We start from the raw sequence: 141,646 nt of genomic DNA, 5'->3' as shown, positions 1-141,646 counted from the left end.
CTGGCGGTGTCATGCAGCATGGAGGCCTGGCGGTGTCATGCAGCACAGAGGCCTGGCGGTGTCATGCAGCACGGAGGCCTGGCGGTGTCATGCACGGGGGCCTGGCGGTGTCATGCAGCACGGAGGCCTGGCGGTGTCATGCAGCACGGAGGCCTGGCGGTGTCATGCAGCACGGAGGCCTGGCGGTGTCATGCAGCACGGAGGCCTGGCGGTGTCATGCAGCACGGAGGCCTGGCGGTGTCATGCATGGAGGCCTGGCGGTGTCATGCAGCATGGAGGCCTGGCGGTGTCATGCAGCACGGAGGCCTGGCGGTGTCATGCAGCACGGAGGCCTGGCGGTGTCATGCAGCACGGAGGCCTGGCGGTGTCATGCAGCACAGAGGCCTGGCAGTGTCATGCAGCACGGAGGCCTGGCGGTGTCATGCAGCACGGAGGCCTGGCGGTGTCATGCAGCACGGAGCCCTGGTGGTGTCATGCAGCACGGAGCCCTGGCGGTGTCATGCACGGAGGCCTGGCGGTGTCATGCAGCACGGAGGCCTGGCGGTGTCATGCAGCACGGAGGCCTGGCGGTGTCATGCAGCACGGAGGCCTGGCGGTGTCATGCACGGAGGCCTGGCAGTGTCATGCAGCACGGAGGCCTGGCGGTGTCATGCAGCACGGATGCCTGGCGGTGTCATGCAGCACGGAGGCCTGGCGGTGTCCTGCAGCACGGAGGCCTGGCGGTGTCATGCACGGAGGCCTGGCGGTGTCATGCACGGAGGCCTGGCGGTGTCATGCACGGAGGCCTGGCGGTGTCATGCAGCACGGAGGCCTGGCGGTGTCATGCACGGAGGCCTGGCGGTGTCATGCAGCACGGAGGCCAGGCGGTGTCATGCACGGAGGCCTGGCGGTGTCATGCAGCACGGAGGCCTGGCCGTGTCATGCAGCACGGAGGCCTGGCCGTGTCATGCAGCACGGAGGCCTGGCGGTGTCATGCACGAAGGCCTGGCGGTGTCATGCAGCACGGAGGCCTGGCGGTGTCATGCACGGAGGCCTGGCGGTGTCATGCACGGAGGCCTGGCGGTGTCATGCAGCACGGAGGCCTGGCGGTGTCATGCAGCACGGAGGCCTGGCGGTGTCATGCAGCACGGAGGCCTGGCGGTGTCATGCAGCACGGAGGCCTGGCTGTGTCATGCAGCACAGAGGCCTGGCGGTGTCATGCAGCACGGAGGCCTGGCGGTGTCATGCAGCACGGAGGCCTGGCGGTGTCATGCACGGATGCCTGGCGGTGTCATGCAGCACGGAGGCCTGGCGGTGTCATGCAGCACGGAGGCCTGGCGGTGTCATGCACGGAGGCCTGGCGGTGTCATGCAGCACGGAGGCCTGGCGGTGTCATGCAGCACGGAGGCCTGGCGGTGTCATGCACGGAGGCCTGGCGGTGTCATGCAGCACGGAGGCCTGGCGGTATCATGCAGCACGGAGGCCTGGCGGTGTCATGCAGCACGGAGGCCTGGCGGTGTCATGCAGCACGGAGGCCTGGCGGTGTCATGCAGCACGGAGGCCTGGCGGTGTCATGCAGCACGGAGGCCTGGCGGTGTCATGCAGCACGGAGGCCTGGTGTCATGCAGCACGGAGGCCTGGCGGTGTCATGCAGCACGGAGGCCTGGCGGTGTCATGCAGCACGGAGGCCTGGCGGTGTCAAGCATGGAGGCCTGGCGGTGTCATGCAGTACGGAGGCCTGGCGGTGTCATGCAGCACGGAGGCCTGGCGGTGTCATGCAGCACGGAGGCCTGGCGGTGTCATGCAGCACGGAGGCCTGGCGGTGTCATGCACGGAGGCCTGGCGGTGTCATGCACGGAGGCCTGGCGGTGTCATGCACGGAGGCCTGGCGGTGTCATGCACGGAGGCCTGGCGGTGTCATGCACGGAGGCCTGGCGGTGTCATGCAGCACGGAGGCCTGGCGGTGTCATGCAGCACGGAGGCCTGGCGGTGTCATGCAGCACGGAGGCCTGGCGGTGTCATGCAGCACGGAGGCCTGGCGGTGTCATGCAGCACGGAGGCCTGGCGGTGTCATGCAGCACGGAGGCCTGGCAGTGTCATGCAGCACGGAGGCCTGGCAGTGTCATGCAGCACGGAGGCCTGGCGGTGTCATGCAGCACGGAGGCCTGGCGGTGTCATGCAGCACGGAGGCCTGGCGGTGTCATGCACGGAGGCCTGGCGGTGTCATGCAGCACGGAGGCCTGGCGGTGTCATGCAGCACGTAGGCCTGGCAGTGTCATGGACGGAGGCCTGGCAGTGTCATGCAGCACGGTGGCCTGGCGGTCTCATGCAGCACAGAGGCCTGGCGGTGTCATGCAGCACGGAGGCCTGGCGGTGTCATGCAGCACGGAGGCCTGGCGGTGTCATGCAGCACGGAGGCCTGGCGGTGTCAAGCAGCACGGAGGCCTGGCGGTGTCATGCACGGAGGCCTGGCGATGTCATGCAGCACGGAGGCCTGGCGGTGTCATGCAGCACGTAGGCCTGGCGGTGTCATGGACGGAGGCCTGTCAGTGTCATGCACGGAGGCCTGGCAGTGTCATGCAGCACGGAGGCCTGGCAGTGTCATGCAGCACGGAGGCCTGGCAGTGTCATGCAGCACGGAGGCCTGGCGGTGTCATGCACGGAGGCCTGGCGGTGTCATGCACGGAGGCCTGGCGGTGTCATGCACGGAGGCCTGGCGGTGTCATGCACGGAGGCCTGGCGGTGTCATGCACGGAGGCCTGGCGGTGTCATGCAGCACGGAGGCCTGGCGGTGTCATGCAGCACGGAGGCCTGGCGGTGTCATGCAGCACGGAGGCCTGGCGGTGTCATGCAGCACGGAGGCCTGGCGGTGTCATGCAGCACGGAGGCCTGGCGGTGTCATGCAGCACGGAGGCCTGGCGGTGTCATGCAGCACGGAGGCCTGGCGGTGTCATGCAGCACGGAGGCCTGGCGGTGTCATGCAGCACGGAGGCCTGGCGGTGTCATGCACGGAGGCCTGGCGGTGTCATGCAGCACGGAGGCCTGGCGGTGTCATGCAGCACGTAGGCCTGGCAGTGTCATGGACGGAGGCCTGGCAGTGTCATGCAGCACGGTGGCCTGGCGGTCTCATGCAGCACAGAGGCCTGGCGGTGTCATGCAGCACGGAGGCCTGGCGGTGTCATGCAGCACGGAGGCCTGGCGGTGTCATGCAGCACGGAGGCCTGGCGGTGTCAAGCAGCACGGAGGCCTGGCGGTATCATGCACGGAGGCCTGGCGATGTCATGCAGCACGGAGGCCTGGCGGTGTCATGCAGCACGTAGGCCTGGCGGTGTCATGGACGGAGGCCTGTCAGTGTCATGCACGGAGGCCTGGCAGTGTCATGCAGCACGGAGGCCTGGCAGTGTCATGCAGCACGGAGGCCTGGCAGTGTCATGCAGCACGGAGGCCTGGCGGTGTCATGCAGCACGGAGGCCTGGCGGTGTCATGCAGCACGGAGGCCTGGCGGTGTCATGCAGCACGGAGGCCTGGCGGTGTCATGCACGGAGGCCTGGCGGTGTCATGCACGGAGGCCTGGTGGTGTCATGCAGCACGGAGGCCTGGCGGTGTCATGCACGGAGGCTTGGCGGTGTCATGCAGCACGGAGGCCTGGCGGTGTCATGCACGGAGACCTGGCGGTGTCATGCAGCACGGAGGCCTGACGGTGTCATGCACGGAGGCCTGGCGGTGTCATGCAGCACGGAGGCCTGGCGGTGTCATGCAGCACGGAGGCCTGGCGGTGTCATGCAGCACGGAGGCCTGGCGGTGTCATGCAGCACGGAGGCCTGGCGGTGTCATGCAGCACGGAGGCCTGGCGGTGTCATGCAGCACGGAGGCCTGGCGGTGTCATGCAGCACGGAGGCCTGGCAGTGTCATGCAGCACGGAGGCCTGGCAGTGTCATGCAGCACGGAGGCCTGGCGGTGTCATGCAGCACGGAGGCCTGGCGGTGTCATGCACGGAGGCCTGGCGGTGTCATGCACGGAGGCCTGGCGGTGTCATGCAGCACGGAGGCCTGGCGGTGTCATGCAGCACGTAGGCCTTGCAGTGTCATGGACGGAGGCCTGTCAGTGTCATGCAGCACGGTGGCCTGGCGGTCTCATGCAGCACAGAGGCCTGGCGGTGTCATGCAGCACGGAGGCCTGGCGGTGTCATGCAGCACGGAGGCCTGGCGGTGTAATGCAGCACGGAGGCCTGGCGGTGTCAAGCACGGAGGCCTGGCGGTGTCATGCAGCACGGAGGCCTGGCTTTGTCATGCACGGAGGCCTGGCGGTGTCATGCAGCACGGAGGCCTGGCGGTGTCATGCAGCACGTAGGCCTGGCGGTGTCATGGACGGAGGCCTGTCAGTGTCATGCAGCACGGTGGCCTGGCGGTGTCATGCAGCACAGAGGCCTGGCGGTGTCATGCAGCACGGAGGCCTGGCGGTGTCATGCAGCATGGAGGCCTGGCGGTGTCATGCAGCATGGAGGCCTGGCGGTGTCATGCAGCATGGAGGCCTGGCGGTGTCATGCAGCACGGTGGCCTGGCGGTGTCATGCAGCACAGAGGCCTGGCGGTGTCATGCAGCACGGAGGCCTGGCGGTGTCATGCAGCATGGAGGCCTGGCGGTGTCATGCAGCATGGAGGCCTGGCGGTGTCATGCAGCATGGAGGCCTGGCGGTGTCATGCAGCACGGAGGCCTGGCGGTGTCATGCAGCACGGAGGCCTGGCGGTGTCATGCACGGAGGCCTGGCGGTGTCATGCACGGAGGCCTGGCGGTGTCATGCAGCACAGAGGCCTGGCGGTGTCATGCAGCACGGAGGCCTGGCGGTGTCATGCAGCACGGAGGCCTGGCGGTGTCATGCAGCACGGAGGCCTGGCGGTGTCATGCACGGAGGCCTGGCGGTGTCATGCACGGAGGCCTGGCGGTGTCATGCAGCACGGAGGCCTGGCGGTGTCATGCAGCACGGAGGCCTGGCGGTGTTATGCACGGAGGCCTGGCGGTGTCATGCAGCACGGAGGCCTGGCAGTGTCATGCAGCACGGAGGCCTGGCGGTGTCATGCAGCACGGAGGCCTGGCGGTGTCATGCAGCACGGAGGCCTGGCAGTGTCATGCACGGAGGCCTGGCGGTGTCATGCAGCACGGAGGCCTGGCGGTGTCATGCATGGAGGCCTGGCGGTGTCATGCACGGAGGCCTGGCGGTGTCATGCACGGAGGCCTGGCGGTGTCATGCAGCATGGAGGCCTGGCGGTGTCATGCAGCACGGAGGCCTGGCGGTGTCATGCAGCATGGAGGCCTGGCGGTGTCATGCAGCACAGAGGCCTGGCGGTGTCATGCAGCACGGAGGCCTGGCGGTGTCATGCACGGGGGCCTGGCGGTGTCATGCAGCACGGAGGCCTGGCGGTGTCATGCAGCACGGAGGCCTGGCGGTGTCATGCAGCACGGAGGCCTGGCGGTGTCATGCAGCACGGAGGCCTGGCGGTGTCATGCAGCACGGAGGCCTGGCGGTGTCATGCATGGAGGCCTGGCGGTGTCATGCAGCATGGAGGCCTGGCGGTGTCATGCAGCACGGAGGCCTGGCGGTGTCATGCAGCACGGAGGCCTGGCGGTGTCATGCAGCACGGAGGCCTGGCGGTGTCATGCAGCACAGAGGCCTGGCAGTGTCATGCAGCACGGAGGCCTGGCGGTGTCATGCAGCACGGAGGCCTGGCGGTGTCATGCAGCACGGAGCCCTGGTGGTGTCATGCAGCACGGAGCCCTGGCGGTGTCATGCACGGAGGCCTGGCGGTGTCATGCAGCACGGAGGCCTGGCGGTGTCATGCAGCACGGAGGCCTGGCGGTGTCATGCAGCACGGAGGCCTGGCGGTGTCATGCACGGAGGCCTGGCAGTGTCATGCAGCACGGAGGCCTGGCGGTGTCATGCAGCACGGATGCCTGGCGGTGTCATGCAGCACGGAGGCCTGGCGGTGTCCTGCAGCACGGAGGCCTGGCGGTGTCATGCACGGAGGCCTGGCGGTGTCATGCACGGAGGCCTGGCGGTGTCATGCACGGAGGCCTGGCGGTGTCATGCAGCACGGAGGCCTGGCGGTGTCATGCACGGAGGCCTGGCGGTGTCATGCAGCACGGAGGCCAGGCGGTGTCATGCACGGAGGCCTGGCGGTGTCATGCAGCACGGAGGCCTGGCCGTGTCATGCAGCACGGAGGCCTGGCCGTGTCATGCAGCACGGAGGCCTGGCGGTGTCATGCACGAAGGCCTGGCGGTGTCATGCAGCACGGAGGCCTGGCGGTGTCATGCACGGAGGCCTGGCGGTGTCATGCACGGAGGCCTGGCGGTGTCATGCAGCACGGAGGCCTGGCGGTGTCATGCAGCACGGAGGCCTGGCGGTGTCATGCAGCACGGAGGCCTGGCGGTGTCATGCAGCACGGAGGCCTGGCTGTGTCATGCAGCACAGAGGCCTGGCGGTGTCATGCAGCACGGAGGCCTGGCGGTGTCATGCAGCACGGAGGCCTGGCGGTGTCATGCACGGATGCCTGGCGGTGTCATGCAGCACGGAGGCCTGGCGGTGTCATGCAGCACGGAGGCCTGGCGGTGTCATGCACGGAGGCCTGGCGGTGTCATGCAGCACGGAGGCCTGGCGGTGTCATGCAGCACGGAGGCCTGGCGGTGTCATGCACGGAGGCCTGGCGGTGTCATGCAGCACGGAGGCCTGGCGGTATCATGCAGCACGGAGGCCTGGCGGTGTCATGCAGCACGGAGGCCTGGCGGTGTCATGCAGCACGGAGGCCTGGCGGTGTCATGCAGCACGGAGGCCTGGCGGTGTCATGCAGCACGGAGGCCTGGCGGTGTCATGCAGCACGGAGGCCTGGTGTCATGCAGCACGGAGGCCTGGCGGTGTCATGCAGCACGGAGGCCTGGCGGTGTCATGCAGCACGGAGGCCTGGCGGTGTCAAGCATGGAGGCCTGGCGGTGTCATGCAGTACGGAGGCCTGGCGGTGTCATGCAGCACGGAGGCCTGGCGGTGTCATGCAGCACGGAGGCCTGGCGGTGTCATGCAGCACGGAGGCCTGGCGGTGTCATGCACGGAGGCCTGGCGGTGTCATGCACGGAGGCCTGGCGGTGTCATGCACGGAGGCCTGGCGGTGTCATGCACGGAGGCCTGGCGGTGTCATGCACGGAGGCCTGGCGGTGTCATGCAGCACGGAGGCCTGGCGGTGTCATGCAGCACGGAGGCCTGGCGGTGTCATGCAGCACGGAGGCCTGGCGGTGTCATGCAGCACGGAGGCCTGGCGGTGTCATGCAGCACGGAGGCCTGGCGGTGTCATGCAGCACGGAGGCCTGGCAGTGTCATGCAGCACGGAGGCCTGGCAGTGTCATGCAGCACGGAGGCCTGGCGGTGTCATGCAGCACGGAGGCCTGGCGGTGTCATGCAGCACGGAGGCCTGGCGGTGTCATGCACGGAGGCCTGGCGGTGTCATGCAGCACGGAGGCCTGGCGGTGTCATGCAGCACGTAGGCCTGGCAGTGTCATGGACGGAGGCCTGGCAGTGTCATGCAGCACGGTGGCCTGGCGGTCTCATGCAGCACAGAGGCCTGGCGGTGTCATGCAGCACGGAGGCCTGGCGGTGTCATGCAGCACGGAGGCCTGGCGGTGTCATGCAGCACGGAGGCCTGGCGGTGTCAAGCAGCACGGAGGCCTGGCGGTGTCATGCACGGAGGCCTGGCGATGTCATGCAGAACGGAGGCCTGGCGGTGTCATGCAGCACGTAGGCCTGGCGGTGTCATGGACGGAGGCCTGTCAGTGTCATGCACGGAGGCCTGGCAGTGTCATGCAGCACGGAGGCCTGGCAGTGTCATGCAGCACGGAGGCCTGGCAGTGTCATGCAGCACGGAGGCCTGGCAGTGTCATGCAGCACGGAGGCCTGGCGGTGTCATGCACGGAGGCCTGGCGGTGTCATGCACGGAGGCCTGGCGGTGTCATGCACGGAGGCCTGGCGGTGTCATGCACGGAGGCCTGGCGGTGTCATGCACGGAGGCCTGGCGGTGTCATGCAGCACGGAGGCCTGGCGGTGTCATGCAGCACGGAGGCCTGGCGGTGTCATGCAGCACGGAGGCCTGGCGGTGTCATGCAGCACGGAGGCCTGGCGGTGTCATGCAGCACGGAGGCCTGGCGGTGTCATGCAGCACGGAGGCCTGGCGGTGTCATGCAGCACGGAGGCCTGGCGGTGTCATGCAGCACGGAGGCCTGGCGGTGTCATGCAGCACGGAGGCCTGGCGGTGTCATGCACGGAGGCCTGGCGGTGTCATGCAGCACGGAGGCCTGGCGGTGTCATGCAGCACGTAGGCCTGGCAGTGTCATGGACGGAGGCCTGGCAGTGTCATGCAGCACGGTGGCCTGGCGGTCTCATGCAGCACAGAGGCCTGGCGGTGTCATGCAGCACGGAGGCCTGGCGGTGTCATGCAGCACGGAGGCCTGGCGGTGTCATGCAGCACGGAGGCCTGGCGGTGTCAAGCAGCACGGAGGCCTGGCGGTATCATGCACGGAGGCCTGGCGATGTCATGCAGCACGGAGGCCTGGCGGTGTCATGCAGCACGTAGGCCTGGCGGTGTCATGGACGGAGGCCTGTCAGTGTCATGCACGGAGGCCTGGCAGTGTCATGCAGCACGGAGGCCTGGCAGTGTCATGCAGCACGGAGGCCTGGCAGTGTCATGCAGCACGGAGGCCTGGCGGTGTCATGCAGCACGGAGGCCTGGCGGTGTCATGCAGCACGGAGGCCTGGCGGTGTCATGCAGCACGGAGGCCTGGCGGTGTCATGCACGGAGGCCTGGCGGTGTCATGCACGGAGGCCTGGTGGTGTCATGCAGCACGGAGGCCTGGCGGTGTCATGCACGGAGGCTTGGCGGTGTCATGCAGCACGGAGGCCTGGCGGTGTCATGCACGGAGACCTGGCGGTGTCATGCAGCACGGAGGCCTGACGGTGTCATGCACGGAGGCCTGGCGGTGTCATGCAGCACGGAGGCCTGGCGGTGTCATGCAGCACGGAGGCCTGGCGGTGTCATGCAGCACGGAGGCCTGGCGGTGTCATGCAGCACGGAGGCCTGGCGGTGTCATGCAGCACGGAGGCCTGGTGTCATGCAGCACGGAGGCCTGGCGGTGTCATGCAGCACGGAGGCCTGGCGGTGTCATGCAGCACAGAGGCCTGGCGGTGTCATGCAGCACGGAGGCCTGGCGGTGTCATGCAGCACGGAGGCCTGGCGGTGTCATGCACGGAGGCCTGGCGGTGTCATGCACGGAGGCCTGGCGGTGTCATGCAGCACGGAGGCCTGGCGGTGTCATGCAGCACGGAGGCCTGGCGGTGTTATGCACGGAGGCCTGGCGGTGTCATGCAGCACGGAGGCCCGGCAGTGTCATGCAGCACGGAGGCCTGGCGGTGTCATGCAGCACGGAGGCCTGGCAGTGTCATGCACGGAGGCCTGGCGGTGTCATGCAGCACGGAGGCCTGGCGGTGTCATGCATGGAGGCCTGGCGGTGTCATGCACGGAGGCCTGGCGGTGTCATGCACGGAGGCCTGGCGGTGTCATGCAGCATGGAGGCCTGGCGGTGTCATGCAGCACGGAGGCCTGGCGGTGTCATGCACGGAGGCTTGGCGGTGTCATGCAGCACGGAGGCCTGGCGGTGTCATGCACGGAGACCTGGCGGTGTCATGCAGCACGGAGGCCTGGCGGTGTCATGCAGCACGGAGGCCTGGCGGTGTCATGCAGCACGGAGGCCTGGCGGTGTCATGCAGCACGGAGGCCTGGCGGTGTCATGCAGCACGGAGGCCTGGCGGTGTCATGCAGCACGGAGGCCTGGCGGTGTCATGCAGCACGGAGGCCTGGCGGTGTCATGCAGCACGGAGGCCTGGCGGTGTCATGCAGCACGGAGGCCTGGCGGTGTCATGCAGCACAGAGGCCTGGCGGTGTCATGCAGCACGGAGGCCTGGCGGTGTCATGCAGCACGGAGGCCTGGCGGTGTCATGCACGGAGGCCTGGCGGTGTCATGCACGGAGGCCTGGCGGTGTCATGCAGCACGGAGGCCTGGCGGTGTCATGCAGCACGGAGGCCTGGCGGTGTTATGCACGGAGGCCTGGCGGTGTCATGCAGCACGGAGGCCCGGCAGTGTCATGCAGCACGGAGGCCTGGCGGTGTCATGCAGCACGGAGGCCTGGCAGTGTCATGCACGGAGGCCTGGCGGTGTCATGCAGCACGGAGGCCTGGCGGTGTCATGCATGGAGGCCTGGCGGTGTCATGCACGGAGGCCTGGCGGTGTCATGCACGGAGGCCTGGCGGTGTCATGCAGCATGGAGGCCTGGCGGTGTCATGCAGCACGGAGGCCTGGCGGTGTCATGCACGGAGGCTTGGCGGTGTCATGCAGCATGGAGGCCTGGCGGTGTCATGCACGGAGACCTGGCGGTGTCATGCAGCACGGAGGCCTGACGGTGTCATGCACGGAGGCCTGGCGGTGTCATGCAGCACGGAGGCCTGGCGGTGTCATGCAGCACGGAGGCCTGGCGGTGTCATGCAGCACGGAGGCCTGGCGGTGTCATGCAGCACGGAGGCCTGGCGGTGTCATGCAGCACGGAGGCCTGGTGTCATGCAGCACGGAGGCCTGGCGGTGTCATGCAGCACGGAGGCCTGGCGGTGTCATGCAGCACAGAGGCCTGGCGGTGTCATGCAGCACGGAGGCCTGGCGGTGTCATGCAGCACGGAGGCCTGGCGGTGTCATGCAGCACGGAGGCCTGGCTGGGTCATGCACGGAGGCCTGGCGGTGTCATGCAGCACGGAGGCCTGGCGGTGTCATGCAGCACGGAGGCCTGGCGGTGTTATGCACGGAGGCCTGGCGGTGTCATGCAGCACGGAGGCCCGGCAGTGTCATGCAGCACGGAGGCCTGGCGGTGTCATGCAGCACGGAGGCCTGGCAGTGTCATGCACGGAGGCCTGGCGGTGTCATGCAGCACGGAGGCCTGGCGGTGTCATGCATGGAGGCCTGGCGGTGTCATGCACGGAGGCCTGGCGGTGTCATGCACGGACGCCTGGCGGTGTCATGCAGCATGGAGGCCTGGCGGTGTCATGCAGCACGGAGGCCTGGCGGTGTCATGCACGGAGGCTTGGCGGTGTCATGCAGCACGGAGGCCTGGCGGTGTCATGCACGGAGACCTGGCGGTGTCATGCAGCACGGAGGCCTGACGGTGTCATGCACGGAGGCCTGGCGGTGTCATGCAGCACGGAGGCCTGGCGGTGTCATGCAGCACGGAGGCCTGGCGGTGTCATGCAGCACGGAGGGCTGGCGGTGTCATGCAGCACGGAGGCCTGGCGGTGTCATGCAGCATGGAGGCCTGGTGTCATGCAGCACGGAGGCCTGGCGGTGTCATGCAGCACGGAGGCCTGGCGGTGTCATGCAGCACAGAGGCCTGGCGGTGTCATGCAGCACGGAGGCCTGGCGGTGTCATGCAGCACGGAGGCCTGGCGGTGTCATGCACGGAGGCCTGGCGGTGTCATGCACGGAGGCCTGGCGGTGTCATGCAGCACGGAGGCCTGGCGGTCTCATGCAGCACGGAGGCCTGGCGGTGTTATGCATGGAGGCCTGGCGGTGTCATGCAGCACGGAGGCCCGGCAGTGTCATGCAGCACGGAGGCCTGGCGGTGTCATGCAGCACGGAGGCCTGGCAGTGTCATGCACGGAGGCCTGGCGGTGTCATGCAGCACGGAGGCCTGGCGGTGTCATGCATGGAGGCCTGGCGGTGTCATGCACGGAGGCCTGGCGGTGTCATGCACGGAGACCTGGCGGTGTCATGCAGCATGGAGGCCTGGCGGTGTCATGCAGCACGGAGGCCTGGCGGTGTCATGCACGGAGGCTTGGCGGTGTCATGCAGCACGGAGGCCTGGCGGTGTCATGCATGGAGACCTGGCGGTGTCATGCAGCACGGAGGCCTGACGGTGTCATGCACGGAGGCCTGGCGGTGTCATGCAGCACGGAGGCCTGGCGGTGTCATGCAGAACGGAGGCCTGGCGGTGTCATGCAGCACGGAGGCCTGGCGGTGTCATGCAGCACGGAGGCCTGGCGGTGTCATGCAGCACGGAGGCCTGGTGTCATGCAGCACGGAGGCCTGGCGGTGTCATGCAGCACGGAGGCCTGGCGGTGTCATGCAGCACAGAGGCCTGGCGGTGTCATGCAGCACGGAGGCCTGGCGGTGTCATGCAGCACGGAGGCCTGGCGGTGTCATGCACGGAGGCCTGGCGGTGTCATGCACGGAGGCCTGGCGGTGTCATGCAGCACGGAGGCCTGGCGGTGTCATGCAGCACGGAGGCCTGGCGGTGTTATGCACGGAGGCCTGGCGGTGTCATGCAGCACGGAGGCCCGGCAGTGTCATGCAGCACGGAGGCCTGGCGGTGTCATGCAGCACGGAGGCCTGGCAGTGTCATGCACGAAGGCCTGGCGGTGTCATGCAGCACGGAGGCCTGGCGGTGTCATGCATGGAGGCCTGGCGGTGTCATGCACGGAGGCCTGGCGGTGTCATGCACAGAGGCCTGGCGGTGTCATGCAGCATGGAGGCCTGGCGGTGTCATGCAGCACGGAGGCCTGGCGGTGTCATGCACGGAGGCTTGGCGGTGTCATGCAGCACGGAGGCCTGGCGGTGTCATGCACGGAGACCTGGCGGTGTCATGCAGCACGGAGGCCTGACGGTGTCATGCACGGAGGCCTGGCGGTGTCATGCAGCACGGAGGCCTGGCGGTGTCATGCAGCACGGAGGCCTGGCGGTGTCATGCAGCACGGAGGCCTGGCCGTGTCATGCAGCACGGAGGCCTGGCGGTGTCATGCAGCACGGAGGCCTGGTGTCATGCAGCACGGAGGCCTGGCGGTGTCATGCAGCACGGAGGCCTGGCGGTGTCATGCAGCACAGAGGCCTGGCGGTGTCATGCAGCACGGAGGCCTGGCGGTGTCATGCACGGAGGCCTGGCGGTGTCATGCAGCACGGAGCCCTGGTGGTGTCATGCAGCACGGAGCCCTGGTGGTGTCATGCAGCACGGAGCCCTGGCGGTGTCATGCACGGAGGCCTGGCGGTGTCATGCAGCACGGAGGCCTGGCGGTGTCATGCAGCACGGAGGCCTGGCGGTGTCATGCAGCACGGAGGCCTGGCGGTGTCATGCACGGAGGCCTGGCAGTGTCATGCAGCACGGAGGCCTGGCAGTGTCATGCAGCACGGAGGCCTGGCGGTGTCATGCAGCACGGAGGCCTGGCGGTGTCATGCAGCACGGAGGCCTGGCGGTGTCATGCAGCACGGAGGCCTGGCGGTGTCATGCACGGAGGCCTGGCGGTGTCATGCACGGAGGCCTGGCGGTGTCATGCACGGAGGCCTGGCGGTGTCATGCAGCACGGAGGCCTGGCGGTGTCATGCACGGAGGCTTGGCGGTGTCATGCAGCACGGAGGCCTGGCGGTGTCATGCAGCACGGAGGCCTGACGGTGTCATGCAGCACGGAGGCCTGACGGTGTCATGCACGGAGGCCTGGCGGTGTCATGCAGCACGGAGGCCTGGCGGTGTCATGCAGCACGGAGGCCTGGCGGTGTCATCCAGCATGGAGGCCTGGCGGTGTCATGCAGCACGGAGGCCTGGCGGTGTCATGCATGGAGGCCTGGCAGTGTCATGCAGCACGGAGGCCTGGCGGTGTCATGCAGCACGGAGGCCTGGAGGTGTCATGCAGCACGGAGGCCTGGCGGTGTCATGCAGCACGGAGGCCTGGCGGTGTCATGCAGCATGGAGGCCTGGCGGTGTCATGCAGCACGTAGGCCTGGCGGTGTCATGGACGGAGGCCTGTCAGTGTCATGCAGCACGGAGGCCTGGCGGTGTCATGCACGGAGGCCTGGCGGTGTCATGCACGGAGGCCTGGCGGTGTCATGCAGCACGGAGGCCTGGCGGTGTCATGCCGCACGGAGGCCTGGCGGTGTCATGCAGCACGGAGTCCTGGCGGTGTCATGCAGCACGGAGGCCTGGCGGTGTCATGCAGCACGGAGGCCTGGCGGTGTCATGGACGGAGGCCTGTCAGTGTCATGCAGCACGGAGGCCTGGCGGTGTCATGCACGGAGGCCTGGCGGTGTCATGTAGCACGGAGGCCTGGCGGTGTCATGCAGCACGGAGGCCTGGCGGTGTCATGCAGCACGGAGGCCTGGTGGTGTCATGCAGCACGGAGGCCTGGTGTCATGCAGCACGGAGGCCTGGCGGTGTCATGCAGCACGGAGGCCTGGCGGTGTCATGCAGCACAGAGGCCTGGCGGTGTCATGCACGGAGGCCTGGCGGTGTCATGCACGGAGGCCTGGCGGTGTCATGCAGCACGGAGGCCTGGCGGTGTCATGCAGCACGGAGGCCTGGCGGTGTTATGCACGGAGGCCTGGCGGTGTCATGCAGCACGGAGGCCCGGCAGTATCATGCAGCACGGAGGCCTGGCGGTGTCATGCAGCACGGAGGCCTGGCAGTGTCATGCACGAAGGCCTGGCGGTGTCATGCAGCACGGAGGCCTGGCGGTGTCATGCATGGAGGCCTGGCGGTGTCATGCACGGAGGCCTGGCGGTGTCATGCACGGAGGCCTGGCGGTGTCATGCAGCATGGAGGCCTGGCGGTGTCATGCAGCACGGAGGCCTGGCGGTGTCATGCACGGAGGCTTGGCGGTGTCATGCAGCACGGAGGCCTGGTGGTGTCATGCACGGAGACCTGGCGGTGTCATGCAGCACGGAGGCCTGACGGTGTCATGCACGGAGGCCTGGCGGTGTCATGCAGCACGGAGGCCTGGCGGTGTCATGCAGCACGGAGGCCTGGCGGTGTCATGCAGCACGGAGGCCTGGCGGTGTCATGCAGCACGGAGGCCTGGTGTCATGCAGCACGGAGGCCTGGCGGTGTCATGCAGCACGGAGGCCTGGCGGTGTCATGCAGCACAGAGGCCTGGCGGTGTCATGCAGCACGGAGGCCTGGCGGTGTCATGCACGGAGGCCTGGCGGTGTCATGCAGCACGGAGCCCTGGTGGTGTCATGCAGCACGGAGCCCTGGCGGTGTCATGCACGGAGGCCTGGCGGTGTCATGCAGCACGGAGGCCTGGCGGTGTCATGCAGCACGGAGGCCTGGCGGTGTCATGCAGCACGGAGGCCTGGCGGTGTCATGCAGCACGGAGGCCTGGCAGTGTCATGCAGCACGGAGGCCTGGCAGTGTCATGCAGCACGGAGGCCTGGCGGTGTCATGCAGCACGGAGGCCTGGCGGTGTCATGCAGCACGGAGGCCTGGCGGTGTCATGCACGGAGGCCTGGCGGTGTCATGCACGGAGGCCTGGCGGTGTCATGCAGCACGGAGGCCTGGCGGTGTCATGCACGGAGGCTTGGCGGTGTCATGCAGCACGGAGGCCTGGCGGTGTCATGCACGGAGACCTGGCGGTGTCATGCAGCACGGAGGCCTGACGGTGTCATGCACGGAGGCCTGGCGGTGTCATGCAGCACGGAGGCCTGGCGGTGTCATGCAGCACGGAGGCCTGGCGGTGTCATCCAGCATGGAGGCCTGGCGGTGTCATGCAGCACGGAGGCCTGGCGGTGTCATGCATGGAGGCCTGGCAGTGTCATGCAGCACGGAGGCCTGGCGGTGTCATGCAGCACGGAGGCCTGGAGGTGTCATGCAGCACGGAGGCCTGGCGGTGTCATGCAGCACGGAGGCCTGGCGGTGTCATGCAGCATGGAGGCCTGGCGGTGTCATGCAGCTCGTAGGCCTGGCGGTGTCATGGACGGAGGCCTGTCAGTGTCATGCAGCACGGAGGCCTGGCGGTGTCATGCACGGAGGCCTGGCGGTGTCATGCACGGAGGCCTGGCGGTGTCATGCAGCACGGAGGCCTGGCGGTGTCATGCCGCACGGAGGCCTGGCGGTGTCATGCAGCACGGAGTCCTGGCGGTGTCATGCAGCACGGAGGCCTGGCGGTGTCATGCAGCACGGAGGCCTGGCGGTGTCATGGACGGAGGCCTGTCAGTGTCATGCAGCACAGAGGCCTGGCGGTGTCATGCACGGAGGCCTGGCGGTGTCATGTAGCACGGAGGCCTGGCGGTGTCATGCAGCACGGAGGCCTGGTGGTGTCATGCAGCACGGAGGCCTGGCGGTGTCATGCAGCACGGAGGCCTGGTGGTGTCATGCAGCACGGAGGCCTGGCGGTGTCATGCAGCACGGAGTCCTGGCAGTGTCATGCACAGAGGCCTGGCGGTGTCATGCAGCACGGAGGCCTGGCAGTGTCATGTAGCACGGAGGCCTGGCGGTGTCATGCAGCACGGAGGCCTGGCGGTGTCATGCAGCACGGAGGCCTGGTGGTGTCATGCAGCACGGAGGCCTGGCGGTGTCATGCACGGAGGCCTGGCGGTGTCATGCAGCACGGAGGCCTGGCGGTGTCATGCACGGAGGCCTGGTGGTGTCATGCAGCACGGAGGCCTGGCGGTGTCATGCAGCACGGAGGCCTGGCGGTGTCATGCAGCACGGAGGCCTGGCGGTGTCATGCACAGAGGCCTGGCGGTGTCATGCACGGAGGCCTGGCGGTGTCATGCACGGAGGACTGGCGGTGTCATGCAGCATGGAGGCCTGGCGGTGTCATGCACGGAGGCCTGGCGGTGTCATGCAGCACGGAGGCTTGGCGGTGTCATGCAGCACGGAGGCCTGGTGGTGTGTTCTGCTCGACTTTTCCGGTCCTCTTTTGAGGGAAGGTGATTGGAGGTGACTTCAGTCTACTATCATTCCAGTGAGAGGGTTGGAACCGTGAATAGTGCCTATTTACAAGGCATTTTGACATAATTCTGTATTCCTCTCCTTAGATTAGGGCTCATAAACTTATGCTAGGGGATAGATTCATTAGTACTAGGGAAAATCTGTCCTTTTGTAAGGGTATTAGTATACTTTCTATTGAATTATGCTTAGTTCTGGTCTGGTAGGCCTCAAACGGGAGAGACTCCATCTTTCTTTCTGCTCCGGCAGCTTGAGACGCTTCTAGGTCAAATGTAATGTTTTAGTTATGAGGTGTTGTTCGCCTGGAGAGAACCGGCTCAGGCTGGCCCTTGTCGAAGGATTGTATTTTTCTTCATGCCGAAGACACAACATCAGGCCGGCCGGCTGGGAACGTGTCCTTGGTACGGGGAGGTACAAGAATTTGGTAGGCGTCAGGCTACTGGCCGTATTTTTCCATGAAGGAACAAGCTTCTATATTAGTGAAAGCACGAAGCAGTTGTGGAGTCAGTCCGTAGGCGGCATCCAGCCGTCAGCAGCAAAGCTATTAATTATTTCAGGGAAGATAGTCGCCATTCCAAAGACTGAGAAGAATTAAGAAACTGATTCTCTCTTAGAAAGATTGAAGTTATTTTAGTGGAGACGGCTGGAGAGCTTTGACATTAAGAGCACGGAGGCCTGGCGGTGTCATGCAGCACGGAGGCCTGACGGTGTCATGCAGCACGGAGGCCTGGCGGTGTCATGCAGCATGGAGGCCTGGCGGTGTCATGCAGCACGGAGGCCTGGCGGTGTCATGCAGCACGGAGGCCTGGCGGTGTCATGCAGCACGGAGGCCTGGCTGTGTCATGCAGCACGGAGGCCTGGCGGTGTCATGCACGGAGGCCTGGCGGTGTCATGCAGCACGGAGGCCTGGCGGTGTCATGCACAGAGGCCTGGCGGTGTCATGCAGCACAGGGGCCTGGCGGTGTCATGCAGCACGGAGGCCTGGCGGTGTCATGCAGCACAGAGGCCTGGCGGTGTCATGCAGCACGGAGGCCTGGCGGTGTCATGCAGCACGGAGGCCTGGCGGTGTCATGCACGGAGGCCTGGCGGTGTCATGCAGCACGGAGGCCTGGCGGTGTCATGCAGCACGGAGGCCTGGCGGTGTCATGCACGGAGGCCTGGCGGTGTCATGCAGCACGGAGGCCTGGCGGTGTCATGCAGCATGGAGGCCTGGCGGTGTCATGCAGCACGGAGGCCTGGCGGTGTCATGCAGCACGGAGGCCTGGCGGTGTCATGCAGCACGGAGGCCTGGAGGTGTCATGCAGCACGGAGGCCTGGCGGTGTCATGCAGCACGGAGGCCTGGCGGTGTCATGCAGCACGGAGGCCTGGCGGTGTCATGCAGCACGTAGGCCTGGCGGTGTCATGCACGGAGGCCTGGCGGTGTCATGCAGCACCGAGGCCTGGCGGTGTCATGCACGGAGGCCTGGTGGTGTCATGCAGCACGGAGGCCTGGCGGTGTCATGTACGGAGGCCTGGCGGTGTCATGCAGCACGGAGGCCTGGCCGTGTCATGCAGCACGGAGGCCTGGCGGTGTCATACACAAAGGCCTGGCGGTGTCATGCAGCACGGAGGCCTGGCGGTGTCATGCACGGAGGCCTGGCGGTGTCATGCACGGAGGCCTGGCGGTGTCATGCAGCACGGAGGCCTGGCGGTGTCATGCAGCACGGAGGCCTGGCTGTGTCATGCACGGAGGCCTGGTGGTGTCATGCAGCACGGAGGCCTGGCGGTGTCATGCACGGAGGCCTGGCGGTGTCATGCAGCACGGAGGCCTGGCGGTGTCATGCACGGATGCCTGGTGGTGTCATGCAGCACGGAGGCCTGGCGGTGTCATGCAGCACGGAGGCCTGGCGGTGTCATGCACGGAGGCCTGGCGGTGTCATGCAGCATGGAGGCCTGGCGGTGTCATGCAGCACGGAGGCCTGGCGGTGTCATGCACGGAGGCCTGGCGGTGTCATGCAGCACGGAGGCCTGGCGGTATCATGCAGCACGGAGGCCTGGCGGTGTCATGCAGCACGGAGGCCTGGCGGTGTCATGCAGCACGGAGGCCTGGCGGTGTCATGCAGCACGGAGGCCTGGCGGTGTCATGCAGCACGGAGGCCTGGCGGTGTCATGCAGCACGGAGGCCTGGCGGTGTCATGCAGCACGGAGGCCTGGCGGTGTCATGCACGGAGGCCTGGCGGTGTCATGCAGCACGGAGGCCTGGCGGTGTCATGCAGCACGGAGGCCTGGCGGTGTCATGCAGCACGGAGGCCTGGCGGTGTCATGCAGCACGGAGGCCTGGCGGTGTCATGCAGCACGGAGGCCTGGCGGTGTCATGCACGGAGGCCTGGCGGTGTCATGCACGGAGGCCTGGCGGTGTCATGCACGGAGGCCTGGCGGTGTCATGCACGGAGGCCTGGCGGTGTCATGCACGGAGGCCTGGCGGTGTCATGCAGCATGGAGGCCTGGCGGTGTCATGCAGCACGGAGGCCTGGCGGTGTCATGCAGCACGGAGGCCTGGCGGTGTCATGCAGCACGGAGGCCTGGCGGTGTCATGCAGCACGGAGGCCTGGCGGTGTCATGCACGGAGGCCTGGCGGTGTCATGCAGCACGGAGGCCTGGCGGTGTCATGCAGCACGGAGGCCTGGCGGTGTCATGCAGCACGGAGGCCTGGCTGTGTCATGCAGCACGGAGGCCTGGCGGTGTCATGCAGCACGGAGGCCTGGCGGTGTCATGCAGCACGGAGGCCTGGCGGTGTCATGCACGGAGGCCTGGCGGTGTCATGCAGCACGGAGGCCTGGCGGTGTCATGCAGCACGTAGGCCTGGCGGTGTCATGGACGGAGGCCTGTCAGTGTCATGCAGCACGGTGGCCTGGCTTGTCATGCAGCACAGAGGCCTGGCGGTGTCATGCAGCATGGAGGCCTGGCAGTGTCATGCAGCACGGAGGCCTGGCGGTGTCATGCAGCACGGAGGCCTGGCGGTGTCAAGCACGGAGGCCTGGCGGTGTCATGCAGCACGGAGGCCTGGCGGTGTCATGCACAGAGGCCTGGCGGTGTCATGCAGCACGGAGGCCTGGCGGTGTCATACAGCACGGAGGCCTGGCGGTGTCATGCAGCACGGAGGCCTGGTGGTGTCATGCAGCACGGAGGCCTGGCGGTGTCATGCAGCACGTAGGCCTGGCGGTGTCATGGACGGAGGCCTGTCAGTGTCATGCAGCACGGTGGCCTGGCGGTGTCATGCAGCACGGAGGCCTGGCGGTGTCAAGCACGGAGGCCTGGCGGTGTCATGCAGCACGGAGGCCTGGTGGTGTCATGCACGGAGGCCTGGCGGTGTCATGCAGCATGGAGGCCTGGCGGTGTCATGCAGCATGGAGGCCTGGCGGTGTCATGCAGCACGGAGGCCTGGCGGTGTCATGCAGCACGGAGGCCTGGCGGTGTCATGCAGCACGGAGGCCTGGCGGTGTCATGCAGCACGGAGGCCTGGCGGTGTCATGCAGCACGGAGGCCTGGCGGTGTCATGCACGGAGGCCTGGCGGTGTCATGCACGGAGGCCTGGCGGTGTCATGCACGGAGGCCTGGCGGTGTCATGCAGCACAGGGGCCTGGCGGTGTCATGCAGCACGGAGGCCTGGCGGTGTCATGCAGCACGGAGGCCTGGCGGTGTCATGCACAGAGGCCTGGCGGTGTCATGCAGCACAGGGGCCTGGCGGTGTCATGCAGCACGGAGGCCTGGCGGTGTCATGCAGCACGGAGGCCTGGCGGTGTCATGCAGCACGGAGGCCTGGCGGTGTCATGCAGCACGGAGGCCTGGTGGTGTCATGCAGCACGGAGGCCTGGCGGTGTCATGCACGGAGGCCTGGCGGTGTCATGCAGCACGGAGGCCTGGCGGTGTCATGCATGGAGGCCTGGCGGTGTCATGCAGCACGGAGGCCTGGCGGTGTCATGCAGCACGGAGGCCTGGTGGTGTCATGCAGCACGGAGGCCTGGCGGTGTCATGCAGCACGGAGGCCTGGCGGTGTCATGCAGCACGGAGGCCTGGCGGTGTCATGCAGCACAGAGGCCTGGCGGTGTCATGCAGCACAGAGGCCTGGCGGTGTCATGCAGTACGGAGGCCTGGCGGTGTCATGCAGCACGGAGGCCTGGCGGTGTCATGCACGGAGGCCTGGCGGTGTCATTCACGGAGGCCTGGCGGTGTCATGCAGCACGGAGGCCTGGCGGTGTCATGCACGGAGGCTTGGCGGTGTCATGCAGCACGGAGGCCTGGCGGTGTCATGCACGGAGGCCTGGCGGTGTAATGCAGCACGGAGGCCTGGCGGTGTCATGCACGGAGGCCTGGCGGTGTCATGCAGCACAGAGCCCTCTCGGTGTCATGCAGCACGAAGGCCTGGCGGTGTCATACATGGAGGCTCGGCGGTGTCATGCAGCACGGAGGCCTGGTGGTGTCATGCACGGAGGCCTGGCGGTGTCATGTAGCACGGAGGCCTGGTGGTGTCATGTAGCACGGAGGCCTGGCGGTGTCATGCAGCACGGAGGCATGGCCGTGTCATGCAGCACGTAGGCCTGGCGGTGTCATGCACGGAGGCCTGGTGGTGTCATGCTGCACGGAGGCCTGGCGGTGTCATGCACGGAGGCCTGGCGGTGTCATGCAGCACGGAGGCCTGGCGGTGTCATGCAGCACGGAGGCCTGGCGGTGTCATGCACGGAGGCCTGGCGGTGTCATGCAGCACAGAGGCCTGGCGGTGTCATGCACGGAGGCCTGGCGGTGTCATGCAGCACGGAGGCCTGGCGGTGTCATGCAGCACAGAGGCCTGGCGGTGTCATGCAGCATGGAGGCCTGGCGGTGTAATGCAGCACAGAGGCCTGGCGTTGTCATGCAGCACGGAGGCCTGGCGGTGTCATGCAGCACGGAGGCCTGGCGGTGTCATGCAGCACGGAGGCCTGGCGGTGTCATGCACGGAGGCCTGGCGGTGTCATGCAGCACGGAGGCCTTGCGGTGTCATGCAGCATGGAGGCATGACGGTGTCATGCAGCATGGAGGCCTGGCGGTGTCATGCAGCACTGAGGCCTGGCGGTGTCATGCATGGAGGCCTGGCGGTGTCATGCACGGAGGCCTGGCGGTGTCATGCAGCACGGAGGCCTGGCGGTGTCATGCAGCATGGAGGCCTGGCGGTGTCATGCAGCATGGAGGCCTGGCGGTGTCATACACGGAGGCCTGGCGGTGTCATGCAGCGCGGAGGCCTGACGGTGTCATGCACGGAGGCCTGGCGGTGTCATGCAGCACAGAGGCCTGGTGGTGTCCTGCAGCACGGAGGCCTGGCGGTGTCATGCAGCACGGAGGCCTGGCGGTGTCATGCAGCACGGAGGCCTGGCGGTGTCATGCACGGAGGCATGGCGGTGTCATGCAGCAAGGAGGCCTGGCGGTGTCATGCAGCACGGAAGCCTGCCGGTGTCATGCAACACGGAGGCCTGGCGGTGTCATGCAGCACGGAGGCCTGGCGGTGTCATGCAGCACGGAGGCCTGGCGGTGTCATGCAGCACAGAGGCCTGGCAGTGTCATGCACGGAGGCCTGGCGGTGTCATGCAGCACGGAGGCCTGGCGGCGTCATGCACGGAGGCCTGGTGGTGTCATGCAGCACGGAGGCCTGGTGGTGTCATGCACGGAGGCCTGGCGGTGTCATGCAGCATGGAGGCCTGGCGGTATCATGCAGCACGGAGGCCTGGCGGTATCATGCAGCACGGAGGCCTGGCGGTGTCATGCAGCACGGAGGCCTGGCGGTGTCATGCAGCACGGAGGCCTGGCGGTGTCATGCAGCACGGAGGCCTGGCGGTGTCATGCAGCACGGAGGCCTGGCGGTGTCATGCAGCACGGAGGCCTGGCGGTGTCATGCAGCACAGAGGCCTGGCGGTGTCATGCAGCACAGAGGCCTGGCGGTGTCATGCAGCACGGAGGCCTGGCGGTGTCATGCAGCACGGAGGCCTGGCGGTGTCATGCAGCACGGAGGCCTGGCGGTGTCATGCACGGAGGCCTGGCGGTGTCATGCACGGAGGCCTGGCGGTGTCATGCACGGAGGCCTGGCGGTGTCATGCACGGAGGCCTGGCGGTGTCATGCACGGAGGCCTGGCGGTGTCATGCAGCATGGAGGCCTGGCGGTGTCATGCAGCATGGAGGCCTGGCGGTGTCATGCAGCACGGAGGCCTGGCGGTGTCATGCAGCACGGAGGCCTGGCGGTGTCATGCAGCACGGAGGCCTGGCGGTGTCATGCAGCACGGAGGCCTGGCGGTGTCATGCAGCACGGAGGCCTGGCGGTGTCATGCAGCACGGAGGCCTGGCGGTGTCATGCAGCACGGAGGCCTGGCTGTGTCATGCAGCACGGAGGCCTGGCGGTGTCATGCAGCACGGAGGCCTGGCGGTGTCATGCAGCACGGAGGCCTGGCGGTGTCATGCACGGAGGCCTGGCGGTGTCATGCAGCACGGAGGCCTGGCGGTGTCATGCAGCACGTAGGCCTGGCGGTGTCATGGACGGAGGCCTGTCAGTGTCATGCAGCACGGTGGCCTGGCTTGTCATGCAGCACAGAGGCCTGGCGGTGTCATGCAGCATGGAGGCCTGGCAGTGTCATGCAGCACGGAGGCCTGGCGGTGTCATGCAGCACGGAGGCCTGGCGGTGTCAAGCACGGAGGCCTGGCGGTGTCATGCAGCACGGAGGCCTGGCGGTGTCATGCACAGAGGCCTGGCGGTGTCATGCAGCACGGAGGCCTGGCGGTGTCATACAGCACGGAGGCCTGGCGGTGTCATGCAGCACGGAGGCCTGGTGGTGTCATGCAGCACGGAGGCCTGGCGGTGTCATGCAGCACGTAGGCCTGGCGGTGTCATGGACGGAGGCCTGTCAGTGTCATGCAGCACGGTGGCCTGGCGGTGTCATGCAGCACGGAGGCCTGGCGGTGTCATGCAGCACGGAGGCCTGGCGGTGTCATGCAGCACGGAGGCCTGGCGGTGTCAAGCACGGAGGCCTGGCGGTGTCATGCAGCACGGAGGCCTGGTGGTGTCATGCACGGAGGCCTGGCGGTGTCATGCAGCATGGAGGCCTGGCGGTGTCATGCAGCATGGAGGCCTGGCGGTGTCATGCAGCACGGAGGCCTGGCGGTGTCATGCAGCACGGAGGCCTGGCGGTGTCATGCAGCACGGAGGCCTGGCGGTGTCATGAACGGAGGCCTGGCGGTGTCATGCAGCACGGAGGCCTGGCGGTGTCATGCAGCACGGAGGCCTGGCGGTGTCATGCAGCACGGAGGCCTGGCGGTGTCATGCAGCACGGAGGCCTGGCGGTGTCATGCAGCACGGAGGCCTGGCGGTGTCATGCAGCACGGAGGCCTGGCGGTGTCATGCAGCACGGAGGCCTGGCAGTGTCATGCACGGAGGCCTGGCGGTGTCATGCACGGAGGCCTGGCGGTGTCATGCACGGAGGCCTGGCGGTGTCATGCACGGAGGCCTGGCGGTGTCATGCACGGAGGCCTGGCAGTGTCATGCAGCATGGAGGCCTGGCGGTGTCATGCAGCACGGAGGCCTGGCGGTGTCATGCAGCACGGAGGCCTGGCGGTGTCATGCAGCACGGAGGCCTGGCGGTGTCATGCACGGAGGCCTGGCAGTGTCATGCAGCACGGAGGCCTGGCGGTGTCATGCAGCACGGAGTCCTGGCGGTGTCATGCAGCATGGAGGCCTGGCGGTGTCATGCAGCATGGAGGCCTGGCAGTGTCATGCAGCACGGAGGCCTGGCGGTGTCATGCAGCACGGAGGCCTGGCGGTGTCATGCAGCACGGAGGCCTGGCGGTGTCATGAACGGAGGCCTGGCGGTGTCATGCAGCACGGAGGCCTGGCGGTGTCATGCAGCACGGAGGCCTGGCGGTGTCATGCAGCACGGAGGCCTGGCGGTGTCATGCAGCACGGAGGCCTGGCGGTGTCATGCAGCACGGAGGCCTGGCGGTGTCATGCAGCACGGAGGCCTGGCGGTGTCATGCAGCACGGAGGCCTGGCAGTGTCATGCACGGAGGCCTGGCGGTGTCATGCACGGAGGCCTGGCGGTGTCATGCACGGAGGCCTGGCGGTGTCATGCACGGAGGCCTGGCGGTGTCATGCACGGAGGCCTGGCAGTGTCATGCAGCATGGAGGCCTGGCGGTGTCATGCAGCACGGAGGCCTGGCGGTGTCATGCAGCACGGAGGCCTGGCGGTGTCATGCAGCACGGAGGCCTGGCGGTGTCATGCACGGAGGCCTGGCAGTGTCATGCAGCACGGAGGCCTGGCGGTGTCATGCAGCACGGAGTCCTGGCGGTGTCATGCAGCACGGAGGCCTGGCGGTGTCATGCAGCACGGAGGCCTGGCAGTGTCATGCAGCACGGAGGCCTGGCGGTGTCATGCAGCACGGAGGCCTGGCGGTGTCATGCAGCACGGAGGCCTGGCGGTGTCATGCAGCACGTAGGCCTGGCGGTGTCATGGACGGAGGCCTGTCAGTGTCATGCAGCACGGAGGCCTGGCGGTGTCATGCAGCACGGAGGCCTGGCGGTGTCATGAAGCACGGAGGCCTGGCGGTGTCATGCACGGAGGCCTGGCGGTGTCATGCACGGAGGCCTGGCGGTGTCATGCAGCACAGAGGCCTGGCGGTGTCATGCAGCACAGAGGCCTGGCGGTGTCATGCAGCACGGAGGCCTGGCGGCGTCATGCAGCACGGAGGCCTGGCGGTGTCATGCAGCACGGAGGCCTGGCGGTGTCATGCAGCACGGAGGCCTGGCAGTGTCATGCACGGAGGCCTGGCGGTGTCATGCACGGAGGCCTGGTGGTGTCATGCAGCACGGAGGCCTGGCGGTGTCATGCACGGAGGCCTGGCGGTGTCATGCAGCACGGAGGCCTGGCGGTGTCATGCACGGAGGCCTGGCGGTGTCATGCAGCACGGAGGCCTGGCGGTGTCATGCAGCACGGAGGCCTGGTGGTGTCATGCAGCACGGAGGCCTGGCGGTGTCATGCAGCACGGAGGCCTGGCGGTGTCATGCAGCACGGAGGCCTGGCGGTGTCATGCAGCACAGAGGCCTGGCGGTGTCATGCAGTACGGAGGCCTGGCGGTGTCATGCAGCACGGAGGCCTGGCGGTGTCATGCACGGAGGCCTGGCGGTGTCATTCACGGAGGCCTGGCGGTGTCATGCAGCACGGAGGCCTGGCGGTGTCATGCACGGAGGCTTGGCGGTGTCATGCAGCACGGAGGCCTGGCGGTGTCATGCACGGAGGCCTGGCGGTGTAATGCAGCACGGAGGCCTGGCGGTGTCATGCACGGAGGCCTGGCGGTGTCATGCAGCACAGAGCCCTCTCGTGTCATGCAGCACGAAGGCCTGGCGGTGTCATACATGGAGGCTCGGCGGTGTCATGCAGCACGGAGGCCTGGTGGTGTCATGCACGGAGGCCTGGCGGTGTCATGTAGCACGGAGGCCTGGTGGTGTCATGTAGCACGGAGGCCTGGCGGTGTCATGCAGCACGGAGGCATGGCCGTGTCATGCAGCACGGAGGCCTGGCGGTGTCATGCACGGAGGCCTGGCGGTGTCATGCTGCACGGAGGCCTGGCGGTGTCATGCACGGAGGCCTGGCGGTGTCATGCAGCACGGAGGCCTGGCGGTGTCATGCAGCACGGAGGCCTGGCGGTGTCATGCACGGAGGCCTGGCGGTGTCATGCAGCACAGAGGCCTGGCGGTGTCATGCACGGAGGCCTGGCGGTGTCATGCAGCACGGAGGCCTGGCGGTGTCATGCAGCACAGAGGCCTGGCGGTGTCATGCAGCACGGAGGCCTGGCGGTGTAATGCAGCACGGAGGCCTGGCGGTGTCATGCAGCACGGAGGCCTGGCGGTGTCATGCAGCACGGAGGCCTGGCGGTGTCATGCAGCACGGAGGCCTGGCTTTGTCATGCACGGAGGCCTGGCGGTGTCATGCAGCACGGAGGCCTTGCGGTGTCATGCAGCACGGAGGCATGACGGTGTCATGCAGCATGGAGGCCTGGCGGTGTCATGCAGCACTGAGGCCTGGCGGTGTCATGCATGGAGGCCTGGCGGTGTCATGCACGGAGGCCTGGCGGTGTCATGCACGGAGGCCTGGCGGTGTCATGCAGCACGGAGGCCTGGCGGTGTCATGCAGCATGGAGGCCTGGCGGTGTCATACACGGAGGCCTGGCGGTGTCATGCAGCACGGAGGCCTGGCGGTGTCATGCAGCATGGAGGCCTGGCGGTGTCATGCAGCACGGAGGCCTGGCGGTGTCATGCACGGAGGCCTGGCGGTGTCATGCAGCACGGAGGCCTGGCGGTGTCATGCAGCACGGAGGCCTGGCGGTGTCATGCAGCACGGAGGCCTGGCGGTGTCATGCAGCACGGAGGCCTGGCGGTGTCATGCAGCATGGAGGCCTGGCGGTGTCATGCAGCACGGAGGCCTGGCGGTGTCATGCAGCACGGAGGCCTGGTGGTGTCATGCAGCACGGAGGCCTGGCGGTGTCATGCAGCACGGAGGCCTGGCGTTGTCATGCACGGAGGCCTGGCGGTGTCATGCACGGAGGCCTGGCGGTGTCATGCAGCACGGAAGCCTGGCGGTGTCATGCACGGAGGCTTGGCGGTGTCATGCAGCACGGAGGCCTGGCGGTGTCATGCACGGAGACCTGGCGGTGTCATGCAGCACGGAGGCCTGGCGGTGTCATGCACGGAGGCCTGGCGGTGTCATGCAGCACGGAGGCCTGGCGGTGTCATGCAGCACGGAGGCCTGGCGGTGTCATGCACAGAGGCCTGGCGGTGTCATGCAGCACGGAGGCCTGGCGGTGTCATACAGCACGGAGGCCTGGCGGTGTCATGCAGCACGGAGTCCTGGCGGTGTCATGCAGCACGGAGGCCTGGCGGTGTCATGCAGCACGGAGGCCTGGCGGTGTCATGCAGCACGGAGGCCTGTGTGGAAAACGAGCCCATAATTCTATCGATGCCCAGGCCGCTGGCGCAAACCGCCTCTTAGTTCCCATGTTGAATAATTACCAAATAAAGAGACGGGCGCTGGAAGCAGGAATCAAGAACAGAGTTTAATTCTCATGAGGAGAGCCAGTCATTTCGGACACGAAACACAGTGTCTTTCGGGAGGTGCTCTAACAAGTGAGCTGAGACTCTGGCTTTTATATCTTACAGAACACTTGAGAATACAATCAGGACAGTATGACGCAAAGAAAAAGACATCCCTATAATCCTAGTGTCAATCCTTCCCCACATGTGTTCACAATAGGGACCCTTGACCTGCTGATAAGAGGGGAGGGGTCATGACGCAGTTGAGTGTTCTGCCGAGTCTTAGGATGTGTGCGCCTGATCATATCACAGGGGGTGGGGAGGCCTTGGATCAATAGAGGGTCCTTTGAAGGAGAGGGACCTTATACAATAAGGGGGCAGTAAATGGTATCTTCCGGCTTAGGCGATGGCCTCGGACCTGTGTGGTCAGCCGGGCTCGGGGGAAGGGGTCATCAAAAGGAGTGGTATTCATGCCGCGTGGACAATCGAGCGCTGAAGGAAGGCTTGTCAACAGAGGGGCATTCATGGAAGGGAAGGAGGTGTTGGTCAGGCACGGCCGTGACTACCAAGGACAGGGTCTTGCAGAAGAAGAAGGTTTATGACTTGCCCATGTGAGGAGAGGGAGGGGGTCAGGGTGCGCGCAGGGTCACAGTCGCACAGAGAGAGAGAGAGAGATCCTATGATCTGTACATGGGAGAACAGGGGCAGTCAGATGCAGCTGGGGGGCTATGTCAGCTGAGGCGAAGGATGCTTCTTTGAGAGGGAAATGGGGAATGCCTGGGTCAAGCAGGAGGGTTGCCTTTCACGTCAGGGTCGCGCAAAGGGAAAGGGTTTCATGGTCTATACATGAGAGAGGGGGTGCAAGATACGCGCAGGAGGGAAGCCGGGGATTCCAATGGGTAAAAAGGCCATGGTGCCCAGAATGGCTGTGCATATGCATATAGGTATGGGCTCCCACTGGCGGAGTGATACGGTCAATAGTCTATGGCATTCATGGTGTTCACAGGGAGAGGAGTGAGAGAAAAAGGGAAATGAATGCTGTCTATGTACATCAATTTTTTTTAACTTTCACAGTCGCCCCTTTTTACATAACAGCAGTCATTTTTGCAATCGATGGGTTTACAGATAGACAGGCATTGCTAATGAATTAGCATTTTGTCGATACTAACATTTGACGTACAATCATAGACAGTCGAGGTGATAGGCAGAATGCAGCACATAGGAAATTACATTTCGTGGTGTTCCTGACAATTAAACGCACTACATAGCATAAATCTGTCTGACTTAAAAATGTGACCAATGAACAGTTTTGACCAGGTAGTTGAGAGCGGAATTCAGTTCAATACACAAGATTTCTTCGTCACAGTGTCTTTTTATCAGCGAGCCATCACTGGTAGGCTCTAATCCGGGTACTTTAGTTGGCGCTGTTGAGCACCGGCGGTGGAGCTATAGGTCCAGCTCGGTTCTATCCTTACGTGTTGCAGGGTGCGGTCAGTCCTCTGCTGTTAGACCACAGTCCTGTTCCCTGAACAATCCGTTTGGCGGCGCCTTATGCTCGGCACCTATAGTTCTGTAGCAACACCCTATTCCCATATGAATGCAGTTCTTTCCTTTGGCAAAAAGTCACGTGGGAAAGAGGGTGAATGTGGTTCAAATAGTCGATAGGAGAGAGAGTGGAGTTGGGTCAGAGTTCCTGGGACACACAAAAGGGACCAAGGGAGCAAAGGATAACAAGCAGGCAGGCCCATCAGTCGGGCCCAAAGAAGGCGGACGGAGACTCCAGGCACACGTGGGTTAGCAGTCGGAGGGCTTCAAGGCGGCCCGTCATTTTTCATTTTCCACGTTGAAATTGCGGTCTCGTCCCGTATCTTGTTGCTCTGCAGCTCCACCTCTGGTCGATGTCATACGTGTCCCAAGATCTGCAGTCAGGCTGTACGTCACATCTGACCCATCTCCTTCGGTGATCGTGAATCTTTGAATAGGTACAAGACAACGTTTTAGAGAAATGGCAGAAGAAGATATCTACGCATATGAATTCCTCCCTCAATTCTACGCATTTGAGAGTTTATGCTCATCGGTCACAGTCAGAGGTCCATTACCAAGCAGTGCATGTGTCAGCATTCCTACTGAGTTTATGGCAGGTTTATTCATCGTCCCATTTAGAATTCAAGTGAGGACAAAATAATATTTCCATCAACTGTGCGTTACATCATATTCAACATTTGCGGAGCATTTCCCTTCAGGACTGGCTAACCTTTTCACACAGGGCAGGGGCGCTATCGTCAAGAGTCGGGCAAAACAAGTGTTTCTCGGGGGTCAACAGCTATTCATGGTCATCATGTTTATACCCGGGACAGCAGCTGGGGTCTATCAAATGGGGAGGGTATACTTCGGGCGCTCGCGCTTGGGTGCGAAGGGGTGGGACAATCTGGGCATTGGGGGTCAATCTAGACGTTGGCGTTCGTCTCTGATGAACGGAAAGATAAGGTGCCATTGACATACAGTTCCCCTATGAATGGCCAGATTTGGGGAACCTTAGTCGTCTTACCTGTCCTTTCCTTCTTAGCCAATTCAAGTTCATAATTTTGCAGAAAGGAGAGGCAGTAATATGGCGAGATACAATCATTTTAGTTTCGGTCAATTTTGCTGAACACCTTCGCGTTCAATAAGTATCAAATCAGGCTGGTGCCGGTGGGGCACAATTTTACCAAAAAGAGGGAGAGGAAATAGGGAGACTCTCATAGAGAGTGAGAGTCGTCCGCAATCTAAACGAGCCATTCGGTACACGTATGACATGTAGAGGGAGAGAGAGAGAGAGAGAGAGAGAGATAAGGGGGTGGCGAGAGAGAGAGAGACGTGTACGAAAATAGGTCATTTAGTGCGCTTACAACACAGAACAGCAAAGGTCAGGTAACACGCAAATACAGACAGAGGGGAGACATAAATCCGTACATTACACACACACAAACTCAGACAGGGAAAACGGCACATGCATTACACATATACAAGACATTCACGACAAGACAGGAAACAGTTGTTAGCCTACAAGATCTGTTTTATATATATATCCTACGTATCTTTACTATCCTATTTATCTACGTGCTTAGCTCTTCCTACCCTTCCCCCCTTTCCCTTCTCGCTTGTCACGCCTGCGAGCGTTCCCAATTACCAATACTCACACCTCGGTTGGTCGATCAGAAATTAACCTGGTCGTGCTAGTTACCCATGGTTGGATCTTAAACCATTTTCCAGTTCCCTCCTTTGGTGGGAAGTTCTCCAGGCTGAGGCAACGGCAAGTATTGATCGGGAGAACAGTCGGACAGCTTGACTACATCTATAAGAGTGAGAAAAAGGGGGGCAGTGCATTTTGAACACCAGCAACATTTCTAACTTCCCAGACGGGTGGTGCCGTGATAACCCTTACCCGTATATTTTTCTTTGTCCTTTCCCTACCTAGTCAAAACGTCCAGTTACATTATTTAACGCGTCGCTTCTAGTCAATTTTTCGTCATTCAGTACCTGTCCAGTTTCTATGTCAGTCCATCCTCCCAGTTGCTATGTTCTAAGGAGGAGCAGTCATGTTTAAGTCTACGTCTTTTAAAAACTTTTATTTGTCATAAGGACCATGCTCATATTCCCTTCTTCCCCTTCTCATTGGCGGTTCGGCCATCGTCCTTCCATACATCAGCCAAGGTTCCGACGTGACCTGCAGAAGGGAGGAGAAAGAAGGGGTGGGGGGGCAATATTCAAACCTCATCAGCATGCAGTAATCCGGAAATGTTTTTACCTACCACATACTCGACCTATCTCCACGTAGTGCATTTTCCTACCATCACGGCGTTTACGCCCAGATGGACCAGTGATGTCAGACAGATAATCATTGACGATCTGCGTACCTACATAAGTTACTTGGTCGTAACCCCTTTTGATCGGATACAAGGGTGGCGGTCAGGTGGCATTTCTGTGGTGTCGTTTTAGGGCTTCTAAAGCACTTTTTCCGGCTGCCTGTGACACATAGTGTGGCTGCTAAATATCGGGTCCTTTTTAACCTTTAATCTTCATCATACTTTCTCGTTGCTCAAAGTAGTAATACATTCAAAACTCATTAATGCAACCGCTACAACTATGCCTTCGTTTTCAAAATACTTTTAATAAAAAAGTGTGGATGTATAAATACAGGCCTACAACCCAGTGGACTGGCCACGGAGCAGATAGGAACCGTACATAGGAAGAACAAAGCTGGTGGCAGTTCATTGCATAAAGTGCGGCAGTGCAATAAAATCGTATTAAATTCCCCTACAGAGCAAACATGATGCATGTCAGTAATTCATCATTAATAAATTCATAAATTCATTATCCAATGTTCACTCATTACCTAAATTACACCAATTCATTTTCCAACTCATAATCAGTACCCACCCTAAGTCAATTCATTGTCCAAGCACATACTCAATATCCTTCATATCTACTTTCATTATCCAAAACGTTATATATATCTCGGGGCAAAAAGCTTGCGCAATCAGGGTGCAACAAAGTTTATTCAAAACGTCTCATTTTGTGTCGGCGCCATTTTGGGTGGGGTCAGGCGAGTTCCAGCACAGTCAGAATGTCTCTAGTCTCGCATGGTTGGCCCAGAACCTTCCGTTGGCAGTTCAAAAAGTTCTGTGCTATGTGGTTAACAGTCTAACAACATGGACCATGAGTCAAAGAGTGGGGAGGGCGGCAACAATTTTCCTACCGGGTCATTCTGGTGTTCCTCCGGAACTGAACAAGTCTGTGCCGTGGCTGCATTTTAGCCATTTCCAATCCGAGGCTGGCGCCGGCAGGAGTGTCGATGTCGTGGTTCCCAGTGAAGGGGGGTTGGGGGCCCCCATGCAGGGGGGTCGGGGGCCCCCCGGCTCTTATAGAATCTTCAAGGTCGAGGAGAGACGATATGGAGCGTGTGCCCGCCCCGGGCAAAAGACCGCTTTTTGATGTTGACCCTCTTTAAGCAAAGAGTGTTGGGGTGTCGCTGGAAGCCTCCACCTGGAGGGAGGTGGGGGAGGCTCGTTTGCGCCGCCTCCCCCTTCCAGCGACCCCGCGCCGTTCCTCGGCTCCGCCGTTTCGATATTGGCCGTGCCGGCTATTGAAGATGGGGGGGGTGGTCGGCGGCTGAGGCAAGACAGCCCCCCCCCTCCTTTCTCTTGACATGTGGCGGGACTACCTGGAACTGTCCAGAGGTGGACACGTGGCGGGACTGCTTGTTACTATGCAGGCGATGGCATGTGGCGGGACTACTTGCAACTATCAGGCGTTGGGTGTAGTTGCGGCCATTATAGCACAAAGAAATGCCGTCATCCTCGCCTTGGCTTCGGCCTTCGACGAAAGCCGGATCGGGTGAGAGAGAGGGGTGGTCGGTGGCCGAGGCAAGACAGCCCCCTCTCTCCCCACGGCCTGCAGGGCGGCAGAAGAGAAAAGATGGAGAGGTCCTTGTCATCCTTTGGACCGCCTGCCCAACATCACCTCCTACCGACCGTGGCCAGGCGAGCCCCTCGTGCCTCGAGGCCTCGCCTTCCGGATGGGCGTAACCGCGGACCTGTTGCACTTCGGGAGCTTCCGGAATGGGGGTAGGTACCTATTGAATTGTTTCTATTTCATGTGACCGTTATTTGGGCGTGGCGGGCAATGAGGCAGACATGTTGGGGGCAGGAACAGGCAGTGAAGCCTAGCTACCTCGTGGCTATTTTTGCTGTCAAACCTTTTCGCCATTTTACATTTCTTATTACGAACTATTTCTAATGTTTCTTATTTTTGGTGAAGTCAAAAGCTCATCAGGGGGTTACTGACTTAGCCTGATTTCTTTTTATTTTCTTTCTTTTCCTTAGCGTGTTTCGAGCTAAAGTCTTCTGTTAGTAGGGAACGGTGATCACTTCATATTTTTATGTGTCCTTTTCACTAGGGGGTACTTCTGGACGGACCAGACGAGTTCCCTCCAATAAATGGTCCGGGGTGGAACGAGATTATCGATCAAAAAGGGGAACATATATTCCTTCATTAGGGTGTCATCCTGGACAGACCGAGCGATGTACTTCCACTTACTAGGGTAGCCTCCTGGACGGACCAGTCGGTCTATTTCTACTAAATGGCCCATGAGTAGAGAGCATATGTCCTCCATAAGGGTAGTCTCCTGGGCGGACCATGCGAGCTACCCCCCAATAACCAACCAGTGGGGAGTGGGTAGGACTGACGAATTCACAAAGGGGCATAACCTACCCTTTTCTACTTGCAAAGACTAGACAGAATATTTCTATTTCACGTTGTTTGCAAATAGAAAATACCTCAAACGAAACAATTCCTGGGACAACAATGTCCAGGCAACCAACCAATCAATGGGGAGAAAAACAGGCATGACGGATTACAACGGGGACAAATGTCTGCATTACCTGCCCTTCGCTATCCATAAAGGGAACAGAATATTCCTATTCGTCTCTGTTTGTGGACAGGGAAGATCTCAAAGAGCAACAATCGATTATTAATCGATTTCAAACAATCAGTGGGGAGAAAAGTAGGCATGACGGATTACAACGGGGACAAAAGTCTGCATTACCTACCCTTCTCTATCTGCAAAGAGGGACGACGTTCCTATTCGCCGCTGTTTGCAAACAGAGAATGTCTCGTTCTCCAGAAGAGAACCAATATGTCAAGTAGCCTTCAAAGCTAAATGAACCAATACCAACCAATACAATATCAGTATACAAATACCGATTTCAATACAATCAATCAATCAATCAGGTGGATAGAACCACCCTACCAATCAGGCGTAAAAACACCCTACTTAATCTTACCCGGACCGGACCATACGGACAGTTCTTCGTCTTCCTCCTCCAGCGCCTGATTGTTCTCTTACTCCATGTAACATTCCTGTGGGATTCCAGTCAGGACAATAGGTCACTCAAGAGAGGTCCTTTCAGAATTGGTGAAGTTCTTTTGATCGGCAGCCGGGCTAGGGCCCTCTCAAGGCAGGTATACTCCGATCATTTTAGACGTTCACTTCTTCGTCTGGATCTCTCTTACCGAACCCTATGTCACTGATGGGCCCCGCGTTGGGACGCCAATTGTGGAAAACGAGCCCATAATTCTATCGATGCCCAGGCCGCTGGCGCAAACCGCCTCTTAGTTCCCATGTTGAATAATTACCAAATAAAGAGACGGGCGCTGGAAGCAGGAATCAAGAACAGAGTTTAATTCTCATGAGGAGAGCCAGTCATTTCGGACACGAAACACAGTGTCTTTCGGGAGGTGCTCTAACAAGTGAGCTGAGACTCTGGCTTTTATATCTTACAGAACACTTGAGAATACAATCAGGACAGTATGACGCAAAGAAAAAGACATCCCTATAATCCTAGTGTCAATCCTTCCCCACATGTGTTCACAATAGGGACCCTTGACCTGCTGATAAGAGGGGAGGGGTCATGACGCAGTTGAGTGTTCTGCCGAGTCTTAGGATGTGTGCGCCTGATCATATCACAGGGGGTGGGGAGGCCTTGGATCAATAGAGGGTCCTTTGAAGGAGAGGGACCTTATACAATAAGGGGGCAGTAAATGGTATCTTCCGGCTTAGGCGATGGCCTCGGACCTGTGTGGTCAGCCGGGCTCGGGGGAAGGGGTCATCAAAAGGAGTGGTATTCATGCCGCGTGGACAATCGAGCGCTGAAGGAAGGCTTGTCAACAGAGGGGCATTCATGGAAGGGAAGGAGGTGTTGGTCAGGCGCGGCCGTGACTCCCAAGGACAGGGTCTTGCAGAAGAAGAAGGTTTATGACTTGCCCATGTGAGGAGAGGGAGGGGGTAGGGTGCGCGCAGGGTCAGAGTCGCACAGAGAGAGAGAGAGAGATCCTATGATCTGTACATTAGAGAACAGGGGCAGTCAGATGCAGCTGGGGGGCTATGTCAGCTGAGGCGAAGGATGCTTCTTTGAGAGGGAAATGGGGAATGCCTGGGTCAAGCAGGAGGGTTGCCTTTCACGTCAGGGTCGCGCAAAGGGAAAGGGTTTCATGGTCTATACATGAGAGAGGGGGTGCAAGATACGCGCAGGAGGGAAGCCGGGGATTCCAATGGGTAAAAAGGCCATGGTGCCCAGAATGGCTGTGCATATGCATATAGGTATGGGCTCCCACTGGCGGAGTGATACGGTCAATAGTCTATGGCATTCATGGTGTTCACAGGGAGAGGAGTGAGAGAAAAAGGGAAATGAATGCTGTCTATGTACATCAATTTTTTTTAACTTTCACACCTGGCGGTGTCATGCAGCACGTAGGCCTGGCGGTGTCATGCACGGAGGCCTGGCGGTGTCATGCAGCACGGAGGCCTGGCGGTGTCATGCACGGAGGCCTGGTGGTGTCATGCAGCACGGAGGCCTGGCGGTGTCATGCACGGAGGCCTGGCGGTGTCATGCAGCACGGAGGCCTGGCCGTGTCATGCAGCACGGAGGCCTGGCCGTGTCATGCAGCACGGAGGCCTGGCGGTGTCATGCACGAAGGCCTGGCGGTGTCATGCAGCACGGAGGCCTGGCGGTGTCATGCACGGAGGCCTGGCGGTGTCATGCAGCACGGAGGCCTGGCGGTGTCATGCAGCACGGAGGCCTGGCGGTGTCATGCAGCACGGAGGCCTGGCGGTGTCATGCAGCACGGAGGCCTGGTGGTGTCATGCAGCACAGAGGCCTGGCGGTGTCATGCAGCACGGAGGCCTGGCGGTGTCATGCATGGAGGCCTGGCGGTGTCATGCAGCACGGAGGCCTGGCGGTGTCATGCACGGATGCCTGGTGGTGTCATGCAGCACGGAGGCCTGGCGGTGTCATGCACGGAGGCCTGGCGGTGTCGTGCAGCACGGAGGCCTGGCGGTATCATGCAGCACGGAGGCCTGGCGGTGTCATGCAGCACGGAGGCCTGGCGGTGTAATGCAGCACGGAGGCCTGGCGGTGTCATGCAGCATGGAGGCCTGGCGGTGTCATGCAGCACGGAGGCCTGGCGGTGTCATGCAGCACGGAGGCCTGGCGGTGTCATGCAGCACGGAGGCCTGGCGGTGTCATGCAGCACGGAGGCCTGGCGGTGTCATGCAGCACGGAGGCCTGGCGGTGTCATGCACGGAGGCCTGGCGGTGTCATGCACGGAGCTATCTAGGGGTGTTCTAGATTTTGGGAGTGGGTTTAGGGGGCTGAAAGCACTGCTGGGAAGGTCTAATTTTGTCTCAAAATAGCAGTTTGGGCGTAGGCTGAGGGGAAAGGGGAATTAGGCCCTGTTTCTGAGGTGCATTTTTGCTTTTGGCTTACATTGGCGGCCTGCAAGGTAGCTGTATTGCGTGTTTTTAGGAAGCTATTTGGGGGTGTTCTAGATTGTTGGGAGTGGGTTTAGGGGCCTGGGAGCACTGCTGGGAAGGTCTAATTGTGTGTCAAAATAGCAGTTTGGTCGTAGGTTGAGGGAAAAGGGGAATTAGGGCCTGTTTCTGAGGTGCTTTTTTGCCTTTAGCTTACATTGGCGGCCTGCAAGGTAGCTGTATTGCGTGTTTTTGGGAAGCTATTTGGGGGTGTTCTAGATTGTTGGGAGTTGGTTTAGGGGTCTGGGAGCACTGCTGGGAAGGTCTAATTTTGTGTCAAAATAGCAGTTTGGTCGTAGGTTGAGGGGAGAGGGGAATTAGCCCCTGTTTCTGAGGTGCATTCTTGTCATTGGCTTACATTGGTGGCGTGCAAGGTAGCTGTGTTGCGTGTTTTTGGGAAGCTTTTTAGGGGTGTTCTAGATTTCTGGGAGTGGGTTTAGGGGTCTGGGGGTACTGCTGGGAAGGTCTAATTGTGTGTCAAAATAGCAATTTGGGCGTAAGTTGAGGGAAAGGGGAATTAGGCCCTGTTTCTGAGGTGCATTTTTGCCATTGGCTTACATTGGCGGCCTGCAAGGTAGCTGTATTGCGTGTTTTTGAGAAGCTATTTGGGGGAGTTCTAGATTGTTGGGAGTGGGTTTAGGGGTCTGGGAGCACTGCTGGGAAGGTCTAATGTTGTGCCTAAATAGCAGTTTGGGCGTAGGTTGAGGGGAAAGGGGAATTAGACCCTGTTTCTGAGGTGCATTTTGACCATTGGCTTACATTGTCGGCCTGCAAGGCAGCTGTATTGCGTGTTTTGGCAAGCTGTTTGGGAGTGTTCTAGATTTTTTGAGTGGGTTTAGGGGTCTGGGAGTACTGCTGGGAAGGTCTAATCTTGTCTCAAAATAGCAGTTTGATTCAAGGTTGAGGGGAAAGTGGAATTAGGCCCTGTTTCTGAGGTGCATTTTTGCCATTGGCTTACATTGGCGGCCTGCAAGGTAGCTGCATTGCATGTTTTTGGGAAGCTATTTGTGGGTGTTCTAGATTTCTGGGAGAGGGTTTAGGGGTCTGGGAGCACTGCTGGGAAGGTCTAATTTTGTGTCAAAATAGCAGTTTGGGCGTAGGTTGAGGGGAAAGGGGAATTAGGCCTTGTTTCTGAGGTGCATTTTTGCCATTGGCTTACATTGACGGCTTGCAAGGTAGCAGTATTGCGTGTTTTTGGTGGGCAATTTGGGGGTGTTCTAGATTGTTGGGAGTGGGTTTAGGGGCCTGGGAGCACTGCTGGGAAGGTCTAATTATGTCTCAAAATAGCAGTTCGGGCGTAGGTTGAGGGGAAAGGTGAATTAGGCCCTGATTCTGAGGTGCATTTTTGCCATTGGCTTATATTGGCGGCCTGCAAGGTAGCTGTATTGCGTGTTTTTGGAAGCTATTTGGGGTTGTTCTAGATTTTTGGGAGTGGGTTTAGGGGTCTGGGAGAACTGCTGGGAAGGTCTAATGTGTGCCTAAATAGCAGTTTGGTCATAGGTTGAGGGGAAAGGGGAATTAGTCCCTGTTTCTGAGGTGCATTTTTGCCATTGGCTTACAATGGCGGCCTGCAAGACAGCTGTATTGCGTGTTTTGGGAAGCTGTTTGGGGGTGTTCTAGATTTTTGGGAGTGGGTTTAGGGGTCTGGGAGCACTGCTGGGAAGGTCTAATTTTGTCTCAAAATAGCAGTTTGGTTGTAGGTTGAGGGGAAAAGGGAATTAGTCCCTGTTTCTGAGGTGCATTTCCGCCATTGGATACATTGGCGGCCTGCAAGGTAGCAGTATTGCGTGTTTTTGGGAAGCTATTTAGGGGTGTTCTAGATTTCTGGGAGAGGGTTTAGGGGTGTGAGAGCACTGCTGGGAAGATCTCATTTTGTTTCAAACTAGCAGTTTGGGTGTAGGTTGCCGGGAAAGGGGAATTAGGCCTTGTTTCTGAGGTGCATTTTTTCCATTGGCTTACATTGGCGGCCTGCAAGGTAGCTGTATTGCGTGTTTTTGGTGGGCAATTTGGGGGTGTTCTAGATTGTTGGGAGTGGGTTTAGGGGCCTGGGAGCACTGCTGGGAAGGTCTAATTTTGTGTCAAAATAGCAGTTTGGGCCTAGGTTGAGGGGAAAGGGGAATTAGGCCTTGTTTCTGAGGTGCATTGTTGCCATTGGCTTACATTGGCGGCCTGCAAGGTAGCAGTATTGCGTGTTTTTGGTGAGCAATTTGGGGGTGTTCTAGATTGTTGGGAGTGGGTTTAGGGGTCTGGGAGCACTGCTGGGAAGGTCTAATTTCGTGTCAAAATAGCAGTTTGGTCGTAGGTTGAGAGGAAAGGGGAATTAGGCCCTGTTTCTGAGGTGCATTTTTGTCATTGGCTTACATTGGCGGCCTGCAAGGCAGCGGTATTGCGTGTTTTTGAGAAGCTATTTGGGGGTGTTCTAGATTGTTGGGAGTGGGTTTAGGGGTCTGAGAGCACTGCTGGGAAGGTCTAATTTTGTGACAAAATAGCAGTTTGGGCGTAAGTTGAGGGGAAAGGGGAATTAAGCCCTGTTTCTGAGGTGCATTTTTGCCGTTGGCTTACATAGGCGGCCTGCAAGGCAGCGGTATTGCGTGTTTTGGGAAGCTGTTTGGGGGTGTTCTAGATTTTTGGAGTGGGTTTAGGGGTCTGGGAGTACTGCTGGGAAGGTCTAATCTTGTCTCAAAATAGCAGTTTGATTGAAGGTTGAGGGGAAAAGGGAATTAGTCCCTGTTTCTGAGGTGCATTCTGACCATTGGCTTACATTGGCAGCCTGCAAAGTAGCTGTATTGCGTGTTTTTGTGAAGCTATTTAGGGGTGTTCTAGATTTCTGAGAGTGGGTTTAGGGGTCTGGGGGCACTGCTGGGAAGGTCTAATTTTGTGTCAAAATAGCAATTTGGGCGTAAGTTGAGGGGAAAGGGGAATTAGGCCCTGTTTCTGAGGTGCATTTTTGCCATTGGCTTACATTGGCGGCCTGCAAGGTACCTGTATTGCGTGTTTTTGAGAAGCTATTTGGGGGTGTTCTAGATTGTTGGGAGTGGGTTTAGGGGTCTGAGAGCACTGCTGGGAAGGTCTAATTTTGTGACAAAATAGCAGTTTGGGCGTAGGTTGAGGGGAAACGGGAATTAAGCCCTGTTTCTGAGGTGCATTTTTGCCATTGGCTTACATAGGCGGCCTGCAAGGCAGCTGTATTGCGTGTTTTGGGAAGCTGGGGGTGTTCTAGATTTTTGGAGTGGGTTTAGGGGTCTGGGAGTACTGCTGGGAAGGTCTAATCTTGTCTCAAAATAGCAGTTTGATTGAAGGTTGAGGGGAAAAGGGAATTAGTCCCTGTTTCTGAGGTGCATTCTGACCATTGGCTTACATTGGCGGCCTGCAAGGTATCAGTATTGCGTGTTTTTGGTGAGCAATTTGGGGGTGTTCTAGATTGTTGGGAGTGGGTTTAGGGGTCTGGGAGCACTGCTGGGAAGGTCTAATTTCGTGTCAAAATAGCAGTTTGGTCGTAGGTTGAGAGGAAAGGGGAATTAGGCCCTGTTTCTTTGCCATTGGATACATTGGCGGCCTACAAGGTAGCTGTATTGTGTGTTTTTGGAAAGCTATTTGGGGGTGTTCTAGATTTTTGGGAGTGGGTTTAGGGGTCTGGGAGCACTGCTGGGAAGGTCTAATTTTGTGTCAAAATAGCAGTTTGGGCGTAGGTTAAGGGGAAAGGGGAATTAGGCCCTGTGTCTGAGGTGCATTTTTGCCATTGGCTTACATAGGCGGCCTGCAAGGCAGCTGTATTGCGTGTTTTGGGAAGCTGTTTGGGGGTGTTATAGATTTCTGGGAGTGGGTTTAGGGGTCTGGGGGCACTGCTGGGAAGGTCTAATGTTGTGTCAAAATACAATTTGGGCGTAAGTTGAGGGGAAAGGGGAATTAGGCCCTGTTTCTGAGGTGCATTTTTGCCATTGGCTTACATTGGCGGCCTGCAAGGTACCTGTATTGCGTGTTTTTGAGAAGCTATTTGGGGGTGTTCTAGATTTTTGGGAGTGGGTTTCGGGGTCTGGGAGCACTGCTGGGAAGGTCTAATTTTGTGACAAAATAGCAGTTTGGGCGTAGGTTGAGGGGAAAGGGGAATTAAGCCCTGTTTCTGAGGTGCATGTTTGCCTTTGGCTTACATAGGCGGCCTGCAAGGTAGCTGTATTGTGTGTTTTGGGAAGCTATTTAAGGGTGTTCTAGATTTTTGGAGTGGGTTTAGGGGTCTGGGAGTACTGCTGGGAAGGTCTAATCTTGTCTCAAAATAGCAGTTTGATTGAAGGTTGAGGGGAAAAGGGAATTAGTCCCTGTTTCTGAGGTGCATTTTGACCATTGGCTTACATTGGCGGCCTGCAAAGTAGCTGTATTGCGTGTTTTTGGTAAGCTATTTAGGGGTGTTATAGATTTCTGGGAGTGGGTTTAGGGGTCTGGGGGCACTGCTGGGAAGGTCTAATTTTGTGTCAAAATAGCAATTTGGGCGTAAGTTGAGGGGAAAGGGGAATTAGGCCCTGTTTCTGAGGTGCATTTTTGCCATTGGCTTACATTGGCGGCCTGCAAGGTACCTGTATTGCGTGTTTTTGAGAAGCTATTTGGGGGTGTTCTAGATTGTTGGGAGTGGGTTTAGGGGTCTGAGAGCACTGCTGGGAAGGTCTAATTTTGTGACAAAATAGCAGTTTGGGCGTAGGTTGAGGGGAAAGGGGAATTAAGCCCTGTTTCTGAGGTGCATTTTTGCCATTGGCTTACATAGGCGGCCTGCAAGGTATCAGTATTGCGTGTTTTTGGTGAGCAATTTGGGGGTGTTCTAGATTGTTGGGAGTGGGTTTAGGGGTCTGGGAGCACTGCTGGGAAGGTCTAATTTCGTGTCAAAATAGCAGTTTGGTCGTAGGTTGAGAGGAAAGGGGAATTAGGCCCTGTTTCTTTGCCATTGGATACATTGGCGGCCTACAAGGTAGCTGTATTGCGTGTTTTTGGGAAGCTATTTGGGGGTGTTCTAGATTTTTGGGAGTGGGTTTAGGGGTCTGGGAGCACTGCTGGGAAGGTCTAATTTTGTGTCAAAATAGCAGTTTGGGCGTAGGTTAAGGGGAAAGGGGAATTAGGCCCTGTTTCTGAGGTGCATTTTTGCCATTGGCTTACATAGTCGGCCTGCAAGGCAGCTGTATTGCGTGTTTTGGGAAGCTGTTTAGGGGTGTTCTAGATTTTTGGAGTGGGTTTAGGGGTCTGGGAGTACTGCTGGGAAGGTCTAATCTTGTCTCAAAATAGCAGTTTGATTGAAGGTTGAGGGGAAAAGGGAATTAGTCCCTGTTTCTGAGGTGCATTTTGACCATTGGCTTACATTGGCGGCCTGCAAAGTAGCTGTATTGCGTGTTTTTGGGAAGCTATATAGGGGTGTTCTAGATTTCTGGGAGTGGGTTTAGGGGTCTGGGGGCACTGCTGGGAAGGTCTAATTTTGTGTCAAAATAGCAATTTGGGCGTAAGTTGAGGGGAAAGGGGAATTAGGCCCTGTTTCTGAGGTGCATTTTTGCCATTGGCTTACATTGGTGGCCTGCAAGGTACCTGTATTGCGTGTTTTTGAGAAGCTATTTGGGGGTGTTCTAGATTGTTGGGAGTGGGTTTAGGGGTCTGAGAGCACTGCTGGGAAGGTATAATTTTGTGTCAAAATAGCAGTTTGGGCGTAGGTTGAGGGGGAAGGGGAATTAAGCCCTGTTTTTGAGGTGCATTGTTGCCATTGGCTTACATAGGCGGCCTGCAAGACAGCTGTATTGCGTGTTTTGGGAAGCTGTTTGGGGGTGTTCTAGATTTTTGGGAGTGGGTTTAAGGGTCTGGGAGCACTGCTGGGAAGGTCTAATTTTGTGTCAAAATAGCAGTTTGGGCATAGGTTGAGGGGAAAGGGGAATTAGTCCCTGTTTCTGAGGTGCATTTTGACCATTGGCTTACATTGGCGGCCTGCAAAGTAGCTGTATTGCGTGTTTTTGGGAAGCTATTTAGGGGTGTAATAGATTTCTGGGAGTGGGTTTAGGGGTCTGGGGGCACTGCTGGGAAGGTCTAATTTTGTGTCAAAATAGCAATTTGGGCGTAAGTTGAGGGGAAAGGGGAATTAGGCCCTGTTTCTGAGGTGCATTTTTGCCATTGGCTTACATTGGCGGCCTGCAAGGTACCTGTATTGCGTGTTTTTGAGAAGCTATTTGGGGTGTTCTAGATTGTTGGGAGTGGGTTTAGGGGCCTTGGAGCACTGGTGGGAATGTCTAACTTTTGTCTCAAAATATCAGTTTGGGCGTAGGTTGAGGGGAAAGGTGAATTGGGCCCTATTTCTAAGGTGCATTTTTGCCTTTGGCATACATTGGCGGCCTGCAAGGTAGCTGTATTGCGTGTTTTTGGGAAGCTATTTGGGGGTGTTCTAGATTGTTGGGAGTGAGTTTAGGGGTCTGGGAGCACTGCTGGGAAGGTCTAATTTTGTGTGAAAATAGCAGTTTGATTGAAGGTTGAGGGGAAAAGGGAATTAGTCCCTGTTTCTGAGGTGCATTTTGACCATTGGCTTACATTGGCGGCCTGCAAAGTAGCTGTATTGCGTGTTTTTGGGAAGCTATTTAGGGATGTTCTAGATTTCTGGGAGTGGGTTTAGGGGTCTGGGGGCACTGCTGGGAAGGTCTAATTTTGTGTCAAATTAGCAATTTGGGCGTAAGTTGAGGGGAAAGGGGAATTAGGCCCTGTTTCTGAGGTGCATTTTTGCCATTGGCTTACATTGGCGGCCTGCAAGGTACCTGTATTGCGTGTTTTTGAGAAGCTATTTGGGGGTGTTCTAGATTGTTGGGAGTGGGTTTAGGGGTCTGAGAGCACTGCTGGGAAAGTCTAATTTTGTGTCAAAATAGCAGTTTGGGCGTAGGTTGAGGGGAAAGGGGAATTAAGCCCTGTTTTTGAGGTGCATTGTTGCCATTGGCTTACATAGGCGGCCTGCAAGGCAGCTGTATTGCGTGTTTTGGGAAGCTGTTTGGGGGTGTTCTAAATTTTTGGAGTGGGTTTAGGGGTCTGGGAGTACTGCTGGGAAGGTCTAATCTCGTCTCAAAATAGCAGTTTGATTGAAGGTTGAGGGGATAAGGGAATTAGTCCCTGTTTCTGAGGTGCATTCTGACCATTGGCTTACATTGGCAGCCTGCAAAGTAGCTGTATTGCGTGTTTTTGGGAAGCTATTTAGGGGTGTTCTAGATTTCTGGGAGTGGGTTTAGGGGTCTGGGGGCACTGCTGGGAAGGTCTAATTTTGTGTCAAAATAGCAATTTGGGCGTAAGTTGAGGGGAAAGGGGATTTAGGCCCTGTTTCTGAGGTGCATTTTTGCCATTTGGCTTACATTGGCGGCCTGCAAGGTACCTGTATTGCGTGTTTTTGAGAAGCTATTTGGGGGTGTTCTAGATTGTTGGGAGTGGGTTTAGGGGTCTGAGAGCACTGCTGGGAAGGTCTAATTTTGTTTCAAAATAGCAGTTTGGGCGTAGGGTGAGGGGAAAGGGGAATTAAGCCCTGTTTCTGAGGTGCATTTTTGCCATTGGCTTACATAGTCGGCCTGCAAGGCAGCTGTATTGCGTGTTTTGGGAAGCTGTTTGGGGGTGTTCTAGATTTTTGGAGTGGGTTTAGGGGTCTGGGAGTACTGCTGGGAAGGTCTAATCTTTTTTTTTCACAACAGATTTTATTAAGGAATTCAAGCAAGGCAATCAATGTGGCACCCCACAATCAGGAGAAACCACCAAGCATTTGGATACATTACACCTAGCAGGATCAAAGGTCGAAATGAAAGCATCTCAAATCTTATTTATTAGTAACAGCCCCCTACCCCATCCCATCCCAACTCCCCACCACCCTCAACTAATTCCACCCCACAATCCCACCCTAACCCTGTGCACGTAAAAAGAAAAAGGGGGGAAAAACAGCGTTGTGTGAGTATAGTGTATGCGGCAAGGCGCAAGACACAGGCCCATGCAATGGGGGAGCTTAGGGTTCCTCTTCGGGGTCGATCGGGGGGTCCAGTGGCAAGTCCCTGTAATCGGCCCATCTCTTCCATATCTTAAAGTGCTTGCGAGGGCACCCTCGCGCTTCAAAAATCGGGCGCTCCAGACCCATACAGAAATCTAGTCCCGCTTTCCATACACACAAAGGAGGTGCTCGTTCGTCTTTCCATGCCCGTGCTAGGTCTCTTTTGGCTAATACAAGTCCCAACAGCAACAGATGGCGCTTATAGCAGTTCCCCCCCACTCCTGCAAGAATATGGAGCAATCCCAACCGGTGAGTGCGGGGTAGGTCCCAGTGTAGCACCTCAGACAGGCAATTCCACACACCTCTCCAAAAGCCAGCTATCCCAGGACACAGCCACACCGTATGAAGCAGTGAGCCCATCTCCGTCCCACAACGCAGGCATTCCGGCGATTCAATCAGTCCCGCTTTCCAGAGGCGTTCACGGGTAAAATAAACCCTGTGGAGAATTTTAAATTGAATAAACCTGAGCCTCATTGCGATGGCAGCACCTTGTGGGGATTCCAGGGCCTCCCGCCAATCATCCTCATCCATGGGACCAACATCTGCCTCCCAGGCCGTCCGCAGGGGAAGTAAATCAGAGGCGCAATGAGTGACCACCGTTTGGTATATTCGGGATACTTTTTTGTCCCCGAGATCACCCATGAACAACTTCGCCTCAATAGGGCTGAATTCAGGGAGCGAGTCAAGGTCGGCAATGTGTGGTGTTAGCGCATGCCGGAGCTGCAAATACCGGAAGAATTGGGACCGTGGCATGCGGAACTCCGCACTGAGGTCCTGGAACGACTTAAGAGCAGTACCAGACATCACATGGCCCAGCGACGAGATCCCGATCGCGTCCCACCCACTGAAACCCGACAAGGAGGCCAGTGCAGGCAGTCTACCGTTACGCCACAGTGGTGTTTACGCAGTCAGCTTACCCCACCAGCCCATGCGCTTCAGAGCCTGACGCCAAACAAGGAAGACCGTCTTCGTGACTCTGGGCAACTCCCGTCGCAGCCGAGCAGAGTAGAGGAGCATGTGAAGGGTGTTGTCACCCATCCGTGCGCGTTCCAGGGCATAGGCCGGGTCACCCCTATTACCGTACCACCAGTCATTTAGGATGAGCAGGTGAGCTGCTTGGTAGTAGGACAGGAGGTCCGATGTGGCGAGGCCCCCACAGTAAGTAGATAAAAAGCACGTACGCAGCGCCACCCTGGCAGAGCCCCCAGCCCATAGGAACCGCCCCAAGACCGAGTTCACCTGCCGAAACCACGAGGTCGGGACCGGATGGGGATAATTTTGCAGTTGATACAGAAGGCGTGGAAGCGCTACCATCTTAAAGATGGCGGAATGGCCAAAGATATTAAGAGGCATTCGGGACCAAGTTTTCACATCGGCTTGCACCCGCTCCCAAACCGGAAGGACAGAACGTTCCCACGTGAGGGTCGCAGATTCCGACAGAAACACTCCCAGGTATTGCAGGCCAGTGGTCGCCACCTGCCTTCCAATGTCCAAGGGTCCGACACTGTACCACCTCCAAGAACCCACAGGGTAGATTTACCCATGTTCAAATATAGGCCTGAGACCTCCCCAAAGACCCGCATAATTTCCAACACTCGCGGCCCGGAGCGTCGCAGGTCTGTAAGGAAGAAGAGAACGTCATCAGCGTATAACGCGATCCTATCAGAGAGGCCCCAGGGCCACACAAAGCCACGCATCTGTGCGTCTATACGGACCCAGGCGGCCAACGGCTCCATAACAAGGGCAAAGAGGTATGGGGATAAAGGGCATCCCTGCCGGGTCCCCCGGCCAATGTGGAAGGTCTCCGACACTGCCCCGGCAACACGCACAGTAGCAGTGATGTCCGTATAGAGCAGCTTAATATATGATAGAAATACGGGGCCCAGTTTAAGACGGGGCAGGAGCGCGAACAGAAATGTCCAGCTCACCGAGTCAAACGCTTTGTTAATATCCGCAAGCAACAAAGCCGCCTGCTCACCAGTGGCCCCCATGGCATCAATCGCAGCCCACGCGTGCCGAATATTATGGCGTGTAGCCCTGCCGGGCATAAAGCCCGATTGATCGGTGGTGTACCAGTTCCGTGATATACGGAAGCAACCGATTAGCCAGGGCCTTGGCCAGTATTTTGGCTTCTATGTTAAGTAGCGAGATAGGGCGATAAGAGTCGTGCCTATCAGGGGGCTTACCCGGTTTCTGGAAAACCACAATCTCGGCATGATGCCAATCAGGCGGCAGCCTACCCTGTGCACGCGCTGCTTCAAGCGCACGCCGAAAGTGGGGCCCTAGTTGCGTGTGGAACTTTTTATAGAATTCACAAGGGTAACCGCTCGGTCCGGGGGCCTTGCCCGCGTTGAGCTGTCCCAGAGCATCTCCCAGTTCTTCCGCTGTGAGAGGAGCATCCAGAGAATTCCTGGCTTCGTCAGACACAGCTTTAGGGGGTAGGTCATCAATGAATTTAGCCACCTCCTCGCCCGATAGGCTATCACACGGAGCGTATTGCGTCGCAAAGTAGGTTGCGAAACTCGCCGCCAGGCTGGCGGGGTCCGTGATAACCACTCCATCTTCCGCAATAAGACCAGGCAGCGTGTCAGGTTTGGTGTTATATTGGCACAGTCTATAAAGCAGGGAGCCCGATTTGTCCCCCCATTGGTATATCCGGCTCCGCGTGGCCAGCCACGCCTGTTTGGCCTCGTCCAGTAGGACCGACGCGTAGGATTGCTGTGCCTGGAGAAGTAGCCGCACGGCAACCTCGTCCCCACCTCCCCGACTCCGCCGCTCCAATGTCTCCACCAGAGCTGCAGCCGTCGCGATCGCCTCACGACGACCACGACGAGCCGCAGTGGTCCAGGCAATATCCACCCCTCGCACAGTGGGTTTCATAGCCTCCCATACCACTACTGCGTCCACATCCTCAACCAGGTTCTCCCGCCAGTAAAGATCAATGGCCTCCCGTAGATGCTTGACATAGCTAGGCTGCTGAAGGTGCCACGAGGACATCCTCCACCGAAAGGGCTGGCGTCTCCTAATGAGTTCTACTTCAAGCAATACTGGGGAGTGATCAGACAGTCCCCTCGGCAAAATCTCCACTGCACGCACCCTGCACATACACAACCGGGGAACAAACATATAATCCAAGCGGGAAAAGGAGCCATGCACAGCAGACACAAACGTATATTCGCGCGCAGTAGGGTGCATATGTCGCCAGGCATCAATCCAGCCCACTCCATCACACATCGCTCGCAGCCTAGTAGAGAGAGGGGAAGGGGAGGTCAGCCCACCCAGGTCTCGGCGCCCCCTGCGGTCCATACAGACGTCCATAACCTCGTTCCAATCTCCCCCGACCACCGCCAGGGACTCCGGGATATCACTCCACACCTGGAACAGTCTCTCAGCCAGGGCCCACTGCAGGGGGGGGCATAGACACTTCCCAGAACCACGGGCTCCGTACCCACCATGCCCTTCACAAACAAATAACGACCCTGCGGGTCGGCCCATGTCTTCTCGTGCACAAACGCCACCCTACGATGGATGAGGATAGCCACCCCTCTGGACCCCCTGGTAAAGCCGGCATGGTATACCTGTTGATAACCCAATCTCTGCAGGCTGAGCACCTTCGATCCCATCATATGAGTCTCTTGAAGCAGAAGCACATCTGCGGCGGCCCTCTTTCCCCAGCGCAGGACAGCCCCACATTTCACTTTGTCAAGCATCCCCCTCACATTCCATGTAACTACTCGCAGAGACTCCAACGGGAGTCCGTGTATTGAATCAGCCATAATCAGACGGAGGCCACCATGAATGCCCCCTGTGCCCACACCACCCACCACTCAACAACAACGGCATCTTCATAATAAGTATGTGCACCCCCCCTATCACCCTGGAACTCAATAACTTCAGGGACAGCAACCGCCATTCCCTCCTCTAACCCCCAAATATCCCCCTACTGCAACCAGGTTCATAACCCCCCCTCTCGCCTCCCAACACCCCCCCCTATACCTCACAAAACCATGAAGCATCTGTCGCGGCATGGGCACTCCCAGGCCCAAAACGGAGGGCCTAGGACCAACCATACCAATGGATCCCGAAACTTGAAAACCCAGTTGTCACTACCCCCCCCCCAACAAGTCCTACCAATGTAGGAGAGGGACTGCCCCCAATCTGCGGTCCCCGAGCCATCTTCACCCCCCCATTTCAGGTCACCAGCACAGTCTCGAATGTCGTGGAGGCATCAAATAGGCCACAAGTCCAACAGGCCACAGCCACCACCACTCTAGACCCCGGGAGCCACCCCATCAAGCAGGGGACACAGAGTACCTGAGTTCAGCAATGTCACTTCCCAGATTGGTCGGGGTCTTCAGTTCTGCCACCTCCATGCGCACCAGAGACGGAGGCCGACCGCTTCCGTGATCGGGACCGTCGATTCCTCTTGCCCTTGGGCGGTCGCTCCCCCGGCTCCTGAGACGATCCCCTCGAGGAACCCGGATTCAGGCCCGGCTGAGCATGCGGCCGCAGCGCCACCGTTTCGTCCGTCCACCTGAAAAGATCCTCCGGGGAGTCAAAAAACAGCGTCTTGGACTGAAAGATCACCCTCAGGCGAGCCGGGTACAGCAAAGAGTACTGGAGCTGCAGGCCCCGCAGCTTCGCCTTCGCATCCATGAATGATTGACGCCTCTGCTGCACAAGTTTAGTATAGTCTGGGAAGATCATTATCTTGCAATTCTCAAAGAGGAGAGCATCCCTGGACCTCGCTTCCCGCAATATGGCATCGCGGTCATGATAGTTCAGCAGTCGGGCTATTACCGCCCTGGGCCGCTCACCCTCCGGGGGCCTCTGGGTCAGGGCACGATGCGCACGTTCAATGATGAAACAGTTGGACAGGGCCTCAGGAGGCATCCAGCTCTGCAGCCACTGAGCCAGAAACCGCGCCATGTCTCCCTTCTCACAGCGTTCCGGAAAACCAATGAAGCGGAGGTTGTTGCGCCGAGCGCGTCCCTCCGCATCCTCCGCCCTAAGCGCTAGATTCTTTTGCACGGATTCCACCACTGCCAGACGCTTCTTCAATGAGCCCATATCGTCCTCCACAACCGAAATCCTGGATTCAGCTTCGGTTATCCGCTCCACCGCGTTTCTCAGGTCCTGGCGGATCAGGGTCACATCTACGCCAACTGCACCTATCTTGGCGTCCAGCATGTCTCTGGACTGAGTGATGGCTGCCATGAGAGCTGTATTGTCCGCCCCCCCCCCGGGAGGGATTGTGACTGTTGTTGTCCTCCACTCGAAGGGCCCGGGCCCCCAGAGTGTCCTGTGAATTTGTCGATGGTCGGCTGCTTAGTTGAGCCACCGCCTCCCCCTCGGGTCATGGCTGCCAGTCCCCAACAGACCAACTAGAGTCTACTCCAGCGAGGGGCGCGTGGGGCAACTGTCCCTTCAGAGGGCCCCGGATAATCTCCTTCGTGGTACAGTTCTGTGCCTAGGCCAGGTCCAGGCAGGCCCGAGACCAGCCCCCCACTTGTCAACAATCAAGGCACCCAGTCCCCTGGCGGGCCAGGTGGCTTCTTTCTCCCACGACCACGGGCTCCACAGCAATGGGCCTCTTACATCGTTTATGCAGCGCAGCTAGGGCTCACCCTCCGCCCGGTGCTGTCCCTCGAGGCTCCAAGCTCGTGGTACGGCCCAGGAAGGCCGACCGCAGACCTCAGGATCTACTCCCACGCTGCCAGCAGCCCGCTGGGCCGTGTTGCACCCCTCGGGTAGAGATAGCCCAGTGACCACCACCACAGACGTCCAGGGGGCCCAACGCTGGTACTCACGGTTCTATTCCGGCCACCTGGCCCACCAACGGCCGCCCCACCGCACTCCAGGCCGTTTGCTGAGTAGGAGCTGGAGGGGGCCGTCGCAGAAATGCAGCGCCGAGGCCCGACCAGCCCCGGAGGCAGCCGCCGTCCAGCGCGAGCCCCAGGCGGGCGTCGCGAAACTCGAGGCCCCCGGCTTCCCAGGCGTCACCAGGCCGCAGCTGTTAGCAGGACGGAGGCAAGCTCCTCAGAAATTCAAGCGCGCCGTTTCGCGCCCAGGGGTGGTGTGCGCATCAAGCGGGTGACCCGCAGGGCTGCCCCGGCGCCCAACAACTGGCAGGGAGGTCGCACCGCGCCGGCGGTATCGCTGCCGGTGCGCCCACGCAAGTCCGCGGCTTCCCGGCCGCCCACCGGGCCGCTCCTCCTCCGCCGTCTCCCGGGGGTGCTCGAGGCGTACGGGGCTCCGCCAAGCACACCGGAGGGACACCGACATCCGCTGCAATTGTCTCCGCTCTCCGGGTAAGGCAGATGGGCTCGGGGAACAGGATAATAGAAGGATGATAGCGCGGGCAAGCGGGAGCTCTAGAAAGCTGCGACCGCCATTGCCGCTGGCTAAGCCACGCCCCGGGAAGGTCTAATCTTGTCTCAAAATAGCAGTTTGATTGAAGGTTGAGGGGAAAAGGGAATTAGTCCCTGTTTCTGAGGTGCATTTTGACCATTGGCTTACATTTGCGGCCTGCAAAGTAGCTGTATTGCGTGTTTTTGGGAAGCTATTTAGGGGTGTTCTAGATTTCTGGGAGTGGGTTTAGGGGTCTGGGGCACTGCTGGGAAGTTCTAATTTTGTGTCAAAATAGCAATTTGGGCGTAAGTTGAGGGGAAAGGGGAATTAGGCCCTGTTTCTGAGGTGCATTTTTGCCATTGGCTTATATTGGCGGCCTGCAAGGTAGCTGTATTGCGTGTTTTTGAGAAGCAATTTGGGGGTGTTCTAGATTGTTGGGAGTGGGTTTAGGGGTCTGGGAGCACTGCTGGGAAGGTCTAATTTTGTGTCAAAATAGCAGTTTGGGCGTACGTTGAGGGGAAAGGGGAATTAGTCCCTGTTTCTGAGGTGCATTTTGACCATTGGCTTACATTGGCGGCCTGCAAGTTACCTGTATTGCGTGTTTTTGATAAGCTATCTGGGGGATGTTCTAGATTTTGGGAGTGGGTTTAGGGGTCTGGAAGCGCTGCTGGGAAGCTCTAATTTTGTGTCAAAATAGCAGTTTTGGTGAAGGTTGAGGGGAAAGTGGAATTAGGCCTTGTTTCTGAGGTGCATTTTTGCCATTGGCTTACATTGGCGCCCTGCAAGGTAGCTGTATTGCGTGTTTTTGGGAAGCTATTTGGGGGTGTTCTAGATTTTTGGGAGTGGGTTTAGGGGTCTGGGAGCACTGCTGGGAAGGTCTAATTTTGTGTCAAAATAGCAGTTTGGGCGTAGGTTGAGGGGAAAGGGGAATTAGGCCCTGTTTCTGAGGTGCATTTTTGCCATTGGCTTACATAGGCGGCCTGCAAGGCAGCTGTATTGCGTGTTTTGGGAAGCTGTTTGGGGGTGTTCTAGATTTTTGGAGTGGGTTTAGGGGTCTGGGACTACTGCTGGGAAGGTCTAATCTTGTCTCAAAATAGCAGTTTGATTGAAGGTTGAGGGGAAAAGGGAATTAGTCCCTGTTTCTGAGGTGCATTTTGACCATTGGCTTACATTGGCGGCCTGCAAAGTAGCTGTATTGTATGTTTTTGGGAAGCTATTTGTGGGTGTTCTAGATTTCTGGGAGTGGGTTTAGGGGTCTGGGGGCACTGCTGGGAAGGTCTAATTTTGTGTCAAAATAGCAATTTGGGCGTAAGTTGAGGGGAAAGGGGAATTAGGCCCTGTTTCTGAGGTGCATTTTTGTCATTGGCTTACATTGGCGGCCTGCAAGGTACCTGTATTGCGTGTTTTTGAGAAGCTATTTGGGGGTGGTCTAGATTGTTGGGAGTGGGTTTAGGGGTCTGAGAGCACTGCTGGGAAGGTCTAATTTTGTGTCAAAATAGCAGTTTGGGCGTAGGTTGAGGGGAAAGGGGAATTAAGCCCTGTTTCTGAGGTGCATTTTTGCCATTGGTTTACATTGGCGGCCTGCAAAGTAGCTGTATTGCGTGTTTTTGGGAAGCTATTTAGGGGTGTTCTAGATTTCTGGGAATGGGTTTAGGGGTCTGGGGGCACTGCTGGGAAGGTCTAATTTTGTGTCAAAATAGCAATTTGGGCGTAAGTTGAGGGGAAAGGGGAATTAGGCCCTGTTTCTGAGGTGCATTTTTGCCATTGGCTTACATTGGCAGCCTGCAAGGTACCTGTATTGCGTGTTTTTGAGAAGCTATTTGGGGGTGTTCTAGATTGTTGGGAGTGGGTTTAGGGGTCTGAGAGCACTGCTGGGAAGGTCTAATTTTGTGTCAAAATAGCAGTTTGGGCGTAGGTTGAGGGGAAAGGGGAATTAGTCCCTGTTTCTGAGGTGCATTTTGACCATTGGCTTACATTGGCGGCCTGCAAAGTAGCTGTATTGCGTGTTTTTGGGAAGCTATTTAGGGGTGTTCTAGATTTCTGGGAGTGGGTTTAGGGGTCTGGGATCACTGCTGGGAAGGTCTAATTTTGTGTCAAAATAGCAGTTTGGGCGTAAGTTGAGGAGAAAGGGGAATTAGGCTCTGTTTCTGAGGTGCATTTTTGCCATTGGCTTACATTGGCGGCCTGCAAGTTACCTGTATTGCGTGTTTTTGATAAGCTATCTAGGGGTGTTCTAGATTTTGGGAGTGGGTTTAGGGGTCTGGAAGCACTGCTGGGAAGCTCTAATTTTGTGTCAAAATAGCAGTTTTGGTGAAGGTTGAGGGGAAAGGGGAATTAGGCCTTGTTTCTGAGGTGCATTTTTGCCATTGGCTTACATTGGCCCCCTGCAAGGTAGCTGTATTGCGTGTTTTTGGGAAGCTATTTGGGGGTGTTCTAGATTTGTGGGAGTGGGTTTAGGGGTCTGAGAGCACTGCTGGGAAGGTCTAATTTTGTGTCAAAATAGCAGTTTGGGCGTAGGTTGAGGGGAAAGGGGAATTAGGCCCTGTTTCTGAGGTGCATTTTTGCAATTGGCTTACATAGGCGGCCTGCAAGGCAGCTGTATTGCGTGTTTTGGGAAGCTGTTTGGGGGTGTTCTAGATTTTTGGAGTGGGTTTAGGGGTCTGGTAGTACTGCTGGGAAGGTCTAATCTTGTCTCAAAATAGCAGTTTGATTGAAGGTTGAGAGGAAAAGGGAATTAGTCCCTGTTTCTGAGGTGCATTTTGACCATTGGCTTACATTGGCGGCCTGCAAAGTAGCTGTATTGCGTGTTTTTGGGAAGCTATTTAGGGGTGTTCTAGATTTCTGGGAGTGGGTTTAGGGGTCTGGGAGCACTGCTGAGAAGGTCTAATTTTGTGTCAAAATAGCAGTTTGGGCGTAAGTTGAGGAGAAAGGGGAATTAGGCTCTGTTTCTGAGGTGCATTTTTGCCATTGGCTTACATTGGCGGCCTGCAAGTTACCTGTATTGCGTGTTTTTGATAAGCTATCTAGGGGTGTTCTAGATTTTGGGAGTGGGTTTAGGGGTCTGGAAGCACTGCTGGGAAGCTCTAATTTTGTGTCAAAATAGCAGTTTTGGTGAAGGTTGAGGGGAAAGGGGAGTTAGGCCTTGTTTCTGAGGTGCATTTTTGCCATTGGCTTACATTGGCGCCCTGCAAGGTAGCTGTATTGCGTGTTTTCGGGAAGCTATTTGGGGGTGTTCTAGATTTGTGGGAGTGGGTTTAGGGGTCTGAGAGCACTGCTGGGAAGGTCTAATTTTGTGTCAAAATAGCAGTTTGGTCGTAGGTTGAGGGGAAAGGGGAATTAGGCCCTGTTTCTGAGGTGCATTTTTGCCATTGGCTTACATAGGCGGCCTGCAAGGCAGCTGTATTGCGTGTTTTGGGAAGCTGTTTGGGGGTGTTCTAGATTTTTGGAGTGGGTTTAGGGGTCTGGGAGTACTGCTGGGAAGGTCTAATCTTGTCTCAAAATAGCAGTTTGATTGAAGGTTGAGAGGAAAAGGGAATTAGTCCCTGTTTCTGAGGTGCATTTTGACCATTGGCTTACATTGGCGGCCTGCAAAGTAGCTGTATTGTGTTTTTTTGCGAAGCTATTTAGGGGTGTTCTAGATTTCTGGGAGTGGGTTTAGGGGTCTGGGGGCACTGCTGGGAAGGTCTAATTTTGTGTCAGAATAGCAATTTGGGCGTAAGTTGAAGGGAAAGGGGAACTAGGCCCTGTTTCTGAGGTGCATTTTTGCCATTGGCTTACAATGGCGGCCTGCAAGGTACCTGTATTGCGTGTTTTTGAGAAGCTGTTTGGGGGTGTTCTAGATTTTTGGGAGTGGGTTTAAGGGTCTGGGAGCACTGCTGGGAAGGTCTAATTTTGTGTCACAATAGCAGTTTGGGCGTAGGTTGAGGGGAAAGGGGAATTAGTCCCTGTTTCTGAGGTGCATTTTGACCATTGGCTTACATTGGCGGCCTGCAAAGTAGCTGTATTGCGTGTTTTTGGGAAGCTATTTAGGGGTGTTCTAGATTTCTGGAAGTGGGTTTAGGGGTCTGGGAGCACTGCTGGGAAGGTCTAATTTTGTGTCAAAATAGCAGTTTGGGCGTAAGTTGAGGAGAAAGGGGAATTAGGCTCTGTTTCTGAGGTGCATTTTTGCCATTGGCTTACATTGGCGGCCTGCAAGTTACCTGTATTGCGTGTTTTTGATAAGCTATCTGGGGGTGTTCTAGATTTTAGGAGTGGGTTTAGGGGTCTGGAAGCACTGCTGGGAAGCTCTAATTTTGTGTCAAAATAGCAGTTTTGGTGAAGGTTGAGGGGAAAGGGGAATTAGGCCTTGTTTCTGAGGTGCATTTTTGCCATTGGCTTACATTTGCGGCCTGCAAAGTAGCTGTATTGCGTGTTTTTGGGAAGCTATTTAGGGGTGTTCTAGATTTCTGGGAGTGGGTTTAGGGGTCTGGGGCACTGCTGGGAAGTTCTAATTTTGTGTCAAAATAGCAATTTGGGCGTAAGTTGAGGGGAAAGGGGAATTAGGCCCTGTTTCTGAGGTGCATTTTTGCCATTGGCTTATATTGGCGGCCTGCAAGGTAGCTGTATTGCGTGTTTTTGAGAAGCAATTTGGGGGTGTTCTAGATTGTTGGGAGTGGGTTTAGGGATCTGGGAGCACTGCTGGGAAGGTCTAATTTTGTGTCAAAATAGCAGTTTGGGCGTACGTTGAGGGGAAAGGGGAATTAGTCCCAGTTTCTGAGGTGCATTTTGACCATTGGCTTACATTGGCGGCCTGCAAGTTACCTGTATTGCGTGTTTTTGATAAGCTATCTGGGGGATGTTCTAGATTTTGGGAGTGGGTTTAGGGGTCTGGAAGCGCTGCTGGGAAGCTCTAATTTTGTGTCAAAATAGCAGTTTTGGTGAAGGTTGAGGGGAAAGTGGAATTAGGCCTTGTTTCTGAGGTGCATTTTTGCCATTGGCTTACATTGGCGCCCTGCAAGGTAGCTGTATTGCGTGTTTTTGGGAAGCTATTTGGGGGTGTTCTAGATTTTTGGGAGTGGGTTTAGGGGTCTGAGAGCACTGCTGGGAAGGTCTAATTTTGTGTCAAAGTTGCAGTTTGGGCGTAGGTTGAGGGGAAAGGGGAATTAGGCCCTGTTTCTGAGGTGCATTTTTGCCATTGGCTTACATAGGCGGCCTGCAAGGCAGCTGTATTGCGTGTTTTGGGAAGCTCTTTGGGGGTGTTCTAGATTTTTGGAGTGGGTTTAGGGGTCTGGGAGTACTGATGGGAAGGTCTAATCTTGTCTCAAAATAGCAGTTTGATTGAAGGTTGAGGGGAAAAGGGAATTAGTCCCTGTTTCTGAGGTGCATTTTGGCCATTGGCTTACATTGGCGGCCTGCAAAGTAGCTGTATTGCGTGTTTTTGGGAAGCTATTTGGGGGGATTCTAGATTTTTGGGAGTGGGTTTAGGGGTGTGAGAGCACTGCTGGGAAGGTCTCATTTTTTGTCAAAATAGCAGTTTGGCCGTAGATTGAGGGGAAAGGGGAATTAGGTCCTGTTTCTGAGGTGCATTTTTGCCATTGGCTTACTTTGGTTGCCCGCAAGGTAGCTGTATTGCATGATTTTGGGGGGCTATTTGGGGATGATCTAGATATTTGGGAGTGGGTTTAGGGGTCTGGGAGCACTGCTGGGAAGGTCTAATTTTGAGTCAAAATAGCAGTTTGGGCGTAGATTGCCGGGAAAGGGGAATTAGGCCTCGTTTCTGAGGTGCATTTTTCCCATTGGCTTACATTGGCAGCCTGCAAGGTAAATGTATTGTGTGTTTTTGGGAAGCTATTTGGGGGTGTTCCAGATATTTGGGAGTGGGTTTAGGGGTCTGGCAGCACTGCTGGTAAGGTCTAATTTTGTGTCAAAATAGCAGTTTGGGCGTAGGGTGAGGGGAAAGGTGAATTAGGCCTTGTTTCTGAGGTGCATTGTTGCCATTGGCTTACATTGGCGGCCTGCAAGGTAGCAGTATTGCGTGTTTTTGGTGGGCAATTTGGGGGGGTTCTAGATTGTTGGGAGTGGGTTTAGGGGCCTGGGAGCACTGCTTGGAAGGTCTAATTTTGTGTCAAAATAGCAGTTTGGGCGTAGGTTGAGGGGAAAGGGGAATTAGGCCTTGTTTCTGAGGTGCATTGTTGCCATTGGCTTACATTGGCGGCCTGCAAGGTAGCAGTATTGCGTGTTTTTGGTGAACAATTTGGGGGTGTTCTAGATTGTTGGGAGTGGGTTTAGGGGTCTGGGAGCACTGCTGGGAAGGTCTAAGTTTGTGTCAAAATAGCAGTTTGGTCGTAGGTTGAGAGTTAAGGGGAATTAGGCCCTGTTTCTGAGGTGTTTTTTTGCCATTGGATACAATGGCGGCCTGCAAGGTAGCTGTATTGCGTGTTTTTGGGAAGCTATTTGGGGGTGTTCTAGATTTTTGGGAGTGGGTTTAGGGGTGTGGGAGCACTGCTGGGAAGGTCTCATTTTGTGTCAAAATAGCAGTTTGGGCGTAGGTTGAGGGGAAAGGGGAATTAGGCCCTGTTTCTGAGGTGCATTTTTGCCTTTGGCTTACATTGGAGGCCTACAAGGTAGCTGTATTACGTGTTTTTGGGAAGCTATTTGGGGGTGTTCTAGATTTTTGGGAGTGGGTTTAGGGGTCTGGGAGCACTGCTGGGAAGGTCTAATTTTGTGTCAAAATAGAAGTTTGGGCGTAGGTTGCCGGGAAAGGGGAATTAGGCCCTGTTTCTGAGGTGCATTTTTGCCATTGGCTTACATTGGCAGCCTGCAAGGTAAATGTATTGTGTGTTTTTGGGAAGCTATTTGGGGGTGTTCTAGATTTTTGGGAGTGGGTTTAGGGGTCTGGGAGCACTGCTGGGAAGGTCTAATTTTGTGTCAAAATAGCAGTTTGGGCGTAGGTTGAGGGGAAAGGGGAATTAGGCCCTGTTTCTGAGGTGCATTTTTGCCATTGGCTTACATAGGCTGTTAAAATCTAGACTGTGGCATAAACATTATCGGCGCCATCTTGTCCTTTCCAGACCTGCACGTGCGCGTAAGCAGCAGCCATTTTGATTGCCATGGCCTCTCTGCTCACTATCGATAGCCAGCGCGTCTCTCCCCCCCCTCACCCTCTGGCCTCGCAAGCATCCCCCGCGCTCCGACGGCCCCCGATCTCTCCCCCTTGAATCATAAACGCATCCCCAGCGCGACCCAGCCTCGGAGCCACATCCCGCGCTGAACCCCCACACTCCTTTCATCTCACTTCCTTTGATAACCTCTTCCTCCCTATCCGATTGTCCGAGCAGTTCCCAGACCACCACCTGGCCCCGCAGATGTAGTTTATTGCCTCCTACAGTAGGAAACTCACCCCCATCAAAGGAGCGGAGGTCAATCAACGATTTCGCACCCCAAAGATCCGACTGATCACACGCATCCCCGTTCCCAGCGGAATGTCCAGCTGCGCGATAGCCATCACATGCTGAGATTAGGGTGGGAATCTCTACTGTAGATATGTGTGGGAACGAGCCCAAGGCGGGGATTCCGGGAATGCCTTTCCGTACTTCAAAGGTATTAACAATAACATGTAACCTGCAATAAAGCCATAAAACTGTGTATAAGAGGCCAGGCCTCAGAGATATTGTTAGAGCACCTCGAGAAGATACCCCGTTGTCTGATTTGACGTGTTCTGCTCCGTCGGAATAAACCTCTGTTTCCTGCCTTCCAGTCTCCAGCGCTTGCCTCTTTGTTTGGTATTCTTAAGGGTTTGAGAGGCGGCTAACACCGGGCAATACTTAAAGAGTAAACGATCGAAACCTGTCTCACCTTTCTACAATTGGCGACCCAAACGTGGGGCCCATCAGCGACACGTGGATCCAGTGGGAGAGGTCCTGACGACAGAGTGAACGACTGCAACGATCGGGAAGTGCACCTGCCCGATAGACCCTCGTCTGGCAGCCGATCATCCGAACTTCACTGGTTCCGAACAGACCTCTCTCGAGTGATCTACGGTCCTGACTGGGAACCATCAGGAGTGACGTGGCAATTACGAAGAATAGAGGACGACCAGGCGCTGGAAGCGGAAGACAAGAAACTGACCATGCGGTCCGGGTAAGGTCGTGTAGCACGACAAATTGCGAAACGATTGTTTGAAAAATACTAGTATTTACTCATTTGTTTGTTCTTGGGAGATTCTCTGTCCGCAAACGGGGCTGACTACTCCCCCTTTGCAGATAGTGAAGGATAGGTAACGCAGACTTTTGTCTCCCGTTGTAATCCGTCGTGCCTGTTTTTCTCCCCCCACTGATTGATTGTTTGACCGAACATTGAATTGTTCAAAGTTGGTTCTCTTAGGAATCTTCTCTGCCTACAAACGGGGAAGAATAAGAATATTCTCTCTCCCTTTGCAGATAGTGAAGGGTAGGTAACGCAGGCTTTTGCCCCCGTTGTAACCCGTCGTGCCTATTTTATTCCTCATTTGATTGATTGTTTGTCCGAACATTGACTGTTTGGAATTGGTTCTTTTTGGAGGTATTCTCTGTTTGCAAACAACGTAGATTAGAAATATTCTGTCTAGTCTTTGCAAGTAGTGAAAAGATAGGTAGTGCAGACTTTTGTCTCCCGTTGTAATCCGTCATGCCTATCTTCTCCCCATTGGTTAGTAGTTGGGACAACCCGGACCGTTTATTAGAGATGAACCATCCAGCTCCGCTGGAAGGCACCCCTAATAAGGACATGTTCACTAGATATGGACTAGTCGCCATAGCTTATAGTAAACTATGGCACAAATATACCAGAAAGGATCAGGAAAGTCAGTGGCCACTGATAGGATCCTTTGATAACGACAAAATAAACGCACTGGAAACAGCCCTTCGTAGCAATAAAACGACGTCCACTATGCTTGATAGTCTCGGCATGTGGCGCAAAGAAGCAGAGCAACGAAAGAAGAGAAACGAAGCCAGATTAGATAAAGAACTACGAAAAGCAGCTCACCTAGCCGCTAGAAAACTAGAAGAAGAGATAAAGGAGAGAGAGGAAGCCAAACAGAAGCGAGAGTCCGAAATCTCGGGCCAGTGTCCCGTTAGAACACCTTCTGCGCTGTACCCTGAGTTACCCTCAAAGCAACGAACAAACGATGATTTATTATTAGGTCCCCCGATTATCTACATGCCCCCTCCATATGCCCCTTCCCAACCCCTAGTACAACACCCGCAACCCCCAAGTACCAGCGAAACTAGCACAGGAACTTCGGTCCTCACGGCCTCCGCGCCGACCGAACCCCGCATTTAGCACGGCGCAAACAATAGCGTTAGGTAACTCTGAATCTAGGAAGACAGACCCCGCTAGACTAAGCAGATTAAGCAAGGATGAACGAGCAGGGATCGATAAGGTAGTAAAGACACTAGTGGAAGGAAAAGAGAGCGAAGAATACGTAACGGATATGTACAATTCATATGCCAACAACCACAGACGACACTTTGTTGCGCGCTTTTGTTATCATACCCTTAATGCCTATGAAGACCGATACCACGACAAGGGTCCTGAGAGTCTTACAGTTCTGTATAGAAAAGTTGACATCGGGGAGGAAGGCGAGTGTGATGTGACGGACCTCTTCGTGCGTACGCTAGAAGTTTTCCGCCACCTCACGGAAAAAAAATTAGGCACTAACGCTATAACTCCCGTAGCGACCGAACCTCGAACGGAAATAGTTGACACAATGATGCCTATAAGAGAAGCGGCTCCCTACTGGCTTCCCCCACGAGGAACGGGAACGCACGATGATATTAATCACCAAGATGCACGAGGGAGAGTAGTGTATAACTGGGTCTATCAACCATGGGATCGGCAAGACATCCTGACTGTCCGAAAGTCCTTGCCTGATCTACGAAAGAACCCCACTGCCTTTTATACTGAATTAGGCACAGCATTGGGTTCGACGATTATGACTCTGGCGGATCTCGACTTGTTTTTCGGGCTATGTCTGCTAGCTGATGTGTGGAAGCAAATCCGGAAAGTCGACCACCTTGAGCTGCTTGGACATACCTGGTCACAACTTGAGGGCATAGATAAACAGAGAGAACCTGGACAGAAACCTTTGAAAGCCATTTTAGATCTCCCGGACAAGATCGTCCAGAAATTGAAAACCCTAATCCCAGAAAAGAAAGTGGACTGGTCGATAGTAACGGCCTGCCGCCAGAAACCCCAGGAAGACGTATCAGAATACTTCTCCCGGTTTGAGACGGTGTTCTCCAATTACAGTGGCCAGGACATGACCACCGCGACCGGACACCACCTGTTTGTTCAGAATTACGTTAAGGGTTTATCGCAGGAGGTCTCGCAGAAACTACAGGCCAGCGAGAGTAGTTGGGCAGCCTCTAAACCTGCGGCTATCCTTCAGATGGCCCAGTACTACGAACATCAAAGGAACGAGAACGATAGGGCGACAGAGAAAAAGAAAAAGGACCTGAAAGAAAGGGTGATGATTGCTCAGCTGCAGGGGACAACTAGTGGTAGAGAGCATTACAGAGGAAGTTACCAATCGAATCCCCCTAGGAATCCACCCCATAGAAACAACGCATCCGCACCCAACGCTCCACGAACAGACCTAGACGAAAACCAGTGTGCATTCTGCAAAGGATTTGGTCATTGGAAATCCCAGTGCCCGGTCCTACAACACGTAGTGCGTTATCTAAACGGCTGATTCCAAGGGCACTCTTGTCTGGCTCACACGTAACATCAATAGGTTTTGATGGAACGCCCTCCACTAATCCCTTGTCCACACCAATCTCTTTTGACCTGGATAGTAACATCACTGACACGACATTCTTGCTCTCCGCCAACACCCCCGACGCCATTATGGGACTCGATTTGTTGAAACATTACCGAGCTACTATTAGGTGTTCACAAGACGGAGTTCGAGTCATTTTGTACGACAACCCGACACTGCTCAGACCTTGTCCCACACGACACATGTTTTCCATTACCGATGCTAACTTGTCCCTTCTCGACACCTTACCTTCGTATCTATGGGCAAAGACTGACTCAGACGTAGGACGCATGATGATCGAACCTGTACATATAACTGTTCGACAAGAGACGATGCTCCCGAAACTCCCACAATATCGGATATCACCCGAAGGCGAGAAGGCATTGGTAGAGATCATCCAGTCACTAATAGATGCAGGAGTGGTAGAGGAAGTAGTTAGCAACGTTTGCAACAGCCCTATCCTACCCATAGTTAAGAAACAGGGCGAGGGAGATGCAAAAGCGTACCGCTTCATCATCGACCTGCGAGAAATTAACAAGGTAGTTGTACCTCAGTACCCCGTAGTCTCAGACATCACCACCATTCTGACTCTGATTCCTTCCACGGCCACCACCTTCACGGTAATCGACCTCAAGAACGCATTCTTATCCATTCCCATCCACCCAGACAGCCGCTACCTTTTCGGCTTCACCTTGAGATCCCGCTCGTATAGATTTTGTAGAGCTCCCCAAGGCTACACTGAAAGTCCCAGCATCTATAGCCAGGCCCTCAAGAGACAACTGGATGCAGTCCAGTTACCGGATGGAGTGGTGTTGATCCAATACGTCGATGATATCCTTTTGGCGGCCGACACCACTCCACTTGCAGTCACAGCCACCATACAACTCCTGCACTTCCTCGCGGAGAATGGCCACAAGGTCTCCAAGAAGAAGTTGCAATTCTGCCAACCCCAGGTCACTTACCTAGGCCACCTCCTATCCAAAGACGGGAGGAAACTTACACCCGACCGAATTCAGACCATTCTAGAAACCCCTGTCCCTAAGACTCAGAAACAAGTCCGCTCCCTAGTAGGCCTCACCTCTTTCTGCCGGCAGTGGTTGCCAAACTTCAGCCTGATTGTGAAACCACTACTTTCCTTGCTAGCCAAAGATGTCCCCTTCCCGCTCCCTTGGACCCCTGAATGCCAATCCTCCTTTAAAGAACTACGAGACGCCCTCTGTTCCGCTCCAGTCCTAGGAACCCCCGATTACACGAAGCCCTTCTCTCTCTACACCCACGAAAGGGAGGGATGTGCTTTGTCTGTTCTGACTCAGTCCATTGGCCCCAAGCAACGTCCATGTGCCTACTTCTCTGCCACTCTTGACCCCGTAGCCAGAGCCTACCTGCCTTCGAGCTGTAGCTGCCGCTGCAATCTCTATCCGACAAAGTGAGGGGATCGTACTCTTGAATTCCCTTACGGTGTTAGTGCCCCATGCGGTCGACACCCTCCTAAACCAGACTAAGACACAGCATCTGACTAGTGCACGACTGACTGGGTACGAACTGACTCTGCTTGCACCCCACATTACGTTAAAAAGATGCACCACTCTGAACCCAGCCACCTTGTTACCCCTGCCTGAAAACGACCCCAATGTACCCCCCATACATGACTGTGTGACCCTTACGGACGAACAGACTAGGAGTAGAGTTGACCTCCGAGATACTGCTTTTTCAGATCCCGACGGGGAACTATGGGTAGATGGCTCCTGTATCAAAACTCCCCGATGGCACCACCTCAGCTGCTTACGCAGTTACCACGGCTCGAACTGTAGTTGAGACCGCTCGCATTGCACAAAAATCGGCACAAGCCGCAGAACTGATTGCCCTCACAAGAGCCTGTATCCTAGCAGCAGGAACGACAGCAAACGTTTATACGGACAGCCAGTATGCCTTCGGGGTAGTTCATCATTTTGGGCTCCTGTGGAAGGAAAGGGGATTCTTGACTTCACATGGCACACCCATCCTACATGGAGATCTAGTCTCCGCTCTGACTGAAGCAGTCCTTCTTCCCAAGCAACTTGCTGTGATCAAATGCCAGGCACACAAAAAGGTGACGGACATAATTGGGCGAGGGAATGCACTAGCTGACATTACTGCCAGGACCACAGAACCTCTGTTTCCTGCCTTCCAGTCTCCAGCGCCTGCCTCTTTGTTTGGTATTCTTAAGGGTTTAAGAGGCGGCTAACGCCGGGCAATACTTAAAGAGTAAACGATCTAAACCTGCCTCACCTTTCTACAAGGCGGCCTGCAAGGCAGCTGTATTGCGTGTTTTGGGAAGCTGTTTGGGGGTGTTCTAGATTTTTGGAGTGGGTTTAGGGGTCTGGGACTACTGCTGGGAAGGTCTAATCTTGTCTCAAAATAGCAGTTTGATTGAAGGTTGAGGGGAAAAGGGAATTAGTCCCTGTTTCTGAGGTGCATTTTGACCATTGGCTTACATTGGCGGCCTGCAAAGTAGCTGTATTGTATGTTTTTGGGAAGCTATTTGTGGGTGTTCTAGATTTCTGGGAGTGGGTTTAGGGGTCTGGGGGCACTGCTGGGAAGGTCTAATTTTGTGTCAAAATAGCAATTTGGGCGTAAGTTGAGGGGAAAGGGGAATTAGGCCCTGTTTCTGAGGTGCATTTTTGTCATTGGCTTACATTGGCGGCCTGCAAGGTACCTGTATTGCGTGTTTTTGAGAAGCTATTTGGGGGTGGTCTAGATTGTTGGGAGTGGGTTTAGGGGTCTGAGAGCACTGCTGGGAAGGTCTAATTTTGTGTCAAAATAGCAGTTTGGGCGTAGGTTGAGGGGAAAGGGGAATTAAGCCCTGTTTTTGAGGTGCATTTTTGCCATTGGTTTACATTGGCGGCCTGCAAAGTAGCTGTATTGCGTGTTTTTGGGAAGCTATTTAGGGGTGTTCTAGATTTCTGGGAATGGGTTTAGGGGTCTGGGGGCACTGCTGGGAAGGTCTAATTTTGTGTCAAAATAGCAATTTGGGCGTAAGTTGAGGGGAAAGGGGAATTAGGCCCTGTTTCTGAGGTGCATTTTTGCCATTGGCTTACATTGGCAGCCTGCAAGGTACCTGTATTGCGTGTTTTTGAGAAGCTATTTGGGGGTGTTCTAGATTGTTGGGAGTGGGTTTAGGGGTCTGAGAGCACTGCTGGGAAGGTCTAATTTTGTGTCAAAATAGCAGTTTGGGCGTAGGTTGAGGGGAAAGGGGAATTAGTCCCTGTTTCTGAGGTGCATTTTGACCATTGGCTTACATTGGCGGCCTGCAAAGTAGCTGTATTGCGTGTTTTTGGGAAGCTATTTAGGGGTGTTCTAGATTTCTGGGAGTGGGTTTAGGGGTCTGGGATCACTGCTGGGAAGGTCTAATTTTGTGTCAAAATAGCAGTTTGGGCGTAAGTTGAGGAGAAAGGGGAATTAGGCTCTGTTTCTGAGGTGCATTTTTGCCATTGGCTTACATTGGCGGCCTGCAAGTTACCTGTATTGCGTGTTTTTGATAAGCTATCTAGGGGTGTTCTAGATTTTGGGAGTGGGTTTAGGGGTCTGGAAGCACTGCTGGGAAGCTCTAATTTTGTGTCAAAATAGCAGTTTTGGTGAAGGTTGAGGGGAAAGGGGAATTAGGCCTTGTTTCTGAGGTGCATTTTTGCCATTGGCTTACATTGGCGCCCTGCAAGGTAGCTGTATTGCGTGTTTTTGGGAAGCTATTTGGGGGTGTTCTAGATTTGTGGGAGTGGGTTTAGGGGTCTGAGAGCACTGCTGGGAAGGTCTAATTTTGTGTCAAAATAGCAGTTTGGGCGTAGGTTGAGGGGAAAGGGGAATTAGGCCCTGTTTCTGAGGTGCATTTTTGCCATTGGCTTACATAGGCGGCCTGCAAGGCAGCTGTATTGCGTGTTTTGGGAAGCTGTTTGGGGGTGTTCTAGATTTTTGGAGTGGGTTTAGGGGTCTGGTAGTACTGTTGGGAAGGTCTAATCTTGTCTCAAAATAGCAGTTTGATTGAAGGTTGAGAGGAAAAGGGAATTAGTCCCTGTTTCTGAGGTGCATTTTGACCATTGGCTTACATTGGCGGCCTGCAAAGTAGCTGTATTGCGTGTTTTTGGGAAGCTATTTAGGGGTGTTCTAGATTTCTGGGAGTGGGTTTAGGGGTCTGGGAGCACTGCTGGGAAGGTCTAATTTTGTGTCAAAATAGCAGTTTGGGCGTAAGTTGAGGAGAAAGGGGAATTAGGCTCTGTTTCTGAGGTGCATTTTTGCCATTGGCTTACATTGGCGGCCTGCAAGTTACCTGTATTGCGTGTTTTTGATAAGCTATCTAGGGGTGTTCTAGATTTTGGGAGTGGGTTTAGGGGTCTGGAAGCACTGCTGGGAAGCTCTAATTTTGTGTCAAAATAGCAGGTTTGGTGAAGGTTGAGGGGAAAGGGGAGTTAGGCCTTGTTTCTGAGGTGCATTTTTGCCATTGGCTTACATTTGCGGCCTGCAAAGTAGCTGTATTGCGTGTTTTTGGGAAGCTATTTAGGGGTGTTCTAGATTTCTGGGAGTGGGTTTAGGGGTCTGGGGCACTGCTGGGAAGTTCTAATTTTGTGTCAAAATAGCAATTTGGGCGTAAGTTGAGGGGAAAGGGGAATTAGGCCCTGTTTCTGAGGTGCATTTTTGCCATTGGCTTATATTGGCGGCCTGCAAGGTAGCTGTATTGCGTGTTTTTGAGAAGCAATTTGGGGGTGTTCTAGATTGTTGGGAGTGGGTTTAGGGGTCTGGGAGCACTGCTGGGAAGGTCTAATTTTGTGTCAAAATAGCAGTTTGGGCGTACGTTGAGGGGAAAGGGGAATTAGTCCCAGTTTCTGAGGTGCATTTTGACCATTGGCTTACATTGGCGGCCTGCAAGTTACCTGTATTGCGTGTTTTTGATAAGCTATCTGGGGGATGTTCTAGATTTTGGGAGTGGGTTTAGGGGTCTGGAAGCGCTGCTGGGAAGCTCTAATTTTGTGTCAAAATAGCAGTTTTGGTGAAGGTTGAGGGGAAAGTGGAATTAGGCCTTGTTTCTGAGGTGCATTTTTGCCATTGGCTTACATTGGCGCCCTGCAAGGTAGCTGTATTGCGTGTTTTTGGGAAGCTATTTGGGGGTGTTCTAGATTTCTGGGAGTGGGTTTAGGGGTCTGAGAGCACTGCTGGGAAGGTCTAATTTTGTGTCAAAGTTGCAGTTTGGGCGTAGGTTGAGGAGAAAGGGGAATTAGGCTCTGTTTCTGAGGTGCATTTTTGCCATTGGCTTACATTGGCGGCCTGCAAGTTACCTGTATTGCGTGTTTTTGATAAGCTATCTAGGGGTGTTCTAGATTTTGGGAGTGGGTTTAGGGGTCTGGAAGCACTGCTGGGAAGCTCTAATTTTGTGTCAAAATAGCAGGTTTGGTGAAGGTTGAGGGGAAAGGGGAGTTAGGCCTTGTTTCTGAGGTGCATTTTTGCCATTGGCTTACATTTGCGGCCTGCAAAGTAGCTGTATTGCGTGTTTTTGGGAAGCTATTTAGGGGTGTTCTAGATTTCTGGGAGTGGGTTTAGGGGTCTGGGGCACTGCTGGGAAGTTCTAATTTTGTGTCAAAATAGCAATTTGGGCGTAAGTTGAGGGGAAAGGGGAATTAGGCCCTGTTTCTGAGGTGCATTTTTGCCATTGGCTTATATTGGCGGCCTGCAAGGTAGCTGTATTGCGTGTTTTTGAGAAGCAATTTGGGGGTGTTCTAGATTGTTGGGAGTGGGTTTAGGGGTCTGGGAGCACTGCTGGGAAGGTCTAATTTTGTGTCAAAATAGCAGTTTGGGCGTACGTTGAGGGGAAAGGGGAATTAGTCCCAGTTTCTGAGGTGCATTTTGACCATTGGCTTACATTGGCGGCCTGCAAGTTACCTGTATTGCGTGTTTTTGATAAGCTATCTGGGGGATGTTCTAGATTTTGGGAGTGGGTTTAGGGGTCTGGAAGCGCTGCTGGGAAGCTCTAATTTTGTGTCAAAATAGCAGTTTTGGTGAAGGTTGAGGGGAAAGTGGAATTAGGCCTTGTTTCTGAGGTGCATTTTTGCCATTGGCTTACATTGGCGCCCTGCAAGGTAGCTGTATTGCGTGTTTTTGGGAAGCTATTTGGGGGTGTTCTAGATTTTTGGGAGTGGGTTTAGGGGTCTGGGAGCACTGCTGGGAAGGTCTAATTTTGTGTCAAAATAGCAGTTTGGGCGTAGGTTGAGGGGAAAGGGGAATTAGGCCCTGTTTCTGAGGTGCATTTTTGCCATTGGCTTACATAGGCGGCCTGCAAGGCAGCTGTATTGCGTGTTTTGGGAAGCTGTTTGGGGGTGTTCTAGATTTTTGGAGTGGGTTTAGGGGTCTGGGACTACTGCTGGGAAGGTCTAATCTTGTCTCAAAATAGCAGTTTGATTGAAGGTTGAGGGGAAAAGGGAATTAGTCCCTGTTTCTGAGGTGCATTTTGACCATTGGCTTACATTGGCGGCCTGCAAAGTAGCTGTATTGTATGTTTTTGGGAAGCTATTTGTGGGTGTTCTAGATTTCTGGGAGTGGGTTTAGGGGTCTGGGGGCACTGCTGGGAAGGTCTAATTTTGTGTCAAAATAGCAATTTGGGCGTAAGTTGAGGGGAAAGGGGAATTAGGCCCTGTTTCTGAGGTGCATTTTTGTCATTGGCTTACATTGGCGGCCTGCAAGGTACCTGTATTGCGTGTTTTTGAGAAGCTATTTGGGGGTGGTCTAGATTGTTGGGAGTGGGTTTAGGGGTCTGAGAGCACTGCTGGGAAGGTCTAATTTTGTGTCAAAATAGCAGTTTGGGCGTAGGTTGAGGGGAAAGGGGAATTAAGCCCTGTTTCTGAGGTGCATTTTTGCCATTGGTTTACATTGGCGGCCTGCAAAGTAGCTGTATTGCGTGTTTTTGGGAAGCTATTTAGGGGTGTTCTAGATTTCTGGGAATGGGTTTAGGGGTCTGGGGGCACTGCTGGGAAGGTCTAATTTTGTGTCAAAATAGCAATTTGGGCGTAAGTTGAGGGGAAAGGGGAATTAGGCCCTGTTTCTGAGGTGCATTTTTGCCATTGGCTTACATTGGCAGCCTGCAAGGTACCTGTATTGCGTGTTTTTGAGAAGCTATTTGGGGGTGTTCTAGATTGTTGGGAGTGGGTTTAGGGGTCTGAGAGCACTGCTGGGAAGGTCTAATTTTGTGTCAAAATAGCAGTTTGGGCGTAGGTTGAGGGGAAAGGGGAATTAGTCCCTGTTTCTGAGGTGCATTTTGACCATTGGCTTACATTGGCGGCCTGCAAAGTAGCTGTATTGCGTGTTTTTGGGAAGCTATTTAGGGGTGTTCTAGATTTCTGGGAGTGGGTTTAGAGGTCTGGGATCACTGCTGGGAAGGTCTAATTTTGTGTCAAAATAGCAGTTTGGGCGTAAGTTGAGGAGAAAGGGGAATTAGGCTCTGTTTCTGAGGTGCATTTTTGCCATTGGCTTACATTGGCGGCCTGCAAGTTACCTGTATTGCGTGTTTTTGATAAGCTATCTAGGGGTGTTCTAGATTTTGGGAGTGGGTTTAGGGGTCTGGAAGCACTGCTGGGAAGCTCTAATTTTGTGTCAAAATAGCAGTTTTGGTGAAGGTTGAGGGGAAAGGGGAATTAGGCCTTGTTTCTGAGGTGCATTTTTGCCATTGGCTTACATTGGCCCCCTGCAAGGTAGCTGTATTGCGTGTTTTTGGGAAGCTATTTGGGGGTGTTCTAGATTTGTGGGAGTGGGTTTAGGGGTCTGAGAGCACTGCTGGGAAGGTCTAATTTTGTGTCAAAATAGCAGTTTGGGCGTAGGTTGAGGGGAAAGGGGAATTAGGCCCTGTTTCTGAGGTGCATTTTTGCCATTGGCTTACATAGGCGGCCTGCAAGGCAGCTGTATTGCGTGTTTTGGGAAGCTGTTTGGGGGTGTTCTAGATTTTTGGAGTGGGTTTAGGGGTCTGGTAGTACTGCTGGGAAGGTCTAATCTTGTCTCAAAATAGCAGTTTGATTGAAGGTTGAGAGGAAAAGGGAATTAGTCCCTGTTTCTGAGGTGCATTTTGACCATTGGCTTACATTGGCGGCCTGCAAAGTAGCTGTATTGCGTGTTTTTGGGAAGCTATTTAGGGGTGTTCTAGATTTCTGGGAGTGGGTTTAGGGGTCTGGGAGCACTGCTGAGAAGGTCTAATTTTGTGTCAAAATAGCAGTTTGGGCGTAAGTTGAGGAGAAAGGGGAATTAGGCTCTGTTTCTGAGGTGCATTTTTGCCATTGGCTTACATTGGCGGCCTGCAAGTTACCTGTATTGCGTGTTTTTGATAAGCTATCTAGGGGTGTTCTAGATTTTGGGAGTGGGTTTAGGGGTCTGGAAGCACTGCTGGGAAGCTCTAATTGTGTGTCAAAATAGCAGTTTTGGTGAAGGTTGAGGGGAAAGGGGAGTTAGGCCTTGTTTCTGAGGTGCATTTTTGCCATTGGCTTACATTGGCGCCCTGCAAGGTAGCTGTATTGCGTGTTTTCGGGAAGCTATTTGGGGGTGTTCTAGATTTGTGGGAGTGGGTTTAGGGGTCTGAGAGCACTGCTGGGAAGGTCTAATTTTGTGTCAAAATAGCAGTTTGGTCGTAGGTTGAGGGGAAAGGGGAATTAGGCCCTGTTTCTGAGGTGCATTTTTGCCATTGGCTTACATAGGCGGCCTGCAAGGCAGCTGTATTGCGTGTTTTGGGAAGCTGTTTGGGGGTGTTCTAGATTTTTGGAGTGGGTTTAGGGGTCTGGGAGTACTGCTGGGAAGGTCTAATCTTGTCTCAAAATAGCAGTTTGATTGAAGGTTGAGAGGAAAAGGGAATTAGTCCCTGTTTCTGAGGTGCATTTTGACCATTGGCTTACATTGGCGGCCTGCAAAGTAGCTGTATTGTGTTTTTTTGCGAAGCTATTTAGGGGTGTTCTAGATTTCTGGGAGTGGGTTTAGGGGTCTGGGGGCACTGCTGGGAAGGTCTAATTTTGTGTCAGAATAGCAATTTGGGCGTAAGTTGAAGGGAAAGGGGAATTAGGCCCTGTTTCTGAGGTGCATTTTTGCCATTGGCTTACAATGGCGGCCTGCAAGGTACCTGTATTGCGTGTTTTTGAGAAGCTGTTTGGGGGTGTTCTAGATTTTTGGGAGTGGGTTTAAGGGTCTGGGAGCACTGCTGGGAAGGTCTAATTTTGTGTCACAATAGCAGTTTGGGCGTAGGTTGAGGGGAAAGGGGAATTAGTCCCTGTTTCTGAGGTGCATTTTGACCATTGGCTTACATTGGCGGCCTGCAAAGTAGCTGTATTGCGAGTTTTTGGGAAGCTATTTAGGGGTGTTCTAGATTTCTGGAAGTGGGTTTAGGGGTCTGGGAGCACTGCTGGGAAGGTCTAATTTTGTGTCAAAATAGCAGTTTGGGCGTAAGTTGAGGAGAAAGGGGAATTAGGCTCTGTTTCTGAGGTGCATTTTTGCCATTGGCTTACATTGGCGGCCTGCAAGTTACCTGTATTGCGTGTTTTTGATAAGCTATCTGGGGGTGTTCTAGATTTTGGGAGTGGGTTTAGGGGTCTGGAAGCACTGCTGGGAAGCTCTAATTTTGTGTCAAAATAGCAGTTTTGGTGAAGGTTGAGGGGAAAGGGGAATTAGGCCTTGTTTCTGAGGTGCATTTTTGCCATTGGCTTACATTGGCGCCCTGCAAGGTAGCTGTATTGCGTGTTTTTGGGAAGCTATTTGGGGGTGTTCTAGATTTTTGGGAGTGGGTTTAGGGGTCTGAGAGCACTGCTGGGAAGGTCTAATTTTGTGTCAAAGTTGCAGTTTGGGCGTAGGTTGAGGGGAAAGGGGAATTAGGCCCTGTTTCTGAGGTGCATTTTTGCCATTGGCTTACATAGGCGGCCTGCAAGGCAGCTGTATTGCGTGTTTTGGGAAGCTCTTTGGGGGTGTTCTAGATTTTTGGAGTGGGTTTAGGGGTCTGGGAGTACTGATGGGAAGGTCTAATCTTGTCTCAAAATAGCAGTTTGATTGAAGGTTGAGGGGAAAAGGGAATTAGTCCCTGTTTCTGAGGTGCATTTTGGCCATTGGCTTACATTGGCGGCCTGCAAAGTAGCTGTATTGCGTGTTTTTGGGAAGCTATTTGGGGGGATTCTAGATTTTTGGGAGTGGGTTTAGGGGTGTGAGAGCACTGCTGGGAAGGTCTCATTTTTTGTCAAAATAGCAGTTTGGCCGTAGATTGAGGGGAAAGGGGAATTAGGCCCTGTTTCTGAGGTGCATTTTTGCCATTGGCTTACTTTGGTTGCCCGCAAGGTAGCTGTATTGCATGATTTTGGGGGGCTATTTGGGGATGATCTAGATATTTGGGAGTGGGTTTAGGGGTCTGGGAGCACTGCTGGGAAGGTCTAATTTTGAGTCAAAATAGCAGTTTGGGCGTAGATTGCCGGGAAAGGGGAATTAGGCCTCGTTTCTGAGGTGCATTTTTCCCATTGGCTTACATTGGCAGCCTGCAAGGTAAATGTATTGTGTGTTTTTGGGAAGCTATTTGGGGGTGTTCCAGATATTTGGGAGTGGGTTTAGGGGTCTGGCAGCACTGCTGGTAAGGTCTAATTTTGTGTCAAAATAGCAGTTTGGGCGTAGGGTGAGGGGAAAGGTGAATTAGGCCTTGTTTCTGAGGTGCATTGTTGCCATTGGCTTACATTGGCGGCCTGCAAGGTAGCAGTATTGCGTGTTTTTGGTGGGCAATTTGGGGGGGTTCTAGATTGTTGGGAGTGGGTTTAGGGGCCTGGGAGCACTGCTTGGAAGGTCTAATTTTGTGTCAAAATAGCAGTTTGGGCGTAGGTTGAGGGGAAAGGGGAATTAGGCCTTGTTTCTGAGGTGCATTGTTGCCATTGGCTTACATTGGCGGCCTGCAAGGTAGCAGTATTGCGTGTTTTTGGTGAACAATTTGGGGGTGTTCTAGATTGTTGGGAGTGGGTTTAGGGGTCTGGGAGCACTGCTGGGAAGGTCTAAGTTTGTGTCAAAATAGCAGTTTGGTCGTAGGTTGAGAGTTAAGGGGAATTAGGCCCTGTTTCTGAGGTGTTTTTTTGCCATTGGATACAATGGCGGCCTGCAAGGTAGCTGTATTGCGTGTTTTTGGGAAGCTATTTGGGGGTGTTCTAGATTTTTGGGAGTGGGTTTAGGGGTGTGGGAGCACTGCTGGGAAGGTCTCATTTTGTGTCAAAATAGCAGTTTGGGCGTAGGTTGAGGGGAAAGGGGAATTAGGCCCTGTTTCTGAGGTGCATTTTTGCCTTTGGCTTACATTGGAGGCCTACAAGGTAGCTGTATTACGTGTTTTTGGGAAGCTATTTGGGGGTGTTCTAGATTTTTGGGAGTGGGTTTAGGGGTCTGGGAGCACTGCTGGGAAGGTCTAATTTTGTGTCAAAATAGAAGTTTGGGCGTAGGTTGCCGGGAAAGGGGAATTAGGCCCTGTTTCTGAGGTGCATTTTTGCCATTGGCTTACATTGGCAGCCTGCAAGGTAAATGTATTGTGTGTTTTTGGGAAGCTATTTGGGGGTGTTCTAGATTTTTGGGAGTGGGTTTAGGGGTCTGGGAGCACTGCTGGGAAGGTCTAATTTTGTGTCAAAATAGCAGTTTGGGCGTAGGTTGAGGGGAAAGGGGAATTAGGCCCTGTTTCTGAGGTGCATTTTTGCCATTGGCTTACATAGGCTGTTAAAATCTAGACTGTGGCATAAACATTATCGGCGCCATCTTGTCCTTTCCAGACCTGCACGTGCGCGTAAGCAGCAGCCATTTTGATTGCCATGGCCTCTCTGCTCACTATCGATAGCCAGCGCGTCTCTCCCCCCCCTCACCCTCTGGCCTCGCAAGCATCCCCCGCGCTCCGACGGCCCCCGATCTCTCCCCCTTGAATCATAAACGCATCCCCAGCGCGACCCAGCCTCGGAGCCACATCCCGCGCTGAACCCCCACACTCCTTTCATCTCACTTCCTTTGATAACCTCTTCCTCCCTATCCGATTGTCCGAGCAGTTCCCAGACCACCACCTGGCCCCGCAGATGTAGTTTATTGCCTCCTACAGTAGGAAACTCACCCCCATCAAAGGAGCGGAGGTCAATCAACGATTTCGCACCCCAAAGATCCGACTGATCACACGCATCCCCGTTCCCAGCGGAATGTCCAGCTGCGCGATAGCCATCACATGCTGAGATTAGGGTGGGAATCTCTACTGTAGATATGTGTGGGAACGAGCCCAAGGCGGGGATTCCGGGAATGCCTTTCCGTACTTCAAAGGTATTAACAATAACATGTAACCTGCAATAAAGCCATAAAACTGTGTATAAGAGGCCAGGCCTCAGAGATATTGTTAGAGCACCTCGAGAAGATACCCCGTTGTCTGATTTGACGTGTTCTGCTCCGTCGGAATAAACCTCTGTTTCCTGCCTTCCAGTCTCCAGCGCTTGCCTCTTTGTTTGGTATTCTTAAGGGTTTGAGAGGCGGCTAACACCGGGCAATACTTAAAGAGTAAACGATCGAAACCTGTCTCACCTTTCTACAATTGGCGACCCAAACGTGGGGCCCATCAGCGACACGTGGATCCAGTGGGAGAGGTCCTGACGACAGAGTGAACGACTGCAACGATCGGGAAGTGCACCTGCCACGGTCTGCCACCGCACCCTAATACAGCGCCTCAGCAACATCGGCATCCAGGACAAGGCGCTGGAATGGATCATCTCCTTCCTCGACGGAAGAACACAGCGAGTCCGCCTACCACCGTACAAGTCAGAGGCCTCCGAAGTCATCTGCGGCGTCCCCCAAGGATCATCCCTGAGCCCCACCCTCTTCAACGTCTACATGAGCCCCCTCGCGGCCATCGTACGCAAACACCACCTCAGCATCATCTCCTACGCCGACGACACCCAGCTGATCCTCTCCCTGACCAACAACCCCGCCGCCGCCAGAGCCAACCTACATGAAGGGATGAAAGAGGTAGCCGAATGGATGACGACCAGCCGCCTGAAACTGAACTCGGACAAGACGGAGGTCCTCATCCTGGGCTCCTCTCCCTCCGCCTGGGACGACTCCTGGTGGCCTCCCGCCCTGGGCACCGCACCCAAACCGACAGACCATGCACGTAACCTGGGCTTCATCCTGGACTCCTCCCTCTCCATGACCAGGCAAGTCAACAGCGTCTCCTCGGCGTGCTTCAACATCCTACGCATGCTACGGAAGATCTTCTGGTGGATCCCCACAGAGACCACGAAGACCGTCACCCAGGCCCTCGTCACCAGCCGACTGGACTACGGCAACGCCCTCTACGCCGGGACCACCGCCAAGCTCCAGAAGAGACTCCAGCGGATCCAAAACGCCTCAGCCAGACTCATCCTCGACATCCCACGATCCAGCCACATCTCCGGACATCTGAGAGACCTTCACTGGCTCCCCATCAACAAGAGAATCACCTTCCGCCTCCTCACCCACGCACACAAAGCCCTACACGACCAAGGCCCGAGCTACCTCAACAGCCGAGTCAACTTCTACGCTCCCAAACGCCACCTCCGATCAGCCAACCACGCCCTCGCCGCCGTCCCCCGCATCCGAAGAGCAACCACAGGAGGAAGGTCCTTCTCCTACCTGGCCGCCAAGACCTGGAACTCCCTCCCGTCCGATCTGCGCCTGACCCAAGACCACCTCTCCTTCAGGAAGAAGCTGAAGACCTGGCTGTTCGAGCAGTAGCAGCACCCCCCCCCCCCCCAGCGCCTTGAGACCCTACGGGTATGTAGCGCGCTTTATAAGTGTCACTGATTGATTGATTGATTGATCGATAGACCCTCGTCTGGCAGCCGATCATCCGAACTTCACTGGTTCCGAACAGACCTCTCTCGAGTGATCTACGGTCCTGACTGGGAACCATCAGGAGTGACGTGGCAATTACGAAGAATAGAGGACGACCAGGCGCTGGAAGCGGAAGACAAGAAACTGACCATGCGGTCCGGGTAAGGTCGTGTAGCACGACAAATTGCGAAACGATTGTTTGAAAAATACTAGTATTTACTCATTTGTTTGTTCTTGGGAGATTCTCTGTCCGCAAACGGGGCTGACTACTCCCCCTTTGCAGATAGTGAAGGATAGGTAACGCAGACTTTTGTCTCCCGTTGTAATCCGTCGTGCCTGTTTTTCTCCCCCCACTGATTGATTGTTTGACCGAACATTGAATTGTTCAAAGTTGGTTCTCTTAGGAATCTTCTCTGCCTACAAACGGGGAAGAATAAGAATATTCTCTCTCCCTTTGCAGATAGTGAAGGGTAGGTAACGCAGGCTTTTGCCCCCGTTGTAACCCGTCGTGCCTATTTTATTCCTCATTTGATTGATTGTTTGTCCGAACATTGACTGTTTGGAATTGGTTCTTTTTGGAGGTATTCTCTGTTTGCAAACAACGTAGATTAGAAATATTCTGTCTAGTCTTTGCAAGTAGTGAAAAGATAGGTAGTGCAGACTTTTGTCTCCCGTTGTAATCCGTCATGCCTATCTTCTCCCCATTGGTTAGTAGTTGGGACAACCCGGACCGTTTATTAGAGATGAACCATCCAGCTCCGCTGGAAGGCACCCCTAATAAGGACATGTTCACTAGATATGGACTAGTCGCCATAGCTTATAGTAAACTATGGCACAAATATACCAGAAAGGATCAGGAAAGTCAGTGGCCACTGATAGGATCCTTTGATAACGACAAAATAAACGCACTGGAAACAGCCCTTCGTAGCAATAAAACGACGTCCACTATGCTTGATAGTCTCGGCATGTGGCGCAAAGAAGCAGAGCAACGAAAGAAGAGAAACGAAGCCAGATTAGATAAAGAACTACGAAAAGCAGCTCACCTAGCCGCTAGAAAACTAGAAGAAGAGATAAAGGAGAGAGAGGAAGCCAAACAGAAGCGAGAGTCCGAAATCTCGGGCCAGTGTCCCGTTAGAACACCTTCTGCGCTGTACCCTGAGTTACCCTCAAAGCAACGAACAAACGATGATTTATTATTAGGTCCCCCGATTATCTACATGCCCCCTCCATATGCCCCTTCCCAACCCCTAGTACAACACCCGCAACCCCCAAGTACCAGCGAAACTAGCACAGGAACTTCGGTCCTCACGGCCTCCGCGCCGACCGAACCCCGCATTTAGCACGGCGCAAACAATAGCGTTAGGTAACTCTGAATCTAGGAAGACAGACCCCGCTAGACTAAGCAGATTAAGCAAGGATGAACGAGCAGGGATCGATAAGGTAGTAAAGACACTAGTGGAAGGAAAAGAGAGCGAAGAATACGTAACGGATATGTACAATTCATATGCCAACAACCACAGACGACACTTTGTTGCGCGCTTTTGTTATCATACCCTTAATGCCTATGAAGACCGATACCACGACAAGGGTCCTGAGAGTCTTACAGTTCTGTATAGAAAAGTTGACATCGGGGAGGAAGGCGAGTGTGATGTGACGGACCTCTTCGTGCGTACGCTAGAAGTTTTCCGCCACCTCACCGAACAAAAGTTAGGCACTAACGCTATAACTCCCGTAGCGACCGAACCTCGAACGGAAATAGTTGACACAATGATGCCTATAAGAGAAGCGGCTCCCTACTGGCTTCCCCCACGAGGAACGGGAACGCACGATGATATTAATCACCAAGATGCACGAGGGAGAGTAGTGTATAACTGGGTCTATCAACCATGGGATCGGCAAGACATCCTGACTGTCCGAAAGTCCTTGCCTGATCTACGAAAGAACCCCACTGCCTTTTATACTGAATTAGGCACAGCATTGGGTTCGACGATTATGACTCTGGCGGATCTCGACTTGTTTTTCGGGCTATGTCTGCTAGCTGATGTGTGGAAGCAAATCCGGAAAGTCGACCACCTTGAGCTGCTTGGACATACCTGGTCACAACTTGAGGGCATAGATAAACAGAGAGAACCTGGACAGAAACCTTTGAAAGCCATTTTAGATCTCCCGGACAAGATCGTCCAGAAATTGAAAACCCTAATCCCAGAAAAGAAAGTGGACTGGTCGATAGTAACGGCCTGCCGCCAGAAACCCCAGGAAGACGTATCAGAATACTTCTCCCGGTTTGAGACGGTGTTCTCCAATTACAGTGGCCAGGACATGACCACCGCGACCGGACACCACCTGTTTGTTCAGAATTACGTTAAGGGTTTATCGCAGGAGGTCTCGCAGAAACTACAGGCCAGCGAGAGTAGTTGGGCAGCCTCTAAACCTGCGGCTATCCTTCAGATGGCCCAGTACTACGAACATCAAAGGAACGAGAACGATAGGGCGACAGAGAAAAAGAAAAAGGACCTGAAAGAAAGGGTGATGATTGCTCAGCTGCAGGGGACAACTAGTGGTAGAGAGCATTACAGAGGAAGTTACCAATCGAATCCCCCTAGGAATCCACCCCATAGAAACAACGCATCCGCACCCAACGCTCCACGAACAGACCTAGACGAAAACCAGTGTGCATTCTGCAAAGGATTTGGTCATTGGAAATCCCAGTGCCCGGTCCTACAACACGTAGTGCGTTATCTAAACGGCTGATTCCAAGGGCACTCTTGTCTGGCTCACACGTAACATCAATAGGTTTTGATGGCACGCCCTCCACTAATCCCTTGTCCACACCAATCTCTTTTGACCTGGATAGTAACATCACTGACACGACATTCTTGCTCTCCGCCAACACCCCCGACGCCATTATGGGACTCGATTTGTTGAAACATTACCGAGCTACTATTAGGTGTTCACAAGACGGAGTTCGAGTCATTTTGTACGACAACCCGACACTGCTCAGACCTTGTCCCACACGACACATGTTTTCCATTACCGATGCTAACTTGTCCCTTCTCGACACCTTACCTTCGTATCTATGGGCAAAGACTGACTCAGACGTAGGACGCATGATGATCGAACCTGTACATATAACTGTTCGACAAGAGACGATGCTCCCGAAACTCCCACAATATCGGATATCACCCGAAGGCGAGAAGGCATTGGTAGAGATCATCCAGTCACTAATAGATGCAGGAGTGGTAGAGGAAGTAGTTAGCAACGTTTGCAACAGCCCTATCCTACCCATAGTTAAGAAACAGGGCGAGGGAGATGCAAAAGCGTACCGCTTCATCATCGACCTGCGAGAAATTAACAAGGTAGTTGTACCTCAGTACCCCGTAGTCTCAGACATCACCACCATTCTGACTCTGATTCCTTCCACGGCCACCACCTTCACGGTAATCGACCTCAAGAACGCATTCTTATCCATTCCCATCCACCCAGACAGCCGCTACCTTTTCGGCTTCACCTTGAGATCCCGCTCGTATAGATTTTGTAGAGCTCCCCAAGGCTACACTGAAAGTCCCAGCATCTATAGCCAGGCCCTCAAGAGACAACTGGATGCAGTCCAGTTACCGGATGGAGTGGTGTTGATCCAATACGTCGATGATATCCTTTTGGCGGCCGACACCACTCCACTTGCAGTCACAGCCACCATACAACTCCTGCACTTCCTCGCGGAGAATGGCCACAAGGTCTCCAAGAAGAAGTTGCAATTCTGCCAACCCCAGGTCACTTACCTAGGCCACCTCCTATCCAAAGACGGGAGGAAACTTACACCCGACCGAATTCAGACCATTCTAGAAACCCCTGTCCCTAAGACTCAGAAACAAGTCCGCTCCCTAGTAGGCCTCACCTCTTTCTGCCGGCAGTGGTTGCCAAACTTCAGCCTGATTGTGAAACCACTACTTTCCTTGCTAGCCAAAGATGTCCCCTTCCCGCTCCCTTGGACCCCTGAATGCCAATCCTCCTTTAAAGAACTACGAGACGCCCTCTGTTCCGCTCCAGTCCTAGGAACCCCCGATTACACGAAGCCCTTCTCTCTCTACACCCACGAAAGGGAGGGATGTGCTTTGTCTGTTCTGACTCAGTCCATTGGCCCCAAGCAACGTCCATGTGCCTACTTCTCTGCCACTCTTGACCCCGTAGCCAGAGCCTACCTGCCTTCGAGCTGTAGCTGCCGCTGCAATCTCTATCCGACAAAGTGAGGGGATCGTACTCTTGAATTCCCTTACGGTGTTAGTGCCCCATGCGGTCGACACCCTCCTAAACCAGACTAAGACACAGCATCTGACTAGTGCACGACTGACTGGGTACGAACTGACTCTGCTTGCACCCCACATTACGTTAAAAAGATGCACCACTCTGAACCCAGCCACCTTGTTACCCCTGCCTGAAAACGACCCCAATGTACCCCCCATACATGACTGTGTGACCCTTACGGACGAACAGACTAGGAGTAGAGTTGACCTCCGAGATACTGCTTTTTCAGATCCCGACGGGGAACTATGGGTAGATGGCTCCTGTATCAAAACTCCCCGATGGCACCACCTCAGCTGCTTACGCAGTTACCACGGCTCGAACTGTAGTTGAGACCGCTCGCATTGCACAAAAATCGGCACAAGCCGCAGAACTGATTGCCCTCACAAGAGCCTGTATCCTAGCAGCAGGAACGACAGCAAACGTTTATACGGACAGCCAGTATGCCTTCGGGGTAGTTCATCATTTTGGGCTCCTGTGGAAGGAAAGGGGATTCTTGACTTCACATGGCACACCCATCCTACATGGAGATCTAGTCTCCGCTCTGACTGAAGCAGTCCTTCTTCCCAAGCAACTTGCTGTGATCAAATGCCAGGCACACAAAAAGGTGACGGACATAATTGGGCGAGGGAATGCACTAGCTGACATTACTGCCAGGACCACAGAACCTCTGTTTCCTGCCTTCCAGTCTCCAGCGCCTGCCTCTTTGTTTGGTATTCTTAAGGGTTTAAGAGGCGGCTAACGCCGGGCAATACTTAAAGAGTAAACGATCGAAACCTGCCTCACCTTTCTACAAGGCGGCCTGCAAGGCAGCTGTATTGCGTGTTTTGGGAAGCTGTTTGGGGGTGTTCTAGATTTTTGGAGTGGGTTTAGGGGTCTGGGACTACTGCTGGGAAGGTCTAATCTTGTCTCAAAATAGCAGTTTGATTGAAGGTTGAGGGGAAAAGGGAATTAGTCCCTGTTTCTGAGGTGCATTTTGACCATTGGCTTACATTGGCGGCCTGCAAAGTAGCTGTATTGTATGTTTTTGGGAAGCTATTTGTGGGTGTTCTAGATTTCTGGGAGTGGGTTTAGGGGTCTGGGGGCACTGCTGGGAAGGTCTAATTTTGTGTCAAAATAGCAATTTGGGCGTAAGTTGAGGGGAAAGGGGAATTAGGCCCTGTTTCTGAGGTGCATTTTTGTCATTGGCTTACATTGGCGGCCTGCAAGGTACCTGTATTGCGTGTTTTTGAGAAGCTATTTGGGGGTGGTCTAGATTGTTGGGAGTGGGTTTAGGGGTCTGAGAGCACTGCTGGGAAGGTCTAATTTTGTGTCAAAATAGCAGTTTGGGCGTAGGTTGAGGGGAAAGGGGAATTAAGCCCTGTTTTTGAGGTGCATTTTTGCCATTGGTTTACATTGGCGGCCTGCAAAGTAGCTGTATTGCGTGTTTTTGGGAAGCTATTTAGGGGTGTTCTAGATTTCTGGGAATGGGTTTAGGGGTCTGGGGGCACTGCTGGGAAGGTCTAATTTTGTGTCAAAATAGCAATTTGGGCGTAAGTTGAGGGGAAAGGGGAATTAGGCCCTGTTTCTGAGGTGCATTTTTGCCATTGGCTTACATTGGCAGCCTGCAAGGTACCTGTATTGCGTGTTTTTGAGAAGCTATTTGGGGGTGTTCTAGATTGTTGGGAGTGGGTTTAGGGGTCTGAGAGCACTGCTGGGAAGGTCTAATTTTGTGTCAAAATAGCAGTTTGGGCGTAGGTTGAGGGGAAAGGGGAATTAGTCCCTGTTTCTGAGGTGCATTTTGACCATTGGCTTACATTGGCGGCCTGCAAAGTAGCTGTATTGCGTGTTTTTGGGAAGCTATTTAGGGGTGTTCTAGATTTCTGGGAGTGGGTTTAGGGGTCTGGGATCACTGCTGGGAAGGTCTAATTTTGTGTCAAAATAGCAGTTTGGGCGTAAGTTGAGGAGAAAGGGGAATTAGGCTCTGTTTCTGAGGTGCATTTTTGCCATTGGCTTACATTGGCGGCCTGCAAGTTACCTGTATTGCGTGTTTTTGATAAGCTATCTAGGGGTGTTCTAGATTTTGGGAGTGGGTTTAGGGGTCTGGAAGCACTGCTGGGAAGCTCTAATTTTGTGTCAAAATAGCAGTTTTGGTGAAGGTTGAGGGGAAAGGGGAATTAGGCCTTGTTTCTGAGGTGCATTTTTGCCATTGGCTTACATTGGCGCTCTGCAAGGTAGCTGTATTGCGTGTTTTTGGGAAGCTATTTGGGGGTGTTCTAGATTTGTGGGAGTGGGTTTAGGGGTCTGAGAGCACTGCTGGGAAGGTCTAATTTTGTGTCAAAATAGCAGTTTGGGCGTAGGTTGAGGGGAAAGGGGAATTAGGCCCTGTTTCTGAGGTGCATTTTTGCCATTGGCTTACATAGGCGGCCTGCAAGGCAGCTGTATTGCGTGTTTTGGGAAGCTGTTTGGGGGTGTTCTAGATTTTTGGAGTGGGTTTAGGGGTCTGGTAGTACTGTTGGAAAGGTCTAATCTTGTCTCAAAATAGCAGTTTGATTGAAGGTTGAGAGGAAAAGGGAATTAGTCCCTGTTTCTGAGGTGCATTTTGACCATTGGCTTACATTGGCGGCCTGCAAAGTAGCTGTATTGCGTGTTTTTGGGAAGCTATTTAGGGGTGTTCTAGATTTCTGGGAGTGGGTTTAGGGGTCTGGGCGCACTGCTGGGAAGGTCTAATTTTGTGTCAAAATAGCAGTTTGGGCGTAAGTTGAGGAGAAAGGGGAATTAGGCTCTGTTTCTGAGGTGCATTTTTGCCATTGGCTTACATTGGCGGCCTGCAAGTTACCTGTATTGCGTGTTTTTGATAAGCTATCTAGGGGTGTTCTAGATTTTGGGAGTGGGTTTAGGGGTCTGGAAGCACTGCTGGGAAGCTCTAATTTTGTGTCAAAATAGCAGGTTTGGTGAAGGTTGAGGGGAAAGGGGAGTTAGGCCTTGTTTCTGAGGTGCATTTTTGCCATTGGCTTACATTGGCGCCCTGCAAGGTAGCTGTATTGCGTGTTTTCGGGAAGCTATTTGGGGGTGTTCTAGATTTGTGGGAGTGGGTTTAGGGGTCTGAGAGCACTGCTGGGAAGGTCTAATTTTGTGTCAAAATAGCAGTTTGGTCGTAGGTTGAGGGGAAAGGGGAATTAGGCCCTGTTTCTGAGGTGCATTTTTGCCATTGGCTTACATAGGCGGCCTGCAAGGCAGCTGTATTGCGTGTTTTGGGAAGCTGTTTGGGGGTGTTCTAGATTTTTGGAGTGGGTTTAGGGGTCTGGGAGTACTGCTGGGAAGGTCTAATCTTGTCTCAAAATAGCAGTTTGATTGAAGGTTGAGAGGAAAAGGGAATTAGTCCCTGTTTCTGAGGTGCATTTTGACCATTGGCTTACATTGGCGGCCTGCAAAGTAGCTGTATTGTGTTTTTTTGCGAAGCTATTTAGGGGTGTTCTAGATTTCTGGGAGTGGGTTTAGGGGTCTGGGGGCACTGCTGGGAAGGTCTAATTTTGTGTCAGAATAGCAATTTGGGCGTAAGTTGAAGGGAAAGGGGAATTAGGCCCTGTTTCTGAGGTGCATTTTTGCCATTGGCTTACATTGGCGGCCTGCAAGGTACCTGTATTGCGTGTTTTTGAGAAGCTGTTTGGGGGTGTTCTAGATTTTTGGGAGTGGGTTTAAGGGTCTGGGAGCACTGCTGGGAAGGTCTAATTTTGTGTCACAATAGCAGTTTGGGCGTAGGTTGAGGGGAAAGGGGAATTAGTCCCTGTTTCTGAGGTGCATTTTGACCATTGGCTTACATTGGCGGCCTGCAAAGTAGCTGTATTGCGTGTTTTTGGGAAGCTATTTAGGGGTGTTCTAGATTTCTGGAAGTGGGTTTAGGGGTCTGGGAGCACTGCTGGGAAGGTCTAATTTTGTGTCAAAATAGCAGTTTGGGCGTAAGTTGAGGAGAAAGGGGAATTAGGCTCTGTTTCTGAGGTGCATTTTTGCCATTGGCTTACATTGGCGGCCTGCAAGTTACCTGTATTGCGTGTTTTTGATAAGCTATCTGGGGGTGTTCTAGATTTTGGGAGTGGGTTTAGGGGTCTGGAAGCACTGCTGGGAAGCTCTAATTTTGTGTCAAAATAGCAGTTTTGGTGAAGGTTGAGGGGAAAGGGGAATTAGGCCTTGTTTCTGAGGTGCATTTTTGCCATTGGCTTACATTGGCGCCCTGCAAGGTAGCTGTATTGCGTGTTTTTGGGAAGCTATTTGGGGGTGTTCTAGATTTTTGGGAGTGGGTTTAGGGGTCTGAGAGCACTGCTGGGAAGGTCTAATTTTGTGTCAAAATTGCAGTTTGGGCGTAGGTTGAGGGGAAAGGGGTATTAGGCCCTGTTTCTGAGGTGCATTTTTGCCATTGGCTTACATAGGCGGCCTGCAAGGCAGCTGTATTGCGTGTTTTGGGAAGCTCTTTGGGGGTGTTCTAGATTTTTGGAGTGGGTTTAGGGGTCTGGGAGTACTGATGGGAAGGTCTAATCTTGTCTCAAAATAGCAGTTTGATTGAAGGTTGAGGGGAAAAGGGAATTAGTCCCTGTTTCTGAGGTGCATTTTGGCCATTGGCTTACATTGGCGGCCTGCAAAGTAGCTGTATTGCGTGTTTTTGGGAAGCTATTTGGGGGGATTCTAGATTTTTGGGAGTGGGTTTAGGGGTGTGAGAGCACTGCTGGGAAGGTCTCATTTTTTGTCAAAATAGCAGTTTGGCCGTAGATTGAGGGGAAAGGGGAATTAGGCCCTGTTTCTGAGGTGCATTTTTGCCATTGGCTTACTTTGGTTGCCCGCAAGGTAGCTGTATTGCGTGATTTTGGGGGGCTATTTGGGGATGATCTAGATATTTGGGAGTGGGTTTAGGGGTCTGGGAGCACTGCTGGGAAGGTCTAATTTTGAGTCAAAATAGCAGTTTGGGCGTAGATTGCCGGGAAAGGGGAATTAGGCCTCGTTTCTGAGGTGCATTTTTCCCATTGGCTTACATTGGCAGCCTGCAAGGTAAATGTATTGTGTGTTTTTGGGAAGCTATTTGGGGGTGTTCCAGATATTTGGGAGTGGGTTTAGGGGTCTGGCAGCACTGCTGGTAAGGTCTAATTTTGTGTCAAAATAGCAGTTTGGGCGTAGGGTGAGGGGAAAGGTGAATTAGGCCTTGTTTCTGAGGTGCATTGTTGCCATTGGCTTACATTGGCGGCCTGCAAGGTAGCAGTATTGCGTGTTTTTGGTGGGCAATTTGGGGGGGTTCTAGATTGTTGGGAGTGGGTTTAGGGGCCTGGGAGCACTGCTTGGAAGGTCTAATTTTGTGTCAAAATAGCAGTTTGGGCGTAGGTTGAGGGGAAAGGGGAATTAGGCCTTGTTTCTGAGGTGCATTGTTGCCATTGGCTTACATTGGCGGCCTGCAAGGTAGCAGTATTGCGTGTTTTTGGTGAACAATTTGGGGGTGTTCTAGATTGTTGGGAGTGGGTTTAGGGGTCTGGGAGCACTGCTGGGAAGGTCTAAGTTTGTGTCAAAATAGCAGTTTGGTCGTAGGTTGAGAGTTAAGGGGAATTAGGCCCTGTTTCTGAGGTGTTTTTTTGCCATTGGATACAATGGCGGCCTGCAAGGTAGCTGTATTGCGTGTTTTTGGGAAGCTATTTGGGGGTGTTCTAGATTTTTGGGAGTGGGTTTAGGGGTGTGGGAGCACTGCTGGGAAGGTCTCATTTTGTGTCAAAATAGCAGTTTGGGCGTAGGTTGAGGGGAAAGGGGAATTAGGCCCTGTTTCTGAGGTGCATTTTTGCCTTTGGCTTACATTGGAGGCCTACAAGGTAGCTGTATTACGTGTTTTTGGGAAGCTATTTGGGGGTGTTCTAGATTTTTGGGAGTGGGTTTAGGGGTCTGGGAGCACTGCTGGGAAGGTCTAATTTTGTGTCAAAATAGAAGTTTGGGCGTAGGTTGCCGGGAAAGGGGAATTAGGCCTCGTTTCTGAGGTGCATTTTTGCCATTGGCTTACATTGGCAGCCTGCAAGGTAAATGTATTGTGTGTTTTTGGGAAGCTATTTGGGGGTGTTCTAGATTTTTGGGAGTGGGTTTAGGGGTCTGGGAGCACTGCTGGGAAGGTCTAATTTTGTGTCAAAATAGCAGTTTGGGCGTAGGTTGAGGGGAAAGGGGAATTAGGCCCTGTTTCTGAGGTGCATTTTTGCCATTGGCTTACATAGGCTGTTAAAATCTAGACTGTGGCATAAACATTATCGGCGCCATCTTGTCCTTTCCAGACCTGCACGTGCGCGTAAGCAGCAGCCATTTTGATTGCCATGGCCTCTCTGCTCACTATCGATAGCCAGCGCGTCTCTCCCCCCCTCACCCTCTGGCCTCGCAAGCATCCCCCGCGCTCCGACGGCCCCCGATCTCTCCCCCTTGAATCATAAACGCATCCCCAGCGCGACCCAGCCTCGGAGCCACATCCCGCGCTGAACCCCCACACTCCTTTCATCTCACTTCCTTTGATAACCTCTTCCTCCCTATCCGATTGTCCGAGCAGTTCCCAGACCACCACCTGGCCCCGCAGATGTAGTTTATTGCCTCCTACAGTAGGAAACTCACCCCCATCAAAGGAGCGGAGGTCAATCAACGATTTCGCACCCCAAAGATCCGACTGATCACACGCATCCCCGTTCCCAGCGGAATGTTTAGCTGCGCAATAGCCATCACATGCTGAGATTAGGGTGGGAATCTCTACTGTAGATATGTGTGGGAACGAGCCCAAGGCGGGGATTCCGGGAATGCCTTTCCGTACTTCAAAGGTATTAACAATAACATGTAACCTGCAAATAAAGCCATAAAACTGTGTATAAGAGGCCAGGCCTCAGAGATATTGTTAGAGCACCTCGAGAAGATACCCCGTTGTCTGATTTGACGTGTTCTGCTCCGTCGGAATAAACCTCTGTTTCCTGCCTTCCAGTCTCCAGCGCTTGCCTCTTTGTTTGGTATTCTTAAGGGTTTGAGAGGCGGCTAACACCGGGCAATACTTAAAGAGTAAACGATCGAAACCTGTCTCACCTTTCTACAATTGGCGACCCAAACGTGGGGCCCATCAGCGACACGTGGATCCAGTGGGAGAGGTCCTGACGACAGAGTGAACGACTGCAACGATCGGGAAGTGCACCTGCCCGATAGACCCTCGTCTGGCAGCCGATCATCCGAACTTCACTGGTTCCGAACAGACCTCTCTCGAGTGATCTACGGTCCTGACTGGGAACCATCAGGAGTGACGTGGCAATTACGAAGAATAGAGGACGACCAGGCGCTGGAAGCGGAAGACAAGAAACTGACCATGCGGTCCGGGTAAGGTCGTGTAGCACGACAAATTGCGAAACGATTGTTTGATTGTTTGAAAAATACTAGTATTTACTCATTTGTTTGTTCTTGGGAGATTCTCTGTCCGCAAACGGGGCTGACTACTCCCCCTTTGCAGATAGTGAAGGATAGGTAACGCAGACTTTTGTCTCCCGTTGTAATCCGTCGTGCCTGTTTTTCTCCCCCCACTGATTGATTGTTTGACCGAACATTGAATTGTTCAAAGTTGGTTCTCTTAGGAATCTTCTCTGCCTACAAACGGGGAAGAATAAGAATATTCTCTCTCCCTTTGCAGATAGTGAAGGGTAGGTAACGCAGGCTTTTGCCCCCGTTGTAACCCGTCGTGCCTATTTTATTCCTCATTTGATTGATTGTTTGTCCGAACATTGACTGTTTGGAATTGGTTCTTTTTGGAGGTATTCTCTGTTTGCAAACAACGTAGATTAGAAATATTCTGTCTAGTCTTTGCAAGTAGTGAAAAGATAGGTAGTGCAGACTTTTGTCTCCCGTTGTAATCCGTCATGCCTATCTTCTCCCCATTGGTTAGTAGTTGGGACAACCCGGACCGTTTATTAGAGATGAACCATCCAGCTCCGCTGGAAGGCACCCCTAATAAGGACATGTTCACTAGATATGGACTAGTCGCCATAGCTTATAGTAAACTATGGCACAAATATACCAGAAAGGATCAGGAAAGTCAGTGGCCACTGATAGGATCCTTTGATAACGACAAAATAAACGCACTGGAAACAGCCCTTCGTAGCAATAAAACGACGTCCACTATGCTTGATAGTCTCGGCATGTGGCGCAAAGAAGCAGAGCAACGAAAGAAGAGAAACGAAGCCAGATTAGATAAAGAACTACGAAAAGCAGCTCACCTAGCCGCTAGAAAACTAGAAGAAGAGATAAAGGAGAGAGAGGAAGCCAAACAGAAGCGAGAGTCCGAAATCTCGGGCCAGTGTCCCGTTAGAACACCTTCTGCGCTGTACCCTGAGTTACCCTCAAAGCAACGAACAAACGATGATTTATTATTAGGTCCCCCGATTATCTACATGCCCCCTCCATATGCCCCTTCCCAACCCCTAGTACAACACCCGCAACCCCCAAGTACCAGCGAAACTAGCACAGGAACTTCGGTCCTCACGGCCTCCGCGCCGACCGAACCCCGCATTTAGCACGGCGCAAACAATAGCGTTAGGTAACTCTGAATCTAGGAAGACAGACCCCGCTAGACTAAGCAGATTAAGCAAGGATGAACGAGCAGGGATCGATAAGGTAGTAAAGACACTAGTGGAACGAAAAGAGAGCGAAGAATACGTAACGGATATGTACAATTCATATGCCAACAACCACAGACGACACTTTGTTGCGCGCTTTTGTTATCATACCCTTAATGCCTATGAAGACCGATACCACGACAAGGGTCCTGAGAGTCTTACAGTTCTGTATAGAAAAGTTGACATCGGGGAGGAAGGCGAGTGTAATGTGACGGACCTCTTCGTGCGTACGCTAGAAGTTTTCCGCCACCTCACCGAACAAAAGTTAGGCACTAACGCTATAACTCCCGTAGCGACCGAACCTCGAACGGAAATAGTTGACACAATGATGCCTATAAGAGAAGCGGCTCTCTACTGGCTTCCCCCACGAGGAACGGGAACGCACAATGATATTAATCACCAAGATGCACGAGGGAGAGTAGTGTATAACTGGGTCTATCAACCATGGGATCGGCAAGACATCCTGACTGTCCGAAAGTCCTTGCCTGATCTACGAAAGAACCCCACTGCCTTTTATACTGAATTAGGCACAGCATTGGGTTCGACGATTATGACTCTGGCGGATCTCGACTTGTTTTTCGGGCTATGTCTGCTAGCTGATGTGTGGAAGCAAATCCGGAAAGTCGACCACCTTGAGCTGCTTGGACATACCTGGTCACAACTTGAGGGCATAGATAAACAGAGAGAACCTGGACAGAAACCTTTGAAAGCCATTTTAGATCTCCCGGACAAGATCGTCCAGAAATTGAAAACCCTAATCCCAGAAAAGAAAGTGGACTGGTCGATAGTAACGGCCTGCCGCCAGAAACCCCAGGAAGACGTATCAGAATACTTCTCCCGGTTTGAGACGGTGTTCTCCAATTACAGTGGCCAGGACATGACCACCGCGACCGGACACCACCTGTTTGTTCAGAATTACGTTAAGGGTTTATCGCAGGAGGTCTCGCAGAAACTACAGGCCAGCGAGAGTAGTTGGGCAGCCTCTAAACCTGCGGCTATCCTTCAGATGGCCCAGTACTACGAACATCAAAGGAACGAGAACGATAGGGCGACAGAGAAAAAGAAAAAGGACCTGAAAGAAAGGGTGATGATTGCTCAGCTGCAGGGGACAACTAGTGGTAGAGAGCATTACAGAGGAAGTTACCAATCGAATCCCCCTAGGAATCCACCCCATAGAAACAACGCATCCGCACCCAACGCTCCACGAACAGACCTAGACGAAAACCAGTGTGCATTCTGCAAAGGATTTGGTCATTGGAAATCCCAGTGCCCGGTCCTACAACACGTAGTGCGTTATCTAAACGGCTGATTCCAAGGGCACTCTTGTCTGGCTCACACGTAACATCAATAGGTTTTGATGGAACGCCCTCCACTAATCCCTTGTCCACACCAATCTCTTTTGACCTGGATAGTAACATCACTGACACGACATTCTTGCTCTCCGCCAACACCCCCGACGCCATTATGGGACTCGATTTGTTGAAACATTACCAAGCTACTATTAGGTGTTCACAAGACGAAGTTCGAGTCATTTTGTACGACAACCCGACACTGCTCAGACCTTGTCCCACACGACACATGTTTTCCATTACCGATGCTAACTTGTCCCTTCTCGACACCTTACCTTCGTATCTATGGGCAAAGACTGACTCAGACGTAGGACGCATGATGATCGAACCTGTACATATAACTGTTCGACAAGAGACGATGCTCCCGAAACTCCCACAATATCGGATATCACCCGAAGGCGAGAAGGCATTGGTAGAGATCATCCAGTCACTAATAGATGCAGGAGTGGTAGAGGAAGTAGTTAGCAACGTTTGCAACAGCCCTATCCTACCCATAGTTAAGAAACAGGGCGAGGGAGATGCAAAAGCGTACCGCTTCATCATCGACCTGCGAGAAATTAACAAGGTAGTTGTACCTCAGTACCCCGTAGTCTCAGACATCAGCACCATTCTGACTCTGATTCCTTCCACGGCCACCACCTTCACGGTAATCGACCTCAAGAACGCATTCTTATCCATTCCCATCCACCCAGACAGCCGCTACCTTTTCGGCTTCACCTTGAGATCCCGCTCGTATAGATTTTGTAGAGCTCCCCAAGGCTACACTGAAAGTCCCAGCATCTATAGCCAGGCCCTCAAGAGACAACTGGATGCAGTCCAGTTACCGGATGGAGTGGTGTTGATCCAATACGTCGATGATATCCTTTTGGCGGCCGACACCACTCCACTTGCAGTCACAGCCACCATACAACTCCTGCACTTCCTCGCGGAGAATGGCCACAAGGTCTCCAAGAAGAAGTTGCAATTCTGCCAACCCCAGGTCACTTACCTAGGCCACCTCCTATCCAAAGACGGGAGGAAACTTACACCCGACCGAATTCAGACCATTCTAGAAACCCCTGTCCCTAAGACTCAGAAACAAGTCTGCTCCCTAGTAGGCCTCACCTCTTTCTGCCGGCAGTGGTTGCCAAACTTCAGCCTGATTGTGAAACCACTACTTTCCTTGCTAGCCAAAGATGTCCCCTTCCCGCTCCCTTGGACCCCTGAATGCCAATCCTCCTTTAAAGAACTACGAGACGCCCTCTGTTCCGCTCCAGTCCTAGGAACCCCCGATTACACGAAGCCCTTCTCTCTCTACACCCACGAAAGGGAGGGATGTGCTTTGTCTGTTCTGACTCAGTCCATTGGCCCCAAGCAACGTCCATGTGCCTACTTCTCTGCCACTCTTGACCCCGTAGCCAGAGCCTACCTGCCTTCGAGCTGTAGCTGCCGCTGCAATCTCTATCCGACAAAGTGAGGGGATCGTACTCTTGAATTCCCTTACGGTGTTAGTGCCCCATGCGGTCGACACCCTCCTAAACCAGACTAAGACACAGCATCTGACTAGTGCACGACTGACTGGGTACGAACTGACTCTGCTTGCACCCCACATTACGTTAAAAAGATGCACCACTCTGAACCCAGCCACCTTGTTACCCCTGCCTGAAAACGACCCCAATGTACCCCCCATACATGACTGTGTGACCCTTACGGACGAACAGACTAGGAGTAGAGTTGACCTCCGAGATACTGCTTTTTCAGATCCCGACGGGGAACTATGGGTAGATGGCTCCTGTATCAAAACTCCCCGATGGCACCACCTCAGCTGCTTACGCAGTTACCACGGCTCGAACTGTAGTTGAGACCGCTCGCATTGCACAAAAATCGGCACAAGCCGCAGAACTGATTGCCCTCACAAGAGCCTGTATCCTAGCAGCAGGAACGACAGCAAACGTTTATACGGACAGCCAGTATGCCTTCGGGGTAGTTCATCATTTTGGGCTCCTGTGGAAGGAAAGGGGATTCTTGACTTCACATGGCACACCCATCCTACATGGAGATCTAGTCTCCGCTCTGACTGAAGCAGTCCTTCTTCCCAAGCAACTTGCTGTGATCAAATGCCAGGCACACAAAAAGGTGACGGACATAATTGGGCGAGGGAATGCACTAGCTGACATTACTGCCAGGACCACAGAACCTCTGTTTCCTGCCTTCCAGTCTCCAGCGCCTGCCTCTTTGTTTGGTATTCTTAAGGGTTTAAGAGGCGGCTAACGCCGGGCAATACTTAAAGAGTAAACGATCGAAACCTGCCTCACCTTTCTACAAGGCGGCCTGCAAGGCAGCTGTATTGCGTGTTTTGGGAAGCTGTTTGGGGGTGTTCTAGATTTTTGGAGTGGGTTTAGGGGTCTGGGAGTACTGCTGGGAAGGTCTAATCTTGTCTCAAAATAGCAGTTTGATTGAAGGTTGAGGGTAAAAGGGAATTAGTCCCTGTTTCTGAGGTGCATTTTGACCATTGGCTTACATTCGCGGCCTGCAAAGTAGCTGCATTGCATGTTTTTGGGAAGCTATTTGTGGGTGTTCTAGATTTCTGGGAGAGGGTTTAGGGGTCTAGGAGCACTGCTGGGAAGGTCTAATTTTGTGTCAAAATAGCAGTTTGGGCGTAGGTTGAGGGGAAAGGGGAATTAGGCCTTGTTTCTGAGGTGCATTTATGCCATTGGCTTACATTGGCGGCTTGCAAGGTAGCAGTATTGCGTGTTTTTGGTGGGCAATTTGGGGGTGTTCTAGATTGTTGGGAGTGGGTTTAGGGGCCTGGGAGCACTGCTGGGGAGGTCTAATTTTGTCTCAAAATAGCAGTTCGGGCGTAGGTTGAGGGGAAAGGGGAATTAGGCCCTGTTTCTGAGGTGCATTTTTGCCATTGGCTTACATTGGCGGCCTGCAAGACAGCTGTATTGCGTGTTTTGGGAAGCTGTTTGGGGGTGTTCTAGATTTTTGGGAGTGGGTTTAGGGGTCTGGGAGCACTGCTGGGAAGGTCTAATTTTGTCTCAAAATAGCAGTTTGGTTGTAGGTTGAGGGGAAAAGGGAATTAGTCCCTGTTTCTGAGGTGCATTTTGGCCATTGGCTTACTTTGGCGGCCTGCAAAGTAGCTGTATTGCGTGTTTTTGGGAAGCTATTTGAGGGTGTTCTAGATTTTTGGGAGTGGGTTTAGGGGTGTGAGAGGACTGCTGGGAAGGTCTCATTTTGTGTCAACATAGCAGTTTGGCGGTAGATTGAGGGGAAAGGGGAATTAGGCCCTGTTTCTGAGGTGCATTTTTGCCATTGGCTTACTTTGGTGGCCGCAAGGTAAATGTATTGTGTATTTTTGGGAAGCTATTTGGGGGTGTTCTAGATTTTTGGGAGTTGGTTTAGGGGTCTGGGAGCACTGCTGGGAGGGTCTAATTTTGTGTCAAAATAGCAGTTTGGGCGCTGCGCCTCTCACCAGGCCGGGTCACCCCCTTGCTCCTCCTGCCACCTCCTGCTCCTGACAAGCCAGCCTTTTTGCCGCATTTTCCGCCGCCGACGCCCCCCCTGCCCCCCCGAGCGGCCCAGCCACAGCAGAGCCGCCCGCTCGCCAGTTTTTCCCGCCGCAGCTCCACACAGACCCCGCCCACCACCGGCCCATTGGCCGAACCGCGACCGACGCCCAGCTGACCCGCCCTCCCGTCCCCTTTCCTAAGGGGACAGCAAGGAGTGCTCGGGAGTGACCGCTGCGCCTCTCACCAGGCCGGGTCACCCCCTTGCTCCTCCTGCCGCCTCCTGCTCCTGACAAGCCAGCCTTTTGCCGCATTTTCCGCCGCCGACGCCCCCTGCCCCCCCCGAGGGGCCCAGCCACAGCAGAGCCGCCCGCTCGCCAGTTTTTCCCGCCGCAGCTCCACACAGGCCCCGCCCACCACCGGCCCATTGGCCGAACCGCGACCGACGCCCAGCTGACCCGCCCTCCCGTCCCCCTTCTTATGACGCCCCGAGAGCGACCGCGCAGCGGACGCGCACAGCGGGAGCACCGATTGAGCGCCAAAGGTGCGCCAAAGGTAAGCCCGTCTGCGCCCGTCCACGCCTGGACCGCGCCCAGCGCCAGGACCCCTGGCCCCCGCAGAAACCAGCCCACCCGCCGGACCTACGACGCCACCGAACTCTACGCACTCAACGCCGGTAGATTCCCGGGCTGCTATCGAGCCACCCCGAGACGCACCCACGGACCCTTCTGCTGCCACTCCTGCAAGTTCACCTGCATCTGGACCTGCACCTCTCCAGCACCGACCAAGACCAAGACGAGCAACAGCAGCAGCCACCTGAATTGCATCCTGCTCAACACCCGCTCCGTCCACAGACACGCCGTCGAGCTCTGGAACCTGCTTGACACAACTTCACCAGACGTCGCCTTCCTCACGGAAACCTGGATGAACGCCTCTTCAGCGCCCGACATCGCCATCCCAGACGGCTACAAGATCATCCGTAGGGACCGTATCAACCAAACCAGAGGAGGCATCGCCATCATCCACAAGAACACGATCCGCATCACGACCAACACCGACGACTCCCTCGCACCCGCCGAGCACCTGCACTTCCAGGTCCACATCAACCCCAAGATCACCCTCAGAGGCACCCTCATCTACAGACCCCCGGGACCACGCACACAATTCAGCGAGGACATCGCCGACTTCATCAGCCCACACGCCCTCCTCTCCGCTGACTACATCCTCCTCGGGGACCTCAACATCCACCTGGAGAACAACAACGACCGCAACACCACCACCCTGCTGGACAACCTCGCCAACCTGGGACTCAAGCAGCTGGTGACCACCCCCACCCACTACGCCGGACACACACTCGACCCCGTCTTCTCATCCAACAAGGACATCACCTTCAGCCACGCCACCGGACTCCACTGGACGGACCACAGCTGCGTCCACTTCAGCTTCAGAAGGACCACGATCAGGCACCACCAGCAACAGGTTACACGCAGAAACTGGAACAGGATCTCAGCCGACCAGCTTGCGACTTCCCTGAGAAGAACCCACCCACCAGCGCAACGAACCCCAGCCAAGCGGCCAACAACCTCACGCAGTGGATCAGCGACTGCACAGACGACCTCGCCCCCCTGAGGACCCCGCCCAGCAGACCCGGCAGCAAGAAAGCCCCATGGTTCACCGACGAACTCAAGAGCTCCAAGAAGAACTGCCGAGCCCTCGAGAGAACCTGGCGCAGAGACCCAACACCGGACAACATGACTGCCCTCAAGCTCGCCACCCGAAAACACCACCAACTCATCTTCGCCACCAAGAAAACTGCTTTCAAGGAACGACTGGACTACAACGCACACAACAGCAAGGAACTCTTCAACATTGTTAAAGAGCTACCCAACCCTAACGCCGGAAACAACGACATCACCCCTTCGCAAGACCTCTGCAACTCCCTTGCCTCCTACTTCCACAACAAGATCGCGGACATACACAACAGCTTCAGCACTCAACTGACGCAACCCACGTCCGAACCACTGCCCCCCACCACCACCCTCCGCGCCTGGACCCCGATCAGCACCGAAGACACCTTCCGCACGATGAACTCCATCCACTCCGGATCTCCGACCGACCCCTGCCCCCACCACGTCTTCAACAAGGCCGACGCTGTCATCGCACCCCACCGGCGGGACATCATCAACACCTCCTTCGACACCGCTACCTTTCCGGAGAGCTGGAAGCATGCCCAACTCAGCGCTCTTCTCAAGAAGCCATCAGCCGACCCCACCGACCTCAAGAACTACCGCCCTATCTCGCTGCTCCCGTTCCCTGCAAAAGTCATCGAGAAGACCGTCAACAAGCAGCTGGCCACCTTCCTCGAGACAAACGGATCCCTCGACCTCTCGCAGTCTGGATTCCGGGCCAACCATAGCACCAATCGCAGCCACCGATGACATCCGAGCACTGCTTGACAACGGAGAAACAGCAGCCCTCATCCTCCTAGACCTCTCCGCGGCCTTCGACACTGTCTGCCACCGTACACTAGTACAGCGACTCAGCAACGTCGGAATCCAGGAGAAGGCACTGGAGTGGATCACCTCCTTCCTCGCCGGAAGGACACAGAGAGTCCGCCTCCCCCCGTTCAGATCTGAAGCCACCGAAGTCATCTGCGGCGTTCCCCAAGGCTCCTCGCTCAGCCCAACCCTCTTCAACGTCTACATGAGCCCCCTCGCAGCCATCGCACGCCAGCACAACCTCAACATCATCACCTACGCCGATGACACCCAGCTGATCCTCTCCCTCACCAACGACCCCGCCACTGCCAGAGCCAAACTTCACGAAGGGATGAAAGAGGTAGCCGAATGGATGAAGAACAGCCGCCTGAAACTGAACTCGGACAAGACGGAAGTCCTCATCCTGGGATCCTCACCCTCCGCCTGGGACGACTCCTGGTGGCCCCCCGCCCTAGGCAGCGCACCCAAACCAACAGACCACGCACGCAACCTGGGATTCATCCTGGACTCCTCCCTCTACATGACCAGACAAGTCAACGCCGTCTCCTCGTCGTGCTTCAACATCCTGCGCATGCTACGTAAGATCTTCCGGTGGATCCCCACCGAGACCAGGAAGACGGTCACCCAGGTCCTCGTCACCAGCCGCCTGGACTACGGCAACTCCCTCTATGCCGGAACCACCGCCAAACTCCAGAAGAGACTCCAGCGGATCCAGAACGCCTCAGCACGACTCATCCTTTACATCCCCTGTCGCAGCCACATCTCCGAACACCTGAGAGACCTGCACTGGCTCCCGGTCAACAAGAGAATCACCTTCCGTCTCCTCACCCACGCACACAAAGCCCTACACAACCAAGGCCCAGGTTACCTCAACAGTCGCCTCAACTTCTACGCTCCCAAACGCCAGCTCCGATCGACCGGCCACGCCCTCGCCGCCGTCCCCCGCATCCGAAGAGCCACCACAGGGGGACGGTCCTTCTCCTACCTCGCCGCCAAGACATGGAACTCCCTCCCGACCCACCTTCGCCTGACCCAGGACCACCTCGCCTTCAGGAAGCAACTCAAGACCTGGCTGTTCGAGCAGTAGCGGACCCCCCTCCCCTAGCGCCTTGAGACCCTCTGGATGAGTAGTGCGCTATATAAATGCTTTGATTGATTGATTGATTGATTGATTGGTTGAGGGGAAAGGTGAATTAGGCCTTGTTTCTGAGGTGCATTGTTGCCATTGGCTTACATAGGCGGCCTGCAAGGTAGCAGTATTGCGTGTTTTTGGTGGGCAATTTGGGGGTGTTCTAGATATTTGGGAGTGGGTTTAGGGGCCTGGAAGCACTGCTTGGAAGGTCTAATTTTGTGTCAAAATAGCAGTTTGGGCGTAGGTTGAGGGGAAAGGGGAATTAGGCCTTGTTTCTGAGGTGCATTGTTGCCATTGGCTTACATTGGCGGCCTGCAAGGTAGCAGTATTGCGTGTTTTTGGTGAGCAATTTGGGGGTGTTCTAGATTGTTGGGAGTGGGTTTATGGGTATGGGAGCACTGCTGGGAAGGTCTAATTTTGTGTCAAAATAGCAGTTTGGGCGTAGGTTGAGGGGAAAGGTGAATTAGGCCTTGTTTCTGAGGTGCATTGTTGCCATTGGCTTACATTGGCGGCCTGCAAGGTAGCAGTATTGCGTGTTTTTGGTGGGCAATTTGGGGGTGTTCTAGATTGTCGGAAGTGGGTTAAGGAGCCTGGGAGCACTGCTTGGAAGGTCTAATTTTGTGTCAAAATAGCAGTTTGGGCGTAGGTTGAGGGGAAAGGGGAATTAGGCCTTGTTTCTGAGGTGCATTGTTTCCATTGGCTTACATTGGCGGCCTGCAAGGTAGCAGTATTGCGTGTTTTTAGTGAACAATTTGGGGGTGTTCTAGATTGTTGGGAGTGGGTTTAGGGGTCTGGGAGCACTGCTGGGAAGGTCTAATTTTGTGTCAAAATAGCAGTTTGGTCGTAGGTTGAGGAGAAAAGGGAATTAGTCCCTGTTTCTGAGGTGATTTTTGACTATTGGCTTACATTGGCGGCCTGAAAAGTAGCTGTATTGCGTGTTTTTGGGAAGCTATTTAGGGGTGTTCTAGATTTCTGGTAGTGGGTTTAGGGGCCTGGGGGCACTGCTGGGAAGGTCTAATTTTGTGTCAAAATAGCAATTTGGGTGTAAGTTGAGGGGAAAGGGGAATTAGGCCCTGTTTCTGAGGTGCATTTTTGCCATTGGCTTACATTGGCGGCCTGCAAGGTACCTGTATTGCGTGTTTTTGAGAAGCTATTTGGGGGTGTTCTAGATTGTTGGGAGTGGGTTTAGGGGCCTTGGAGCACTGCTGGGAATGTCTAATTCTGTCTCAAAATATCAGTTTGGGCGTAGGTTGAGGGGAAAGGTGAATTAGGCCCTGTTTCTGAGGTGCATTTTTGCCATTGGCTTACATTGGCGGCCTGCAAGGTAGCTGCATTGCATGTTTTTGGGAAGCTATTTGTGGGTGTTCTAGATTTCTGGGAGAGGGCTTAGGGGTCTGGGAGCACTGCTGGGAAGGTCTAATTTTGTGTCAAAATAGCAGTTTGGGCGTAGGTTGAGGGGAAAGGGGAATTAGGCCTTGTTTCTGAGGTGCATTTTTGCCATTGGCTTACATTGGCGGCTTGCAAGGTAGCAATATTGCATGTTTTTGGTGGGCAATTTGGGGGTGTTCTAGATTGTTGGGAGTGGGTTTAGGGGCCTGGGAGCACTGCTGGCACGGTCTAATTTTGTCTCAAAATAGCAGTTCGGGCGTAGGTTGAGGGGAAAGAGGAATTAGGCCCTGTTTCTGAGGTGCATTTTTGCCATTGGCTTATATTGGCGGCCTGCAAGGTAGCTGTATTGCGTGTTTTTGGAAGCTATTTGGGGTTGTTCTAGATTTTTGGGAGTGGGTTTAGGGGTCTGGAAGAACTGCTGGGAAGGTCTAATGTTGTACCTAAATATCAGTTTGGTCATAAGTTGAGGGGAAAGGGGAATTAGTCCCTGTTTCTGAGGTGCATTTTTGCCATTGGCTTATATTGGCGGCCTGCAAGACAGCTGTATTGCGTGTTTTGGGAAGCTGTTTAGGGGTGTTCTAGATTTTTGGGAGTGGGTTTAGGGGTCTGGGAGCACTGCTGGGAAGGTCTAATTTTGTCTCAAAATAGCAGTTTGGTTGTAGGTTGAGGGGAAAAGGGAATTAGTCCCTGTTTCTGAGGTGCATTTTGGCCATTGGCTTACATTGGCGGCCTGCAAAGTAGCTGTATTGCGTGTTTTTGGGAAGCTATTTGGGGGTGTTCTAGATTTTTGGGAGTGGGTTTAGGGGTGTGAGGGCACTGCTGGGAAGGTCTCATTTTGTGTCAAAATAGCAGTTTGGCCGTAGATTGAGGGGAAAGGGGAATTAGGCCCTGTTTCTGAGGTGCATTTTTGCCATTGGCTTACTTTGGTTGCCCGCAAGGTAGCTGTATTGCGTGTTTTTAGGGGGATATTTGGGGATGATCTAGATATTTGGGAGTGGGTTTAGGGGTCTGGGAGCACTGCTGGGAAGGTCTAATTTTGTGTCAAAATAGCAGTTTGGGCGTAGGTTGAGGGGAAAGGTGAATTAGGCCTTGTTTCTGAGGTGCATTGTTGCCATTGGCTTACATTGGCGGCCTGCAAGGTAGCAGTATTGCGTGTTTTTGGTGGGCAATTTGGGGGTGTTCTAGATTGTTGGGAGTGGGTTTAGGGGCCTGGGAGCACTGCTTGGAAGGTCTAATTTTGTGTCAAAATAGCAGTTTGGGCGTAGGTTGAGGGGAAAGGGGAATTAGGCCTTGTTTCTGAGGTGCATTGTTGCCATTGGCTTACATTGGCGGCCTGCAAGGTAGCAGTATTGTGTGTTTTTGGTGAACAATTTGTGGTTGTTCTAGATTGTTGGGAGTGGGTTTAGGGGTCTGGGAGCACTGCTGGGAAGGTATAATTTTGTGTCAAAATAGCAGTTTGGTCGTAGGTTGAGAGGAAAGGGGAATTAGGCCCTGTTTCTGAGGTGTTTTTTTGCCATTGGATACATTGGCGGCCTGCAAGGTAGCTGTATTCCGTGTTTTTGGGAAGCTATTTGGGGGTGTTCTAGATTTTTGGGAGTGGGTTTAGGGGTCTGGGAGCACTGCTGGGAAGGTCTAATTTTGTGTCAAAATAGCAGTTTGGGCGTAGGTTGCCGGGAAAGGGGAATTAGGCCCTGTTTCTGAGGTGCATTTTTGCCATTGGCTTACATTGGCAGCCTGCAAGGTAAATGTATTGTGTGTTTTTGGGAAGCTATTTGGGGGTGTTCTAGATTTCTGGGAGTGGGTTTAGGGGTCTGGGAGCACTGCTGGGAAGGTCTAATTTTGTGTCAAAATAGCAGTTTGGGCGTAGGTTGAGGGGAAAGGGGAATTAGGCCCTGTTTCTGAGGTGCATTTTTGCCATTGGCTTACATAGGCGGCCTGCAAGGCAGCTGTATTGCGTGTTTTGGGAAGCTGTTTGGGGGTGTTCTAGATTTTTGGAGTGGGTTTAGGGGTCTGGGAGTACTGCTGGGAAGGGCTAATCTTGTCTCAAAATAGCAGTTTGATTGAAGGTTGAGGGGAAAAGGGAATTAGTCCCTGTTTCTGAGGTGCATTTTGACCATTGGCTTACATTGGCGGCCTGCAAAGTAGCTGCATTGTATGTTTTTGGGAAGCTATTTGTGGGTGTTCTAGATTTCTGGGAGAGGGTTTAGGGGTCTGGGAGCACTGCTGGGAAGGTCTAATTTTGTGTCAAAATAGCAGTTTGGGCGTAGGTTGAGGGGAAAGGGGAATTAGGCCTTGTTTCTGAGGTGCATTTTTTCCATTGGCTTACATTGGCGGCTTGCAAGGTAGCAGTATTGTGTGTTTTTGGTGGGCAATTTGGGGGTGTTCTAGATTGTTGGTAGTGGGTTTAGGGGCCTGGGAGCACTGCTTGGAAGGTCTAATTTTGTGTCAAAATAGCAGTTTGGTCGTAGGTTGAGAGGAAAGGGGAATTAGGCCCTGTTTCTGAGGTGCATTTTTGCCATTGGATACATTGGCTGCCTGCAAGGTAGCTGTATTGCGTGTTTTTGGGAAGCTATTTGGGGGTGTTCTAGATTTTTGGGAGTGGGTTTAGGGGTGTGGGAGCACTGCTGGGAAGGTCTCATTTTGTGTCAAAATAGCAGTTTGGGCGTACGTTGAGGGAAAAGGGGAATTAGGCCCTGTTTCTGAGGTGCATTTTTGCCTTTGGCTAACATTGGCGGCCTGCAAGGTAGCTGTATTGCGTGTTTTTGGAAGCTATTTGGGGTTGTTCTAGATTTTTGGGAGTGGGTTTAGGGGTCTGGAAGAACTGCTGGGAAGGTCTAATGTTGTGCCTAAATATCAGTTTGGTCATAGGTTGAGGGGAAAGGGGAATTAGTCCCTGTTTCTGAGGTGCATTTTTGCCATTTTTTTACATTGGCGGCCTGCAAGACAGCTGTATTGCGTGTTTTGGGAAGCTGTTTGGGGGTGTTCTAGATTTTTGGGAGTGGGTTTAGGGGTCTGGGAGCACTGCTGGGAAGGTCTAATTTTGTCTCAAAATAGCAGTTTGGTTGTAGGTTGAGGGGAAAAGGGAATTAGTCCCTGTTTCTGAGGTGCATTTTGGCCATTGGCTTACATTGGCGGCCTGCAAAGTAGCTGTATTGCGTGTTTTTGGGAAGCTATTTGGGGGTGTTCTAGATTTTTGGGAGTGGGTTTAGGGGTGTGAGAGCACTGATGGGAAGGTCTCATTTTGTGTCAAAATAGCAGTTTGGCCGTAGATTGAGGGGAAAGGGGAATTAGGCCCTGTTTCTGAGGTGCATTTTTGCCATTGGCTTACATAGGCGGCCTGCAAGGCAGCTGTATTGCGTGTTTTGGGAAGCTGTTTGGGGGTGTTCTAGATTTTTGGAGTGGGTTTAGGGGTCTGGGAGTACTGCTGGGAAGGTCTAATCTTGTCTCAAAATAGCAGTTTGATTGAAGGTTGAGGGGAAAAGGGAATTAGTCCCTGTTTCTGAGGTGCATTTTGACCATTTGCTTACATTGGCGGCCTGCAAAGTAGCTGCATTGTATGTTTTTGGGAAGCTAATTTTGGGTGTTCTAGATTTCTGGGAGCGGGTTTAGGGGTCTTGGAGCACTGCTGGGAAGGTCTCATTTTGTGTCAAAATAGCAGTTTGGGCGTAGGTTGAGGGGAAAGGGGAATTAGGCCTTGTTTCTGAGGTGCATTTTTTCCATTGGCTTACATTGGCGGCTTGCAAGGTAGCAGGATTGCGTGTTTTTGGTGGGCAATTTGGGGGTGTTCTAGATTGTTGGGAGTGGGTTTAGGGGCCTGGGAGCACTGCTGGGAAGGTCTAATTTTGTCTCAAAATAGCAGTTCTGGAGTAGGTTGAGGGGAAAGGGGAATTAGGCCCTGTTTCTGAGGTGCATTTTTGCCATTGGCTTATATTGGCGGCCTGCAAGGTAGCTGTATTGCGTGTTTTTGGAAGCTATTTGGGGTTGTTCTAGATTTTTGGGAGTGGGTTTAGGGGTCTGGAAGAACTGCTGGGAAGGTCTAATGTTGTGCCTAAATATCAGTTTGGTCATAGGTTGAGAGGAAAGGGGAATTAGTCCCTGTTTCTGAGGTGCATTTTTGCCATTGGCTTACATTGGCGGCCTGCAAGACAGCTGTATTGCGTGTTTTGGGAAGCTGTTTGGGGGTGTTCTAGATTTTTGGGAGTGGGTTTAGGGGTCTGGGAGCACTGCTGGGAAGGTCTCATTTTGTGTCAAAATAGCAGTTTGGGCGTAGGTTGAGGGAAAAGGGGAATTAGGCCCTGTTTCTGAGGTGCATTTTTGCCATTGGCTTACTTTGGTGGCCTGCAAGGTAGCTGTATTGCGTGTTTTTGGGTGGCTATTTGGGGGTGATCTAGATTTTTGGGAGTGGGTTTAGGGGTCTGGGAGCACTGCTGGGAAGTTCTAATTTTGTGTCAAAATAGCAGTTTGGGCGTAGGTTGAGGGGAAAGGGGAATTAGGCCCTGTTTCTGAGGTGCATTTTTGCCTTTGGCTTACATTGGCGGCCTGCAGGGTAGCTGTATTGCGTGTTTTTGGGAAGCTATTTGGGGGTGTTCTACATTTTTGGGTGTAGGTTTAGGCGTCTGGGAGCACTGCTGGGAAGGTCTAATTTTGTGTCAAAATAGCAGTTTGGGCGTAGGTTGCCGGGAAAGGGGAATTAGGCCCTGTTTCTGAGGTGCATTTTTGCCATTGGCTTACATTGGCAGCCTGCAAGGTAAATGTATTGTGTGTTTTTGGGAAGCTATTTGGGGGTGTTCTAGATTTCTGGGAGTGGGTTTAGGGGTCTGGGAGCACTGCTGGGAAGGTCTAATTTTGTGTCAAAATAGCAGTTTGGGCGTAGGTTGAGGGGAAAGGGGAATTAGGCCCTGTTTCTGAGGTGCATTTTTGCCATTGGCTTACATAGGCGGCCTGCAAGGCAGCTGTATTGCGTGTTTTGGGAAGCTGTTTGGGGGTGTTCTAGATTTTTGGAGTGGGTTTAGGGGTCTGGGAGTACTGCTGGGAAGGGCTAATCTTGTCTCAAAATAGCAGTTTGATTGAAGGTTGAGGGGAAAAGGGAATTAGTCCCTGTTTCTGAGGTGCATTTTGACCATTGGCTTACATTGGCGGCCTGCAAAGTAGCTGCATTGTATGTTTTTGGGAAGCTATTTGTGGGTGTTCTAGATTTCTGGGAGAGGGTTTAGGGGTCTGGGAGCACTGCTGGGAAGGTCTAATTTTGTGTCAAAATAGCAGTTTGGGCGTAGGTTGAGGGGAAAGGGGAATTAGGCCTTGTTTCTGAGGTGCATTTTTTCCATTGGCTTACATTGGCGGCTTGCAAGGTAGCAGTATTGTGTGTTTTTGGTGGGCAATTTGGGGGTGTTCTAGATTGTTGGTAGTGGGTTTAGGGGCCTGGGAGCACTGCTTGGAAGGTCTAATTTTGTGTCAAAATAGCAGTTTGGTCGTAGGTTGAGAGGAAAGGGGAATTAGGCCCTGTTTCTGAGGTGCATTTTTGCCATTGGATACATTGGCTGCCTGCAAGGTAGCTGTATTGCGTGTTTTTGGGAAGCTATTTGGGGGTGTTCTAGATTTTTGGGAGTGGGTTTAGGGGTGTGGGAGCACTGCTGGGAAGGTCTCATTTTGTGTCAAAATAGCAGTTTGGGCGTACGTTGAGGGAAAAGGGGAATTAGGCCCTGTTTCTGAGGTGCATTTTTGCCTTTGGCTAACATTGGCGGCCTGCAAGGTAGCTGTATTGCGTGTTTTTGGAAGCTATTTGGGGTTGTTCTAGATTTTTGGGAGTGGGTTTAGGGGTCTGGAAGAACTGCTGGGAAGGTCTAATGTTGTGCCTAAATATCAGTTTGGTCATAGGTTGAGGGGAAAGGGGAATTAGTCCCTGTTTCTGAGGTGCATTTTTGCCATTTTTTTACATTGGCGGCCTGCAAGACAGCTGTATTGCGTGTTTTGGGAAGCTGTTTGGGGGTGTTCTAGATTTTTGGGAGTGGGTTTAGGGGTCTGGGAGCACTGCTGGGAAGGTCTAATTTTGTCTCAAAATAGCAGTTTGGTTGTAGGTTGAGGGGAAAAGGGAATTAGTCCCTGTTTCTGAGGTGCATTTTGGCCATTGGCTTACATTGGCGGCCTGCAAAGTAGCTGTATTGCGTGTTTTGGGAAGCTGTTTGGGGGTGTTCTAGATTTTTGGGAGTGGGTTTAGGGGTCTGGGAGCACTGCTGGGAAGGTCTCATTTTGTGTCAAAATAGCAGTTTGGGCGTAGGTTGAGGGAAAAGGGGAATTAGGCCCTGTTTCTGAGGTGCATTTTTGCCATTGGCTTACTTTGGTGGCCTGCAAGGTAGCTGTATTGCGTGTTTTTGGGTGGCTATTTGGGGGTGATCTAGATTTTTGGGAGTGGGTTTAGGGGTCTGGGAGCACTGCTGGGAAGTTCTAATTTTGTGTCAAAATAGCAGTTTGGGCGTAGGTTGAGGGGAAAGGGGAATTAGGCCCTGTTTCTGAGGTGCATTTTTGCCTTTGGCTTACATTGGCGGCCTGCAGGGTAGCTGTATTGCGTGTTTTTGGGAAGCTATTTGGGGGTGTTCTACATTTTTGGGTGTAGGTTTAGGCGTCTGGGAGCACTGCTGGGAAGGTCTAATTTTGTGTCAAAATAGCAGTTTGGGCGTAGGTTGCCGGGAAAGGGGAATTAGGCCCTGTTTCTGAGGTGCATTTTTGCCATTGGCTTACATTGGCAGCCTGCAAGGTAAATGTATTGTGTGTTTTTGGGAAGCTATTTGGGGGTGTTCTAGATTTTTGGGAGTGGGTTTAGGGGTCTGGGAGCACTGCTGGGAAGGTCTAATTTTGTGTCAAAATAGCAGTTTGGGCGTAGGTTGAGGGGAAAGGGGAATTAGGCCCTGTTTCTGAGGTGCATTTTTGCTATTGGCTTACATTGGTGGCCTGCAAGGCAGCTGTATTGCGTGTTTTGGGAAGCTGTTTGGGGGTGTTCTAGATTTTTGGAGTGGGTTTAGGGGTCTGGGAGTACTGCTGGGAAGGTCTAATCTTGTCTCAAAATAGCAGTTTGATTGAAGGTTGAGGGGAAAAGGGAATTAGTCCCTGTTTCTGAGGTGCATTTTGACCATTGGCTTACATTGGCGGCCTGCAAAGTAGCTGCATTGTATGTTTTTGGGAAGCTATTTGTGGGTGTTCTAGATTTCTGGGAGAGGGTTTAGGGGTCTGGGAGCACTGCTGGGTAGGTCTAATTTTGTGTCAAAATAGCAGTTTGGGCGTAGGTTGAGGGGAAAGGGGAATTAGGCCTTGTTTCTGAGGTGCATTTTTGCCATTGGCTTACATTGGCGGCTTGCAAGGTAGCAGTATTGCGTGTTTTTGGTGGGCAATTTGGGGGTGTTCTAGATTGTTGGGAGTGGGTTTAGGGGCCTGGGAGCACTGCTGGGAAGGTCTAATTTTGTCTCAAAATAGCAGTTCGGGCGTAGGCTGAGGGGAAAGGGGAATTAGGCCCTGTTTCTGAGGTGCTTTTTTGCCATTGGCTTATATTGGCGGCCTGCAAGTGTGGAATTTTAGTTTGCGGGCTAAACATCATCTGCGCCAGCTTGTCATCCACGTACGACATGCACAGCAGCCATTTTAGGTATCATGGTCTCCCTGTCCACAATCGATCGCCAGCGCGCCCCTCTGACCCAGCAAGCATCCTCCGCGTACCCTGGCTCCCCCTCCCCCCCCCTCATCTGCAAAAACAAACCACCGCCACTCTGACTGTGGCTCTGTCTGTTATCAATGTCACCGGTCTTGTGTGCCTAGAAGGCCAGGGAACGCAACTGGTGGGTCACAGCGCCTGCCGAATCACCAGAACATTGGACTCAGCTGACCCCCCTTCCTTTGTTGCTTCTCCGAACATGTACTTTGTGTGTGGCACCAAAGCTTACACCTGGCTCCCGAAGGGTTGGAAGGGTATCTGTTACTTTGCCTTCGTTCTTCCACCCACATATGTAGCCCCTGCCAACCATCACCGGCAGAGGCGTGCAGACGACCTTGGACAAGCCGACTCCACCGGAGCACAGTTCCCGGATGCAGCAAAGGGACTTGTTCCTCTGTGGGGCCCAATGGCAAACAGCCGTGCTATCCGACACCTGACCCAGGCAGTAGAAACAACGATCAACATCACGGCTGGCATCCTCGCCAACAACACTGCGGAGCTTCAGGCGGTCCGCCTTGTGACCCTTCAAAATCGTCTTGTCCTAGACGTGGTCCTAGCCGACCGAGGAGGAGCATGCCGCATCATCGGATCCAGCTGCTGCACCTACGTGCCAGACAACTCGCCTTCAGTCTACAAAGCCATCGAACACCTCCACAGACTTTCCTCAGAGGTTCACCAAGAACAGGAAGGATGGTCGCTTGGGAGCTGGTTTTGGGACGCTTTGAAGAACTGGGGTTGGAAGTTGTTTTCCTTCGTGCTGATACCTGTTGTGATATTATGTGGGTGTTGCCTAGGTATCCAATGTCTGCCACCTTTGTGCAGCCTTGTTTCTAACTGTATGTGCCCAAAGACTTTGGACTTCCGAAAGGAGCACATGAGCCCCCTCTATGAAGTAGAAATACGTGGCCTTATGGGGATAAATCCAAACTGACAAGTTGGCGAGACATGTTAAAAGGGAGGACTGTGGAATTTTAGTTTGCGAGCTAAACATCATCTGCGCCAGCTTGTCATCCACGTACGACATGCACAGCAGCCATTTTAGGTATCATGGTCTCCCTGTCCACGATCGATCGCCAGCGCGCCCCTCTGACCCAGCAAGCATCCTCCGCGCACCCTGGCTCCCCCTCCCTCCCCCTCATGAGCATAAACCTTCTGCATGACCCTGTCCTTGGGAGTCACGCCAGCGCCTGACCAACACCTCCTCTCCTCCCATGAATGCCCCTCTGTTGATAAACCTTCCTTCCGCACTGGTCTGTCCACACGGCATGAATACCACTCCTTTGATGACCCCTCACCCCGTGTCCAGCTGTCCACGCAGGTCCGAGGCCATTGCCTAAGCCGGGAGATATCATTTACTGCCCCTTATTGTATGAGGTCGCTCTCCTTCAAAGGACCCTCTATTGACCCAGACCTCCCCCACCCCCTGTGATATGATCAGGCGCACACATCCTAAGACTCGACGGAACACTCAGCTGCATGATGACCCCCTCCTCTTATCAGCGGGTTGAGGACCTCCATTGTGGAGGTATCTGGGGGTGGGATTGACACGAGGATTACGGGGATGTCTTTTCCTTTATGCCACAATGTTCTGATTGTAATAAAGAAAGGTCACATGCCATAAACCAGTGTATAAGAGGCCAGGCCTCCGAGAGGCTGTTAGAGCACCTCGAGACGATACCTTGTTGTCTGATCTGATGTGTTCTGCTCCGTCGGAATAAACTTCTGTTTCCTGCCTTCTGGTCTCCGGCGCCTGCCTCATTGCTTGGTAAACTTGAATGGTACAAGGGCGGTTAGCGCCGGGCAAATCTTAAGAAAGGTCCTAGCCCTACCTTTTTCCACAATTGGCGTCCCAAAGCGTGGGGCCCATCAGCGACACGTGGATCCAGTGGGAGAGGTCCCGATGACAGAGTGAACGACTGCAACGATCGGGAAGAGCTCGTGTCCGATAGACCCTCGTCTGACAGCCGATCATCCGACCTTCACTAGTTCTGAACAGACCTCTCTCGAGTGATCTACGGTCCTGACTGGGAACCATCAGGAGTGCCACGAACATCACGAAGGAGAGAGGACGATCGGGCGCTGGATCCAGAGGACAGGAAACCGTCCATGCGGTCCGGGTAAGGTCGTGTAAACACGACGAATTAAGAAAAGATTGTTTTGTTTGGATAATACTAGTATTACGCTTTGTTGAAACCTCTGGAGATTCGCTGTCTGCAAACGGAGAAAACAACAGGCTCTCTCTTTGCAAACAGTGAAGGATAGGTAACGCAGACTTTTGTCCCCGTTGTAATCCGTCGTGCCTATCTTCCTCCCCCACTGTTTCCCGAACTGTCGTTCGTGGATTATTGTCTGGAGATTCTTTTTCTGCAAACAGGGAAGAACAAGGCCTCTCTTTGCAGGGAGAGAAAGAGTAGGTAACGATAACTTTTCGTGCCCACTTATTCTCCCCACTGAATTGTTTTGATTGACCGATTATTCGGTATTGGTTCGTTTGAGGTATTCACCGCCGGCAAACAACGGAGAATATAAATATTCTGTCTAGTCTTTGCCCGCCGTGATAAGATAGGTAGTGCAGACTTTTGTCCCCGTTGTAATCCGTCATGCCTATCTTCTCCCCACTGGTTGGTAGCCTGTTTAGCCCGGACCGCTTATTAGAGATGAACCATCCGGCTCCACTGGAGGGCACCCCTAATAAGGACATGTTCACTAAGTATGGACTAGTCGCTATAGCTTACACTAAACTATGGCATAGATATACGAAAAAGAACCCTGAAAGTCAGTGGCCACTGATAGGTTCCTTTAATGAAAATAAAATAAAAACATTAGAAATAGCGCTCCAGAAGAATAAAACTACGCCCACTATGCTCGACAGTATCGGCATGTGGCGCAAAGAAACGGAACAACGAAAGAAAAGAGAAGAAGCAAAAATAGGGAAAGAATTACGAAAGGCAGCCCACCTGGCCGCAAAGCAACTAGAAGAAGAAATAAAAGAAAGAAAGGAAGCTACACAAAACCAAGAATCAGGGTCGACAGGCCAATGTCCTGTTAGGACCCCCTCTGCGCTCTACCCTGAATTACCCTCCAAACAGCGGGCGAACGATGAGTTACTACTAGGTCCCCCAATCATCTACATGCCCCCTCCATATGCTCCCAGCCAACAAAGCCTGCGAGCCCCGAGTGTGAGTGAAAGTGACCCTAGCGCTAGTGCACCAGCCCTCATGGCCTCTGCACCAGCCACATTAACAACTTCGTCAGACGATCCCGAGGCTAGCAAACAATCACCAGCCAGACTAAATAGGTTGAGCAAAGATGAGCGGGATGGGATCGACAAAATAGCAAAGACATTAGTAGAACGAAGGGAGAGCGAAGATTATGCAATGAGCGTATATAATTCACATGCCGACAGCCACAGACGGCATTTCATCTTGCGATTCAGCTACTACACCCTGAACGCATATGAAGATAGGTATCAGAGTAAGGGTCCTGCTAAACTAACAACGCTGTATAGGAAAATTGATGTTGGAGATGGGACTGAACGTGAGGCGACGGAGCTCTTCATGCAGATGCTTGAGGTCTTCCGCCACCTCACGGAACAAAAACCAGAAGCCAAGGCTACAGTCCCTGAAACGACCTCGGTAGAAGTAGCCAATACTATGATGCCTATCAGAGAAGCGGCCCCTTACTGGATCCCGCCACGGGGCCAGGGAACAAGCGATGATATTAACAATGAAAATGCAAAAGGGAGGGTTGTGTACAATTGGGTTTACCAACCATGGGACCGACAAGATATCCTAACCTTCAAACAAACCCTGCCCGATTTAAGAAAGAACCCGACGGCATTTTATACCGAATTAGGCACAGCCTTGGGTTCGACAATAATGACTTTAGCGGACATTGACTTGTTCTTTGGGTTATGCCTGCCAGCTGATGTGTGGAAGCAAATCCGGAAGGCTGACCACACGGATCTGTTTGGACATACCTGGGACCAACTCGGTAAACTAGATAGACAGCGAGAGCCAGGGAGGAAACCAGTAAAAGACATACTGGAACTCCCAGACAAACTAGTCCAGAAATTAAAGACGCTGATTCCAGAAAGAAAGGTAGATTGGTCGATAGTCACGGCCTGTCGACAGAAACCGCAGGAAGATGTGTCAGAATACTTCTCCCGATTCGAGACAGTGTTCTCCGACTACAGTGGCCAAGACATGACCACCGCAACCGGACAGCACCTGTTTGTACAAAATTATGTAAAGGGCCTAACACAAGAAGTCTCCCAAAAGCTGCAGACGAGCGAGAGTAGTTGGGGGGCCTCCAAACCCGCAGCTATCCTTCAGATGGCTCAGTATTACGAGCACCAAAAGAATGAGAATGATAGGGCGTCCGAGAAAAAGAAGAAGGATTTAAAGGAAAGGGTAATGATAGCCCAGATACAGGGTATAGCGATAGGACGGGAACACCAAAGGGGGAACTACCAATCAACCACCCCCAGAGATCTACCTTCTAAAGATCACACCCCAACACCCCACACTGGACGAAGAGACATTAGCAATGACCAATGCGCCTTCTGCAAAGGGTTCGGCCATTGGAAATCCCAGTGTCCGGTTCTGCTAGAGATGAATAGAAATAGGGACTCCAGAGATGTGGCAGGTGGTCCGAGAAATAGAGTACAAGGACGAGGGCACACCAACGACACCAACAATGACAGATCAGGGAGACTGAACACATTTGACCGTCCCCGACAAAACCAATATCAGCTGTCCGAAGGTGAAAATACCTCTGACTTTGCATAGGACTGCCAGGGGCAAGGGAGGGATCCAGTCGAGCTCTGTGTTGACCAGAAAGGTCCTTATGTCACCGCTAAGGTCCTGGGTACAGAGTCTCCATTCTTGGTAGACACTGGGGCGACACGTAGTGTGTTATCAAAATGACTGATTCCAAGGGCACCCTTGTCTGGCTCACACATAACGTCGATAGGTTTCGATGGAACGCCCTCCACTAACCCCCTGTCCGTACCTATTACCTTTGACCTAGAAAACAACACCACTGACGCGACATTTCTGCTCTCCTCCAACTCCCCTGACGCCATTATGGGCATTGACTTACTGAAACATTTTCGAGCTACCATTAGGTGTTCCCCAGATGGAATACGAGTCATCCTGTACGACAACCCAGACATGTCCAGATCCCGCCCCCCATGACACATGTGCTCCATAACTGACGTTGACCTGTCCCTGCTTGACACCCTGCCTCCGTACCTATGGGCCAAAAATGACTCTGATGTGGGGCGAATGATGATTGATCCTATTCACATAACTGTACGACAGGACGCTATGCTCCCGAAACTCCCGCAATATCGGATATCACCAGAGGGTGAGAAGGCACTGGTAGCGATCATTCAGTCTCTGGTAGATGCAGGAGTGGTTGAAGAGGTGGTTAGCAACGTCTGCAACAGCCCAATCCTACCTATCGTTAAGAAGCAAGGTGAAGGAGATGAGAAAGCGTACCGCTTCATCATCGACTTGCGAGAGATTAACAAAGTGGTTGTACCCCAATATCCTGTAGTCTCCGATATCACCACCATTCTGACCCTCATCCCGTCCACTGCCACCACCTTCACTGTTATCGACCTTAAGAACGCGTTTTTCTCTATCCCCATCCATCCAGACAGCCGTTATCTCTTCGGCTTCACTTTAAAATCCCGCTCGTACCGATTTTGTAGAGCTCCCCAGGGGTACACTGAAAGTCCCAGCATTTACAGCCAGGCCCTCAAAAGACAGCTGGATGCCTTTCAGCTACCAGATGGAGTGGTGTTGATCCAATATGTTGACGATATCCTTTTGGCGGCCGACACCACCCCACTTGCCGCGACAGCCACTGTCCAACTCCTACACTTTCTTGCAGAAAATGGCCATAAGGTCTCCAAAAAGAAGTTGCAGTTCTGCCAGCCACAAGTGACTTACCTAGCCCATCTCCTGTCCAAAGAAGGAAGGAAACTTACACCCGACCGAATCCAAACCATTCTAGACACCCCCATCCCAAAAACACAGAAGCAAGTCCGCTCTTTGGTTGGCCTAACCTCTTTCTGTAGACAGTGGTTACCTAACTTCAGTCTCATTGTAAAACCCCTACTTGCCCTATTAACTAAAGATGCCTCCTTCCCGCTCCCTTGGACCCCTGAGTGTCAAACATCCTTTAAGGAATTACGAGATGCCCTCTGTTCAGCGCCTGTCCTAGGAACCCCGGATTACTCCAAACCCTTCTCCCTCTTCACCCACGAAAGGGAGGGGTGTGCGTTGTCTGTCCTAACTCAATCAATTGGTCCTAAGCAGCGCCCTTGTGCCTACTTCTCCGCCACTCTTGATCCTGTAGCCAGAGCTTTGCCTGCCTGCCTTCGAGCAGTAGCTGCCGCTGCTGTCTCTATCCGCCAGAGCGAAGGAATCGTACTTTCAAACTCCCTCACTGTGTTAGTACCCCATGCAGTCGACACCCTTTTGAACCAGACAAAGACCCAACACCTGACTAGCGCACGACTGACAGGGTACGAGTTGACTCTGCTTGCACCCCACATCACACTAAAGAGATGCACAACTTTGAATCCTGCCACATTGTTACCCCTGCCTGAAAATGACCCCGACGTGCCTCCCATCCACGACTGTGTGACCCTCACGGACGAACAAACTAGGAGTAGAATTGACCTCCGAGACACTGCTTTCACTGACCCCGATGGAGAGCTATGGGTAGACGGCTCATGCATCAAACTCCCAGATGGCACCACTTCAGCTGCCTATGCAGTAACGACAGCCCGAACAGTAGTTGAGACAGCCTGCATCACACAACGGTCTGCCCAGGCAGCAGAGCTGATAGCCCTCACGCGAGCATGCATCATAGCCACAGGGACCACCGCGAACATATACACAGACAGCCAGTATGCCTTCGGGGTGGTCCACCATTTTGGACTCCTGTGGAGGGAGAGGGGATTCCTGACGTCCCACGGCACCCCGATCCTCCACGGAGATCTAGTCTCCGCTCTGATTGAAGCAGTTCTCCTCCCCAAACGATTAGCGGTGATCAAATGTCAGGCGCACAAAAGGGTGACAGACTTAGTCGGACAAGGGAATGCATTGGCCGACATCACTGCACGAACCACAGCTGAGAATAGGACGGTGACACGCATGTATGTGACCAGGTCACAAGCAGAAAAATGGAGTGACACAAGGGTAATGATCAGAGACATACAGTCGGCCAGCACCCCTCACGAACTGACTGAATGGGCAAGGGTGGGTTTGAAGGATGATGAGGGCTGCTGGCGAACAAAGGATGCAGACAAATGGTTGCTGCCTGACTCATACCTGATCCCCATACTGACGATGGCACACTCCCCCGCACACATAGGATCTGCACCCATGATCGAACTCATTTCCAAAGTCTGGCACAACGACAAAATCCCTGACTCAGCCAGACGCCTAGTTCAGCAGTGCCTTATCTGTCTGCAACACAACCCCGGGAAAGGAACTGTAGTACCCCGGGGAGGGTTCGGGACCCCCAATCACCCCTTTGAGGTCCTCCAGATGGACTACATCCAACTAGAGAGATGCCAAAGCCTGAAGTATGTACTAGTCATCGTATGTGCCTTCAGCAAATGGGTAGAGGCCTATCCAACCCGTGACAACACTGCCATGACTACCGCCAAAGTACTACTGAAGGAATTCTTCCCTCGCTTTGGCCTTTGTCGAATTTTATGGAGCGACAATGGTCCCCACTTCATAGCTGAGGTTATCCAACTAATCCTAAAGGGGTTGGGGGTGAAGCAAAGGTTTCATGCGGTCTTCCACCCCCAATCCGCCGGTCTAGTGGAACGCCATAATGCCACGCTGAAGCTGAAATTGTCAAAAATAGTGGCCACCACTGGACTTAACTGGCCGGATGCTCTCCCACTGGCCTTGTTATCGATGCGCTCTACTCCCACCAAGCACCATTTGACCCCCTACGAGGTCATGTTTGGGCGACCGATGAATCCCTGGACTGCTCCCAAACCGACCTCCATTCATGACGTCCCAGACGTCCTACTATCTGATTATTTGTGCAAGTTAACTAAAACGTTGTCTGTCATTCATCAACAGGTGCAGCAGGCCATCCCCGATGCTTCCAGGGGCCCCGGCCACGACATCCAACCGGGAGATTTTGTCCTAATACGAAATTTCCAGCGGACCAAGAGTCTGGAACCTCGGTGGACGGGCCCCTGGCAAGTGCTGATTACCACACGAACGGCGCTTCGAGTGGAGGGGAAGAAGCACTGGCTGCACGCACATCATTGCCGGAAGGTCTCTGCGAACCTGGCCACGACAGAAAACGTCAACACCCAAGAAGAGCTCCTGAGCAAAGATCGACCGACATTGAACTGTTATCCCGATACTGAGGCACTTGAACTTGCAAAATTCTCTGATCCCACTGTGCCATCCAGAGAAGGGTATTTCCTGCGTCGAAAGGAGGGAGTTTCGGCTAAGTAGGCCACGGACCAAGTTGAATCTCAGAACGGTGACCTAAGCACAATCAAGGGTTACCGGGAGAGAAGCTAAACGAAGTCTGTGGTTCTGCCCACTACCGAGCCCCTTGAAGGTGATGGAAGCGCCAGATAAGAAGATGATGGAAGCGCCAGATAAGAAGATGATGGAAGCAACAGGAAATACCCAGTATAGAAATCCAAAGACTGACAACTTGCACAAATCAAAGACAATCGCACTCTTCATTGTCTTCCTCTTCTGCCTCCTCCTCATGACCTCCTTCTGGATTCTGGAGGAAAGCACACCGGCCCATGAGGCACTGCTACCTACTGCACAACCGACACCCCTGAAAGAGCATCACCTAATCTCTCTGTCGCCTCAGCTCCGAGAAAGGCGCAGGGAATTCTGGAACAATTCCTTCGTGCAACTGTTGCACCAACACAACCTTGCTGCAAATGCTACGAACTGCTGGATCTGCGGGTTGCTCCCGCATGCCACTGGACACTCCATCCCCTTCATCCTTTCACCCTTCTCAGTTCACGGCTCTTGCCTCGCCTGGTTGATCCTCATGCAAGAGAGCCACAAGGACAACGCCACCTCCAGCCGGACAGTGTCACACTTCTACTCTGGGTTCTGGCTGAACAAAACCGGAAAGACCCCTGCTGCCCTGTGTCCTGCGCTCACGGGCGCCACCTTCCTTAAAGACATTCCTGCCAAAGAACGAGTCGAAGTACAGGTGCTCCACAATCCAGCCAGGACCACCTTCTCTCATCTGCAAAAACAAACCACCGCCACTCTGACTGTGGCTCTGTCTGTTATCAATGTCACCGGTCTTGTGTGCCTAGAAGGCCAGGGAACGCAACTGGTGGGTCACAGCGCCTGCCGAATCACCAGAACATTGGACTCAGCTGACCCCCCTTCCTTTGTTGCTTCTCCGAACATGTACTTTGTGTGTGGCACCAAAGCTTACACCTGGCTCCCGAAGGGTTGGAAGGGTATCTGTTACATTGCCTTCGTTCTTCCACCCACATATGTAGCCCCTGCCAACCATCACCGGCAGAGGCGTGCAGACGACCTTGGACAAGCCGACTCCACCGGAGCACAGTTCCTGGATGCAGCAAAGGAACTTGTTCCTCTGTGGGGCCCAATGGCAAACAGCCGTGCTATCCGACACCTGACCCAGGCAGTAGAAACAACGATCAACATCACGGCTGGCATCCTCGCCAACAACACTGCGGAGCTTCAGGCGGTCCGCCTTGTGACCCTTCAAAATCGTCTTGTCCTAGACGTGGTCCTAGCCGACCGAGGAGGAGCATGCCGCATCATCGGATCCAGCTGCTGCACCTACGTGCCAGACAACTCGCCTTCAGTCTACAAAGCCATCGAACACCTCCACAGACTTTCCTCAGAGGTTCACCAAGAACAGGAAGGATGGTCGCTTGGGAGCTAGTTTTGGGACGCTTTGAAGAACTGGGGTTGGAAGTTGTTTTCCTTCGTGCTGATACCTGTTGTGATATTATGTGGGTGTTGCCTAGGTATCCAATGTCTGCCACCTTTGTGCAGCCTTGTTTCTAACTGTATGTGCCCAAAGACTTTGGACTTCCGAAAGGAGCACATGAGCCCCCTCTATGAAGTAGAAATACGTGGCCTTATGGGGATAAATCCAAACTGACAAGTTGGCGAGACATGTTAAAAGGGAGGACTGTGGAATTTTAGTTTGCGAGCTAAACATCATCTGCGCCAGCTTGTCATCCACGTACGACATGCACAGCAGCCATTTTAGGTATCATGGTCTCCCTGTCCACGATCGATCGCCAGCGCGCCTCTCTGACCCAGCAAGCATCCTCCGCGCACCCTGGCTCCCCCTCCCTCCCCCTCATGAGCATAAACCTTCTGCATGACCCTGTCCTTGGGAGTCACGCCAGCGCCTGACCAACACCTCCTCTCCTCCCATGAATGCCCCTCTGTTGATAAACCTTCCTTCCGCACTGGTCTGTCCACACGGCATGAATACCACTCCTTTGATTACCCCTCACCCCGTGTCCAGCTGTCCACGCAGGTTGGTGGCCATTGCCTAAGCCGGGAGATATCATTTACTGCCCCTTATTGTATGAGGTCGCTCTCCTTCAAAGGACCCTCTATTGACCCAGACATCCCCCACCCCCTGTGATATGATCAGGCGCACACATCCTAAGACTCGACGGAACACTCAGCTGCATGATGACCCCCTCCTCTTATCAGCGGGTTGAGGACCTCCATTGTGGAGGTATCTGGGGGTGGGATTGACACGAGGATTACGGGGATGTCTTTTCCTTTATGCCACAATGTTCTGATTGTAATAAAGAAAGGTCAAATGCCATAAACCAGTGTATAAGAGGCCAGGCCTCCGAGAGGCTGTTAGAGCACCTCGAGACGATACCTTGTTGTCTGATCTGATGTGTTCTGCTCCGTCGGAATAAACTTCTGTTTCCTGCCTTCTGGTCTCCGGCGCCTGCCTCATTGCTTGGTAAACTTGAATGGTACAAGGGCGGTTAGCGCCGGGCAAATCTTGAGAAAGGTCCTAGCCCTACCTTTTTCCACACAAGGTAGCTGTATTGCGTGTTTTTGGAAGCTATTTGGGGTTATTCTAGATTTTTGGGAGTGGGTTTAGGGGTCTGGAAGAACTGCTGGGAAGGTCTAATGTTGTGCCTAAATATCAGTTTGGTCATAGGTTGAGGGGAAAGGGGAATTAGTCCCTGTTTCTGAGGTGCATTTTTGCCATTGGTTTACATTGGCGGCCTGCAAGACAGCTGTATTGCGTGTTTTGGGAAGCTGTTTGGGGGTGTTCTAGATTTTTGGGAGTGGGTTTAGGGGTCTGGGAGCACTGCTGGGAAGCTCTAATTTTGTCTCAAAATAGCAGTTTGGTTGTAGGTTGAGGGGAAAAGGGAATTAGTCCCTGTTTCTGAGGTGCATTGTTGCCATTGGCTTACATTGGCGGCCTGCAAGGTAGCAGTATTGCGTGTTTTTGGTGGGCAATTTGGGGGTGTTCTAGATTGTTGGGAGTGGGTTTAGGGGCCTGGGAGCACTGCTTGGATGGTCTAATTTTATGTCAAAATAGCAGTTTGGGCGTAGGTTGAGGGGAAAGGGGAATTAGGCCTTGTTTCTGAGGTGCATTGTTGCCATTGGCTTACATTGGCGGCCTGCAAGGTAGCAGTATTGCGTGTTTTTGGTGAACAATTTGTGGGTGTTCTAGATTGTTGGGAGTGGGTTTAGGGGTCTGGGCGCACTGCTGGGAAGGTATAATTTTGTGTCAAAATAGCAGTTTGGTCGTAGGTTGAGAGGAAAGGGGAATTAGGCCCTGTTTCTGAGGTGCATTTTTGCCATTGGCTTACTTTGGTTGCCCGCAAGGTAGCTGTATTGCGTGTTTTTAGGGGGATATTTGGGGGTGATCTAGATATTTGGGAGTGGGTTTAGGGGTCTGGGAGCACTGCTGGGAAGGTCTAATTTTGTGTCAAAATAGCAGTTTGGGCGTAGGTTGAGGGGAAAGGTGAATTAGGCCTTGTTTCTGAGGTGCATTGTTGCCATTGGCTTACATTTGCGGCCTGCAAGGTAGCAGTATTGCGTGTTTTTGGTGGGCAATTTGGGGGTGTTCTAGATTGTTGGGAGTGGGTTTAGGGGCCTGGGAGCACTGCTTGGAAGGTCTAATTTTGTGTCAAAATAGCAGTTTGGGCGTAGGTTGAGGGGAAAGGGGAATTAGGCCTTGTTTCTGAGGTGCATTGTTGCCATTGGCTTACATTGGTGGCCTGCAAGGTACCAGTATTGCGTGTTTTTGGTGAACAATTTGTGGGTGTTCTAGATTGTTGGGAGTGGGTTTAGGGGTCTGGGAGCACTGCTGGGAAGGTATAATTTTGTGTCAAAATAGCAGTTTGGTCGTAGGTTGAGAGGAAAGGGGAATTAGGCCCTGTTTCTGAGGTGTTTTTTTGCCATTGGATACATTGGCGGCCTGCAAGGTAGCTGTATTGCGTGTTTTTGGGAAGCTATTTGGGGGTGTTCTAGATTTTTGGGAGTGGGTTTAGGGGTGTGGGAGCACTGCTGGGAAGGTCTCATTTTGTGTCAAAATAGCAGTTTGGGCGTAGGTTGAGGGAAAAGGGGAATTAGGCCCTGTTTCTGAGGTGCATTTTTGCCTTTGGCTTACATTGGCGGCCTGCAAGGTAGCTGTATTGCGTGTTTTTGGGAAGCTATTTTGGGGTGTTCTAGATTTTTGGGAGTGGGTTTAGGGGTCTGGGAGCACTGCTGGGAAGGTCTAATTTTGTGTCAAAATAGCAGTTTGGGCGTAGGTTGCCGGGAAAGGGGAATTAGGCCCTGTTTCTGAGGTGCATTTTTGCCATTGGCTTACATTGGCAGCCTGCAAGGTAAATATATTGTGTGTTTTTGGGAAGCTATTTGGGGGTGTTCTAGATTTTTGGGAGTGGGTTTAGGGGTCTGGGAGCACTGCTGGGAAGGTCTAATTTTGTGTCAAAATAGCAGTTTGGGCGTAGGTTGAGGGGAAAGGGGAATTAGGCCCTCTTTCTGAGGTGCATTTTGACCGTTGGCTTACATTGGCGGCCTGCAAAGTAGCTGCATTGTATGTTTTTGGGAAGCTATTTTTGGGTGTTCTAGATTTCTGGGAGCGGGTTTAGGGGTCTTGGAGCACTGCTGGGAAGGTCTCATTTTGTGTCAGAATAGCAGTTTGCGCGTAGGTTGAGGGGAAAGGGGAATTAGGCCTTGTTTCTGAGGTGCATTTTTTCCATTGGCTTACATTGGCGGCTTGCAAGGTAGCAGGATTGCGTGTTTTTGGTGGGCAATTTGGGGGTGTTCTAGATTGTTGGGAGTGGGTTTAGGGGCCTGGGAGCACTGCTGGGAAGGTCTAATTTTGTCTCAAAATAGCAGTTCTGGAGTAGGTTGAGGGGAAAGGGGAATTAGGCCCTGTTTCTGAGGTGCATTTTTGCCATTGGCTTATATTGGCGGCCTGCAAGGTAGCTGTATTGCTTGTTTTTGGAAGCTATTTGGGGTTGTTCTAGATTTTTGGGAGTGGGTTTAGGGGTCTGGAAGAACTGCTGGGAAGGTCTTATGTTGTGCCTAAATATCAGTTTGGTCATAGGTTGAGGGGAAAGGGGAATTAATCCCTGTTTCTGAGGTGCATTTTTGCCATTGGCTTACATTGGCGGCCTGCAAGACAGCTGTATTGCGTGTTTTGGGAAGCTGTTTGGGGGTGTTCTAGATTTTTGGGAGTGGGTTTAGGGGTCTGGGAGCACTGCTGGGAAGGTCTAATTTTGTCTCAAAATAGCAGTTTGGGCGTAGGTTGAGGGGAAAGGGGAATTAGGCCCTGTTTCTGAGGTGCATTTTTGCCTTTGGCTTACATAGGCGGCCTGCAGGGTAGCTGTATTGCGTGTTTTTGGGAAGCTATTTGGGGGTGTTCTAGATTTTTGGGTGTAGGTTTAGGGGTCTGGGAGCACTGCTGGGAAGGTCTAATTTTGTGTCAAAATAGCTGTTTGGGCGTAGGTTGCCGGGAAAGGGAAATTAGGCCCTGTTTCTGAGGTGCATTTTTGCCATTGGCTTACATTGGCAGCCTGCAAGGTAAATGTATTGTGTGTTTTTGGGAAGCTATTTGGGGGTGTTCTAGATTTTTGGGAGTGGGTTTAGGGGTCTGGGAGCACTGCTGGGAAGGTCTAATTTTGTGTCAAAATAGCAGTTTGGGCGTAGGTTGAGGGGAAAGGGGAATTAGGCCCTGTTTCTGAGGTGCATTTTTGCCATTGGCTTACATTGGTGGCCTGCAAGGCAGCTGTATTGCGTGTTTTGGGAAGCTGTTTGGGGGTGTTCTAGATTTTTGGAGTGGGTTTAGGGGTCTGGGAGTACTGCTGGGAAAGTCTAATCTTGTCTCAAAATAGCAGTTTGATTGAAGGTTGAGGGGAAAAGGGAATTAGTCCCTGTTTCTGAGGTGCATTTTGACCATTGGCTTACATTGGCGGCCTGCAAAGTAGCTGCATTGTATGTTTTTGGGAAGCTATTTGTGGGTGTTCTAGATTTCTGGGAGAGGGTTTAGGGGTCTGGGAGCACTGCTGGGAAGGTCTAATTTTGTGTCAAAATAGCAGTTTGGGCGTAGGTTGAGGGGAAAGGGGAATTAGGCCTTGTTTCTGAGGTGCATTTTTGCCATTGGCTTACATTGGCGGCTTGCAAGGTAGCAGTATTGCATGTTTTTGGTGGGCAATTTGGGGGTGTTCTAGATTGTTGGGAGTGGGTTTAGGGGCCTGGGAGCACTGCTGGGAAGGTCTAATTTTGTCTCAAAATAGCAGTTCGGGCGTAGGCTGAGGGGAAAGGGGAATCAGGCCCTGTTTCTGAGGTGCATTTTTGCCATTGGCTTATATTGGCGGCCTGCAAGGTAGCTGTATTGCGTGTTTTTGGAAGCTATTTGGGGTTGTTCTAGATTTTTGGGAGTGGGTTTAGGGGTCTGGAAGAACTGCTGGGAAGGTCTAATGTTGTGCCTAAATATCAGTTTGGTCATAGGTTGAGGGGAAAGGGGAATTAGTCCCTGTTTCTGAGGTGCATTTTTGCCATTGGTTTACATTGGCGGCCTGCAAGACAGCTGTATTGCGTGTTTTGGGAAGCTGTTTGGGGGTGTTCTAGATTTTTGGGAGTGGGTTAAGGGGTGTGGGAGCACTGCTGGGAAGGTCTCATTTTGTGTCAAAATAGCAGTTTGGGCGTAGGTTGAGGGAAAAGGGGAATTAGGCCCTGTTTCTGAGGTGCATTTTTGCCTTTGGCTTACATTGGCGGCCTGCAAGGTAGCTGTATTGCGTGTTTTGGGGAAGCTATTTGGGGGTGTTCTAGATTTTTGGGAGTGGGTTTAGGGGTCTGGGAGCACTGCTGGGAAGGTCTAATTTTGTGTCAAAATAGCAGTTTGGGCGTAGGTTGCCGGGAAAGGGGAATTAGGCCCTGTTTCTGAGGTGCATTTTTGCCATTGGCTTACATTGGCAGCCTGCAAGGTAAATGTATTGTGTGTTTTTGGGAAGCTATTTGGGAGTGTTCTAGATTTTTGGGAGTGGGTTTAGGGGTCTGGGAGCACTGCTGGGAAGGTCTAATTTTGTGTCAAAATAGCAGTTTGGGCGTAGGTTGAGGGGAAAGGGGAATTAGGCCCTGTTTCTGAGGTGCATTTTTGCCATTGGTTTACATAGGCGGCCTGCAAGGCAGCTGTACTGCGTGTTTTGGGAAGCTGTTTGGGGGTGTTCTAGATTTTTGGAGTGGGTTTAGGGGTCTGGGAGTACTGCTGGGAAGGTCTAATCTTGTCTTAAAATAGCAGTTTGATTGAAGGTTGAGGGGAAAAGGGAATTAGTCCCTGTTTCTGAGGTGCATTTTGACCGTTGGCTTACATTGGCGGCCTGCAAAGTAGCTGCATTGTATGTTTTTGGGAAGCTATTTTTGGGTGTTCTAGATTTCTGGGAGCGGGTTTAGGGGTCTTGGAGCACTGCTGGGAAGGTCTCATTTTGTGTCAAAATAGCAGTTTGGGCGTAGGTTGAGGGGAAAGGGGAATTAGGCCTTGTTTCTGAGGTGCATTTTTTCCATTGGCTTACATTGGCGGCTTGCAAGGTAGCAGGATTGCGTGTTTTTGGTGGGCAATTTGGGGGTGTTCTAGATTGTTGGGAGTGGGTTTAGGGGCCTGGGAGCACTGCTGGGAAGGTCTAATTTTGTCTCAAAATAGCAGTTCTGGAGTAGGTTGAGGGGAAAGGGGAATTAGGCCCTGTTTCTGAGGTGCATTTTTGCCATTGGCTTATATTGGCGGCCTGCAAGGTAGCTGTATTGCTTGTTTTTGGAAGCTATTTGGGGTTGTTCTAGATTTTTGGGAGTGGGTTTAGGGGTCTGGAAGAACTGCTGGGAAGGTCTTATGTTGTGCCTAAATATCAGTTTGGTCATAGGTTGAGGGGAAAGGGGAATTAATCCCTGTTTCTGAGGTGCATTTTTGCCATTGGCTTACATTGGCGGCCTGCAAGACAGCTGTATTGCGTGTTTTGGGAAGCTGTTTGGGGGTGTTCTAGATTTTTGGGAGTGGGTTTAGGGGTCTGGGAGCACTGCTGGGAAGGTCTCATTTTGTGTCAAAATAGCAGTTTGGGCGTAGGTTGAGGGAAAAGGGGAATTAGGCCCTGTTTCTGAGGTGCATTTTTGCCATTGGCTTACTTTGGTGGCCTGCAAGGTAGCTGTATTGCGTGTATTTTGGTGGCTATTTGGGAGTGATCTAGATTTTTGGGAGTGGGTTTAGGGGTCTGTGAGCACTGCTGGGAAGTTCTAATTTTGTGTCAAAATAGCAGTTTGGGCGTAGGTTGAGGGGAAAGGGGAATTAGGCCCTGTTTCTGAGGTGCATTTTTGCCTTTGGCTTACATAGGCGGCCTGCAGGGTAGCTGTATTGCGTGTTTTTGGGAAGCTATTTGGGGGTGTTCTAGATTTTTGGGAGTAGGTTTAGGGGTCTGGGAGCACTGCTGGGAAGGTCTAATTTTGTGTCAAAATAGCTGTTTGGGCGTAGGTTGCCGGGAAAGGGGAATTAGGCCCTGTTTCTGAGGTGCATTTTTGCCATTGGCTTACATTGGCAGCCTGCAAGGTAAATGTATTGTGTGTTTTTGGGAAGCTATTTGGGGGTGTTCTAGATTTTTGGGAGTGGGTTTAGGGGTCTGGGAGCACTGCTGGGAAGGTCTAATTTTGTGTCAAAATAGCAGTTTGGGCGTAGGTTGAGGGGAAAGGGGAATTAGGCCCTGTTTCTGAGGTGCATTTTTGCCATTGGCTTACATTGGTGGCCTGCAAGGCAGCTGTATTGCGTGTTTTGGGAAGCTGTTTGGGGGTGTTCTAGATTTTTGGAGTGGGTTTAGGGGTCTGGGAGTACTGCTGGGAAGGTCTAATCTTGTCTCAAAATAGCAGTTTGAATGAAGGTTGAGGGGAAAAGGGAATTAGTCCCTGTTTCTGAGGTGCATTTTGACCATTGGCTTACATTGGCGGCCTGCAAAGTAGCTGCATTGTATGTTTTTGGGAAGCTATTTGTGGGTGTTCTAGATTTCTGGGAGAGGGTTTAGGGGTCTGGGAGCACTGCTGGGAAGGTTTAATTTTGTGTCAAAATAGCAGTTTGGGCGTAGGTTGAGGGGAAAGGGGAATTAGGCCTTGTTTCTGAGGTGCATTTTTGCCATTGGCTTACATTGGCGGCTTGCAAGGTAGCAGTATTGCGTGTTTTTGGTGGGCAATTTGGGGGTGTTCTAGATTGTTGGGAGTGGGTTTAGGGGCCTGGGAGCACTGCTGGGAAGGTCTAATTTTGTCTCAAAATAGCAGTTCGGGCGTAGGCTGAGGGGAAAGGGGAATCAGGCCCTGTTTCTGAGGTGCATTTTTGCCATTGGCTTATATTGGCGGCCTGCAAGGTAGCTGTATTGCGTGTTTTTGGAAGCTATTTGGGGTTGTTCTAGATTTTTGGGAGTGGGTTTAGGGGTCTGGAAGAACTGCTGGGAAGGTCTAATGTTGTGCCTAAATATCAGTTTGGTCATAGGTTGAGGGGAAAGGGGAATTAATCCCTGTTTCTGAGGTGCATTTTGGCCATTGGCTTACATTGGCGGCCTGCAAAGTAGCTGTATTGCGTGTTTTTGGGAAGCTATTTGGGGGTGTTCTAGATTTTTGGGAGTGGGTTTAGGGGTGTGAGAGCACTGATGGGAAGGTCTCATTTTGTGTCAAAATAGCAGTTTGGCCGTAGATTGAGGGGAAAGGGGAATTAGGCCCTGTTTCTGAGGTGCATTTTTGCCATTGGCTTACTTTGGTGGCCCGCAAGGTAAATGTATTGTGTGTTTTTAGGAAGCTATTTGGGGGTGTTCTAGATATTTGGGAGTTGGTTTAGGGGTCTGGGAGCACTGCTGGGAAGGTCTAATTTTGTGTCAAAATAGCAGTTTGGGCGTAGGTTGAGGGGAAAGGTGAATTAGGCCTTGTTTCTGAGGTGCATTGTTGCCATTGGCTTACATTGGCGGCCTGCAAGGTAGCAGTATTGCGTGTTTTTGGTGGGCAATTTGGGGGTGTTCTAGATTGTTGGGAGTGGGTTTAGGGGCCTGGGAGCACTGCTTGGAAGGTCTAATTTTATGTCAAAATAGCAGTTTGGGCGTAGGTTGAGGGGAAAGGGGAATTAGGCCTTGTTTCTGAGGTGCATTGTTGCCATTGGCTTACATTGGCGGCCTGCAAGGTAGCAGTATTGCGTGTTTTTGGTGAACAATTTGTGGGTGTTCTAGATTGTTGGGAGTGGGTTTAGGGGTCTGGGAGCACTGCTGGGAAGCTATAATTTTGTGTCAAAATAGCAGTTTGGTCGTAGGTTGAGAGGAAAGGGGAATTAGGCCCTGTTTCTGAGGTGCATTTTTGCCATTGGCTTACTTTGGTTGCCCGCAAGGTAGCTGTATTGTGTGTTTTTAGGGGGATATTTGGGGGTGATCTAGATATTTGGGAGTGGGTTTAGGGGTCTGGGAGCGCTGCTGGGAAGGTCTAATTTTGTGTCAAAATAGCAGTTTGGGCGTAGGTTGAGGGGAAAGGTGAATTAGGCCTTGTTTCTGAGGTGCATTGTTGCCATTGGCTTACATTGGCGGCCTGCAAAGTAGCAGTATTGCGTGTTTTTGGTGGGCAATTTGGGGGTGTTCTAGATTGTTGGGAGTGGGTTTAGGGGCCTGGGAGCACTGCTTGGAAGGTCTAATTTTGTGTCAAAATAGCAGTTTGGGCGTATGTTGAGGGGAAAGGGGAATTAGGCCTTGTTTCTGAGGTGCATTGTTGCCATTGGCTTACATTGGCGGCCTGCAAGGTACCAGTATTGCGTGTTTTTGGTGAACAATTTGTGGGTGTTCTAGATTGTTGGGAGTGGGTTTAGGGGTCTGGGAGCACTGCTGGGAAGGTATAATGTTGTGTCAAAATAGCAGTTTGGTCGTAGGTTGAGAGGAAAGGGGAATTAGGCCCTGTTTCTGAGGTGTTTTTTTGCCATTGGATACATTGGCGGCCTGCAAGGTAGCTGTATTGCGTGTTTTTGGGAAGCTATTTGGGGGTGTTCTAGATTTTTGGGAGTGGGTTTAGGGGTGTGGGAGCACTGCTGGGAAGGTCTCATTTTGTGTCAAAATAGCAGTTTGGGCGTAGATTGAGGGAAAAGGGGAATTAGGCCCTGTTTCTGAGGTGCATTTTTGCCTTTGGCTTACATTGGCGGCCTGCAAGGTAGCTGTATTGCGTGTTTTTGGGAAGCTATTTGGGGGTGTTCTAGATTTTTGGGAGTGGGTTTAGGGGTCTGGGAGCACTGCTGGGAAGGTCTAATTTTGTGTCAAAATAGCAGTTTGGGCGTAGGTTGAGGGGAAAGGGGAATTAGGCCCTGTTTCTGAGGTGCATTTTTGCCTTTGGCTTACATAGGCGGCCTGCAGGGTAGCTGTATTGCGTGTTTTTGGGAAGCTATTTGGGGGTGTTCTAGATTTTTGGGAGTAGGTTTAGGGGTCTGGGAGCACTGCTGGGAAGGTCTAATTTTGTGTCAAAATAGCTGTTTGGGCGTAGGTTGCCGGGAAAGGGGAATTAGGCCCTGTTTCTGAGGTGCATTTTTGCCATTGGCTTACATTGGCAGCCTGCAAGGTAAATGTATTGTGTGTTTTTGGGAAGCTATTTGGGGGTGTTCTAGATTTTTGGGAGTGGGTTTAGGGGTCTGGGAGCACTGCTGGGAAGGTCTAATTTTGTGTCAAAATAGCAGTTTGGGCGTAGGTTGAGGGGAAAGGGGAATTAGGCCCTGTTTCTGAGGTGCATTTTTGCCATTGGCTTACATTGGTGGCCTGCAAGGCAGCTGTATTGCGTGTTTTGGGAAGCTGTTTGGGGGTGTTCTAGATTTTTGGAGTGGGTTTAGGGGTCTGGGAGTACTGCTGGGAAGGTCTAATCTTGTCTCAAAATAGCAGTTTGAATGAAGGTTGAGGGGAAAAGGGAATTAGTCCCTGTTTCTGAGGTGCATTTTGACCATTGGCTTACATTGGCGGCCTGCAAAGTAGCTGCATTGTATGTTTTTGGGAAGCTATTTGTGGGTGTTCTAGATTTCTGGGAGAGGGTTTAGGGGTCTGGGAGCACTGCTGGGAAGGTTTAATTTTGTGTCAAAATAGCAGTTTGGGCGTAGGTTGAGGGGAAAGGGGAATTAGGCCTTGTTTCTGAGGTGCATTTTTGCCATTGGCTTACATTGGCGGCTTGCAAGGTAGCAGTATTGCGTGTTTTTGGTGGGCAATTTGGGGGTGTTCTAGATTGTTGGGAGTGGGTTTAGGGGCCTGGGAGCACTGCTGGGAAGGTCTAATTTTGTCTCAAAATAGCAGTTCGGGCGTAGGCTGAGGGGAAAGGGGAATCAGGCCCTGTTTCTGAGGTGCATTTTTGCCATTGGCTTATATTGGCGGCCTGCAAGGTAGCTGTATTGCGTGTTTTTGGAAGCTATTTGGGGTTGTTCTAGATTTTTGGGAGTGGGTTTAGGGGTCTGGAAGAACTGCTGGGAAGGTCTAATGTTGTGCCTAAATATCAGTTTGGTCATAGGTTGAGGGGAAAGGGGAATTAATCCCTGTTTCTGAGGTGCATTTTGGCCATTGGCTTACATTGGCGGCCTGCAAAGTAGCTGTATTGCGTGTTTTTGGGAAGCTATTTGGGGGTGTTCTAGATTTTTGGGAGTGGGTTTAGGGGTGTGAGAGCACTGATGGGAAGGTCTCATTTTGTGTCAAAATAGCAGTTTGGCCGTAGATTGAGGGGAAAGGGGAATTAGGCCCTGTTTCTGAGGTGCATTTTTGCCATTGGCTTACTTTGGTGGCCCGCAAGGTAAATGTATTGTGTGTTTTTAGGAAGCTATTTGGGGGTGTTCTAGATATTTGGGAGTTGGTTTAGGGGTCTGGGAGCACTGCTGGGAAGGTCTAATTTTGTGTCAAAATAGCAGTTTGGGCGTAGGTTGAGGGGAAAGGTGAATTAGGCCTTGTTTCTGAGGTGCATTGTTGCCATTGGCTTACATTGGCGGCCTGCAAGGTAGCAGTATTGCGTGTTTTTGGTGGGCAATTTGGGGGTGTTCTAGATTGTTGGGAGTGGGTTTAGGGGCCTGGGAGCACTGCTTGGAAGGTCTAATTTTATGTCAAAATAGCAGTTTGGGCGTAGGTTGAGGGGAAAGGGGAATTAGGCCTTGTTTCTGAGGTGCATTGTTGCCATTGGCTTACATTGGCGGCCTGCAAGGTAGCAGTATTGCGTGTTTTTGGTGAACAATTTGTGGGTGTTCTAGATTGTTGGGAGTGGGTTTAGGGGTCTGGGAGCACTGCTGGGAAGCTATAATTTTGTGTCAAAATAGCAGTTTGGTCGTAGGTTGAGAGGAAAGGGGAATTAGGCCCTGTTTCTGAGGTGCATTTTTGCCATTGGCTTACTTTGGTTGCCCGCAAGGTAGCTGTATTGTGTGTTTTTAGGGGGATATTTGGGGGTGATCTAGATATTTGGGAGTGGGTTTAGGGGTCTGGGAGCGCTGCTGGGAAGGTCTAATTTTGTGTCAAAATAGCAGTTTGGGCGTAGGTTGAGGGGAAAGGTGAATTAGGCCTTGTTTCTGAGGTGCATTGTTGCCATTGGCTTACATTGGCGGCCTGCAAAGTAGCAGTATTGCGTGTTTTTGGTGGGCAATTTGGGGGTGTTCTAGATTGTTGGGAGTGGGTTTAGGGGCCTGGGAGCACTGCTTGGAAGGTCTAATTTTGTGTCAAAATAGCAGTTTGGGCGTATGTTGAGGGGAAAGGGGAATTAGGCCTTGTTTCTGAGGTGCATTGTTGCCATTGGCTTACATTGGCGGCCTGCAAGGTACCAGTATTGCGTGTTTTTGGTGAACAATTTGTGGGTGTTCTAGATTGTTGGGAGTGGGTTTAGGGGTCTGGGAGCACTGCTGGGAAGGTATAATGTTGTGTCAAAATAGCAGTTTGGTCGTAGGTTGAGAGGAAAGGGGAATTAGGCCCTGTTTCTGAGGTGTTTTTTTGCCATTGGATACATTGGCGGCCTGCAAGGTAGCTGTATTGCGTGTTTTTGGGAAGCTATTTGGGGGTGTTCTAGATTTTTGGGAGTGGGTTTAGGGGTGTGGGAGCACTGCTGGGAAGGTCTCATTTTGTGTCAAAATAGCAGTTTGGGCGTAGATTGAGGGAAAAGGGGAATTAGGCCCTGTTTCTGAGGTGCATTTTTGCCTTTGGCTTACATTGGCGGCCTGCAAGGTAGCTGTATTGCGTGTTTTTGGGAAGCTATTTGGGGGTGTTCTAGATTTTTGGGAGTGGGTTTAGGGGTCTGGGAGCACTGCTGGGAAGGTCTAATTTTGTGTCAAAATAGCAGTTTGGGCGTAGGTTGCCGGGAAAGGGGAATTAGGCCCTGTTTCTGAGGTGCATTTTTGCCATTGGCTTACATTGGCAGCCTGCAAGGTAAATGTATTGTGTGTTTTTGGGAAGCTATTTGGGGGTGTTCTAGATTTTTGGGAGTGGGTTTAGGGGTCTGGCAGCACTGCTGGGAAGGTCTAATTTTGTGTCAAAATAGCAGTTTGGGCGTAGGTTGAGGGGAAAGGGGAATTAGGCCCTGTTTCTGAGGTGCATTTTTGCCATTGGCTTACATAGGCGGCCTGCAAGGCAGCTGTATTGCGTGTTTTGGGAAGCTGTTTGGGGGTGTTCTAGATTTTTGGAGTGGGTTTAGGGGTCTGGGAGTCCTGCTGGGAAGGTCTAATCTTGTCTCAAAATAGCAGTTTGATTGAAGGTTGAGGGGAAAAGGGAATTAGTCCCTGTTTCTGAGGTGCATTTTGACCATTGGCTTACATTGGCGGCCTGCAAAGTAGCTGCATTGTATGTTTTTGGGAAGCTATTTTTGGGTGTTCTAGATTTCTGGGAGAGGGTTTAGGGGTCTTGGAGCACTGCTGGGAAGGTCTCATTTTGTGTCAAAATAGCAGTTTGGGCGTAGGTTGAGGGGAAAGGGGAATTAGGCCTTGTTTCTGAGGTGCATTTTTTCCATTGGCTTACATTGGCGGCTTGCCAGGTAGCAGGATTGCGTGTTTTTGGTGGGCAATTTGGGGGTGTTCTAGATTGTTGGGAGTGGGTTTAGGGGCCTGGGAGCACTGCTGGGAAGGTCTAATTTTGTGTCAAAATAGCAGTTTGGGCGTAGGTTGAGGGGAAAGGGGAATTAGGCCTTTTTTCTGAGGTGCATTGTTGCCATTGGCTTACATTGGCGGCCTGCAAGGTACCAGTATTGCGTGTTTTTGGTGAACAATTTGTGGGTGTTCTAGATTGTTGGGAGTGGGTTTAGGGGTCTGGGAGCACTGCTGGGAAGGTATAATTTTGTGTCAAAATAGCAGTTTGGTCGTAGGTTGAGAGGAAAGGGGAATTAGGCCCTGTTTCTGAGGTGTTTTTTTGCCATTGGATACATTGGCGGCCTGCAAGGTAGCTGTATTGCGTGTTTTTGGGAAGCTATTTGGGGGTGTTCTAGATTTTTGGGAGTGGGTTTAGGGGTGTGGGAGCACTGCTGGGAAGGTCTCATTTTGTGTCAAAATAGCAGTTTGGGCGTAGGTTGAGGGAAAAGGGGAATTAGGCCCTGTTTCTGAGGTACATTTTTGCCTTTGGCTTACATTGGCGGCCTGCAAGGTAGCTGTATTGCGTGTTTTTGGGAAGCTATTTGGGGGTGTTCTAGATTTTTGGGAGTGGGTTTAGGGGTCTGGGAGCACTGCTGGGAAGGTCTAATTTTGTGTCAAAATAGCAGTTTGGGCGTAGGTTGCCGGGAAAGGGGAATTAGGCCCTGTTTCTGAGGTGCATTTTTGCCATTGGCTTACATTGGCAGCCTGCAAGGTAAATGTATTGTGTGTTTTTGGGAAGCTATTTGGGGGTGTTCTAGATTTTTGGGAGTGGGTTTAGGGGTCTGGGAGCACTGCTGGGAAGGTCTCATGTTGTGTCAAAATAGCAGTTTGGGCGTAGGTTGAGGGGAAAGGGGAATTAGGTCTTGTTTCTGAGGTGCATTTTTTCCATTGGCTTACATTGGCGGCTTGCAAGGCAGCTGTATTGCGTGTTTTGGGAAGCTGTTTGGGGGTGTTCTAGATTTTTGGAGTGGGTTTAGGGGTCTGGGAGTCCTGCTGGGAAGGTCTAATCTTGTCTCAAAATAGCAGTTTGATTGAAGGTTGAGGGTAAAAGGGAATTAGTCCCTGTTTCTGAGGTGCATTTTGACCATTGGCTTACATTCGCGGCCTGCAAAGTAGCTGCATTGCATGTTTTTGGGAAGCTATTTGTGGGTGTTCTAGATTTCTGGGAGAGGGTTTAGGGGTCTAGGAGCACTGCTGGGAAGGTCTAATTTTGTGTCAAAATAGCAGTTTGGGCGTAGGTTGAGGGGAAAGGGGAATTAGGCCTTGTTTCTGAGGTGCATTTATGCCATTGGCTTACATTGGCGGCTTGCAAGGTAGCAGTATTGCGTGTTTTTGGTGGGCAATTTGGGGGTGTTCTAGATTGTTGGGAGTGGGTTTAGGGGCCTGGGAGCACTGCTGGGGAGGTCTAATTTTGTCTCAAAATAGCAGTTCGGGCGTAGGTTGAGGGGAAAGGGGAATTAGGCCCTGTTTCTGAGGTGCATTTTTGCCATTGGCTTACATTGGCGGCCTGCAAGACAGCTGTATTGCGTGTTTTGGGAAGCTGTTTGGGGGTGTTCTAGATTTTTGGGAGTGGGTTTAGGGGTCTGGGAGCACTGCTGGGAAGGTCTAATTTTGTCTCAAAATAGCAGTTTGGTTGTAGGTTGAGGGGAAAAGGGAATTAGTCCCTGTTTCTGAGGTGCATTTTGGCCATTGGCTTACTTTGGCGGCCTGCAAAGTAGCTGTATTGCGTGTTTTTGGGAAGCTATTTGAGGGTGTTCTAGATTTTTGGGAGTGGGTTTAGGGGTGTGAGAGGACTGCTGGGAAGGTCTCATTTTGTGTCAACATAGCAGTTTGGCGGTAGATTGAGGGGAAAGGGGAATTAGGCCCTGTTTCTGAGGTGCATTTTTGCCATTGGCTTACTTTGGTGGCCGCAAGGTAAATGTATTGTGTATTTTTGGGAAGCTATTTGGGGGTGTTCTAGATTTTTGGGAGTTGGTTTAGGGGTCTGGGAGCACTGCTGGGAGGGTCTAATTTTGTGTCAAAATAGCAGTTTGGGCGCTGCGCCTCTCACCAGGCCGGGTCACCCCCTTGCTCCTCCTGCCACCTCCTGCTCCTGACAAGCCAGCCTTTTTGCCGCATTTTCCGCCGCCGACGCCCCCCCTGCCCCCCCGAGCGGCCCAGCCACAGCAGAGCCGCCCGCTCGCCAGTTTTTCCCGCCGCAGCTCCACACAGACCCCGCCCACCACCGGCCCATTGGCCGAACCGCGACCGACGCCCAGCTGACCCGCCCTCCCGTCCCCTTTCCTAAGGGGACAGCAAGGAGTGCTCGGGAGTGACCGCTGCGCCTCTCACCAGGCCGGGTCACCCCCTTGCTCCTCCTGCCGCCTCCTGCTCCTGACAAGCCAGCCTTTTGCCGCATTTTCCGCCGCCGACGCCCCCTGCCCCCCCCGAGGGGCCCAGCCACAGCAGAGCCGCCCGCTCGCCAGTTTTTCCCGCCGCAGCTCCACACAGGCCCCGCCCACCACCGGCCCATTGGCCGAACCGCGACCGACGCCCAGCTGACCCGCCCTCCCGTCCCCCTTCTTATGACGCCCCGAGAGCGACCGCGCAGCGGACGCGCACAGCGGGAGCACCGATTGAGCGCCAAAGGTGCGCCAAAGGTAAGCCCGTCTGCGCCCGTCCACGCCTGGACCGCGCCCAGCGCCAGGACCCCTGGCCCCCGCAGAAACCAGCCCACCCGCCGGACCTACGACGCCACCGAACTCTACGCACTCAACGCCGGTAGATTCCCGGGCTGCTATCGAGCCACCCCGAGACGCACCCACGGACCCTTCTGCTGCCACTCCTGCAAGTTCACCTGCATCTGGACCTGCACCTCTCCAGCACCGACCAAGACCAAGACGAGCAACAGCAGCAGCCACCTGAATTGCATCCTGCTCAACACCCGCTCCGTCCACAGACACGCCGTCGAGCTCTGGAACCTGCTTGACACAACTTCACCAGACGTCGCCTTCCTCACGGAAACCTGGATGAACGCCTCTTCAGCGCCCGACATCGCCATCCCAGACGGCTACAAGATCATCCGTAGGGACCGTATCAACCAAACCAGAGGAGGCATCGCCATCATCCACAAGAACACGATCCGCATCACGACCAACACCGACGACTCCCTCGCACCCGCCGAGCACCTGCACTTCCAGGTCCACATCAACCCCAAGATCACCCTCAGAGGCACCCTCATCTACAGACCCCCGGGACCACGCACACAATTCAGCGAGGACATCGCCGACTTCATCAGCCCACACGCCCTCCTCTCCGCTGACTACATCCTCCTCGGGGACCTCAACATCCACCTGGAGAACAACAACGACCGCAACACCACCACCCTGCTGGACAACCTCGCCAACCTGGGACTCAAGCAGCTGGTGACCACCCCCACCCACTACGCCGGACACACACTCGACCCCGTCTTCTCATCCAACAAGGACATCACCTTCAGCCACGCCACCGGACTCCACTGGACGGACCACAGCTGCGTCCACTTCAGCTTCAGAAGGACCACGATCAGGCACCACCAGCAACAGGTTACACGCAGAAACTGGAACAGGATCTCAGCCGACCAGCTTGCGACTTCCCTGAGAAGAACCCACCCACCAGCGCAACGAACCCCAGCCAAGCGGCCAACAACCTCACGCAGTGGATCAGCGACTGCACAGACGACCTCGCCCCCCTGAGGACCCCGCCCAGCAGACCCGGCAGCAAGAAAGCCCCATGGTTCACCGACGAACTCAAGAGCTCCAAGAAGAACTGCCGAGCCCTCGAGAGAACCTGGCGCAGAGACCCAACACCGGACAACATGACTGCCCTCAAGCTCGCCACCCGAAAACACCACCAACTCATCTTCGCCACCAAGAAAACTGCTTTCAAGGAACGACTGGACTACAACGCACACAACAGCAAGGAACTCTTCAACATTGTTAAAGAGCTACCCAACCCTAACGCCGGAAACAACGACATCACCCCTTCGCAAGACCTCTGCAACTCCCTTGCCTCCTACTTCCACAACAAGATCGCGGACATACACAACAGCTTCAGCACTCAACTGACGCAACCCACGTCCGAACCACTGCCCCCCACCACCACCCTCCGCGCCTGGACCCCGATCAGCACCGAAGACACCTTCCGCACGATGAACTCCATCCACTCCGGATCTCCGACCGACCCCTGCCCCCACCACGTCTTCAACAAGGCCGACGCTGTCATCGCACCCCACCGGCGGGACATCATCAACACCTCCTTCGACACCGCTACCTTTCCGGAGAGCTGGAAGCATGCCCAACTCAGCGCTCTTCTCAAGAAGCCATCAGCCGACCCCACCGACCTCAAGAACTACCGCCCTATCTCGCTGCTCCCGTTCCCTGCAAAAGTCATCGAGAAGACCGTCAACAAGCAGCTGGCCACCTTCCTCGAGACAAACGGATCCCTCGACCTCTCGCAGTCTGGATTCCGGGCCAACCATAGCACCAATCGCAGCCACCGATGACATCCGAGCACTGCTTGACAACGGAGAAACAGCAGCCCTCATCCTCCTAGACCTCTCCGCGGCCTTCGACACTGTCTGCCACCGTACACTAGTACAGCGACTCAGCAACGTCGGAATCCAGGAGAAGGCACTGGAGTGGATCACCTCCTTCCTCGCCGGAAGGACACAGAGAGTCCGCCTCCCCCCGTTCAGATCTGAAGCCACCGAAGTCATCTGCGGCGTTCCCCAAGGCTCCTCGCTCAGCCCAACCCTCTTCAACGTCTACATGAGCCCCCTCGCAGCCATCGCACGCCAGCACAACCTCAACATCATCACCTACGCCGATGACACCCAGCTGATCCTCTCCCTCACCAACGACCCCGCCACTGCCAGAGCCAAACTTCACGAAGGGATGAAAGAGGTAGCCGAATGGATGAAGAACAGCCGCCTGAAACTGAACTCGGACAAGACGGAAGTCCTCATCCTGGGATCCTCACCCTCCGCCTGGGACGACTCCTGGTGGCCCCCCGCCCTAGGCAGCGCACCCAAACCAACAGACCACGCACGCAACCTGGGATTCATCCTGGACTCCTCCCTCTACATGACCAGACAAGTCAACGCCGTCTCCTCGTCGTGCTTCAACATCCTGCGCATGCTACGTAAGATCTTCCGGTGGATCCCCACCGAGACCAGGAAGACGGTCACCCAGGTCCTCGTCACCAGCCGCCTGGACTACGGCAACTCCCTCTATGCCGGAACCACCGCCAAACTCCAGAAGAGACTCCAGCGGATCCAGAACGCCTCAGCACGACTCATCCTTTACATCCCCTGTCGCAGCCACATCTCCGAACACCTGAGAGACCTGCACTGGCTCCCGGTCAACAAGAGAATCACCTTCCGTCTCCTCACCCACGCACACAAAGCCCTACACAACCAAGGCCCAGGTTACCTCAACAGTCGCCTCAACTTCTACGCTCCCAAACGCCAGCTCCGATCGACCGGCCACGCCCTCGCCGCCGTCCCCCGCATCCGAAGAGCCACCACAGGGGGACGGTCCTTCTCCTACCTCGCCGCCAAGACATGGAACTCCCTCCCGACCCACCTTCGCCTGACCCAGGACCACCTCGCCTTCAGGAAGCAACTCAAGACCTGGCTGTTCGAGCAGTAGCGGACCCCCCTCCCCTAGCGCCTTGAGACCCTCTGGATGAGTAGTGCGCTATATAAATGCTTTGATTGATTGATTGATTGATTGATTGGTTGAGGGGAAAGGTGAATTAGGCCTTGTTTCTGAGGTGCATTGTTGCCATTGGCTTACATAGGCGGCCTGCAAGGTAGCAGTATTGCGTGTTTTTGGTGGGCAATTTGGGGGTGTTCTAGATATTTGGGAGTGGGTTTAGGGGCCTGGAAGCACTGCTTGGAAGGTCTAATTTTGTGTCAAAATAGCAGTTTGGGCGTAGGTTGAGGGGAAAGGGGAATTAGGCCTTGTTTCTGAGGTGCATTGTTGCCATTGGCTTACATTGGCGGCCTGCAAGGTAGCAGTATTGCGTGTTTTTGGTGAGCAATTTGGGGGTGTTCTAGATTGTTGGGAGTGGGTTTATGGGTATGGGAGCACTGCTGGGAAGGTCTAATTTTGTGTCAAAATAGCAGTTTGGGCGTAGGTTGAGGGGAAAGGTGAATTAGGCCTTGTTTCTGAGGTGCATTGTTGCCATTGGCTTACATTGGCGGCCTGCAAGGTAGCAGTATTGCGTGTTTTTGGTGGGCAATTTGGGGGTGTTCTAGATTGTCGGAAGTGGGTTAAGGAGCCTGGGAGCACTGCTTGGAAGGTCTAATTTTGTGTCAAAATAGCAGTTTGGGCGTAGGTTGAGGGGAAAGGGGAATTAGGCCTTGTTTCTGAGGTGCATTGTTTCCATTGGCTTACATTGGCGGCCTGCAAGGTAGCAGTATTGCGTGTTTTTAGTGAACAATTTGGGGGTGTTCTAGATTGTTGGGAGTGGGTTTAGGGGTCTGGGAGCACTGCTGGGAAGGTCTAATTTTGTGTCAAAATAGCAGTTTGGTCGTAGGTTGAGGAGAAAAGGGAATTAGTCCCTGTTTCTGAGGTGATTTTTGACTATTGGCTTACATTGGCGGCCTGAAAAGTAGCTGTATTGCGTGTTTTTGGGAAGCTATTTAGGGGTGTTCTAGATTTCTGGTAGTGGGTTTAGGGGCCTGGGGGCACTGCTGGGAAGGTCTAATTTTGTGTCAAAATAGCAATTTGGGTGTAAGTTGAGGGGAAAGGGGAATTAGGCCCTGTTTCTGAGGTGCATTTTTGCCATTGGCTTACATTGGCGGCCTGCAAGGTACCTGTATTGCGTGTTTTTGAGAAGCTATTTGGGGGTGTTCTAGATTGTTGGGAGTGGGTTTAGGGGCCTTGGAGCACTGCTGGGAATGTCTAATTCTGTCTCAAAATATCAGTTTGGGCGTAGGTTGAGGGGAAAGGTGAATTAGGCCCTGTTTCTGAGGTGCATTTTTGCCATTGGCTTACATTGGCGGCCTGCAAGGTAGCTGCATTGCATGTTTTTGGGAAGCTATTTGTGGGTGTTCTAGATTTCTGGGAGAGGGCTTAGGGGTCTGGGAGCACTGCTGGGAAGGTCTAATTTTGTGTCAAAATAGCAGTTTGGGCGTAGGTTGAGGGGAAAGGGGAATTAGGCCTTGTTTCTGAGGTGCATTTTTGCCATTGGCTTACATTGGCGGCTTGCAAGGTAGCAATATTGCATGTTTTTGGTGGGCAATTTGGGGGTGTTCTAGATTGTTGGGAGTGGGTTTAGGGGCCTGGGAGCACTGCTGGCACGGTCTAATTTTGTCTCAAAATAGCAGTTCGGGCGTAGGTTGAGGGGAAAGAGGAATTAGGCCCTGTTTCTGAGGTGCATTTTTGCCATTGGCTTATATTGGCGGCCTGCAAGGTAGCTGTATTGCGTGTTTTTGGAAGCTATTTGGGGTTGTTCTAGATTTTTGGGAGTGGGTTTAGGGGTCTGGAAGAACTGCTGGGAAGGTCTAATGTTGTACCTAAATATCAGTTTGGTCATAAGTTGAGGGGAAAGGGGAATTAGTCCCTGTTTCTGAGGTGCATTTTTGCCATTGGCTTATATTGGCGGCCTGCAAGACAGCTGTATTGCGTGTTTTGGGAAGCTGTTTAGGGGTGTTCTAGATTTTTGGGAGTGGGTTTAGGGGTCTGGGAGCACTGCTGGGAAGGTCTAATTTTGTCTCAAAATAGCAGTTTGGTTGTAGGTTGAGGGGAAAAGGGAATTAGTCCCTGTTTCTGAGGTGCATTTTGGCCATTGGCTTACATTGGCGGCCTGCAAAGTAGCTGTATTGCGTGTTTTTGGGAAGCTATTTGGGGGTGTTCTAGATTTTTGGGAGTGGGTTTAGGGGTGTGAGGGCACTGCTGGGAAGGTCTCATTTTGTGTCAAAATAGCAGTTTGGCCGTAGATTGAGGGGAAAGGGGAATTAGGCCCTGTTTCTGAGGTGCATTTTTGCCATTGGCTTACTTTGGTTGCCCGCAAGGTAGCTGTATTGCGTGTTTTTAGGGGGATATTTGGGGATGATCTAGATATTTGGGAGTGGGTTTAGGGGTCTGGGAGCACTGCTGGGAAGGTCTAATTTTGTGTCAAAATAGCAGTTTGGGCGTAGGTTGAGGGGAAAGGTGAATTAGGCCTTGTTTCTGAGGTGCATTGTTGCCATTGGCTTACATTGGCGGCCTGCAAGGTAGCAGTATTGCGTGTTTTTGGTGGGCAATTTGGGGGTGTTCTAGATTGTTGGGAGTGGGTTTAGGGGCCTGGGAGCACTGCTTGGAAGGTCTAATTTTGTGTCAAAATAGCAGTTTGGGCGTAGGTTGAGGGGAAAGGGGAATTAGGCCTTGTTTCTGAGGTGCATTGTTGCCATTGGCTTACATTGGCGGCCTGCAAGGTAGCAGTATTGTGTGTTTTTGGTGAACAATTTGTGGTTGTTCTAGATTGTTGGGAGTGGGTTTAGGGGTCTGGGAGCACTGCTGGGAAGGTATAATTTTGTGTCAAAATAGCAGTTTGGTCGTAGGTTGAGAGGAAAGGGGAATTAGGCCCTGTTTCTGAGGTGTTTTTTTGCCATTGGATACATTGGCGGCCTGCAAGGTAGCTGTATTCCGTGTTTTTGGGAAGCTATTTGGGGGTGTTCTAGATTTTTGGGAGTGGGTTTAGGGGTCTGGGAGCACTGCTGGGAAGGTCTAATTTTGTGTCAAAATAGCAGTTTGGGCGTAGGTTGCCGGGAAAGGGGAATTAGGCCCTGTTTCTGAGGTGCATTTTTGCCATTGGCTTACATTGGCAGCCTGCAAGGTAAATGTATTGTGTGTTTTTGGGAAGCTATTTGGGGGTGTTCTAGATTTCTGGGAGTGGGTTTAGGGGTCTGGGAGCACTGCTGGGAAGGTCTAATTTTGTGTCAAAATAGCAGTTTGGGCGTAGGTTGAGGGGAAAGGGGAATTAGGCCCTGTTTCTGAGGTGCATTTTTGCCATTGGCTTACATAGGCGGCCTGCAAGGCAGCTGTATTGCGTGTTTTGGGAAGCTGTTTGGGGGTGTTCTAGATTTTTGGAGTGGGTTTAGGGGTCTGGGAGTACTGCTGGGAAGGGCTAATCTTGTCTCAAAATAGCAGTTTGATTGAAGGTTGAGGGGAAAAGGGAATTAGTCCCTGTTTCTGAGGTGCATTTTGACCATTGGCTTACATTGGCGGCCTGCAAAGTAGCTGCATTGTATGTTTTTGGGAAGCTATTTGTGGGTGTTCTAGATTTCTGGGAGAGGGTTTAGGGGTCTGGGAGCACTGCTGGGAAGGTCTAATTTTGTGTCAAAATAGCAGTTTGGGCGTAGGTTGAGGGGAAAGGGGAATTAGGCCTTGTTTCTGAGGTGCATTTTTTCCATTGGCTTACATTGGCGGCTTGCAAGGTAGCAGTATTGTGTGTTTTTGGTGGGCAATTTGGGGGTGTTCTAGATTGTTGGTAGTGGGTTTAGGGGCCTGGGAGCACTGCTTGGAAGGTCTAATTTTGTGTCAAAATAGCAGTTTGGTCGTAGGTTGAGAGGAAAGGGGAATTAGGCCCTGTTTCTGAGGTGCATTTTTGCCATTGGATACATTGGCTGCCTGCAAGGTAGCTGTATTGCGTGTTTTTGGGAAGCTATTTGGGGGTGTTCTAGATTTTTGGGAGTGGGTTTAGGGGTGTGGGAGCACTGCTGGGAAGGTCTCATTTTGTGTCAAAATAGCAGTTTGGGCGTACGTTGAGGGAAAAGGGGAATTAGGCCCTGTTTCTGAGGTGCATTTTTGCCTTTGGCTAACATTGGCGGCCTGCAAGGTAGCTGTATTGCGTGTTTTTGGAAGCTATTTGGGGTTGTTCTAGATTTTTGGGAGTGGGTTTAGGGGTCTGGAAGAACTGCTGGGAAGGTCTAATGTTGTGCCTAAATATCAGTTTGGTCATAGGTTGAGGGGAAAGGGGAATTAGTCCCTGTTTCTGAGGTGCATTTTTGCCATTTTTTTACATTGGCGGCCTGCAAGACAGCTGTATTGCGTGTTTTGGGAAGCTGTTTGGGGGTGTTCTAGATTTTTGGGAGTGGGTTTAGGGGTCTGGGAGCACTGCTGGGAAGGTCTAATTTTGTCTCAAAATAGCAGTTTGGTTGTAGGTTGAGGGGAAAAGGGAATTAGTCCCTGTTTCTGAGGTGCATTTTGGCCATTGGCTTACATTGGCGGCCTGCAAAGTAGCTGTATTGCGTGTTTTTGGGAAGCTATTTGGGGGTGTTCTAGATTTTTGGGAGTGGGTTTAGGGGTGTGAGAGCACTGATGGGAAGGTCTCATTTTGTGTCAAAATAGCAGTTTGGCCGTAGATTGAGGGGAAAGGGGAATTAGGCCCTGTTTCTGAGGTGCATTTTTGCCATTGGCTTACATAGGCGGCCTGCAAGGCAGCTGTATTGCGTGTTTTGGGAAGCTGTTTGGGGGTGTTCTAGATTTTTGGAGTGGGTTTAGGGGTCTGGGAGTACTGCTGGGAAGGTCTAATCTTGTCTCAAAATAGCAGTTTGATTGAAGGTTGAGGGGAAAAGGGAATTAGTCCCTGTTTCTGAGGTGCATTTTGACCATTTGCTTACATTGGCGGCCTGCAAAGTAGCTGCATTGTATGTTTTTGGGAAGCTAATTTTGGGTGTTCTAGATTTCTGGGAGCGGGTTTAGGGGTCTTGGAGCACTGCTGGGAAGGTCTCATTTTGTGTCAAAATAGCAGTTTGGGCGTAGGTTGAGGGGAAAGGGGAATTAGGCCTTGTTTCTGAGGTGCATTTTTTCCATTGGCTTACATTGGCGGCTTGCAAGGTAGCAGGATTGCGTGTTTTTGGTGGGCAATTTGGGGGTGTTCTAGATTGTTGGGAGTGGGTTTAGGGGCCTGGGAGCACTGCTGGGAAGGTCTAATTTTGTCTCAAAATAGCAGTTCTGGAGTAGGTTGAGGGGAAAGGGGAATTAGGCCCTGTTTCTGAGGTGCATTTTTGCCATTGGCTTATATTGGCGGCCTGCAAGGTAGCTGTATTGCGTGTTTTTGGAAGCTATTTGGGGTTGTTCTAGATTTTTGGGAGTGGGTTTAGGGGTCTGGAAGAACTGCTGGGAAGGTCTAATGTTGTGCCTAAATATCAGTTTGGTCATAGGTTGAGAGGAAAGGGGAATTAGTCCCTGTTTCTGAGGTGCATTTTTGCCATTGGCTTACATTGGCGGCCTGCAAGACAGCTGTATTGCGTGTTTTGGGAAGCTGTTTGGGGGTGTTCTAGATTTTTGGGAGTGGGTTTAGGGGTCTGGGAGCACTGCTGGGAAGGTCTCATTTTGTGTCAAAATAGCAGTTTGGGCGTAGGTTGAG

The sequence above is a fragment of the Lissotriton vulgaris genome, unplaced genomic scaffold (genome assembly GCF_964263255.1).
Source record: "Lissotriton vulgaris unplaced genomic scaffold, aLisVul1.2 SCAFFOLD_313, whole genome shotgun sequence".
In the NCBI taxonomy this organism is placed as follows: domain Eukaryota; kingdom Metazoa; phylum Chordata; class Amphibia; order Caudata; family Salamandridae; genus Lissotriton; species Lissotriton vulgaris.
Note: the sequence above shows the minus strand (reverse complement) of the source record.